The 144,179-nt window shown below is 41.6% G+C and overlaps 3 protein-coding genes and 2 pseudogenes across 5 annotated transcripts; 1 reads left to right on the plus strand and 4 right to left on the minus strand.

The window, feature by feature from the left end:
• Positions 1-752: 752 nt before the first annotated feature.
• dnah7 (dynein, axonemal, heavy chain 7) lies at positions 753-73,361 on the plus strand (the record flags this gene model as incomplete). The annotated part of the gene is made up of 64 exons (XM_084067228.1): positions 753-833; positions 1,092-1,272; positions 2,352-2,424; positions 2,869-2,994; positions 3,242-3,361; positions 4,009-4,192; positions 4,789-4,968; positions 5,486-5,761; positions 6,076-6,203; positions 7,046-7,124; positions 7,836-8,060; positions 8,240-8,386; positions 8,768-8,947; positions 9,299-9,439; positions 11,479-11,846; positions 12,568-12,754; positions 13,495-13,688; positions 15,613-15,811; positions 16,455-16,595; positions 17,572-17,784; positions 18,175-18,284; positions 18,962-19,130; positions 19,267-19,369; positions 19,692-19,819; positions 20,061-20,273; positions 27,536-27,634; positions 28,549-28,797; positions 33,809-33,958; positions 34,793-34,975; positions 35,768-35,944; positions 36,588-36,719; positions 37,692-37,913; positions 38,242-38,439; positions 39,222-39,377; positions 40,352-40,520; positions 40,803-40,929; positions 41,843-42,062; positions 42,533-42,991; positions 43,530-43,697; positions 44,461-44,706; positions 45,247-45,476; positions 46,376-46,706; positions 48,986-49,332; positions 49,622-49,802; positions 50,410-50,595; positions 51,784-51,947; positions 52,275-52,429; positions 52,552-52,742; positions 53,668-53,801; positions 54,469-54,804; positions 55,756-55,882; positions 56,229-56,423; positions 56,621-56,713; positions 56,924-57,100; positions 57,430-57,591; positions 58,254-58,454; positions 59,478-59,639; positions 60,297-60,482; positions 60,882-61,019; positions 62,510-62,740; positions 63,436-63,588; positions 64,320-64,497; positions 65,760-65,863; positions 73,155-73,361. The coding sequence occupies exons 2-64, from the start codon at positions 1,143-1,145 to the stop codon at positions 73,359-73,361; spliced, it is 11,538 nt and encodes a 3,845-aa protein (XP_083923354.1). The 5' UTR covers positions 753-833; positions 1,092-1,142.
• On the minus strand, positions 20,307-21,347 carry LOC311052334 (CCA tRNA nucleotidyltransferase 1, mitochondrial-like; annotated as a pseudogene). Its single transcript has one exon. The product of its transcript is annotated as a CCA tRNA nucleotidyltransferase 1, mitochondrial-like (transcript).
• LOC311052333 (ATP-dependent Clp protease proteolytic subunit, mitochondrial-like) lies at positions 23,142-24,184 on the minus strand. The gene has a single exon (XM_084067232.1). It carries the CDS (start codon positions 24,143-24,145, stop codon positions 23,318-23,320), a length of 828 nt encoding a protein of 275 aa, XP_083923358.1. The 5' UTR covers positions 24,146-24,184; the 3' UTR covers positions 23,142-23,317.
• On the minus strand, positions 29,939-32,703 carry LOC311052415 (bromodomain-containing protein 1-like; the record flags this gene model as incomplete). Its single annotated transcript, XM_084067381.1, has 2 exons — positions 29,939-30,025; positions 30,136-32,703. 2 exons carry the CDS (start codon positions 32,701-32,703, stop codon positions 29,939-29,941), a joined length of 2,655 nt encoding a protein of 884 aa, XP_083923507.1.
• A 52,933-nt stretch (positions 73,362-126,294) lies between the features above and the next one.
• On the minus strand, positions 126,295-132,108 carry LOC311051808 (glutathione S-transferase theta-3-like; annotated as a pseudogene). Its single transcript, XR_014602890.1, has 5 exons — positions 131,997-132,108; positions 129,799-129,886; positions 129,313-129,465; positions 127,945-128,121; positions 126,295-126,571 (listed from the first exon to the last, which is right to left on the minus strand). The product of XR_014602890.1 is annotated as a glutathione S-transferase theta-3-like (transcript).
• Between the last annotated feature and the right edge of the window lie 12,071 nt (positions 132,109-144,179).

Consider the following 144,179-nt stretch of genomic DNA (forward strand, 5'->3'; position numbering starts at 1 on the left):
CTGGCGCCACTCTGTTGGTTGCACACAGGCAGTGCAGTGCACACATACTGCACACAGACAGACAGACAGAGACACAATGAGAGCAGAGTTTCATAGTATGCTCCACTTGGGCGGAGGCGCGGCTTCGCCGCGCCTCCTTCCACGTTCGCAATTAACTACCAGATTGGTGGATCAAGTGCTGAATTTCATGTGATTTTGTACTGCTTGCCCCTGTGTGCCATACAGAAGATGTGCTGGGTGGAGCGTTTGGTGCAAAGCGAGTTAAAAGCCTGAGTAGAAGCCTGGATGAGTCCCAAAGCAGGGGGACAGGACAGGCCCCAGAGTCCTCCAAGGACTCTGGGGCCTACAGAACTGGCAGCGCCTACAAGAACGAACGCGAGCACTTCCGCAGTGCCTTGGTCGGCTTCATTGTGTGAGTCTCACTTCATGAATAAGTATAGGCTTCAACTCTGCTGACAGTCCAAACATGTGACCCCATCTCTTTCTGTATCCATCCAGCACTGCAGAGAAATTGTGAATTTTGAAATGTGAAAAAACGATACATAATAATACTAATTTAGCCTTATTTATCAATCACACAACAGACGAATGAATGAATGGTGAACGATGCTCTAGAACTGTGACCAAAACAGGAGAATGCTATGGATCCATAACGAAAACCCCTAAGCACCACAGCCACATAAAATCACACATTTTGCATTCCTCATGATTCTCCTTTGGGTGACTCTTCTGTTCTCTTTAGTCAGCAGGAATCCAATACTGGCAATAGTGTAGTTGAGGACAGTAACCCGCCTGCTTATGGCCCTCCCACAGCCACAGAGAAGGATATTCTGGTGAGTTGAGCTTAGGCTACTATATGATATGAATTCAATCATAGTAATATAGTAATTCTCTGCTTTTCCTTTCAATACTCTATGTTGAATATTCAATACCGTCCCCAAAATTAGAACGAAAAACCTTTTGGAAAGGAGCCCTTTTTCTTGAATCAATCATCCCTTACAGTATAATTTGTTTAATTCTAGCCCACAATGCTGTTTATTGTTAACATTATTACCAGCACTGTGATAATAACTGCCATTGTGTCCTGTCAGAGATATCAATACTACATTCGGCATGGCATTGATACCGAGCATGTGGCCCCAATGGAAGATTTGTGGCTGCAGAATATCCTGGGACTGGTCCCCTGCCACCTGAAGAGATTTACCACTACTACTGAACAGCTGTCTGAGGAGATAAGAGAGGACTACTTGTTCAGTGTCAAGAAAGCTATCGGTAGGTGCAGTAGTCCTACAACACACTTTGATCTCATGTGGCTTTGTGACCTATTAAAGTATTTATTTTATTTGATTTACTGTATCAGAACTTTGTGCATTTCCCAATACAGAGGCAAAGTCTACACCCTATGAAAAATATTTTAAGCATTTTCAAATTGGCATACCTATATTGTGCGTGATATAGGTGACATTTAAAAACGTATATACTTTAAATTAATTAGTTTTCCCACAGTTTTCCAACGTCACAACGTCAAGGTCACAACGCGTTGTGATGCAATGTGTTGTGAGCTTGTAGTTCTGCTGTTTTTAACATTTTGGAAAATTTGCAAAAGTATAAAATAGTGCTTAAGCGGTTTACGGAGTGATGAGAGTGATAACACTTGTTATAGAGGCTATTTTGCACTGATATTAATACAGGTGTGTCTTAGGCACAAAACGTCTTCAAATGATTGACCTACTGTACAAAACTAGAGAGTATGATGTTTGTGTTTCTTTATTTAGCAAAAGGTATAAAAAAAGAAAACATACAGTATATAAAAAAGAAAGGAGTTGATGTGCAAGAAAAGAAAGAAGCCATGAGAATTATTTAGAAGCATTTCCTTAATGAAAAAAAAAAAACACATTACATAACATGAATTAGAAGTTCAATAACAACAATACAAGAAAACAGACGTTACAAGGGCACCATCAATACAATTAAGAACAATTGATAGTGACTTGTGACCTTTTAATTCTACTACAGACCTACCGACTAACTGAAATTTCATTGCAAGGATGGGAAATATTTCCTTCCTTGTTACCATTGACAGTGGCAGGTATATCTAAAGTTACCATCAATCACTCTGAATTCCTACCAGCTGAAATGGATCATGACAAGAATTCAATTACATTTGTCATGGGAATGGTGTAATTGCATTATACCCTCTGCTATACTATAATTTAGGAGGTGATCTGTGATTTTACAAAGTACAAAGGAAATATATGGACCTTTTTCATGTTCTCCAGCCTCCTCTTCCTCTTTCAGTGTTTAAGTATTTGCAGGAAGGTATAATAACATGTTTTTCATTGTGTTTGCAGTGGATTTTGTATTACAAGACCAGAGGGAATGTGACATTGGCAGGATGAAAGATCTGCCACCCCACAGAGCTGAGTAAGTCTGGGGATTGTAGGAGAGAATGTTGTATACTCTTCCTCTATCCACAACATACACAGTAAAATCACAGTGTTCATTTAAACTCGGAAGATTGTACAAATAGAACCAAATGGACCCTTATGGCTCCATTTGTACACTCTTCAGAGTTAAATTGTGTTGGCCTACTTAATATCTTTTAAAGTTAAATTAACACTAGGATTTTACTGTGTACTGTGGCCTATGGCTCCGAAGCCAGAACATATGAAGATCCATGTGATATTGTTTAACAAAAATGCAAACTGGATTTCCATCACTAATGTTACCCAGTAAAACCAATCATTGATCAACATTGAGAGATGCTACAGTGTGGCTGCATAATGATAGACTGATAACTTGTCATTCTGCCAAGAAAGAAAATGTACACATTCACAGGCTGACCTTTTTGAGACCTTTCAACCACAGATTGGAGGTGGTGCCAAAACCATGGAACAAGTCCTTTGTCCACGCCCAAAAGAGGATGAGAGACAAGCTTCATGCCATCAACCCCACTATGCTGCAAGTTCTGGACCTGTGGCATGTATCGTTCAAGTAAGTACACCAGAGTTTACTGACACTGTCAACATTCCCATAACTCCAACCTAGGTGGATTTCATTTTTGTTCTTGAATTGAAATTTTGCACTGTGTAAACTCTCGGGAAGTCAATTTATTGTTCCGTACAGCGAGTTCCACCTACCCATCTCGAACCACGGTCAGATAAAACGTTAAGCAACGTTTAAAAAAATCAATTAAAGCCAGGTCTGTCTGGCATCTCACCCTGCTGTATCCTCACTGCAGGGAGCTGCGTCTGATAGATGTGGAGGAATTCCACAGTAGGATGGAATCCATGGAGCTGCCTGTGTTCCAGCAACTCATCTCCAGGCACATTGAGAGTGCGAAACACACCCTGCTCAAAAAGTTGGTCCAGAAGAATCTTTCATGAGAGTTCCGACCCATCACGTTGTGCTCAAAAGAATCAGCAGTTAGTTCTGTGTGGTGCAATAAATGTACGCAGATTTGTCTTAGTGATAATGGTGCCTGCCGAGACAAATCAACAACTTTGTGTACATGTCACATGGTAAAAGGGACCTCCATGTCCACATCTCCAGAGGTACTCCAAATCAACAGTGCTGTCTTTTTGTGTAATATCATATAATATCATTATTAATTCAAGAATTAAAGTCTGGTTGGTTCCCAACCAATATAAGTGATTCACACCCAAAGAGTTACAATATGTAAACATATAAATACGTAAATATGTAAATTTCTGGTTACCTATAAAATTGACTTTATTTTCAAAATGAAAAAAGTTGGAGGGAAGGGGTGTTATCATCAGCACTAAGGTGCAGAAAGACTTGACTGTGAAATCGTTGTTATTTCCTCAACAATGGACTTTATATCACATTTGTTTCGATATGCAGCATACGGTATAATGAGGCGTTGTCCAACACATGCAGTTCATCCTGAATAATCCCTCAACCAGAATAATGACCCAGTATGTGGACTGCTGTGTCCATCCATGGGAAGGCCCTCAATGACTCAATGCCCTCTTCTCTGCCAAACAGATGGTTCCCTGAGGTGCAAAATATTTACTACCAGGGAAGTAAACGCAAGCTGGTACCAAGCAACAGCAACATGGCCAAGCTGCAGTCCTTTTTCAACTGTGTGGCCACCCTGATGACCTACCAGCTGCAGAGCCTGGCCCTGGACTCTGTGAGGGACTTCACATACCTCATCTCCAAAGACCCGGTAGGAGAGATCTTAGACTTGCCAATCTGACCATCAAATGTCTGGATAGTCCAAATACTAACATAATCTCTCAAGAAAAGATTCTGCTCTCAGCTTGAATCTGGGGGGGGGGGGGGGGGTTCGTCATATCGCGTACGCACTGGCCTACATGTGGGCGCTCTTTCAGATCAGGAAGCAGGCCGCGCTTTACCCAATCAAATGTAGTGGGCGGGATTTACGTGTGTACCGATCCTTCCCCACTAGAAACAAACCAAAACTCATTTAACAATAGTGTCCTCGGAGCAGACACATTTTAACTTGCTTTTTCATCATAGAAACAAGTGGGCTTATAACCAAAACGATCCATGTTCTCTGGAAGAAGTGGTGTTAGTGTTCCGTGTAGAAATATTGTTAGTGGGAATGAAAACATAGTCACACCACCGGAAGTCAAAGGCTGAAGGCAGACCAAATCCCCGGTTTCCTTGCGCACGGGGTGCTTTATTTGGCGATGGGTTCCCAGATTGAGTACTGTATGACAAAAAGTGTGTTAGGCACTGATTGCTCCCTGTGGGAAGTTGCACCACACTTGCTTTTTGGTTTGTATCCCTCCACCCCAGCTGTCAGTGCGAGCCTTCGAGCATCCAGGCTTTGTGCTGCGTCTGATCCTGGAGGACAAGGAGATTAAGTTTGAGCCCAAGTTCCAGGACTTCCAGGTTGCACTGCTGAGTGTCTACGACTTAATGCTGAAGTCCATCAGCGCCGTGCCTCGGGTGGAAACCACGCTCTACTCTGAATGGGTAAGAATGGGTGTAGTAGAGCCCTGTGCAGGACTGTTCTCTTAATCCCGTACCCGCCACTCCCGCTGTATTTCTGACCATTGCCGCCAGTTCCTGCAGATTTCCCGAAAATTACTTACAGAAAAACTGTAAGAAACAGAGGGGGGGGGGGGGGGGGCATCAGGGGACCATTTCAGCACCACGGACAGAGGCGCAGTGGGCTGGGTGAACTGCTGATCTCTAAATAGATGCATACCTGTCAATTTCAAAATATTTTTCTTATAACAAGTGTTAATGTTAAGCTACGTTCAAGTACTCTGTACAGGGATTAAGTGGTAAAGAAAATGCTCACAAATCAAACCCTGCTTGTCATCATTCACAGTACGATTGGGTTTGACACATGTACCAGCCACAATGTCTCTGTTCCAAACACCATAATGTTGAATCATGGAATCCATCAGCTACTGTTGTCGGTGGAGAAATCCAGGTTACTGTAGTTTCCTGTCCTGCTCCTTAACCCCATCCTGCGTCCCTCCAGTCGGGCACCCAGTCAGGTGGTAGTACGCTGAAGCCTACCGTCCTACCAGAGATCCTCCGGGGCCAGCAGGAGACGGTACGCGGGGTGATCCGGGCTGAGAGCGCTGGTCCTATGGCGCATGTGCGCTTGTACGACAAGTACGCCGCACTAGTGTCCAAGCAGGCGGAAGAAGACGTGGAGCAGTTCCTCAGCGAGCAGCATTCTTTCCAGGAGATCATGGTGGAGGTGACTCACTACCAGGAGCTGGCAGACCAGATTCAGTACACCTCTACCAAGGTACGTTTCTACACTACAATTCCTTACAGCGTTGGCTCAAAATACTCATCTAAGTTTACTTCGTTGACCAGGGTCCCTCTCGCGCGGAGCCTTATCCCTTATGCCTAATCTCATTAGGCATTTTTTATTATTTTTAAAAACATTTTTAAATAGTGACAATAGCCGATCTACATTGCCGCGTTGTGAGCTTGTAGGTCGGCTATTTTCACTATTTTAAAATGTTTCAAGTTAGCTTAAGATGATCTTGTCTATTTTTAATGTCTGCTGCTAACCATAGTAGAAATGAATGATGTGGCGTGATGTGAATACCACAGGTGGTGCGTCTCGGGATGTTTGAAGTCCACTCCCATGAGTTGATCCGCTCGCTTGTCAAGCGCGCTGAGGGCCTGCAGCAGAGACTAGTCACACAAATACTGCAAGACCACCAGGAAATCAATAACAGGTGAGTCGATGTCCAGTTTCCACATCCTCACCGTCTAAGATCCTGGCTCTCATATGGGGTCCAGGGACACCCAGGGGTTCTTGAAGAGGTTCTAGGGGGTCCCCAGTTAAATTATTGATTCTTAAGAACCAATTAGACACTTACAGGTCTGTAACTCTGAGAGTGTACAAATGGAAACCACAAGTGTCCATTTGGTTCCATTTGTACTCTCAGAGTTAAATTAGCAATGTGGATTTCACAGTGTAAATTGGGGTCCCAGAGATACAAAACTTTACAAACTGGGGGTCCTTGAAATGACAAAGGTTGAGAATCACTGATGTAACACACATGCATATAAGCCTGTCTCACTTAAGTTCCTGCACAACTTAATGTCAAAATGCTGTTTAAGCCAAGTTATTATCATCCAGAAATGCCTATGGGAATTACATGGAGTTCGATACTTCACACATACATCTCAGCCCAGCGGAGATGGGTTCCTTTTAAGACTTTCAACAATATCAAACTCAGGAGCGGCCATAGCTGAATGGTTAGTGAGTCTGCCTAGGGAGCCAGAGGCCCTGGTTGCCGCAGGTACGATTCCCGGTCAGGACAGCATATGTGTCGATGAAATGAAATTTGTCCCTGAGCAAGACTCTTAACCCCTAATTGCTCACAGGTTCTCATTGGAAACAAGACTGCAAGGACTTTCATGAACGACCTGTTAAAAGGAATTATCCTTATCCTTAGGACTGAACTCGAATGTCTTCAAATGCAGTAGTATGACATGAGTCCCAACTACTTTGCTTGCTGTCACAGTCTTTGCACACATGACACTGAACTGTAATGATATCCCCCGCTCCCAGGCTCTGCGAGGAATTCCAGAGGATTTCTGAGGAGGCACTGAGAACACCGGCCAGCACACAGGAGCTGATGGAGCTCAAGGTAAATAACTTAACTTAAAGCCAGCCTTCGTCACACCGGCTGGCCTGGCTTGTGCGATGGGGCGTATGGCTAGTGGAGACCGCAAAACAATGCTAAAGTCACAGCTAATACTAACGGTAATGCCAGTTGGAAATTATCTCTATTTAACCTGTGCATTTCAACAAAAACTGTTTATGATAACATTTAGGTGAGAAATAGGCAATGCAGTTGCTCAATATTGATTGGATTCACATATACAATGGCTAGTTTGTTTGTTAACAGTATTCGGGAGCTTCTATGCAGTATAGGGGAATCCGTCCTGATGCAATTACAAAAGGAAGCTAATTACAATTTTCTCAGACCAAATCTTCAGTGTTTTTAAGTGACCTTTTGGTATCGCCTTAGCTTACTTGGAACCTCGACAGAGGTGATACCAAAAAGTGGAATGCAGTGCGGTGGAAAAGTACCATAATTGTTGCTTTTAGAGTCATTTTGTTCCATGTCTGTCTGAATTCTTTCTGCACACTTTGGTTCTTGGACAGACTGCAACACTGTATGTAATAATGAATTATGGCGGTGGTGCTGGTTTGAAATTGAGCTATTATTAGCAGTGTATTTAAATTAGCGTGATTTTCAATTTCACATTCTCATATTCCATTAGACTTGGTGATTTTCTATGGTTGTGTGAATGTACTGTACTGTAGAAGAAACCCACCTTCTCCCTCCCTTCAGGCCTACATCACTACGGTGCAGACCACAGAGATACCTCTCCTGGAGCAGAGGCTGGCTGATTCCAAGGCACGCCTATATTTCCTGGTGGGCTACGTCAGCCTCTCACCAGCTGACATGAGGCTCAACAGACAGACCTGGCAGTGGCACGAGCGAATGCCCTCCATCTTTGAAGACCACCGACAGATCGTGAAGGACAGGACAGAGCAGTATCAGAATGCCCTCAAGGTCTGTCACTTCGCATCTTGATTTTGCAATAACTTGGGTACAGATAGCTCTGCCCATGAGGGTAATTTTGTACACTCCCTGGGTTAGATTACCACTATGGATTGTGCTGTTTATTCTACACAGTGACTTTTCCAGACTAAAGAAACTATTTTTCTGTGTAATGTGTGTGCTGATTTCAGCTGCGCTGCAAGTACTTTGTGGAGGAGCTGGTGAGCTATGCCAAACAGGTGGAGGTGTTTTCCACCTTCGGTGACCTGAAGGATCTCGACAAGTATTTGAAGAAGTCCCAAGCCCTCAGGACCAAGCTGGAAATGGCCATGGAGAAGGTATTGCTGGATTTCTCCTCAACAAACTCTATCACTGTAAATAAATAACAGCAGAGATTGAAGACATAAATATTTGTAATGAGAAGATCTTCAGACATTTAGAAGATTCAGCAAAACCTGAGCGGATACTTCATTTTCATTTCATATTGCATTACTTTTGTGTCCTTGGGATAATGTCATTATTTTGAGTGTATCTCAAAATAGTTTACATAGCGATATTGGCTACAGAAATGAAATACATTACCTGGTTGTTAGAGTGTAATACAAGGCACTAGTCATAAGGACAGAACTATTTGTGGTCTTTTATTTATTTATTCATTCATTTTCCTCTTCCCCTCTCCCATACCATGCCCTCCCTCTGTCTTTTGTCTGTTGGCAAAGATTGACAGCTTCAGCCATGAAGAGGAGGCCTTTGGCTGGCCTGAGTCTCAGTACCCTCAGCTGAAGCAGATCAAGGACAAGCTCGCGCCTTTCCTGCAGCTGTACGAGACAGCATCTGACTTCCAGAATGATCACCAGAAGTGGGTCCACGGGCCACTGTCCACTGTCGACCCTGACAAGGTGACGCTCTCTGGGTCTTTGTATTGTGTCTGAGATTCTAGTCTTAAGCAGCACTTAACACTCATAGTCAATACAGTTTTATTACAGTTTTCAAGTCAGTGATCATTTTATTTTATTGTGTTCAAGTGCCTCTCATGAGTTTATCACAAAGTAAAAAATGCAGATAAAAATAAGCACACAGAAGCACACAACAAATGATGAAGTGTGAGTGCTTTGCGTTACCAATTTTATTATAAAAGTATGTATACTTCAGTGAAACCGCTTGACAACTGCTGGTATTATCAAGGTAGTAGCCATGTCAGTTCTTCCTGGCCTCTGTCCTGTGACATCACCCTAATCCATGTACTGCAGGTGGAGGGAGATGTTGGTAACTACTGGCGGGCCCTCTACAAGCTGGAGAAAGGCTTCGCCGACACACCCAAGGCCCTGACCATTGCTACCAAGGTCAAGGCTGATTTGGAGGCTTTCAAAGAGCACATCCCTATAGTACACGTAAGACAAATACAGAATGTTTAGTGGACACACTTTACACAAAATGTGGACATTAAAGGGATATTTCACTTTCAAACATGTTTGGGGTCATTTTAACGTCTACTCAGGCAGACAGTTGCTTAATTCAGTATTTAGATATTTGATATTAATTTGATCAGACACGCCCCCTTCCTATACAAACCCATTGTGCTTCAAACTAATTTTAATCATGATAGATTCATCGAAAACACCAGTCTTTGGTTCTGGTTACTGATATTGTCCTTCTAATACGTGAGGAGACCATTATTACTCTCCGCAGGAGAGTTTTGTTTTCACTTTCTAAATATGACACACCGATTGGTCAAGCCTCACGTGACACGTGACAATACGGTGAAATACTGTATAAATACATGGCGTCACTTTGACGGTGTCTTGCCACCGTCAAAGTGAGGTAAGACGGGAACCATCACGAAATGGCTGCATGGCTGATACATAATTGGCAGATAGGACAGATAGGACACTTATATAGACAGGAGGGATATGACACTTACACAGACGGATAGGACACTTACAGTACACAGACAGGACGGATAGGACACTTATACAGACAGGACGGATAGGACACTTATACAGACAGGACGGATAGGACACTTATACAGACAGGACGGATAGAACACTTACACAGACAGGACGGATAGGACACTTACATAGACAGGAGGGATATGACACTTACACAGACAGGACGGATAGGACACTTACAGTATACAGACAGGACGGATAGGACACTTACAGTATACAGACAGGACGGATAGGACACTTATACAGACAGGAGGGATATGACACTTACACAGACAGGACGGATAGGACACTTACAGTATACAGACAGGACGGATAGGACACTTATACAGACAGGAGGGATAGGACACTTACATAGACAGGACGGATAGGACACTTATACAGACAAGACGGATAGGACACTTATACAGACAGGACGGATCGGACACTTATACAGACAGGATGGATAGGACAGTTAGAACATAAGAATTAGAACATTCCCAACATTCCCAACACAAGTCTGGTAAGAGTGAGGTAAGACAGGAACAATCACGAAATGGTTGAGAAATGGCGGATACTGTAACAATTGGATAGGACACTTACACAGACAGGACGGATAGGACACTTACACAGACAGGACGGATAGGACACTTACATAGACAGGACGGATAGGACACTTATACAGACAGGAGGGATAGGACACTTATACAGACAGGACGGATAGGACACTTATACAGACAGGATGGATAGGACAGTTAGAACATAAGAATTAGAACATTCCCAACATTCCCAACACAAGTCTGGTAAGAGTGAGGTAAGACAGGAACAATCACGAAATGGTTGAGAAATGGCGGATACTGTAACAATTGGATAGGACACTTACACAGACAGGACGGATAGGACACTTACACAGACAGGACGGATAGGACACTTACATAGACAGGACGGATAGGACACTTATACAGACAGGAGGGATAGGACACTTATACAGACAGGACGGATAGGACACTTATACAGATAGAACATTCCCAACATTCCCAACAGCGGAGAGTTGTGCTCCGAGGAGCACTTTTTCTAGTTACTTTTTAAATTTATTTCATTTTATTTTTTTATTGTATTTTATTCTTTACATTTTCCGGGGAAAAAAAAAAGGAAATGAAAAAAGTAAATGAAAAAACACGGCCCCCTCACGCATTAGAAGGACAATATCGGTCACCAGGACCAAAGACGTGTGTTTTCGATGAATCTATCGTGGTTCATATCGTGTCTGATAAAATGAATGTCTAAATACTGAATCAAGCAACTTAAAAAACTGCCTGGGGTGCTCACAAAAGCCTGACTAGTCGTCAAAATTACCCCAAACGTGTTTGAAAGTGAAATATCCCATTAACTTGGTTGAATCCCCAGCAAGTTAAAGTCATAATTCAGTTTATGATGCTATACATTATATAAAATCACACTTGCAGTATCAGTGTACACTTTCACCTATGTGTCATGGCCTGTAGGTGCTGTGCAACCCAGGCCTGCATGAGCGACACTGGGACGCCATGTCGGCGGTGGTGGGCGCCCCCCTCCGGCCGACCGACGACCGAGCCAGCGTGGCGGATTTCCTGCCCATGCATCTGGAGCAGCGTCTGAGCAGCCTGGAGGGCATCAGCGAGACCGCCAGCAAGGAGCACTCGCTGGAGAAGGCCATGGAGAGGATGGCGTCCGAGTGGGCCGGCATGGAGTTCAACCTGCTGCCTTACCGAGAGACGGGCACCTCCATCCTGTCGTCGCTGGACGACGTGCAGATGCTGCTGGACGATCACATCGTCAAGTCGCAGACCATGAGGGGCTCGCCCTACATCAAACCGTTCGAGGCGGAGATACGGTAAGAGGTGGAGACGTGATTTAAAAGGCGTCTTAGTAGTGTTGATTTTGACAGCAAATTTTGATTCAGTTTTAGTCATAGTATTTTGAATAAAATTCCATTTAGTTTTAGTCATATTTTAGTCATCTGAAATGTTTTAGTTTTTGTCTAGTTTCAGTCGACGAAATATTATAAGATTATAGTCGACTAAATATACAGTTGATTTAGCCGACTAAAATGTATTTTTGTGGTGCCTTGATGGCGTCGTAATTGCTGATTTTACACTTGGTTGCACGCTGAAAATAGCCGATCTACAAGCTCACAATGCGTTGTGAGCTTGTAAATCTGCTATTTTCAGCATGCACACCCTAGTGCAACCAAGCATAAAAGGACTTGTCTTTGTTCTACTGGATCTCTTCTCCACTAGTCCCTCACTAACATTTTAGTCTAGTTTTTATTTGTTGACGAAATTGTCAATATATTTAGTCTTAGTTTTAGTCATCGTAGCTTAGTTTTTATTTCGTTTTTATTTCGTTTTCGTCAGCGAAAAAAGGTAGTCGACCAACATTTTTTGTCATAGTTTTAGTCGACGAAATCAACACTGCGTCTTAGTTTACATTAGGAAGCTATGTCTGATCAGTAATATTATGATGCCATATCGTTGTACAGACTAACTGGACTTCATCCAGTATATATATCTGTGAGTTGTAGTGTGCATGTTTTGCATGTGGTTTCCTTCCAGAGAATGGGAGGGTAAGCTGCTGCTCCTGCAGGAGATCCTGGATGAGTGGCTGAAGGTCCAGTCTGCCTGGCTCTACCTGGAGCCTGTCTTCAGCTCCCCAGACATCATGGCCCAGATGCCCAAAGAGGGACGCCGCTTCACCACCGTCGACAAGACCTGGAGGGATACCATGAAACAAGTCTCCCTGGTGAGAACTTTTCTCTTTTCTTTTCTTTTCTTTTCTTTTCTTTTCTTTTCTTTTCTTTTCTTTTCTTTTCTTTTCTTTCTTTCTTCTCGACTGTGCTGTGCTCTTTTTATATACAGTAATTCTGATGTCATTTACTAGAGAGCCAGGCAAGACTGTGCTACCACATGAAATAGTTCAAACAAACAATAACAACTTTTCACGATAAATAATCGATGGTCCCAGAAAAGGAAGATAGAAGAGACAAGGTGGGGGACAGAACCACGTATACAGTAGCTGTCTTTATTTACATTTTCTCCTAAAGAATTATGATATATAGACTAATTAGCAGACAAGATAATCCATATTAGATATTACTGCAATTGTGAGTTAAGGTCCTTACACACCGGGCGACACCGGCGAAAATAGCGAATATACGCAAAATTCGGACTCGTTCCGAATAATTAAAAGACGCTTTTTCGCTTCGCTTTTTCGCTCCATGTACGGAGCCATTGACTTTATAAGGTTTTTAAAAAAAACGCATTATTCGCACGAAAAAATCGCCCCGGTGTGTAACAACCTTTAGGATCAACTTTAGGGTCAAAAACATCAAAGGCCAGTAGGCTGCCTTGATGAAATTAATATGTTTTGGGTTGAAAAGGTCAAGGTCACAATTGAGAAACATCAAACAAGTTGCATTTGCTTAACATCCATCCTCTCTAAAGTGCACTATCACTTAGAAACACCATTCTGGCTTGTGGCAGGACAAGCATGTGCTGGCAGTGGTGGCCATCGACAAGATGCTGGAGAAACTGAAGAAGGCAAATGAGTTTCTAGAAATCATCCTCAAGGGTCTGAACAACTACCTGGAGAAGAAGCGACTCTACTTCCCGCGTTTCTTCTTCCTTTCCAATGATGAGCTGCTGGAGATCCTCTCTGAAACCAAAGACCCCACAAGGTATGTAGGTAAAAAGTAATTTGAGAAATTCGATCACATCCAGTCAAACAAGTTGGTGTTATGTAATTTAATTGTACATTTTCCCACTATAACTGTCTCTACTATAGCAATGAAAGCAAAGTTTGGGCTGTCAGGGATATTTAGGTGACCTTTTGTACTGACCTTTAATTAAAAATGAATTTTGAGTGAGGAGTTAAAGGAGCACTTCACACATTTTCAACCTTGTCTTCATGTAATTGGTCCTGTGAATCTCAGACTTGGCTTTTGGAATTTGGATGTGGCCAGCCTGTGACATCAGTCATCTGAAGTCGTCCTCTGTTACATATCTACTGTATGACTTATGACTCTAAATTTGGGTAAGGTTTCAGCCCGATGAGGGTCCCATAGACCAGTGTTTATCAACCTTTTTGGTGCCAAGGCACACCTGGCTTAGCCAAAATATCCCAGGGCACACCTAGACATACGGTGCGTATATATATATATATATATATATATATATATATATATATATATACATATATACATATATATATATATATATATATATATATATATATATATATATGTATATGTATATGTATATGTATATGTATGTATGTATGTATGTATATATATATATATATATATATATATATATATATATATGTATATGTATATGTATGTATGTATGTATGTATGTATGTATATATATATATATATATATATATATATATATATATATATATATATATATATATATATATATATATATATATATACAAATATTCACTCTCATGTACACAAGATGTAATAAAGAAACCTTGAACATTACAAAATGTCTTTGGCCTACAAATATATAAACTTGTCATTGCAATGAACAGGAGTTGGATTCACCTTCCCAGAAAAATACTTTAAAAACTCAAAAAGATTCTAAAAAATATATATAGGAAAAATTGGCCACAATAGTCTTAGTGTGAAACTGTTTTAGAAAGAAAAAAAAAAACTCGAATTCACATTTGCCAACAGCTGTGCGTGTCCACTTATATCTGTTGATTCGTCAAGCTGCAGTGCAAACTTTCCACTAGTCACAATCTTTTGTATGACAGCACTCTCAATGTCTGCAGACATGTCTTCAATGCGTCGGCCAATTGTCATGTTTGAGAGCGGCACCTTATCGAATTCCGCTGCAACATCTGGTCCCGACATTACGTTAGCCAGGATTTTGGCTCCTGCCAACATATATGTTGCTGCTGTATGTGGCAATTTTAACTTTGCCACAAGCTCTGCAATTTGGTAGCTAGCTTCCAGAGCTCTGTTATTAACCTTGGTGCTAGTGGTACTGCGTAACAATGCAGTTGTCTGTTTTGCATTCTGTCTCGCCTTAGTAGCTTTCAAACTCACAAAATAGTCTTTGTCCTTTGTGGCGATTTCTCCATGGTGGGTATCAAGGTGACGTTTCATCTTACTGGGAACCATACCACTGTTTGCGAGCTTGTCTCCACACACGATCCACAGTGGAATAGGATTAGATGGGTCCCCCATAAAAGTGAAGCCAAACTTCATGTAGTCATCACGGTACAGTCTGGCTGTAGTCGTCTTGCTTGTCGCCGTTGTTGTTCCCGGCGGCACGGCGAGGACGCTGGCGGCGGCGGTGCTGTTGTGTGTGCTGCTGTTGCAGCTGCCCTGTGCGGCCAGCTCGTCGGCAGGTCGAGGTGGCCGGGACACACCGATGATCAGTCCAGCGGTTTGCAGGATTAACTGCGCACGCACGCACGCACGCACACACACACTGCACACACACACTGCACACACAGATAGATAGACAGACAGACCATCTTCTACACGGCTCTGCCTCATATAGAGCCACGCACGCCATAAAAACAAGATAGATAAGACAGTTAAACTTAACTTAACGTATCTTTCTTGTCTCTTTCTCCGCCTCCAGGGTGCAGCCCCATCTGAAGAAGTGCTTTGAGGGCATTGCCAGCGTGGTGTTCACTGACGTGCTGGACATCACCCACATGAAGAGCAGTGAGGAGGAAGTGGTGCGGTTGCTGGACAGCATCTCCACCTCCAAGGCCAGAGGCCAGGTGGAGAAGTGGCTCCTGGAGCTGGAAAACGGCATGACCGCGTCCCTGCATAAGGTGCTGTGTGGTCCTTTTTCTTTAAAGTTTAAAATTGGTGATGAGCTTGGTTCAAATTGAGAGCTTCACAATTATTTATTATTTATTTATTTGGTATTGGATATTGATTACATCAGTGGTTCTCAAACTTTTTCATGTCAAGGACCCCCAAATTGACACTTATTAGCCCACGGACCCCCATTTGAAAAGATATGCCAGTGACCCCCATAAGAGAAGATGTTTACAGCTCCATAGCAGTGATTCTCAACCTTTTTAATTTCAAGGACCCCCAGTTTGACATGGATTAGGCTACGGACCCCCATTTAATGACATTTCTAACTCTGGGACCCCAATTAGTACTGTAAAATCAATGTCAATTTAACTCTGAGAGTGTACAAATGGAACCAAATGGACCCGTTAGGGTCCATTTGGTTCCATTTGTACACTCTCAGAGTTACAGACCCATAAGGGTCCATGTGGTTCCTAACTATCCATCATTTAGCTGGGGACCCCCTGTAACTCCCCTGTAACTCCCCTGTAACTCCCCTGGACGCCACTTTGAGAACCAATGGATTACATAATACTCAATGTTGATTTGAGTTACATGCTCTAGAATGGACCTCTAGTTAGTTTTAAGGCTCCTTCCATGATCCCATTTTTTCAGGTAATCGGGGAGGCGATCGCAGCCTACCCTCAGGACCTCAGGACCAACTGGGTGCGCGCTTGGCCGGGTCAAACCGTACTGTGTGTCTCACAGGTCTACTGGACCAAGAACATCCATGAAGCCTTTACCTTGGGACAAAAGGTGGGCAAAGCCAGACCATATGCATGCTCACTGTTTATTACACAGTAAAATCCTCAGAGTTTTTATATGCACGTGTGACTCGATGATTAGCAGAAAATATGGAAGGTGGGAGAAGTTTGAATAAACTGTTAATAAAAGTAACATATACAGTACCATGGCATAAGACTGCTGAGACTACTCTATGCGATAAACATAAGACAGACTAATAATGTTTGTAGCATGTTGAAGTTCTACGGTATGCTCTCTCTTTGTCAGCTTTAAAACTAACCATATAACTAACCATAACAACATATGCCTGTGTGTAGTATACCTGGGTAAACAGACATGGACTTTCAAGGTGTCTTAAACAATAAAACCAAAGAGTGCATTAACTCCTGATTTACTCAGCATATTGTAACATAAAACAACCTCAGAGAGTCGGGGAAGTGTCAGCAACAGTGTGTAGCTGACTTGAGCCTGATGGCTACTTTGAACAAGCCCTTAACTCATCCACTGCCACTGACGTAATAAACGTAATTATTCCCGTTTACCAACCCTGCCACAGACGTAAAAAGCGTAATTATTAATTTTTCCAAAAAAAAAAGAAAAAAATAATAATAATATTTGTTTTTGTTTTTTTTGACCCAAAGACCAAGGAGATATGATTTTTCGAAGGAAAAGACTCCCATCCACTTCCTTGCTAACTTAAAGCTTAAAAATTCTGTATCTCAGCTCCTGAGTACTTTTTTTTTTTTTCAATGAAAAATCTCTGGCAGTGGGCAAACGCGGCCAGCAATAAGTCTGGCAGTGGATGAGTTAATAAGTGTATTTAAATCTGTCTCATGGAATGAAGACTAGAGCCCTGTGCTGGAGAGCTGACACACCTGATTTACTTTGCTAGTCTTACTCATGGACAGAGATGGACTCGTTGACTCTTTGACTTCCAGGCCAACTTCTCATAACCATGCTCCCCCACCACCTCCTTCCCTTCCTCCAGGCCCTGGAAGCCTACCTGCAGCTGAACAACAGTCAGATTGAGGACATTGTGAAGCTGGTGCGCGGTAAGCTGTCCAAGCAGAACCGTGTGACTCTGGGAGCCCTGGTGGTGCTGGACGTGCATGCTAGGGACGTGCTGGCCACACTGGTCCAGAAGAGCATCAGCGATGAGAATGACTTTGAGTGGCTCAGCCAGCTGCGCTACTACTGGGTGGTATGTGAGATTTTGTGTGTGTGTGTGTGTGTGTGGGGGGGTTTGCAGTGTTTTTACATGTGTTGTATGCAGTGGTGTGCTGTACCTCACAATGCGTCGCATCGCGACACATTGTTTGAGGTTGTAGATGTGCTATTTTCAAAAGTTTTTTATACATTTGAAAACTTGTAATGGGACATTCTGCATAATGAGTAGGCCTACTTTTACTTTTGGTACTTTAAGTACATTTTTTTTCTTTAAGTACATTTTGATGCCAATAATATTATACTTTTACTCAAGTACATTTTGAATTCCGGACTTTTACAGAGTTTTCTACATTGCAGTATTGATACTTTTACTTAAATTTTTTTAGTACCTTTTCCACCACTGTGTTTTGCCTTCTGTGTGCAGGACAAACACCTCCAGACTAAGATGATCAATGCAGGCCTGGTGTATGGCTACGAGTACCTGGGGAATACTCCTCGCCTGGTTATTACCCCACTCACTGACCGCTGCTACCGGTAAAGCTATAGTCAAACCTAGGATTACACCTAATGCACAGGTCTATGTTTCAGAATTACATTATGTAATACAGCACTGATATACTGATTGAATCATTTCTCACAACGGCTTGATGTAACTATAACTGGTGAGAGCCACGCTGTATTTTATGAGCCTTTAAAATAAGTGCATTTGAAGTGTCTTCTTCTTTTACCACAATCAGTTTAGAGGTAACTCATTACTGTAACCGTGAGCTATGTTTATCCTCATTTTAGTTTAATGAAAAGCTGATGGCATAATGCTGTCTTTTACTCTGTCTTTAGGTCGATTTATTTGTACAGCACTTTACCTAACAAGGTTACAAAGTGCTTTACAGAATAAGGTTAAAAGATCATAATATCATAACCATAAAGAGATTAAACCGCAAAGTAAAGTTGAATAACTTTAATTAAAGCAACAATAAGACAGATAAAAACAAATTAAAACAGACTTAAGGCTAAATCCATTAAGAATCCATTAAGGACTTGACATAGGTTCCAAAGCCTAGGAACATAGATGTACTACTCTATGGTGTTTTGTTTGTTGTGTAGTGTGTTTTCCTGTTAGTGTGTTAGGAGTGTCAGGACTTAGTACTGCAGCTCAATAGACATTTGCAGTCCCCTGCATCTCCCACGTTGTAAACTACTTGATTCTTCAGGACACTGTTTGGGGCCCTCCAACTCCATCTGGGCGGGGCCCCGGAGGGCCCGGCTGGCACAGGGAAGACGGAAACAACAAAGGATTTGGCCAAAGCTGTGGCCAAACAGTGTGTGGTGTTCAACTGCTCTGATGGCCTGAACTACATCGCTCTGGGCAAGTTCTTTAAGGTAGGTACACTCTAACTCTCTCTCAGTCACACATTCAGTAGCCTACAGTACATTCTCTCTCACACACAGAGGCTTCTGTAAGTTGAGCTGGAAGTATGTGTAATAGTTTGTCTGACTTGTGTGTGTGCGACACCAGGGCCTGCTGTCCTGTGGAGCATGGGTCTGCTTTGATGAGTTCAATCGTATTGATCTGGAAGTACTCTCCGTAGTCGCCCAGCAGATTCTCACTATACAAAGAGGTGTGTCTTTTTTTCCTCATCTGTCCGTGCAATGCATGCATGTGTGTGTGTTTAGTTAACTTGCATCTTGTCAGCCCAACCCCAGCCTAAGACAACCATGCCTTTTTGAGGAACAATTATTTTCAATAGAATTTCTTGGATGAGATATTTAACCTGTTCTCAATGGGTCCATGCGGGTGCTGTGACAGGTTCAGCCACGAATGTCAAACCCTTGTATCTCAGGGTGTGCCTTTGCACAATACAGTATATTGCTCTATGGATACTGGCAGTGCAAAGCATGGTTGTATTCCTCATGAAAAGGCAGCATAAATGTGTCCACCAGGCATTGCTGCCCGTGCTGAGATGCTGCTGTTTGAAGGCACCGAGCTGAAGTTAGACCCTTCCTGTGCCGTCTTCATCACCATGAACCCTGGCTATGCTGGACGCTCTGAGCTGCCTGACAACCTCAAAGTAACACACACACACACACACACACACACACACACACCACACACACACACACACACACACACACACACACACACACACACACACACACACGCACACACACACACACACACACACACACACACACACACACACACACACACACACACACGCGCACGCACACACACACACATTTCTTTCTATTATGTATGTGATGAGCCTCAAAGCTGCTGTTAACCAGAAACGCATTATTGTCCCCATTCAGTCACTGTTCAGAACGGTGGCCATGATGGTTCCCGACTACGCCATGATCGCAGAGATCGTGCTGTACTCGTGCGGCTTCGTCACGGCACGTCCCCTGTCGGTGAAGATCGTGGCAACCTACCGGCTGTGCTCAGAACAGCTGTCCTCCCAGCATCACTACGACTACGGCATGAGGGCCGTCAAGTCCGTGCTGACTGCCGCCGGGAACCTCAAGGTACTTTTTTTCCATAACTTTTTTGGCCCATTTGCAGAGCTCTGCCAGCAGCTTGTCCTCCCCTTGATACTTGAGCAGCTTGCACACTTTACTCTCCAGTCCAAATCCCGACTAACGCTGATGAAGTCAGTGAAGGGTTTGAGGCTGTCAGGGTAATCTTGGCTCTTGTGAAGCTCTCGTCTGTGTTTTATGAGGAAGAGAGCCAGAGTCCTCTCCTTGTTGGAAAACTTCAGACGTTTTACCTCCCCTACATCCACAGAGCAGCGGAAAAGAGCAGTCAGGACCGTCATGGGTTTAGGAGAGTGGTCCTTGGCACGCTGCCACACTCGATTAAACTCTTCAATGTCACTGTCTGGAGGTAAACCGATGTATTGGGCCAATCTCAGATCATACATGACCTCCACAAGATGAGCAGCGTGGCTCCCAACCACAATCTTCTGTCCAAATACGCTCTCCTGATATACCTGCTAGGCCATGGGCATTCTCCCTGATGGCCTGCAGTGTCCCAGGCTCATGGTCACCTGGCTCCAAGGCCACTCTGCCATAGAACCTGAAATACCGCAGTATTCTCAGGTAGTCCTCTTGGATCCTATGCTCAGCACTGCCAACAAACCGAACTTTACGGCTCTGTAGGTCTTCATATCCATTGAAATGGTGGTTCCATCTAGCCCTAAGTACATGGAGTTGATGGTGAGGTCTCTCCGCTCAGCATCTTTCTGCCAGTCAGTGGTGAATTCTACCTCGTCCATTTGTCTTAACATCCACTCGAAACATGATAACTTCAAAGTTCTCCTTGTGCAGTCTAGCCGTAATGGTCCCATACTTCTCTCCTTTGTTGTTGATCATCCTGATCCCTGCTGTCTGGAACATGGTCTTCATCTGCTCTGGGGTGGCTGTGGTGGCAAAGTCCACATCCTCTGGATGTTTCCCAGACAGGAGGTCCCTTACAGCACCCCCTACTATCCTCAGCTCAAAATGGTGCCTTTCAAACGGATCTCTTAAGCCATTCAGACCATCGGTGAACAAGGACTGAAACTGAATGGTTTTCAGCTGCATGGTAAAGAGACTTCTGCAACTCCAAATTGAAAATTATTATTTTTATTTTTTCAAACAGAGGCTGTCTTGTTTAATTAGATTGTAATAAATCAGTCCTTTACATGACATGTTGTACTGTCCCACACAAAATACAAACATTCATTTCTATATTATCCACTTCATACTTCTTGTATGATCATCTTTGTTCACATCATATTCCTGATGAGACCTACAGTGCATTTTCATTATGTTATTAATCAATACAAGCCATCTGCTATCTTCACCATAAAAAGAAAGAAACAGAGAAACAGAAAGTCAAAGTTAAGTGTGTCTGTGGGGTTTTATAAATATATTGAACCAATGAAAAGTACTAACAAAGAGCTTGTGACTAAATAATAACTGCTGAAGCGTGGGGTCCGGGGGAACACCAGGGGTTCAAATGTACCATTAAAAGGCCTTTGCAGACAGGGTGCGATTATTCGCACGGAAAAAACGGACAATATCATTTTTTAAAGGAACACATGGTTCTCTGTGACCTCATGCACACCGGCTCCGAATTTGCCGTGCGGCAAGTGGCTGCGGCGGTGCGTTTTTTTTTTTTTTCAATCGAACCCAGTTCGATTTCGTGCGTCTTTTTGCATGCGGTAAAAACTGATTGACCAATCGCACCCTGTCTGCAAAGGCCCCTAGGGGTCTGTAACTCTGACAGTGTACACATGGAACATTTCTACACTCACTGAGTTAACACATTGACTGCCATGCCATCTCAAATACGCTTGACTGACAATGATGCAATATTACGTCATCACGGTGTTTTCATTGATTACGTTAGAGGACGCTCTTCGCCAACCTATGAATGAATGTTGCTTTGACTTCCAAAGAAGGATAGACCCAGAAATGACGTCATTTAAAAATGTTCCAATGTTATCGGTGTTGTCTGGTGGTTCCAGTGGGAGCCCGTAAGGAGGCTAGGGGCTCTGAGGTCCTGTGGGAGCCTGTAAGGGGGTTATAGAGTACCAAAGTCCTGACGTCGCATGGTTATCTTTTTCTTTTCGGGGGAGGGAAGACCGGGCGGGGGGAGGAGGGTGATGATTGTCACTGTACGTACTCCTACGGGCTGGGGGGCGGCACCTGTCAGCAGGGAGTGTTGGGTGGGAGGAGTAGGATGAAGGCTATACATCCTCCCGGTGGGGGCTCCTCACTGGCCGGTGAGTCAGTAGGATACGACAGCAGTGACAACACACAGAAATGTGTGTGGGGAGGAATCAATTGGCATAACAACTAAAATGGGGAGAAAAAGGGGTAAAAAGAAAAAAAGAAAATTGGGTCACACAAGAACTGTGCTCCAAAAAACAAAGAAATCAGCCTGTGATTCGTTAATGATATTGAGTTACACATTTGTTTTCTTTTTTCTTACTCTAAGGATACATTTTGACGTTTTGATGTTGTCAGTTGATGCTTCACATCCATTTGAGTAAAATCGCACAGCGGATGTGTTTATTTTCTGGAACACAGCTCGTGCACGACACGATCTAAGATTTCCCTATGGGGAATTTCAATAGAAAATAATGATAGGCTCTATGCACAGCAGCCACACCGTGAAGACATCCACAGGTGTCACCAAAGACACCAACAAAGGCTCCGCTCCATTCTGGTCAAACAGAGTCAGGGTGCTGATATTGTTGCATGTTGGCTCACTGGAAACACTCCGCTACACCGGTGGGTCTAAAATGTGGGTCCAGGCACCCTCATGGTTCCTTAAGGGGTTTCCAAATGTCCCCTTCATTTGTACAACTCTTTTGAGTTATGGGGGTCGTGGAAATGAAAAAAAATCTGAGAACCACAGCGCTACACTAAATGGAACAGAGCCTTCATCAGCACCACCGGAAACACCCGCGAAGGAAGTGACAACATGCCTGCTGTGCATAGAGCCCATTCCATGACCCAGGGGGGGATAGCGGCCTCTAGTAGCAGTGATGTCAGATATTCGGTGCTCTAATAGGGTGGTTCTAGATTCCTGTAAAAAAAGGAGGCTTTATGGGTTCGGGCTTCCTGTGGGGGCCTGAGAGGGGGATAAAGGGGGGGGGTCTGGAGAAGCTGCACCGGGGGGGGGTCACTGAGGCTGCGGCGGCAGCCTCCTTCTGCACCAGCTCAGGCTCGTCCTGGCCGGCCTGGGGCGGGTGCACCAGCACCTTGTCGATCAGCCCAAAGTCCTGCGCCTGCATGGGACTCATGTAGCGGTCTCTCTCCATCACGCTTTCGATGGTTTCCAGAGGCTGGCCGGTGTGTTTGGCATAGATGGTGTTGATCTGTCTCTTCAGTTCGAGGATCTCTTCAGCTTGGATGGCGATGTCTGTGGCCTGCCCCATGGCACCTCCGGACGGCTGGTGCACCATGATGCGGGCGTTGGGCAGCGAGTGCCTCATGCCCGCCGTGCCCGCTGTGAGCAGCAGGCTGCCAATGCTGGCGGCCTGGCCCACACACCACGTAGCGATGGGGTTCAGAATGTGCTGCATGGTGTCATAGATGGCCAGGCCCGACGTCACTCCGCCCCCAGGACTATTAATGTACATATGGATAGGTTTGTTGTTGCTTTCTGATTGTAGAAACAGCAGCTGGGCAATAACCAGACTGGCCACCGAGTCATCGATCGGTCCCATGACACATATGATCCTCTCTCTGAGCAGACGAGAATAGATGTCATACGCTCTCTCCCCTCGCCCCGTTTGCTCCACCACTATAGGGATGAGAGGACTCTTCCATTGGGGGCTGTGATGGAATGTTCTGCTGCATCTGAATGCTGTGGTCCCACACTGCAACACCCTTCGTAACAGCATGTTGTCGATGTGATGTAACGTGATGTTGTGACCCCACTGTCACCCCGGAAATACTTGGAAAATTATCTTTATAAAACCCAAAATACTCGACTGGTTGTTTAAACCGGACTCAAGACCCGCTGTGATGGTAACCAAGCAGGAAGTAGACCGAGATGCCCCATGGCAATCTAGGGAGAAGGAGAATCAGTGTGGCCGGATCCGTGCAAGGTGTATACTTGGGTTATAAAGCCAGTCACCTGGGATCCATCTGTATTGAGGCTTATTGGTAGCTGGGTTGTAAAGCCGTCTTGGATGTTTGATTAGCTTTATATATGGGGCTCCAGGAGGGGTTCTCTGATGTCAGAGCTGGGTAGGTCGGTTGTCTCCATATATGGGGATCTCCATATAGGGGGAGGTTGGAATTGAATGGGTCATTTATCTCCCTATATGGGGTTTCGGGCATTTATGGCTAGTGCTGGCAAGTATGCTCTGAAACGTTCTTTACAATCTTACTTGCCACACATCTGTTTATGCATTCCAAAGCTCAAACAGATCTGCTATTCAGACCAACTGTGACTATGGACTGAAACCTAATGGTTTCCAGCTACATGGTAAAAAACAGGTCTCAAACTCCAAACTGAACTTGATCTGCTACTCACACATTTATTCATATCTCTTGGTCTAAGTTTTCTTGGTCTGTCTCTCGTTATGCCCAAATATGGAGACGACTGACGTCATAGTGCTGATGACACAGATGACTGATTTCATAGACCGGCCTCTAAGAAGTCTGATCCCCTGATTCTTTATATTAAAATTGGCTAATGGGAGGGCCGGCGACGGGTAAACGGGCCGGCGGACCATGTCATCACACTCATGTCACTATGACTCAGCCATTACCATATAAGGAGTTCCCAATGCAGCTACACCCAAATATGGCGTGTGTCATGCTGACTGTGACAGCAGGACACCAGACCCAAACAAACCGTGTCATCATGACATCAGACTCAAACAAATCATATAAGGATCCATTCAATTTGGATACACCGATATGCCCATATATGGGCATATACTGATGACATCGGGGATCTCCATATGAGCATAAAGGTCTGTCTCTATCTGTCTCCATATATGGGCACAAATGGGACACAGACAGATGTTCTGTGTCACACACTAGAGAGTACAATGGGTACTCTCAGGTACTCTGACAAGGCCCACGTCATTATGACTCAGACGTATCGGTCGGATCAGCGGTGCGACGTAGGTGTGCTCTCTCTCTCTACGTCGCCCTCAGACGAGCCCTCCAACGGCGTCTGGTCATCTCGGTTCTCCATACATCTGGCCAGCTCCTTTGTGCTTTCTGCACCAGCATCTTTCCTTAGTACATCCACGTAGGTAAGTGTGCTCTAGTATTAAATAATTTGCTATATAGCCCTTTTTTTGTCCAGCATGCTGCGCTTAAGATCTCTCTGTGTCAGGTCCAGTCGGATCGGGCCCCGTTAGGGTTCGTTAAGCCCCTTACAGACCAAACAGACGCGTTCAGACTACTTCAGACTACTTCAGACTGCAACAGACTGGTATTCGGTTCGCAAAAGTTGGCGTTTAGTCTGTCAGCCGACTTGCCATTGAAATGCTAATGCCCAGCCCAATGTGGGAACCCATTTACAAATAAAAAGGAAAAACAGCGCCCCCTCTGCTGTTCTTGAGACATTGCTTTCAGCCTAGGGTATAGGGCAGCCAGGTCTGCTTATTATAAGCGACTTTGGGCTTGTTTCCCTGCAAAGTCACTTGTAAAGTAACAAGTACATTTACTCAAGTACTGTACTTCAGTACAATTTTGAGGTACTTTTACTTTACTGGAGTATTTCCAATTGTCTATACTTTTACTCCACAACAATTATTTGAAATGTTTAGTTACTAGTTAATTTGAGGATATAAATCATTATAAAACATACATTAACCACTTTAGCCCTATTTTATACCTATAAGCTATTTGAAAATAGCAGATCTACAAGCTCACAACGTGTTGCGATGCACACGTTCTGAGCTTGTAGATCTGCTATTTTTGAACTTGCACTAATAATGACTTTAGTTGATTTTTCACTCTTTAAAATATAGTATTTCTTAATTATTAATAATTACAGCTTGTAGATGAAATAACCTTCCCATTTAGATCATTGTTGACAAACGAACAGGGGACTGGTGTCTAAAAAAAATAACTTATTGACAGGAAAATCGTGCATTGATACTTTTACTCAAGTAAAACATTTGAGTACTTTTTCCACCACTGCTGATGTGTACACAACATTTTTGAAAACGGTTGTTCGAATAATCAAAATTAAATACATTAATTCATTTATTGAAATTAGCACCCAGAAAATAGCCAAAACTGAGCACATTTCGATCTATAAGGCCAAATCTAATTTGAAAAAAAAAAATATTAAGAGTATATGAAAGTCAATTAAAATTGGAATCTTACACACCTGCTCCCAATTAATTACATCACCACAGCGCAAAAGTAGGTCAAATCAATCAATCTCTCTCTCTGGGAGCGACAATGAGAAACAGTGAATGTAGGTTTTCATAGACATGGTCGCTTGTTTCTCTCACATAATCTGGCAACACTGATAGATAGCATGCTGCATGTTGTTGACACTACTTCTCTGCCACATGGCTACTCCAGTCGGCCAGTCGGCTAGCCCGTTGGCTAGCCCGACTGGACATGTCCGGTCGGCCCTGGGTCGGCCGAAAAGTTCCCGACGGACCCCCGACGGACCCCTAACCGACTGGCCGACTATATACGACGCTTCCCGACGCCGATTCGGCCCCGATTCGGTGCGGTCTGGGAGCCCCTTTAGGACACAGGTCCTGACTGTCCTCTGGTCTGTTTCGACTGGGTCTCTGTTTAAAAGTTGTCTTATTATTATTATTTATTATTATTTTTTGCCTATGGGTTTGGGTAACAAGGCCGGGTTCCATTTCGGAACGGGTCCAACTTTTTAGAGCTCCCTGCTAGAACATAAAACCACCCGGGTGCAACGTCGTACATGCACTGCTTGAGACAAGTGTCCTTGTTTTGCATTATTTGAACAAATCTGTATTAACACAGAAAAGTGTGAATTCATCAGCGAGGAAGAGCCGCAAGATTTCACACCCCAATTAACCCTAACGCTGCTGGTTACCTTGCTGTTTACTGCCATATAGCACAAAAATGATCTTTATAATGCATTATTCTCCATTGTAGCTTATGCGCCGTTGATGCTGCCACAAGCTACCTATATCTCTATTTAACTCCATAACTCCACTGTTGTCACCTGCTCCGGCAGATTCCTCCTTTTAAAAGGATATCCCCCACACACATACAGTACACTTTCTCACTCTCTTTGACACTTTCTTGTTCCTCTGTCATTTCAGCTGAGTTACCCAGAAGAGAATGAAGACATTCTGTTGCTTAGGTCCATCATCGATGTCAATCGCCCCAAGTTTCTGGCGCATGATCTGCCACTCTTTGAGGTGTGATGGATGGGTGGGGAGCAAGTTGATTGATTGATTGAATGATTGATTGATTGATTGATTGCATTAATTAATTAATATATGAATATGGGCGACCGGGCCTTCTGAGAGCACCACAGTCTGTTGATATTTTTAAAAAAGGACAAAAATCCTTCCTTCCAGGCATTTGCTTGTCTGCACTGGCTCTATGCCTTTGTGTGATTTTAAACTTTTGATAATTTTGTTTTTGTTTTTTAGTAGATATTTGCTCCAAATCAAATGTCAAATGTGTTTCTATTATTTTCATTATTATGATTAAATACATATAAAGTGGGGTCGCGGGAAGGTGCCGTTGGGTTCGCGCATTGGCAACCAAAAAAAGTTTTTTTTATCAAGAAACGAAAAAGAAAACAAAATGTTTTTGCCTATGCATGAGCGTGCTGTGTTTAGGGCTGTCACGATTATGAAATTTTACTTCATTTAAAAGATATATATATTTGACAAATATTTGCGATTAACGGTTTAATTGTGTGGTTTTAGGCCTTGTAAATAAAAGTCGCACATGGGCAGATAAAACAAAAAAAGAAATGACTGACAATGAACGACACCAATAATCAAAGTGAATATATATATATATATATTATATTTTGGCCATAATAGTATTATGGCCAAAATAGGCCATATTTAATATTTTATACAAAAAAAAATGAAAATGTTTCAAAAAATGTGTGAACCTTTCTCTACATGGAAACGATTCTGACTATTATGCAAAAATAATTGTGATTATCTAAAATGAATTGCGATTAGGCGATTATGTAATAATTGTGACAGGCCCAGCTGTGTTATCTGTGTGTAGTGAGTATGTGCGCCTCCACATGCACACACTTACGAGCACATGTTTAGAATCTCCTCCCATCTTCTCAACCAATATCCAGGGTATCACCTCAGACCTCTTCCCGGGGGTCAAGCTCCCCAAGCCAGACTACAAGATCCTTCTGGAGGCCATCAGAGACAACAGCAAGCGACTGAACCTGCAGGTCACAGACTTGTTTGCGGAGAAGATCCTGCAGATCTACGAGATGATGATCGTCCGACACGGCTTCATGCTGGTGGGCGAACCCTTTGGAGGGAAGACCTGTGCTTACCGGGTGCTAGCCGGGGCGCTGCGAGACATCTGTGAGAAGGTCAGCTACGCAGCTACTTTACGCCACCTGGTGGGCTATAGGCGGGTGGAAACCTTGTATGAGAAGGTTTTATGTCGTTGCTGTCGGGCAGAAACCATATCTCCATATTCTTAAGTTTTTGTGTTTTTGGGGCGGTGTAACCGCCCCCTATAAGTGAGGTTTGGACACTGACCAATCCTGCACCGTGATTGGCCAATAGTCTACAACGCAGTCTACAACGCTAACCCTTCCACAGTCAATGCAAATCTATACTTTTGCAAAGTCAGCCAATCACATTACAGCTAGTGTCATCACCACTAGCTGTAATGTGATTGGCTGACTTTGCAAATTCAGGACTGTGATTGGCTAGCGAAACACATGACACATGTGCAGCCCTATGAATAGCAGTATGGACTTAAAAAAACACATTTATGTTTTTTTTAAGTGAGTCATGTTGTGATGACCACACACCGCCCACTTCACACTGGGTGTGACTTTTTAATAAATTAATTAATGCCCTAATTAATGCCCTAAGTTGAAACATGGAGATAAAAGGTTTCTACCTGACAGCAACAATTGTTGGATCTGATAGATATGGGGTGGTCCTGTGGCTAATACTAAACATATTACAATGTATTTAGTAATTAATGTATTGATTTAATAGCACAGTACCACACTCTGTTCATATTACATCTTTGTGCGAGGATCTTTACTAGCTATATTTTAGTTATAGGGCCCTATTTTGCCCTGTTGCTTGTTTTCTGTATGGGGACTACTACATTTTATGTGTGGTGTTCATTAATATGCGGTGTCCCGTCCAAAGAGGCTCGCATGACCCTCTGGGTCTATGGGTAAGGGGACGCAACAAAAGCAAGGTGGTATAATGCAAAATGTAAGTTTTATTACAAGGAATTTAGATTTAAACAAACAATGAGTGCAAACCAAGCCGAGCAGGAACCACATCATAAACGTACCCAAAATGACTTCCCTATCAATATAGAACCTACAAATCTCACTATCCTAGTTCCTCAGGTTAATTTGCATTGGCAAAAGCCAAAACTTTAATGACAGGTTGCAAGCTACATTATTCTTTATCTAAAATTACTTTTTCTATAGTCTTGTGGATGCCAAAAGGAACCATCTTGGATCTAGGAAGTAATTGTCAGCTGTGCTTGTTGTCAAAGATGTGGACAAGGAAGAGTTTCTCATTGGATTTGGACTGTATCTTCGACTGTGAGAACATCTGGAGCTGGCAGAGGCAGGCGGACTCTGTTGTGTCAACACTCCGTCCTCTTTGTTTTGGGATCCATGATATGATACGATCTTGGATGCTTTTCGTGAACTCTCCGTTCTCAGTACGAGAGTGCTTTTATCATCCACAGTGTTACGGCATGCCACACTTCTAGGCATGACAACAGCGCTCGTGCCACACTGCACACCCCCACCCGGACTCCCACCGGACTCGGAAGCACAGAGTTGTTGCGATTCTAGTGGCCAGCTGGGAGCAGGTTTGCTGGCCTTAACAACAAACTTGTTAGCTATTCCTCTGTCAAGGCGTTTGATGGGGGATTCCTCCTCCTCAGCATCTCCATTGGTGTTTCGGGTTCTCTTCCGTGGAAGAAGGAGGGTCTCAAGTCTGGGAGCCACAACCGAGAGGAAAGTCTTGGCACCCAAATTTGGGGAGCATGGCAATGTTTCAACCATCTGAAGTGGATGCTGTTGGCTGACACTCTTGGACTTGCGGAAGAAGGTATTGGTATGTCTATTGTGGGTGTCAGAGGTTTTCGCAAGAATGGAGGTCGCCACGACATCGAGGTCATTGTCAGAGAGCAGCAAGTTCAGCAGCTTGTTCTCATCCTCCCAGGAGAAAGGTTGCCGTGCTTCCAGCTTGGGGGGCTCGTGGAGGTGTAACCCACTGGAGAAGTCAAAGCCAATGCACTCAGCTTCCCGCTGGGCCTTCCTGAGGATGGCCCCACCGTGGTCCTGCATTTGCACGGCAGCCTGGTAGAAGAACGTGTCCTTGGCGTTGTACTTCATGCAGTTGAAGATGATGAGATTGAAGTCAGCTTCAAACTCCTCCAGGGTCTTGTAGCCATGCTCATCAATGCACTTCCTCATGGTGGAAAAGGCCATGGGCTTCTTGATGTGTTCCAAATAGTCAGGAAACTCTTTGATGCTGACAGGCTGAGAAAAGCTTCTGTAGGTGTCCTTCTCTTGCAGTTCATTTAGAACCGCCCTGAGCAGAATGTTGGATGGAGTGAGCTGGACCTCTAATATTGATTGCTGGAGCTTTATCTCTTCTCTTTTTAGCTTCTCCCTCTTCCTGATGAGATCTAGCAGCAGGCGAGCACGCTCCAGGTTGTGACGGAGACAATGCCATTCCTCTAGTTGCTCCTTCAATGCTGGATTACTCTCCAACCTGCATTCCTGCAGTTGCTTTGTTTTCTGAGGCTGAGGTTTGGTGGCCTGGATCCTTCTGATTAGTGGCACGTTGTTTCTTGACTGCCTCTTAAGCACCCAATAGCTCAGGACACGCTCCACTAAAGGCCTCTTCCTCTGGACAGCCACCTGGTTGAGAATTGCATCCAAACTTGAGGCTGTTATGCTGGGTCCAGAGCTGGCAGGCACCTCCAACTCTGGCTCCGGTTCTTCCTGTTTACACCTCATTTTCTGCCAGCCTTTTAACCCATCACTGCCTCTTTTCTCCCCTCGTTTGTGGTGAGCAGTGCGTTTGGAGTGAGCCTCCTCATAGATGTTGAGGGGGCTCTTGTCACAGCCATCAGGTGTATGGGCACAGCAGTAAGCAGTCTTTTTTACTGTGAATGTTGTGATGCCCGATTCTGTCTCTTCTTTCACTGGTTCTATCTTCATGTATAGGCCGGCCTTTTGAGCGCAGCTGACGTGGAAGGCAGTGTAACATTTGACTTTGTAGCACTGGATGCAGGCCCCTGCCCCTTTCTCCTTACAGAGGTAACAGGTGAGCTTCCAGCGGGCGGGCGGGATATCGCTGATGCCACTGATGGGCTCGATGAAGACCGTGTCAGAGAATCCCACCTCCGGCACCCACAGGGCGCACGCCACATGTCCCCAGCGGTCATCGTCCGTCTTCTTCAGGGCGCCTCCCCGGTTAGGGCAGAAAACACACTTGGCAGGTCGGGACGGGTACTGGAGGCAATGGCGGCACAGCCACTGACCCTCTGGGATGTAGGGCACACCGTAACACCCCTGGTGCACAGCAATGTTGCATGAATCACAGAAGAGGATGAGGTCGCTGTCGGCCCCATCTCCATCCATGCAGATGCAGCAAACGGCGTCCTCGTCCACCAGTGACTGCGGGTCGCTTTGGCCCTGTATGGCAAAGTAGGACTCCTTCTCGAATCGGTCCATGAGGAATTCGAAGAGGTTGTAGGATACCTGGCTGATGCCCTTGCTCTTCCTCTTCTCATTGATCAGCTCCAGCCAGGCGTGGTCCTCCTCGTCCATGTCATACTCAACCTCCTCGTTTAGCTCCTCCGCCGTCTTCTCTGTGTACTTGTAGTACGCCTTGTGCCTCTGAGGCACTGCTGGCAGATTGTACTCTACTATGCGGAACTTGGGTTCCAACAGTGTGCGCCCACTTCCTCGATGGTGGCCGGTGCCACCGTGTGTGGCCGCCAGTGCCGCGTTCTTCTTCTCCTGGTCGTTTTGGAGGCGCACAGAGCGAACCAGAACCTGCTGTGGCTTCTCATTGTTCTCCTTCTTGCTGTTGAACTTCATGATCTCCTGGGCCGTCGGGTCATTGTCTTTGATGACGTCCATCTTGTCGTAAATGCTAAGCTGGTGCACGCAGCCATCAACCTCCAACTCCACCATACGCTGAGCCTGGGTATAAGTCAGTCTCTCCCGTTTGGGCAAAGGCTTCATGGGCGTGGAGGCCCGCTTTGACATTGCCACGTGGTGATGTCGACCTTTATGTTATTTAAATCAACTTCAAACAGGAGTGCCTGCAAGCAATGGTGATGTGGCCTGTAGAGCAGCAGCAGCAAGTGCACATTCAAAGTGATCGTCCAAAAGTCACACCGTTGCTGGAGTGACATCATTATAATCCATCTATAAATCTCTGCGTGCGTGCGTGCGCTCATGCGCTCGTGTGTGCGTCCGCTCGTGCTCGTGCGTGCGTGCGCTCGTACACGTGTCCACTGCATATCTCGATAACCATCCGTCCGATGGACTTCAAACTCGCTGTGCGTATCCGTGCAGCCGTGCAGTGAAGAAAGGATGGAATTTCTGTCTGAACGTCCGACTGATGCCAGTAATATGTCATATTGATGACATCAGGGATCTCCATATATGGGCATTAAAGGGACACAGACAGACAGATACAGATCTCTCCATATTTGGGCATATAAGGGACACAGGCAGACAGACAAGTAAAATACTGAGTGTCCCTTTTGATCCCTGATGTCATCAATATGATGTTATTTTACTGACATCAAAGACTGGCCTCCAAGTGCTATGGTAAGGGTTACTGCACAAAGTACTCTGACAATGGGTACAACAGGTACATTGGGTATTGCACAATCAGAGGGGCATGCTTTCCCTACGGCATCGTTACCAACGGGCATCGGCCTAGTTATTAGTAATAACATCTATTGTAATATTGATAATTTTATAATTATAATAATAAAATATATGGATCTCCCGGCCGACAAGTTAGTAGACTCCCAAGTCGATTGATTCTGTCAGCAGAAATGTTTGTCAATAAATTACTAAATAATACATGTATTTAGAATGGATTGAGATTGGTGCCGACCTAGCATCTTTTCACCTAACAACAATGCTGTTATGCTTCAAATAACTCGACATTGTCACCCAGTAGGTGGCCTACACCAGGGGGTCTAGATTGCTCAATGTAAGAATCGGGAGACCGCCTCCAACTCAAATAAGTCCCATATCATAGCTTAAAAAGATGACACTGATGTAACTACCTTACCGAGATCTTGTGTATATGTGCTTGTATGTAAATTAAAATGTATGCCATGTGTCCAACTAGGGTCTGATGCATGAGAACCAGGTCCAGATTACAGTCATCAACCCCAAGTCTGTCACCATGGGCCAGCTGTACGGCCAGTTTGACCCTGTCTCTCATGAGTGGTCTGACGGCATCCTTGCAGTCAGCTACAGAGCCTTCGCTGTCTCACAGGTAGTGTGGTTGGTGATCTTTGGCGGGGTCATGGTGCAATTGGGTTTCATTAGACCAAAAAAATGAATCAGTCCACTAGGACTGAGCCAAATGCAATATTTTACACTTTAACATTTTTTTGTTAAGCTCCGAAGCTTTTTTTCATAATAATATATGTGTTTTTAATAATAATTTGCAAGTGCACCAGTATAAGATATACTTTATTGTCCCCACAGTGAAATTTGTTCCAACCATTTTAGTAATGTACAAACTCTAGCATGACAAATTTGAGCTTCATTTTGTTACGTTTTTTGTCACTTTTGTGAGGTTTATTTAATTTGAACGGAAGTGCAATTGCATAAACTCTCAGAACATAGTCATCACTCAGTCTACTGAGCACACATGCTCTTTCTCAGTAGTGCACTGCTTCACACATACAGTACTGTTCATACAATACATTATGTACCTATTCATCCCTGAAGCTCCACAGTACGTGGTGGGGGATTGCGGCACCAAGGGCAACTTCCTGATGCTGGTGTTTGTCAGCATACCTTTTCCTACGACCCATTGTTCAACCTGTCACTTCCTCTGAATTTACCTAATTCTTCTCGGTGTTTTGAAGAGATGCAGGTGTCTCCTAAACCGAATAAATGTTAATGTGATGGTACATTGGCAGCGTGACCACACACACAATCCAGTTGTTATTGAACTCTTAAAGGGCATGCACAAAAATGTCAGACTAAAGTAAAAGATCAAACCTACTTCAGCAACGTTGTCGTTCAAGCTTGTTAGATGGAAATTGTTTTATAGTAAGTATAAATTAGGCTTTGCGAGTAAAGATCCCTATCTCCTTAGAGCCCAGACAGGAAATGGTTGATCTTCGATGGCCCGGTAGACGCAGTGTGGATTGAAAACATGAACACGGTGCTTGATGACAACAAGAAACTTTGTCTGACAAGCGGCGAGATCATCCAGATGTCCCCGCAAATGAGCCTCATCTTTGAGCCTATGGACCTGGAGGTGGCCTCACCTGCTACGGTAAGAAGTCTCGCCACTCGAGACACAAAGTATGCCAATTCAAATGTCTCTTTTTCAAACAAAACAATTCATACATTGTGAGTCATTAATATCCATCATGATTAACATTTAAAAAAAAACTCTTCTCGAACCTTCCAATAAAAATGACGATACAGAATGTCTGTGTGTGTGTGTGTGTGTGTGTGTGTGTGTGTGTGTGTGTGTGTGTGTGTGTGTGTGTGTGTGTGTGTGTGTGTGTGTGTGTGTGTGTGTGTGTGTGTGTGTGTGTGTGTGTGTGTGTGTGTGTGTGTGTGTGTGTGTGTGTGTGTGCACACATAGACATCAAAGGGGGCTTCAGCCCCTGCCCTTTGACCCGTCTGTAAAAAACTGGCCTCTCCAGACCATGAATGCAGCATTTACTATGGTGAAAGAAATGCAAACGCCCCCCTTTCCATGCCATACCCGAAGGCAGCATCAAGGAGAATTGTGTTTTTTTCCGAACTCTCCTGAACTTAAACGCAGCATTTTGCCTTGAAGGAATTGTCCTCTGTGTAGAAATCCATGTCGTACGCCGCAACTTCAGTAGCTATACTGACATACGGCGTAGCAAAAATAAAAAAAATAGCAGATCTACAAGCTCACAACGCGTCGCGCTGCGACGCGTTGAGAGCTTGTAGATCTGCTATTTTTGCTATTTCTTTCTAAAAGTGCCCTTTTTAGGGAATTTCAACCCCTGCCTCTCTAACATTCTCTGCACGTCCCTGTGTGTGTGTGTGTGTGTGTGTGTGTGTGTGTGTGTGTGTGTGTGTATAGGTGTCCCGCTGCGGCATGGTCTACATGGAGCCTCACATGCTGGGCTGGCGTCCTCTGATGCTGTCCTGGCTGAACACGCTGCCCGCCGCCATAAGTGCCACGCACAAAGAACTCATCACTGGCCTTTTTGACCGCATTCTGCCTGCCTGCCTACAGCTCATCAGGAAAAACACCAAGGTACAGTACTAGAGATTTGAACCTCTGTCAACAAATGAACTGTTTAAACCAGGGGTCTTCAACGTTCTCAGGCCAAGGACCCCCTAGCTGAGAGAGAGATGAAGCAGGGACCCCCTCTGTATAAAATTGTGTTTCAGATAAACTTTTGCTGCTCTTTTTTCCCTCTACACCTATAACTCTTTGCCAAAAATAGCTGATCTACAAGCTCACAACGCCTCGCAGCGCGAGGCGTTGTGAGCTTGTAGATCTGCCATTTTGGGCTAAAGTTCTCCTCAGAAAAGGGTTGCTAGGGTTGAAGTGGTTAATGTAAAAAAAAAAATCATATCACACAAAGATTTGGCGAACCCCCTGTAGTAGCTCTGAGGACCCCCTAGGGGTCCCGGACCCACTGTTGAAGACCCCTGGTTTAAACACGTCCATGTGCAGTATGAACTAAAGATGTTCAGTATTGAGTGAACATTCCATCACTTTATTTATTCATTTATCTATTCATATCGTTTTTAAATCATGGATTATAATTTCGGGTTAGGTTCTCTCAGCCACTTGGGTGTTGCCTCAACATTGACAGTTTATGAAGGTTTAGGTTTTATTTAGAGACCATTGCAATTTAAAGATGGCTGACCCCTTTTGTGATTGCTTTCAGGAGTTGTCCCCGACCTCGGACACAAACCTGGTCAACTCCCTGATGAACCTGATGGACTGCATGATGGATGAGTTCTGTGATGAGGCCAAAATGAACAGTATGGATGAGACGGATGTTTGCTCCTGGTTGGAGGTGAGAGGAGGGTCTGCTGCATGCTTGCTCCTGGTTACAGCATTGTTCTTATGCATATTAAATGATTTCAATATTTCTGCAGAAATAAAGGGGGTGGGGCACTTGGAAGAGATCATTGACCACTCTGTGAATTGCTTTCACTGTGTGAGGGATACCAATACCAAGTGTTAGTAATATTATCAGCCAGTCGGAGATGAAAAACAAAAACAAACTAAAAAGATGTGAAAGGGATGGATCTATCAGATAGATACATGGGCAACTGGTGGCCCGGGGACCACATGCGGCCCTCACATTAACTTAATGCAGTCTGTGGATCTACATCCGAGATTAAAACATGCTTGTGGTGGGAGGTGAGACACGTAAATGTGTTTGTGGTGAGAGGTGACACATCAAACTTCAAGTCACTATTCAGACACACACACATACACACTATCTATATCAGGGGTGGGCAGCTTTGATGATGGAGAGGGCCACTATATTTCCACACTCACTCCAGAGGGCCACATTGCATATTCTGTCGGGCCATTCTATGTCACACAAAAGTAGCAAAAATAGCCGATCTACAAGCTCAAAACGCGTCGCAGTGCGACGCGTTTTTAGCTTGTAGATCTGCTATTTTTGCTATTTCTGAATTAGAATCCAGATTCCTTTTTTGCTATTTTTGATTTCTGAAAAGTAACATTTTTATTTAATTTCAAATGCATTTAGTTATACTTATGTTAACTTTTTGAACTTAAATATTGGACATTAAAAAGAGAATAGAATTGTAATACCCTTTGTTTCACAAAAACAGACAAAATGCATGCATAAATGCTTCGTTACAATATAAAAGCTATTCGTTACTTTGTGTTTGCAACACAAGACAACAACAGCCACAACCAGTCTTCTGTCCAAAGATCACAAGATGAAATGTGTTTCTTCCTATTTTAGCAGCCTAGGAATACTAAAGGATGAGCTCTTCCTTTCCCGCAGGGCATTTTTGTGTTCTGCCTCGTGTGGTCGGTGGGCGCCAGCTGCGACGAGGCCGGCCGGGTCAAGTTCGACAGAGTGGTCCGAGAGGTCCTGGACGGCCCCCTGAGCGAAGAGACGAGGGCCCGTCACGGCATCCTGGCTACCGTAGAGCCTCCGCCCAAACAGCTGACCGTGCCCCTTCCCGCTGATGGAACAGTGTACCAGTATCGCTTCATCAAGGAGGTGGGCACCCGTTGAGGGTTAGATAAAAAGGGAATTACACTGTCCTCACTCTGTTCCATGCAATGCACTCTTCTTCTTCTTCTTCTTCTTCTTCTTCTTCTTCTTCTTCTTCTTCGCGTTCTGAGCTTGTAGATCTGCTATTTTCAAAAGAATTTTATACTTTTGAAAATATGCAAAAGAGTAAAAGTACTGCATAATGAGTACTTTTGAATTCCGGACTTAACTTGTAACGGAGTATTTCTACATTGCAGTATTGATACTTTTAATTAAGTAAAAAATGTGAGAACTTTTCCCGCCACTGCTCTTCGTCCTCCTCCATGTTCATTAGGGCCCAGGCAGGTGGGAGCTCTGGACTGACGAGTTGAAGGCAGCGCCCCCTATCCCAAGGGAAATTCAGTTCAATGAGATCATTGTGCCCACTGAGAACACGGTGCGCTACACAGCCCTCATGGAGCTGCTCATCACCCACCAGAAGCCCACTATCTTCATCGGTCCAACCGGTACAGGCAAGAGTGTCTACATCATAGTAAGTGGTCCGTCTGCCATGTATACTGAATGCCCTCGACGCCACTATCGTTTTTACGGTGAAGTGAGAGTCTAGTCTGGTTAAGCCTTCTCTGATCTTCTAGGCATAATACGCAAAATAATGAAGGGTCGATGCCCTCAGACCCTGAAGTCCAACTGGGAAACATCCAGCGTGCAAAATTTTGCAGGTTTTGTGCAGATTCGGTCACTTTTTGGGGGTCTTTTTGTCACTTTATTTCGGTTTTAGGGTTAGGGTAGGGTTAGGTCAGGGTTATGTTGTTTAATTCTTATTTTTGCCTGATTTTACCGATTTATTATCTGACGGCCCGGGCCCTCCAGGGTCGTGGGCCGGGAGGCGGCCGCCTCCCTGGCCTCCCCGGACGCTCCGCCACTGCTGTGCATGCTGAAAATGATCTATGCGACGCGTTGTGAGCTTGTAGATCGGCTATTTTCGGCATGCAACCGAGTGTAAAATCAGCCATTACGACGCCATCAAGGCACCGCCAACATACATTTTAGTCGACTAAATCAACTGTAGATTTAGTCGACTACAATCTTATGATATTTAGTCGACTGAAACTAGACAAAAACTAAAACATTTCAGATGACTAAAATATGACTAAAACTAAATGGAATTTTATTCAAAAGACTATGACTAAAACGTAATCAAAATTTGCTGTCAAAATCAACACTAGTATGTACTGTATATACACTGTATACATACAGAATAGTACATACATGTTATACTTGTATTTGTGTTTGTATTTGATATCTCCTGTTTAGGACTTCCTGTTGAGACGACTGCAGAAGAATGTGTACAATCCGCTGCTGATCAACTTCTCAGCCCAGACCACAGCGGCCCAGACTCAGAGCATCATTATGTCCAAGCTGGATAAGAGGCGCAAGGGAGTGTTTGGACCTCCACTGGGGAAGAAAATGGTCTGACTTCATGTTGTTCATTCTTGCTATTAGATTCACTGTGGATCTGGGTCAGACTCGTCATTTTACCTTCAAAGTCTGAGCTCTTTATTATTAATAGTAAAGAAAAATAAACTTAACTACTAGGCCGTTGGGCACCAGCCTACTTGGGAAAGATGCAAGTCGGGAATGCATGCCCCACCCTGTTATGCAATACCCATTGTACCCAGGCATGCAATGCTCATTTGGTATGTTCTTGCACTCTATTTCAATGACATGACGCGCACGTCGCTTAACACCTACACTGCAAGTCACACAATGGACAATTGATATGCATCTAGGCTTATTCCTATGTTAATTCGCTAGGTGTGAGTCGGGAGCCTTTGAAAACTTTGTTGAGGTGCGAATTTAAAGTAGTTTTAAATCTATGCGTGTGCCTGCGTGTGCTCCTGGTCAAATAGGTTCCGGCGCGGCGTGCAAGGCCGCCCAGTGAGCATTGCACCCCTGATTGTACCGTTGCCAGAGTACCTGTTGTACCGTTTGTCTGTCTGTCTGTCTGTCTGTCTGTCTGTCTGTCTGTCTGTCTGTCTTTCTGTCTGTGTCAAGTAGTTAGGATAGGGATAGGCAGTTGTTCTGGACCACCGCCTATCCTAACGACTTCACGCCGGGCACCGCTCTCCCTCAAGTCCTCGCCGTGATGTCTACCCCCCCAATTGGTTTCCTCTATGGCACTCATACTGTACTGTAAGATGTGAAATGCATTTGTATATGAGCGCCATAGAGTGCAGATGTGGGTTATCAATGGTTTCCCACAATACTTCAGCTTGTAGATCTGCTAGTTTCGCAAGTGACAGCCGTACAACGGAGTATAAATGAAGCATTAGCTGGTCTTACATGCATCTAGTAATAGATACAGTTCCAAACAGGCTTCATGCTGTATATTGTATTGCTGTATCTATTCAAATACCCACTACGCTGATGCTGCGTTTTGCCAGGTGGTGTTTGTGGATGATGTGAACATGCCGGCCAGGGAGACGTACGGCGCCCAGCCCCCCGTGGAGTTGCTGAGGCAATGGCTGGACCACCGAAACTGGTACGACATGAAGGACTGCACCATGATCAATCTGGTGGACGTCCAGATAGTGTGTGCCATGGGCCCAACAGGTGAGTCGAGGAGGAGAATTGTGATTTTTTACATCCCCGGATGTTCATTATCGTCGCTGTCGGGCAGCAACCTCGTATCTCCATGTTTCAATTTTTTGTCTTTTCTTAAATTAATGCCCTGCTTAATGACACAAGAGTGTTGCAAAAAGGTAGTGAAAATAGCAGATCTAAACTTTCAAAAGCTTGTTGATTGGCTATTTTCACTATAAAAAATGTTTTCGGACATACAAGGTTTCCGCCCCACGGGAACGTTAGGTTTTATTGTGCTTCTCTCTTTTCTAGGCGGGGGGAGAAACCCCATAACGCCTCGCTTCCTGCGCCACTTCAACGCGGTTACCATTAATGATTTTGACGAGAAAACCATGTACACCATCTTCTCCAGGATCCTTGACTGGCATCTCACCACACGGTGCGTATGATTAAAAATGCACTGGATAGTAGTAGCTTTTATCCAACAAATCAGCTGTATTATATACAGTATCGTAAAACAAAAGTAAGACAAAAGCAGCTTTCGTACATTTGAATTTTATTCAAAAGACTATGACTAACACTAAATCAAAATTTGGTGACAAAATCAACACTGGTCCCTAGTTGGGACTAAAGTGAGACAATTACAGTACATTACTGTAGTGCCATAGTGAGATCGCTAATGAGCATAATATTGTTATGGAACATTAGGTGCCAGTGTGGCCCTATTTGCATAAAACACCCATGAGGGCTCTCTCCAACAGGGCTGTCTTGAACTGTGTGGCACCATGCCAGTTTCATGACACCCTTCACCCACCCTCATAACCTGATCCCAAGCACATCTGGAACAGAGACGTTTAATCCTTTTTCTGCCGTTGTTTTCGGTAATGGTCAATGAACTGTAGTCAAGGTTCAAGGTGGTCTTTAATGTTACATCTTGCGTGCAGGTACATAATAATCACATTTCCTTTTGTTCGGCTCCTCCAACGTTGTAGCAACATTGATAATAGTAATAAAAAGACAAACAATATAAGAATAATTAGAACAACATATATACTGTACAACACCAACTCCACACAAACTTGTAGCTCAGACACTTTATACACACTTTATATTTCCTATTGATAAAGCATAAAGATAATCAAGTAAGTTACACTGCAAATACTGTAATTGTTAGTATCAATTTAGAAACATTCACTCATTGTCTGTTCATTTTGGTGAGAATAGAGTCAAGGGAGTGGCAGGTTTTGGCTAATTCCTGCTGATAACCATGTCATATTATTCGCCTTCAAATGTGTGTAATGTATATTAATCAAGCAATCAAGCAGTCCAGTAACTGACCGTTTCCATTACAGGTTTGACTTCCCCAAGACGTTTGCTGACCTGACCTCTCAGATCGTCAACGGCACCATGTCAGTGTACCAAGAGGCCACAAAGAACCTGCTGCCCACTCCCGCCAAGTCCCACTACCTCTTCAATCTGCGGGACTTCTCCCGCGTCATCCAAGGCATCTGCCTATCGCGGCCCGAGACAGCTGACGAGCCCGCTGCCATCAAGCGCCTATGGGTGCATGAGGTAACGTTTTAAGATCAACAGACGGATTGCGATACTGTAGATCAGGTGAACAATTTGTTCTGTATAATGCATCATGGTTGCAATGCATGTACTGTAGACATTGTGATGGGAAAACATTTCACTTAAACAAAACATTTATTAATGTGATTTTCGTGATTTTAGTGATTTTCTTTATTTTTTATAAAATATATTTTTGGGGGCTTTTCTGCCTTTATTTGGATAGTATAGTGTATAGCGACAGGGAGGGAGACAGGGACTGACATGCAGGAAAAGTCATCAGGCTCGGGAAACAAACCCATGGCTTGCTGTCAGGCTGCATTAGAGCCTGTGGTATGCGCCTTAACCACTAGGCCATCGGCGCCCCCATCAAAGTGATTTAAAAACCCCTATGTGATATGTGAATTAGGATTTTGCCCTCTCTCCCCACCTTTCTCTATGGACCACGTCCACTGGTACTGTACCGCCAACAGGTCCAGAGGGTATACTATGACCGTCTAGTGCACGACTCGGACCGGGCGTGGCTGGTGAGCCACCTGGAGGTGGTGTGCCGGGACCACCTGAAGGAGAACTTCCACTTCCTCTTCCAGCACCTGAACCCGGACTGGGTCGGCCGGGCCACCGAGGACGACCTCCGCAGCCTCATGTTCTGCGACTTCCACGACCCCAAGGGGGAGGACCGCCTCTACCGCGAGGTGTCCGACCTGAACAGGCTGCGGCGGGTGGCGGAGTCGCACCTGGAGGAGTTCAACAACGTCAGCAAGGCGCCCATGAACCTGGTGCTGTTCCGCTTCGCCATCGAGCACGTCTGCCGCATCTCCCGCGTCCTCAAGCAGCCGCGGGGCCACGCCCTGCTGGTGGGCATGGGCGGGAGCGGCCGCCAGTCGCTCACGCGGCTGGCCGCGCACATGGCGGAGTCGGAGCTGTTCCAGGTCAGTGTTCATTTCGTCGACTAAGACTATGACGAAAAATGTTTGTCGACTGCCTCTTTTCACTAACAAAAACTAAGTTATGATGACTAAAACTATGACTAAATGTACTGAGAATTTAGAGAGAAAATAGACTAAAATGTTAGTGAGGGACTAGTGGAGAAGAGATCCAGTGGAACTAAGACAAGTCATTTTATGCTTGGCTGTGTGCAGGTGCACTCTCCGACAAGCTCACAACGTGTCGAGCTTGAAGCTCACAAGCTTGTAGCTTGTGAGCTTGTAGATCTGCTATTTTCGGCACACAGCTGAGTATAAATCAGGCCTTTCAACGCCATCAGGGCCGGCCAAAATATTTTTTTGTCAACTAAATCAACTGTAGATTTAGTTGACTAAAATCTTATGGTATTAAGTTAACTAAAACTAGACTAAAACTAAGACATTTCAGATGACTAAAATATGACTAAAACTAAATGGAAATGTATTCAAAAGACTATGACTGAAACTAAATCAAAATTTGCTGTCAAAATCAACACTGTTCCAGGTGGAGATCTCCAAGAGCTACGGGACGGCCGAGTGGCGCGAGGACCTGAAGTGCATCATGAGGAAGGCCACGCAGGGCGACGCGCACGGCGTCTTCCTGTTCACCGACACGCAGATCAAGATGGAGTCCTTCCTGGAGGACGTCAGCAACCTGCTCAACACCGGCGAGGTGAGGGGAGTGGGGGAGTGATGGAGCAGAGATGGAACAGATGGATGGATGATTGGACGGAAGGATGTGGAAATGGAACAATTGATGGATAAGTCAAGTTAATGATTTGAATCAGTGAATGGATGGATGGATTGTTAGGTTAGTGGATGGAAAGAAAGGATAGGGAATGATACAAGAAGAAATGACGTTACAAATGTACACATTTGTATTCCAAGTATTCTATATAAGCAGTGGTGTAAAGTAACTAAGTACATTTACTCAAGTACTGTACTTAAGTACAATTTTTAGGTATTTTTTACTTTACTGGAGTATTTCCAATTTGCAGTATTCTACTCCACTACATCTCGGATCCAAATATTGCACTTTTACTCCTCTGCAACTTTTTGAAAACTTCAAAAGTAGTTAGTTACTAGTTATTCATTTTTATATTATTACAAAACACACATTAACCACTTCAGCCCGATATACATTTGAAAACTTGTGAAATGGGACATTCTACGTAATGAGTACTTTCTACTTTGGTACTTTAAGTACATTTTGATACCAATACTTTTGTGCTTTTGACTTTTACTTGTAACAGAGTATGTCTACATTGCAGTATTGATACTTTTACTTAAGTGAAAAAATGCAGTACTTTTTCCACCACTGTATATAAGTGTGTAAGTGTAAGCATCTATATACTGTTCAAAAGTATACAGTGGAAAACTCTCTCTACGTGTGATTCCATGAACTGTGGGTGAAACACATCTCCCCATGCTGCCAGGTGCCCAACCTGTTTGCGCCCGATGAGAAGCAGGAGATCTGTGAGCGCATGCGGGTCCTGGACCGGCAGCGGGAGCGTGACAAGCAGACGGACGGCGGCCCACTGGCCCTGTTCAACATGTTCGTGGAGCGCTGTCGCGCCCAGCTGCACGTGGTGCTGGCGATGAGTCCCATCGGAGACGCCTTCAGGAGCCGCCTCAGACAATTCCCCGCCCTCATCAACTGCTGCACTATTGACTGGTTCCAGGTGTGTGTTTGTGTGTGGAGGGGGGGAGCGACACAACCATGTTTTACTCCCCTTAAAGGGATAGTTCACCCCCAAAATTTATTTTTTCCTATCGATTAGTTAACCCATGGAGACTTGAATTCATGGATATATATATATTTTTTTGTTCGCATTCCTAAGCCAATAATTTGATGACCGGCAGTGGTTCCGGTAGGAGACACAGAGAGTCTCCCTTGTATCTCCTACCGGAACCGCTGCCCCTTTAAGTAACACAATTCCACACAAGGATAATAAATCCTTGTGAGGATGAGGAGGTCATTGTTCTTGTCCGCATGACATTTATTTTATCTAAATCATCAGTAATCAAGCCGGTTGCGTAAGTCCCTGCGATATACTAGCGTCATGTCCAGGGGCTGTACATTAAGCTGCCTCACGCTAAGGAAACAGGAGATAGGCTCAGGGCTCGGCAAGGCTTACTTACAACTGTGCACAACAACAAGTATGTGTGTGGTACAGTGTGTCCCCTCCAGTGTTGTCATACTTTGCACCTGTACTTCTCAGAGCTGGCCAGAGGACGCCCTGCAGGCCGTGGCCTCCCGGTTCCTGCAGGACATCGAGATGAAGGACGAGTTGCGTGCCGGCTGCATCGGCATGTGCAAGAGCTTCCACACCTCCACCATCCAGCTGTCAGAGCGCTTCATGGCTGAGCTGCAGCGCCACAACTACGTCACGCCCACCTCCTACCTGGAGCTCATCTCCACGTTCAAGGCTCTGCTGCAGAGGAAAAGAACGTAAGAGTTCCCTGTACGGGGTCATCTTCAGTAATTGTTGCCCCTGGGGTATTGTAGTTTGGGTCTGGGCTTCTTGGTCTGTCTTGATAATTCAACAGTGTTGCTTTGTACAAAGTATATAACACACCGCACCTTTAGCATAATATGCGTTGCTATCGGGCAGAAACCTCTTATCTCCAAGTTTTTGTGTTTTTTCGCAAATTAATGCCCTACTTGATCACGCTACAGCATCACACAAAAGTATCAAAAGTAGCAGATCCACAAGCTTGTAGATCTGCTACCTTAGGTTTTCACCCGACAGAGATGCGCGCGCGTGCGCGCACGTTAACCTCTGGCCCTCCCTCCTCACCAGTGTTGATTTTGTTGACTAAAACTATGACTAAAAATGTTCGTCGACTACCTTTTTTCACTGACGAAAACTAAATAAAAACTAAGCTACGATGACTAAAACTAAGACTAAATATATTGACAATTTCGTCAACAAATAAAAACTAGACTAAAATGTTAGTGAGGGACTAGTGGAGAAGAGATCCAGTAGAACTAAAAGACAAGTCATTTTATGCTTGGCTGCGCTCGGGTGTTGCACTCTGAAAATAGCAGATCTACAAGCTCACAACTGTTGTGAGCTTGTAGATCGTCTATTTTCAGCATGCAACCAAGTGTAAAGTCAGCCATTACGACATTAAGGCAACGGCAACATACATTTTAGTCGACTATAATCTCATGATATTTAGTCGACTATAATCTTATGATATTTAGTCAACTAAAAGTAGACAAAAACTAAAACATTTCAGATGACTAAAATATGACTAAAAGTAAATGGAATTTTATTCAAAAGACTATGACTAAAACTAAATCAAAATTAGCTGTCAAAATCAACACTGCTCCTCCTCACCCAGGGAGGTGATGACTCTGAAGCGGCGCTACGAGGTGGGCCTCCAGAAGCTGGAGGCGGCCGCGGCCGACGTGGCCACCATGCAGGTGGAGCTGGAGGCCCTGCAGCCGCAGCTGCGCGAGGCCAGCCGGGAGGTGGACGAGGTGATGGCGGTCATCGAGCACGAGTCGGCGGAGGTGGCCGCCACGGAGAAGGTGGTGAAGGTGGACGAGGCCGTGGCCAACGAGCAGGCCACAGCGGCCAAGGCCATTAAGGACGAGTGCGACGCCGACCTGGCCATAGCCATGCCCATCCTGGAGTCAGCCATGGCCGCGCTGGATACTCTCAGCACACAGGTAGAGGGCAGTGGTGGAAAGTGACTAAGTGCATTTACTCAAGTATTGTACTTAAGTACAATTTTGATTTTATTTTATACTTACGCTATTTGAAAGTAGCCGATCTACAAGCTCACAACGCGTCGTGACGCGTTGTGAGCTTGTAGATCTGCTATTTAGTGTGGTTGCCCGAATGGACCAGACTATAGTACCCGCGTTATTTATTTCAAGATAAACTTTATTTCGGGCCGCTACTCCTCCCACAGTTTATTTTCCCCAATTTAGTGCTATATGTCAAAATGACCGGTCTGACCGGGAATCGTGCACTTGCATAAGGCTGAGAGATTGGTTGCATAGTTTAATTGATATTGATTTATTAGTGCATTAAATTTCCCCATCCACTTTAATGGAAAAGTGAAAAAACTCAAATTCAAGTATTTTTTTCTCAGAAACCGTAAGAGCTAGAGTTACAAGACTTTGAGGGAAGGTTCATAGTTTATTGCCAAATTATTGAAACAATTATTACACCATTCGGCCTCATGGTGGCGCTATAATAGCCCACTTTACCTTTTGGCCTATAACTCTTGAACCGTAGGTCGTAAAATCAAAAACATTTTTTCCCTAGATTCCTTGGGTCATTACGCAACTCCCCATATAGGCCACGCCCATTTGCGTCTGGATAGATTTTTTGATATTGATTTATTAGTGCATTAAATTTCCCCATTCCCTTTAATGGGAATTGCAAAAACTCCCATTCAAGTATTTTTTTCTCGGAAACCGTAAGGGCTACAGTTACAAGACTTGGAGGGAAGGTTAATAGTTTATTGCAAAATTATTAAAAAAAGAATCACACCAGTCAACCACATGGTGGCGCTATAACAGCCCACTTTACCTTTTGGCCTATAACCCTTGAACCGTAGATCGTAAAATCAAAATTTCCCCTGGATTCCTTGGGTCACGACGCAACTCCCCATATAGGCCACACCCATTTCCGTCTGGATAGATTGTCCGCCATTTTGAATTTTCTTCAAAACACACTTTTAGCTCCTCCTCCCAAATATTTTGTCCAAATGTCACAAAAATCGGTACACATGATCTCTGGGCCCATGCGGTACACATATCCAAACGGCATTTTCATAGTCTTTACCGTTCGTCCGTAAATGGCTTCCAAAGTTAGTGGGAGGGACCTGTTTTACCAAAAATGACAGAAATCACGAACGAAACGTCCGGTCAATCCCAAATTTAAATCACATGTCGAGGGTGGTTTACTCAACAAATTCCCAAAAGCATTTCCATTTCCACTTTGACGCCACACATTTGCAAAATGTAACCGTTTGACACAAAAACATGATTTTTGGAGGGATCAGTTCTCTCAAAAAGAAAAGCAAGTGATCTCAGGAGTGACATGACGATGTCATCAGCCCGCTACATTTGTGGGAGGGGCCTGTTTCTTTAGTGGGACGGGCCTATTTCCTAAAATCAAAACGGCACGCGTCGTCACGAACACGGGATCCGATCGGCACCGAATTCGAATCGCGCGGCCTCCGACGGTATTCCTCCAGGCGTATTCCTCGAGTCCCGGCGGCCGCGACCCGCGACCGGCGTCGGCGCAACCACACTTTGCAATTGCCCTGAATTGCGACGCGTCTAGTTTCAAATGTTTTAGTACTTTTACTTTTGGTACTTTAAGTACATTTTGATACCAATACTTTTGTACTTTTACTCAAGTACATTTTGAATTCCGGACTTTCACTTGTAACAGAGTACTTCTACATTGCAGTATTGATACTTTTACTTAAGTAAAAAATGTGAGTACCTTTTCCACCACTGGGTAGAGGGAACGTTACAAACACGTCCCACAGTCTCGGGCCGAGAGCGCGCCACACAATCACCGCTCAATTAGAGAAAGCGATACACTCACCACTGATTTAGAGAGAATGTCTCGCTCATCTGTAACGTGGTGGATTGGTTACTGTGTGCTTTTGATCATGGTTTTTCATGGTTAAGAGTTATCCTGCCAAAGGCGCCTGACTTACAAAGCCATGTCTGAGGCAGCCTGAAAGAATGACACATTGTCAGTGTACCAAATGTCTTTACTTAGGTTTTACCTCTCATTCTACATGGCTTCATGCATTAGGAATAATAACATATTCAATCATATAAATTGATAACATTTTCATTAGGGTCAAACTCATCTCTTACTGAATGAGTGACATACTGTACTGTAGATTGCTTATGTTTCATGAGTTGTTATAATGCTGCCTGACAAAGATAACACCCAACCCTGTGTCCCCTTCCAGGACATCACTGTGGTCAAGTCCATGAAAAGCCCGCCCCCAGCTGTTAAGCTGGTGATGGAGGCCATCTGCATCCTCAAGGGCATCAAGCCTGACCGCATACCCGACCCCTCGGGGTCTGGCAGGAAAGTGGAGGACTTCTGGGGCCCAGCCAAGAAGCTCCTGGGAGACATCAGGTTCCTCCATAGTCTCCGCGTGTACGACAAGGACAACATCCCATCTAACTTAATCGCTATCATCCGCAACAAGTACGTCACCAACCCGGACTTTGAACCGGAGAAGATTCGATCCGCGTCCAATGCTGCCGAGGGCCTGTGTAAGTGGGTTCTTGCCATGGACTCCTACGACAGGTAAGTTCCACAGTTTTGACTCCTATTAATAATATTAATCATAATTATTATTATTATAACTTTATGAATATAGCACTTTTTCTAGTCTCTATGAGTTACAAAGTGCAAAACATTATTTTCACAAAGGTAATAAAAGTACAAGTGAAAATACAAATTACTGGAATGTTTAAGATGTAATCGAACCAGAGAGGCGAATTGTCTTGGGTTAGAGCATTCCAAAGCCTATTGGACCATTATTCAGTGTGAGGTCCGTGGAGGTAAAGTAAATGATCCTCCATGTGTGCTTCAGAGTGGCCAAGGTGGTGGCTCCTAAGAAAGAGAAGCTGGCCCAGGCAGAGGGGGAGCTGAAGGTGGCCATGGATAGCCTGCACAAAAAACAGGCTGCCCTGAAAGAGATCCAGGACAAACTGACTAAGCTTCAACTGACCCTGGGTTCTAACAAAAACAAGAAGGCCGACTTGGAGAATCAGGTATGCATGTGCGTGTGTTGTGCTTGCATTAAAGGACGACTTCACCAATTTTAAACCTATCTTCATATAATTGGTCCTCATAACACTCATTATAATATGACTCCATTTTTGCCTACTTGGTCTGTGTCGAGAGGGCTGTGGACAGTTTAGAAACCTGCCTATCAGTGACATCATCTGTGGGGAATCCAAGCTAATAGAAACTGCAGGCTTTCTATTCCTGGAAAGTTAGCATGCTATAATGGAAACCATTGTTCTAGTGTGTTAATAAAATAATCTTAATCTTATCTTAATCTTAAATAAAACCTGCCACTGGTAGGCGGGTTTCTGAAGTGTCCACAGCCCTCCTATGAGACACAGGCAGCGTTGGAACAAAATGGTAAACATTTTTCATGCGCATTAGTGAGGACCAATTATATGAAAATGGATGAAGTCGTCATCCTTTAAATAACAGGGAACACTGTCAGTGTCAGGGACCAGACCAGCAAACCCTTCAACAACACAGCAGACATCCACAGTATCTCCATCTTATATTTAATCATAATGGTAGAACCTCCAGACTTGTCCGGCTGACTTCTTCTTCTTTTGCTCTGCCGTTGGTCCCGTCCAGGTGGACCTGTGCTCTAAGAAGCTGGAGCGAGCTGAACAGCTGCTCGGAGGCCTGGGCGGAGAGAAGACACGCTGGAGCGAGGCGGCCTTCAACCTGGGAGAGCTGTACAACAACCTGACCGGGGACATCTTGATCTCTGCGGCTGTAGTGGCCTACCTGGGGGCCTTCACCTCCAGCTACAGACAGGTCTGTGGAGGGCATATTCAAAGGTCTCAGTTAATCAAGTGGAACCGCCTGGATTCAATCCTAGTGGTAGATATTTGGTTTCCCATGTGGGAGACCCTGGTTCATATCCAGGTGGTTAAACTGGGGGCTCATCCGGATGCGGGTGATGAAAGGGGGGTACATTTAGCATAGTAGCCTTGCCTGTGGTCCAGATATTGCCTGATATTGCCTATGGCCAGGGGGGATTTTCCTTTGGACGAGAGATATATGTTTTGGATTGCCATGCAGACCACCGGGTTCGAATCCCGGTGGTCGCATACACATTAGGGCTTTCACCAACTAGTCAACTAGTCGACTAGTATAACCACTAGTCGACCTTGTTGGTACTAGTCGAAGTTTTTTAAATGTAATTTTTAATGCTATAGTAATGGCCCATCTTACTATTATTATTATCCTCCTGACTTTATTTTTTTATCAAAAGGGGGTCAAAAGCATGCCCAATAAAAGCCTATTATTGGGCAATGGGGATCCTTGGAGACGCTGCTGTGGTGCTGTGCTGCTGTGCCAGAAGCGCTTCCCTTAAAACGCCATAAAAAAAAGGGCAGGAGGATAATAATAATAGTAATATAGTAGTAGGATGGTATTAAAACAGTGCCACCCAAAAAAAAAAATATATATATATATATATATATATTTTTTTTTTTTGTAATTTTTTTTGTTGAATTTAAATTTCGATTAGTCGACTAGTCGACTACCACTGGGTCAAATTAGTCGACCTCTAAAAATCTCTAGTCGTGAAAGCCCTAATACACATGTACTGTACTGTACTGTGCTTAAAATGTTTTTATTTTTCTAAATAATAATACTCAAATCCTGTGGATCTCAGGATCGTCATGGAAACGCTATCCAATGTTGATTTCAGACTTTGTGTCGTGTCGCCAGCTTATGACATCAGTCATCTATCATATATCTATGACGTATAACTTCAAATTTGGGCAAGGTTTATTATTATGATGAACTGGAAAGGAGCGTTATGATGAACTGGAAAGACTGCAGACCAAATTGTTTCAGTATTGACCGTTGGATGAAGGAATTACATTTTTTTGGACAATTTGTGTGTGTGTGTGTGTGTGTGTGTGTGTGTGTGTGTGTGTGTGTGTGTGTGTGTGTGTGTGTGTGCGCGTGTGTGTGCTGCGCTCTCCTCTCCAGTGTCAGGTGGAGGAGTGGATGGAGCTATGCCAGAGTAAACAGATTCCCTGCTCTTCCAGCATGTCTCTGATGAGCACTCTGGGAGATCCAGTGAAGATCCGTGACTGGACCATCGCTGGCCTGCCCTCGGACAGCTTCTCCATAGACAATGGCATCATCATCTCGTGAGTGTTATCAACATGTGCATCGACATCAGCCTTCCTTACTATGGGCCAGCAACGCTGTCATCATCTAGTCAGTGCCGCCTTTGTCTTTGCTTGTGTTTTCCTTTTGTCTTTCAGTAGGTCAAGGTTTTTTATTATGTTTGACCAGTTAAAAGGCAATGCATTTGATTTGTCCTTGTAAATGTGTGTTTGTGTGTGTGTGTGTGTGTGTGTGTGTGTGTGTGTGTGTGTGTGTGTGTGTGTGTGTGTGTGTGTGTGTGTGTGTGTGTGTGTGTGTGTGTGTGTGTGTGTGTGTGTGTGTGTGTGTGTGTGTGTGTGCGCGTGCAGTAATGCCAGGCGGTGGCCCTTGATGATCGATCCCCAGGGTCAGGCCAACAAGTGGGTGAAGAACATGGAGAAGGCCAACGGCCTGCAGATCATCAAGCTGAGTGATGCTGACTTTGTACGCACCCTGGAGAACTGCATCCAGTTTGGCACACCAGGTGTGTGTGTGTACTGTATATGTGTGTGCAATTTGTGTGTGTACAAAAGCTAAACAAGTAGATACGAATAAAAAAGGATTGCACAAATTGGACTCTGTCGAGCTTTGAACCATGTCTTACAGTGCTCCTGGAGAACATTGGGGAAGAGCTGGACCCCATCCTGGAGCCCATACTGCTGAAACAGACCTTCAAACAGAGCGGTGCCCTCTGCATCCGTCTGGGAGACTCCACCATCGAGTACGCCCCCGACTTCCGCTTCTACATCACCACCAAGATACGCAACCCCCACTACCTACCTGAGACCTCTGTCAAAGTGGGTGCCATCTGTTTGTACCTCTACTAATCCCAATGACATTTATGGTTCTGCTTTTGTCTTAATCATTGCTCTACTGTACTGTACATTGCTTTTGTTGCCATGACCTCATGTCTTTAAATGAAGCCATCCCAGTGGATAGCTGCACTACATACAACAATACAACCTTGTGGGAAAGCAGTGTAACAAAACCACCATCTACCTCCCCATCTCACACACACACACACACACACACACACACACACACACACACACACACACACACACACACACACACACACACACACACACACACACACACCAGATGCCAAGCTGTACTAGCATTTCTCCTCTCTCTGTGTTCTTGGATGAGCGTGACAGTTTCGGTGAAAAGGTTTTGCCATTAGTAGCCATACACTGCAGGTGTGTGTGTGTGTGTGTGTGTGTGTGTGTGTGTGTGTGTGTGTGTGTGTGTGTGTGTGTGTGTGTGTGTGTGTGTGTGTGTGTGTGTGTGTGTGTGTGTGTGTGTGTGTGTGTGTGTACGTACGTGTGTGTGTACGTACGTGTGTGTGTACGTGTACGTGTGTGTGATAAAACTATTTTTAATCAACCGAATGAGCCTGCTGCATCAATAGAAATGGAATTAGGCTGCGACACAGTGCACTTGTTTATTAGGGTGGAGAGTAGATACCAGATATTATTAAAACAACGACATAGACACCCCCTCACACCCAGTTTTAGCACTTTTCACAGGGAATGTATCTCGCCTTGTAGGAAATGTCAAGTGCAGCACTGAAGCAATTGTTTTAAGGTTAACTCGGCAATAAGCAGCACAACATGTCTGAGAGCTGTCATGCAGAAGGGATGGGACCGTATGTAGACATTACAGATATTTCTTTGTTTGTGTATCATGTGTGTGCTCTGACCTCGGCCCTGTGTTGTATAGGTGACCCTGCTAAACTTCATGATCACTCCGGAGGGCATGCAGGACCAGCTGCTGGGCATCGTGGTGGCGCGGGAGAGACCCGACCTGGAGGAGCAGAAGCAGGCACTCATCCTGCAGGGAGCCGAAAACAAGAGGTAGCGCACTCCACCTGCTGTGTTTGTCACACAGGACACCAAGCAGTGAGAGACAGAAAGTGTAGGCCAGTCACAGGAATGTGTTTGTTAAACCAGTAAGTCCAGAGGCCGATTCTAAAGCAGTAGTTCTCACACTTTGAAGATTTATAAAGATTTAAAAAAAGAAGTAAAAAAATAGCAAATGTCCAAGCTCGCAGCGCGGCACGGAATCTAAAATAGCCAATGCAAAAATCTAAAATGACACAGATGCTTTCCCGGTTTTAGTAAATTGGTCATCACAGTGAGGCATCAGAAACGTCTTGCCAAACAGGGTCTGCGTCCACAGAAGGTGTTTCTTTTTTTTTTGAGCGGCCAGTGCTACTGCTGTACTTGTACGGGTTGTGTGACTCCACACCTTGCACCGACAAGTTTAGAATATGTTAACTTCTATGTGCATTTAACACAAGTTTATGGGAAATTTGTGTAAAATGTACATTGAAACAGTTTTATTTGTTTCACTTGAGCGGGATGGATGGTGGATTTGACTAGGACAACAATCAAGGGGGGCGTTATCACAAATGTTGAATACTAATTAATGTAGAATGTTTAATGTAAAAACTTAATTTGATGTGTCGAATAATGATAAATCCTACCTTTCTTTATATTTATTTCTTTTTGCTGTTGGCAGACAGCTGAAGGAGATCGAGGACCAGATCCTGGAGGTGTTGTCCACCTCGGAGGGCAACATCCTGGAGGACGAGACGGCCATCCAGGTGCTCTCCTCCTCCAAGGTGCTCGCCAATGAGATCTCAGAGAAGCAGGCCGTCGCCGAGGCCACGGAGGTGAAGATCGACGAGACCCGGATGGGCTACACGCCCATCGCCGTGCACTCGTCCATCCTCTTCTTCTCCATCGCCGACCTGGCCAACATCGAGCCCATGTACCAGTACTCGCTCGCCTGGTTCATCAACCTCTTCGTCCTCTCAATTGATAACTCCGACAAGAAAGACATCCTGGTGGAGACGTGAGCAGAGTGTTGATTTCGTCAACTAAAACTATGACAAAAAATATTAGTCGACTACCTTTTTTCACTGACGTAAACAAAAACTAAATAAGAACTAAGCTACGATGACTAAAACTAAGACAATAAAACGATGATTAAAACTAAGACAACGCGTCGCCACGCAGCGCGTTGTGAGCTTGTAGATCGGCTATTTTCAGCATGCAACCAAGTGTAAAATCAGCCATTACGACGTCATTACAGCACCACCAAAATACATTATAGTCGACTGAATCAACTGTAGATTTATTCGACTATAATCTTATGATATTTAGTCGACTAAAACTAGACAAAAACTAAAACATATCAGATGACTAAAATATGACTAAAACTAAATGGAATTTTATTCAAAAGACTATGACTAAAACAAACAAAAAAAGCTGTCAAAATCAACACTGGGTGAGCAGCACCGTGGAGAAAAGCTAAATAATTTCCCTGAAGCCTGATAATTCTAATTGCCAATGCGTTTTGGGCTTGTACTGTAGATTTGCTATTTTCGTACCTCAAGATATATGTTTTTTCAAGTCTGCAATCAACGTCTGCAATCAACGTCAGCAGTCAAATGAAACTCTATTGTTTATCACCAGTGGTACAGAGCTTGGTGAGATGAACCGTTACTGCAGGCATTCTGACTAAAGAGAGAATCATGAATTAGATGTTACACAGTTAGATTTGACTTCCTCACACTAATCAAGCCTTTTGTTTAACTAAGAAAGGTCAAGCTCAAAGCAGAGACGTTAATCACTAGGTGTGATCTTTGTGTGTGTGTGAGTGTGTGCGCATGTGCCTGCGTGTGCGTGCATGCATACATGTGTTAGCGCCTGCACCAGTGTTTTGCTTTCGTGTGTGTTTTGCACATTTGCCTGCATGTGTTTATGATCGGTGTGTGTTGGTGTTTGTGTGTGTGTTCTGCAGGCTCCTGATACTCAAGGACCACTTCACATACTCGCTGTATGTCAACGTGTGCCGCTCGCTGTTTGAGAAGGACAAGCTGCTTTTCTCTTTCTGCCTCAACGTCAATCTGCTCATGCACGACAAACTGGTAGGAAGGCACAAGCGCGAGCGCGCGCACACACACACACACACTCACATTCACACACGCACAGCGTCTCTGACGTTTCTGTCAAATTCAATGTGCACATACAGTACTCGAAGGGTATGTCATGGGTCTGAATCACAAGTCAACATGTCCAGGTTTTGCCAGAGAAAAAGTCATGTAAACAGCCAGGAGAATAAGGCTGGCAAATGTATGCTATGGGAGTCAGCCTACACACGGGCTTCAATCACGAGGGTGTCCCATACCTACATAAATACTGGCGAGCTAGACAGGTGTATGGAAGATTGTGATGAAAAATCATCCCCCCCCCCCCCCCCAACCCCCGGTCCAGGTGGAGGAAGGAGAGTGGCGCTTTCTGCTGACAGGTGGCGTGGGCCTGCATAACCCTCACTCCAACCCCTGCACCTGGCTGCCCAAGAAGTCCTGGGACGAGCTCTGTCGCCTGGATGACATGGAACGTTTCGGGGGCCTGCGGTCTGACATGGCTCGTCTCAAAGATGAATGGAAGGAGGTGTACGACAGCCCAGTGAGTGTCTATCATGTGTCTATGAGTGTGTCTTTGAGTGTGTTAAGCTTCATTTATACGTGTTGCTTAGTGTGGCTTGCCGATAAGAGCCAATCTACAAGTATATCATACAAATATTACTGCACAAGAGCAAGTCGGTAATCTCCACATCCATGACAGTATATTACTATAGTGTGTGTGTATCCTCACTTCCTCAGAACCCACACCACACACCGTTTCCAGGTGAGTGGCAGGAGAAGCTGGGCCAGTTCCAAAAGATGTTGGTGATCCGCTGTCTCAGACCAGATAAGGTCAGATTTCTGTGCTTCTGTACACACACACACACACACACACACACACACACACACACACACACACACACACACACACACACACACACACACACACACACACACACACATACACACACACACACACACACACACACATTTAAGCCTAATTTAACATGTTTACTAAGAATACTAAGAATCGTACTCATAAGGTCACTCTATACCCACCAGATCATTCCCATGGTGCAGGAGTTTGTCTCTGACAGTCTGGGACGACTCTTCATCGACGCGCCCCCGTTCAACCTGAGCAAGGCCTTTGGTGACAGTCACTGCTGCGCCCCGCTCATCTTCATCCTCTCCCCCGGCTCCGACCCCATGGCCGCTCTGCTCAAGTTCGGAGACGAGCAGGTAGAGAGACCTAAACACCAAACCATTTGTCATTAAAGGGTTCTGCATGCTTCACTAAGTATAAGTGTTAATAATAGCGTATATAATCGAAGCTGTCAAACAAGTAAGAACTGCTGATTTTAGGCAGTGGCTCCTGCAAATGCTTTATATGTAAAAGTGTGTGTGTGTGTGTGTGTGTGTGTGTGTGTGTGTGTGTGTGTGTGTGTGTGTGTGTGTGTGTGTGTGTGTGTGTGTGTGTGTGTGTGTGTGTGTGTGTGTGTGTGTGTGTGTGTGTGTGTGTGTGTGTGTGTGTGTGTGCGCGCGCGCCCCTGTATGTTTGTATTCCCCAGGGCTTCACTGGTACCAAGCTGACTTCCCTCTCGCTGGGGCAAGGCCAGGGCCCTATTGCTATGAAAATGATCGAGACAGGCATTAAAGAGGGCACCTGGGTGGTCCTGCAGAACTGCCACCTGGCCACCTCCTGGATGCCCACTCTAGAGCGAGTCTGTGAGGTCTGAAGGAATGCACACACATACACGCTGATGTACTGTTTGTGGTAATGTTGCAACATTTCAACCAGGCCGCTCCTCAAGGCATACACATGCAGGAGGAAAGTACACAAGAAAAGGTTGTTTGTATTGTTTGTATGTGAGACGGCTATTAGGACAGCCCTTTAGGCAGTGTTGATTTTGACAGCAGATGTAGTTTTAGTCATAGTCTTTTGAATAAAATTACATTTAATTTTAGTCATATTTTAGTCACCTGAAAGGTTTTAGTTTTTGTCTAGTTTCAGTCGACTAAATATAAGATTTTAGTCGACTAAATCTTCAGACTAAAATGTATTTTGGCGGTGCCTTGATGGCGTCGTAATGCCTGATTTTACACTTGGTTGCATGCTGAAAATAGCCGATCTACAAGCTCACAACGCGTTGCGCTGCGAGTGTACAGAGTGTAAGAGAGTGCACACATGTAATAAACAATGTACAAATGTAATACATACTGTATAATTCTTACATTTGTACACTCTCTGAGTTAATATAACACCAAACACTGAGTCGTTGTGCACTGTAAAATCCTCAGTGTTAATTTCACTCTGAGGTTGTACAAACATTTGCTTACTCTGAGTGTGGAAATGGATTAATGAACAGTGAGGATTTGGTGCGTCTTTGAGCAGGAGCTGAACCCAGACAGCACCCATCCAGACTTCAGACTGTGGCTGACCAGCTACCCGTCTCCCACCTTCCCCGTGGCCGTGCTCCAGAACGGGGTCAAGATGACCAACGAGGCCCCCAAGGGCCTCAGGGCCAACATTGCACGCTCCTTCCTCATGGACCCCATCTCCGACCCCGAGTTCTTCAGTAACTGCAGCAAGCCGGTCAGTGTATTAAACACTTTAACCATTATTTTATACTTTGGCTATTCAAAAATAGCAGATATACAAGCGCATAGCGCGGCGCCAAGTGCCGCGCTATGAGCTTGTGGATCTGCTATTTTTTTTAAATCGTGATTTTTTTTGCGAATCTTTGAATATATATATTTTTTTAAAGGAACATTTGTAACTCAAATCTTTACTTCTGGGGATTCTACAAATGTTTTCTAAATCCTAATAGTTTTGTTTTTTTTAACTTATGCTTCTATATGGTTCAATTTGAGTTGATTGAGTTGACATTTTCATGATTTTTTGAAAAATAGCAGATCTACAAGCTCATAGCGCGGCACTCATCTGCTATTTTTGTATAGAAATCTTAAAATGATGGGTTAAATGTTCAAGATTCAAGGTCTTGAACCTGCCTGCACGGGACGGTTCTCTTAGTCCTGCTCCCGCTGGAGGAAGCCAATGCGACCGCATTGGCTTCATTTCTGACCGCCCCAGTAACTTTCGTCGCTGTCGGGCAGAAACCTCTTATCTCCATTTTTTCCCCCGTAAAAGAATGCCCTAGTCTACTTGATCATACTACAGCGTCACACAAAAGCATCAAAAGTAGCAGATCTACAAGCGCAAAGTTTTGAGCTTGTAGATCTGCTACTTTTCCTACTTTTGAATTTTTATCCTGAAAAGTAACAGTTTTGGACAACGATGTCACTCCCGCCCACAGGCAAAATGTAAGTGCCATCTAGGCCTGTATCATCCCCAAATCTCCCTATTTTAAAACCACCCGCTCCCGCAACATTTGCATTGGTTCCCCAATCCCAACACAGGGCTCTATAATTCAAGGTGTCTGTATTGTTATGTCTTGTGTACAAGTACATACGGGTACAATTATTTTGTACTCATTCCTGCATGAAATGTATGTGTTTATAAGTGCTTACATGCATGTTGTTATTCACTGTGCGTGCTTGCGTGTGTGTCTGTGTGTGTGTATGCGTGCGTGCGTGTGTGCCTGCGTCCACTCCTCAGGCAGTGTTCAAGAAGCTGCTATACGGCCTGTGTTTCTTTCACGCTCTGACCCAGGAGAGGAAGAAGTTTGGTCCTCTGGGCTGGAACATCCCCTATGAGTTCAATGAGACTGACCTGCGTATCTCCGTCCAGCAGCTTCGCATGTTTCTGGAACAGTACCAGGTATTGTTGGGAGTGACGCACAGTTGAATAAAACTTCCAGGCTACTAATACATTTTTTTGTGATGTTTACTCAATTGACACACGCACACACATGCATGCACACGCCGTCGCACACCTGCACACACATTTGATTTACTTTATCTTTGCAGGGAAATCTTTTTTAATCAATTCTATCTTCCTATGATGGAATCACAGCCTTGCTGATATACTTGTGTGATATATGATATATATGATATAAAAATTACCCCTTTCCCCATTGAGATCAGAACAATTTTCTTGTTGGGAAAATGATACACACACACACACACACACACACACACACACACACACACACACGCGCGCACATACACGCACGCATACACAGAAAAACCCTTAAACGGTATTATTTTAATGTGTCCCTCCCGTAACCAATCGGCAATGTCCACCAGTTCATCCCGCGGCTATTTTAACCACGCACCTTATGTTTATATCATGCAGCTTATGTATATATTTTACACTGCCTTGCTGACATAATCTGGTCGGTCTTACCCACATTTCCTGAATCTGCAATGCTGGAGCTTGTATGACAAAGAATTTACACCTGTAATACCTGTGATGTTAGTTCTCTGTGAATGTCATGGGTGTAACGATGAGTCTATAACTTCCTCCCCCCGACAGGAAGTGCCCTTTGATGCCCTCAGCTACATGACGGGGGAGTGCAACTACGGAGGGCGTGTGACGGACGACTGGGACAGACGGACACTGCACACCATCCTCTCCATCTTCTACACCCCCAAAATACTCCAGGACCCCGACTACAAGTTTGACCCCAGTGGGATCTATTACTCGCCTCCTGAGGGGGATGTAAGTATTCTTGACTTTTGCTTATGTTCTAACCTCTTTTATGTAATATGTATATATAAATAGTTATATGTCCTGTTTCTATCCTGTGCTTTTCTCCTTATGTAACCCCTAACAACCCTGTTACACTTACACGTGCACGAAAATATATCATTTCACCCACTTCCTTACACCTGTAAACCTGTAATGTTACAATAAAGTGTCCCCTAACGCTATTTATTCATGAACTCACATTTACATAGCCATCGTTATAAATGTCATCAATCTAAAGATTAACCTTGTTTTTCAATTAGCCTTATTATTCTGAATATGTTCCAGTGTTAAAATAGACATTTCCCCTCGCCCTCCCCTATTCTCCACCGCTAACCACCCCTCTGGGTTCACTTCTGTTCTCTCCTGCAGTACAACACCTATATTGAATACACCAAGTCGTTGCCACATAGCCCATCTCCTGAGATTTTCGGCATGAATGCCAACGCCGACATCACCAAGGACCAAGCAGAGACACAGCTGCTGTTCAACAGCATCCTACTCACACAGGTAAACAGCAGTGTTGATTTTGACAGCACATTTTGATTTAGTTTTAGTCATAGTCTTTTGAATCAAATTCCATTTCGTTTTAGTCATATTCTAGTCATCTGAAATGTTTTAGTTTTTCTCTAGTTTTAGTCGACAAAATCAACACTGCCACACACACATGAAAAAGAACATGAAATGCAAGGCAATGTATGTAAGGCAAGGAAAGGCATTATTTGTATGGCACATTTCAACAACAAGGTACTTCATGACAATGTGCTTAGAGCATCAAGCAAGGAAACACACTTATAAAATGACATTAGGATCCATAAAATAAAAGTAAAAATGAACAGATACAGCTACAGTGCAGAAGAGAAAAGAAAAGAGGAAAAAGAAAAAGAACTCAACGGCAACGGCAAACAGAAAAGTCTTTAGTTGTGTGTTTTAAAAGAAATAAGAGTGGCAGCAGACCTGCAGTTTTTTGGGTGTTTGTTCCAGATATGTGGTGCATAAAAACGAAATGCTGTTTCCCCACGTTTATTTATGGTTTTAGGGACATAAAGCAGACCTTTCCCAGATGACCTGAGAGGTCTGGATGGTTCATGATATCGTAACAAGATCAGAAATGTATTTTGGCCCTAAACCATTTAAGCCATTCAAACCGTGAACGCATCTGTCATTTTTAGATTTCTTTGGGCTATTCAAAAATAGCAGATCTACAAGCTCATAGCGCGGCACCGAGTGCTGCGCTATGAGCTTGTAGATCTGCTATTTTTGAAAAATTGTGAACATTTGTGCAAATCTTTTAATATATATATATATTTAAAGCAAACATTTTTAACGCAAATCTTTGCTTCTGGGGATTCTACAAATGTCTTCTAAATCCTAACAGGTTTTTCTTTTTTAAACTTTGCTATAATCAGTGGTTCTCAAACTTTTTCATGTCAAGGACCCCCAGAATTATATGTATTTGGCCGAGGACCCCCATCTCAAAATATTTTGTTCCAGGGACCCCCAGAAGCAAAGATTTGCGTTAGAAATATTTGCTTTAAAAATATATATCTATTCAAAGATTTGCACAAAAACAGCAGATCTACAAGCCTTCCGCGCAACAAGCTTGTAGATCTGCTATTTTTGAATAGCCCAAAGACATCTTAAAATGACACACAGATGCGTTCCTGGTCTTAAAGGGTTAAAGCTTTAGACCAACAGTAGTATTTTTAAATCAATTTTTTGACACACAGGGAGCCAGTGTAAGGATTTAAGATGTAAGCAGAAGATGTCAAAATGTAAGCAACGATATACCGCCAAATATTAAGTGGCAGATAAAGGCAATGTGACACTAAGCCTTCTCTTCTAAAATAGTCCAGACAATTCAAAAACAGATTTTGTTTTGTTAGTATTATCTCAGGGGAGGAAAGGGATTAAGAACCCAACATAAACTGAACCACGATTCCTGCCATTCATCCTTAACCATCATGTTCTCTCTTTCTGTCCTTTTTCTGGTCCTCCAGTCCCGTTCATCTGGCTCTGACACCAGGTCAGCGGACGACATGGTGTTCGAGGTGGCGGCCGACGTCCTGAGCAAGTTGCCCGCCGACTTCGACCTGGAGGTGGCGATGCTGCGTTTCCCCACCAGCTATGACCAGAGCATGAACACGGTGCTGGTGCAGGAGATGGGCCGCTTCAACAACCTGCTGTGCACCGTCCGAGAGTCCTGCGTCAACATTCAGAAGGCCATCAAGGTTAGGGCTGTCACGAATCACGATTTCAAAATATAAGTAGACGATTAATTGTCATACAAATAATTGCGATTAACGATTTCATTGTGTTTTTGGCATCGAACATTGGAACATATGAATCAAAATTGAATTTCTGTTTGCCTTTTAGGCTTTGTAATCAAAAATGGCAAAGGGCAAAGAAATGTAACAATAGCCAAAATAACTGATGTACAAGCTTAAAACGTGTCACTTTTTTTGTGACGCGTTGCAAAGTGATAGTTCAGCAATTTCTCATTTTTTTTATTTTGATGATTATGGCGATATAGTTGCAATTATCTCAAATAATTGCGATTAGACGATTATGTAATAATTGTGACAGGCCTAATCAAGGTACGCTAGTGTGGCCGTGGGGCAGGAACTTTACCCTTGTGCAGCCTGGACACCCTGAATATTTTCATTAGAAAATGTGGGGCAATTTTGGTAGATTAGACTATCAGACTATCAATTTCTTACCACCAGAGAGTGTTTCTATGACATTGAGCTTTTGGAGAGAAATATGCCTTCACATGTGTTAATGTGTCAGTGGATGTACGTACTTTGTACGTATGTGTGCCCCATTTGCTTACTTTGTTGAAAAGTAATTTGTGTGTGTGTGTGCGTGTGCGTGCGTGTGCGTGTGCGTGCGTGCGTGCGTGCGTGCGTGCGTGCGTGCGAGACAGGGCTTGGTTGTGATGTCTGCAGAGTTAGAAGAAGTGGTGAACAGCATCTTGCAGGGTCGTATCCCTGGCATGTGGATGAAGAAGTCCTACCCCAGCCTCAAGCCCCTGGGCAGCTACGTCAACGACTTCCTGGAGCGGCTCAAGTTCCTGGAGGTAACCTGCTAGCAGCATCACTTCCTCCATGTCAGTCAATCCTATATTAAAATTGGCTTAAGGGAGGACGGGTCTATGGGGGATCTCTGACGTTACACGCATGTCACCATGACTCAGCCATAACCATATAAGGAGTTCCCAATGCAGCTATGCCCAAATATGGAGTCTAACCTCAATGTCCTCATGGCATCAGGCGCAAACGAATCAGTCAGCTCCATATATGGCCACAAAAGGGGGCATGCCCATATATCTGTCCACATTCTGATGACATCAGGGATCTCCGTATATGGGCATAAATGGGACAAGGACTGACAGATACAGAGATCTCCATATATGGTCATATCAGTCAGATCGTTGGTGCGACGTAGGTGTGGGGAACCGTTTTTAAATGTTTTTTAAATGGTAAAATTGTGACAACACATTGAGTTGCGATGCGTTGAAGTATAGCCTGTTTTGGTAATAGTACATTATTTAGTTTGACTATTGGTTCTCGTCATTTTCTTTTATAGTTCAGTAATAGTCTTTGTATACCTATGCAAGTTATTTGTCATAAGTATCTGCCCTGTGCAATTTTTGTTTACAAAGCCTAAAAGGCAAATAGAAATTATTTTGTATTCATTTATAAGTTTCAATGTTAAATGCCCAAAACAATATTTTTTATGACAATTAATGGGCAACTAAAGTTTCATGATCGTGACAGCCCTACCCCCTCCCATGTGTTGTGTGATCAGGAATGGTACGAAGGGGGGATGCCGGCCGTCTTCTGGATGTCCGGGTTCTTCTTCACGCAAGCCTTCCTGACAGGCAGCCAGCAGAACTACGCCAGGAAGCACACCATCCCCATCGACCTGCTGGGCTTTGACTTCCACGTGCTAGATGACACAGAGTACCACCAGCCACCAGAGGACGGTAAAGAAGACACCAGGGCTTGGAGGGAGGAGACGGGATATACTAGAGTTGGAGGCTCGGGTTAGAGAAACAGGCTTAATGACTGGAAGGCAGTAGTGGAAAGTAACTAAGTACATTTACTTAAATACTGTACTTGAGTACAATTTTGAGGTATTTCTACTTTACTTGAGTATTTCCAATTTCCAGTACTTTTACTTCTACTCCACTACATCTCAGAGGCAAATATTGTACTTTTACTCCATTACAATTATTTGAAAACTTTTAGTTACAAGTTACTTTGCAGATATAATTATTATATTATAAAATTATAAAACACACATTAACCCCTTTAGCCCTATTTAATACATAGGCTATTTGAAAATAGGCAATCTACAAGCTCACAACGCGTCGCATCGCGACGCGTTGTGAGCTTGCAGATCTGCTATTTTAAAACATTTAGTACTTTTACTTTTGGTACTTTAAGTACATTTTCATACCAATACTTTTGTACTTTTACTCAAGTACATTTTTAATTACGGACTTTTACTTCTAACGGAGTACTTCTGCATTGCAGTATTGACAGGGGCGCCGATATTTATAAGCTCTAGCGGGTGCCCAACAAGGCACACATCGCGCGGGCGCCAAAAAATTTGCGGGTTTTGGTCGGATAATTTACTTTTTTGGGGGGGTTTTGTAACTTTATTTCGGTTAATTCGGTTGTTCAGTGGCGATCTGAACCAGGCGATCTGATTTTGTTTTTAATCAGCCAGTGGGTGCTCCTCACCCATAGTGGGTGCTTGTGCCCCCGGGCACCCACGTTATCGGCGCCCTTGAGTATTGATACTTTTACTTAAGTAAAACACTTGAGTACTTTTTCCACCACTGCTGGAAGGTGACAGGTCCCATGTTGAAAAATGATTGATTCCATGGCCATGGAAAATACTCACTTGGGATGGGCTGGCAGGTGCCTGTTAGCCATGTATGTTTTTTTTTTAAGTTTAAAAATGTTGTATCTATAATGACATGCCCGAAATAGGGATACAAGGCTGAAAGTGGTTAGTATTATACATTAAAAAAAACAAAAAAACAAAGTGGTTAATATTGTATATTGGGATATTGGGACAACTCAAGGCAAATTGCAATGGTAAGTGTCTCTTTATAGGTGTCATAGTGTGTGTGTGTGTGTGTGTGTGTGTGTGTGTGTGTGTGTGTGTGTGTGTGTGTGTGTGTGTGTGTGTGTGTGTGTGTGTGTGTGTGTGTGTGTGTGTGTGTGTGTGCTGTAGGTGTGTACATTCGAGGGCTTTTCCTTGATGGTGCTCGTTGGGACAGAGAGGCCAAACATCTGGTTGAGTCCTACCCTAAAGTGCTGCACGACACCATGCCTGTGGTGAGAGCTCCTGCACACATACACCGGGAAACGCTCAGATTCCACACTCACACACTTTTTCATGTCAAGGAACCCCAAATTGATTATTGTATCTGGCCGCGGACCCCCATCTGACAATGTTTTTTGCCGGGGACCCCCAGAAGAGGCACTCTTTTATGATGAAATAGAGCATTCATTCACGAAAGAAAATAAAAAGTTGAAATATGGAGATAAGATGTTTCCGTCCGACAACAACGATGTCTAAATACATACAGCCACATTTCAATGTGAAGCCTTAAGTCTGATTTATACTTCATTCTATAATGGTGTCACTTGCCGGAAATAGCCTCATCTACATGCAGCGCATCGCGAAAATAAATGAAGCATTAGACATCGTAGAAGTCCCTATAGTCACGCATGCATCTTGCATATATTCCGTATTGTCATTTGCACATTGTTGCTAGAGTTGCACCGATACCGATACGGTATCGGTATCGGCTACCGATATGACTTATTTCACGTATCGGATATCGGACATGACATAACCGATCCACGTTCCGATAAAAAAAAGTTTAAAAAAAAGTTTAAAACATTTTTTTTTTTTTTTTTTAAGTTTAAAAAAAAATCTCTGGTTTATAAATATATATAATATAATCGCGCAATTGTAAGACCATAACCAAACGTTTTAGCAAATTACTATTAGATAAAACGATCCAGCAAACTTTTTTTCGTCGCTTCTCCAGTCTTTTCTGACGGCCCTCACAGCATGTGAAGACTGTAGACTGAATACCAAAACGCTCGTCCCAAAACACAGTAGCCCCAGCAAACTATGCCTAAACGCCCTAAACGTAACCTCAGTAAAACGGTGCAAAAACCTAACCTTATCCCTAAACTTAACCTCAGTAATGTATGCCTAACCCTAAACGTATGTATAACCTTATCCCCAGTAAAATAAATACAAGAACGACTGGTCCGTGAAAAAACAATGGGGCCATGAGTTTTGGTGCGGAGCTTCCATTTACCTACAGACACGGAGTAGCCCCGCTCAGGAAGTGTTTTCGTCTGGTGGAGCGTGGAGCCGGCACAAAGTAAACATGTCCTTAATTTGGAATTATTTCACACTTGAGACGCCAAAAAGCAGCACAGCAAAGTGCAAAGTATGTGACGTTCATGTTCCAAGGGGTGGAAAAAGTATTAAGTCGTATAATACCACCAATTTGGCCAGGCATCTACAAAAACACAAGAAAGAACACGAGGAGCTGGAGAAAGCTAATCGAGAACGAGAATGCCCGCAGCAGAAGATCACTGATGCTTTCAAGAAGAAAGACAAACTTTCAGCAGACGCCCCGAAGGCTAAAGGAATTACAGAGAAGGTGCTCAATTTCATTGTGCTGGATGATCAGCCTCTCTCTGTTGTTGATAATGTTGGCTTTCGCAGCCTGATCGAACACCTTGAGCCAAAATATAATATCCCCTCCAGAAAATACATATCAGAGACTGCTTTACCAGAACTATACGACAGAGTGTCGTCGCGGTTAGCAGCTGTGTTAAAAGATGTTAAACATCTGAGTTTCACTACTGACATCTGGTCCTCGTCCGTTAGCCCAATGTCGCTAATAAGTCTCACCGCACATTGGGTCAGTGCGGAGAATTATGCGTTTAACAGCGCGGTGCTGCAGGTTAAAGAGTGCAGGGGCTCACACACCAGCGAGTTAATTAAAAACACAATGAAGGAGATGCTGGACAACTGGAAGATCCCACTGTCTAAAGTGCATGTGGTTTTGAGAGACAATGCCAGTAATATGAAAAAGGCGATGGATGAGGTGCCTGTTGATAGTTTGGGCTGCTTGGCACACACACTGCAGCTAGTTGTTCACGAGGGTCTGCTCTCACAGCGCAGTGTAAATGATGCCCTCGCCAATGCAAGGAGAATAGTGACTCATTTTAAACATTCACAAGTTGCACAGTCCCGCTTTCAAGACGCAATTAGAGCTAAAGCAGGACACAAAACGTCTCCAGCAAGACGTTCAGACTAGGTGGAACAGCTCGCTATATATGATAAAAAGCCTTCTGGAACAGAAACGAGCCCTCTGTGCATATCAAGCGGACCACAACCTGCCAGCAACACTGTCTGCCAACGAGTGGTCATTGTTGGAAAAAACAGTGACAGTACTGGAACCCTTCGAGGAGACAACTAACAACATCAGCTCAGCGACCTCCACTGCAGCCGATGTGATCCCAGCCATCACCGTGCTGAAGCGGCTGCTCAGTCGGGAGACCAGTGCTGACAGTGGCATAAAAACAATGAAACGTACGCTTCTGGAAGCTGTGAACAGACGCTTTAGCACCACCGAAGGTCAACCCCTCTACTCTATAGCCACTTTAGTGGACCCACGCTATAAAGATAGGTAAGACAGCATGTATTCAATTTTTTATCAATACAATGTTGTTGGCTGTTTTTAAATGTGAAATGCTGCACAAACTAGATAACATGTTGAACTGTAGTCTAAAGTGTGTGTGTGTGTGTGTGTGTGTGTGTGTGTGTGTGTGTGTGTGTGTGTGTGTGTGTGTGTGTGTGTGTGTGTGTGTGTGTGTGTGTGTGTGTGTGTGTGTGTGTGTGTGTGTGTGTGTGTGTGTGTGTGTGTGTGTGTGTGTGTGTGAGAGAGAGAGAGAGAGAGAAGGAATTGTATTTACAGATTTATTTTTAACATGTTTATTTAATTCACACATGACTGGCTGGTGCTTACTGCTTAGCTACACTATAGTATAGTTGTGCTCAACCTATTTTATTTTTGTGTCAGATTCTTCACAGGTGATGTCACAGCCCAGCAAGCCAGGGATGCCCTGATGCAAGAGATCAGGAAAATAGAGCCAACACTAAATGATGGAGCAGCTTCAGTTTCAGCTACAACAGAGCCAGCAGCTACTGAAGAAGATTTAGCTTCAGAAACAACAGAGCCAGCAGAGAAGGTGCCTCGCATGGAAGCAGCTGGTCCAAGCAGACCCAAGAGCAGTTTGATGACTCTGTATGATGACATTCTGGAGGAGAAAGGTGATCCTGGAACAGGGAGTAAGATTGATGTTGGTCTAGTTCAAATGCAAAAGTATTTACAAGAGCCAACAATTCCTCGCTCTGAGTCCCCTTTCCAGTTCTGGGAAAAAAAACATGATAGCTTTCCTGCAGTTGCTGCTATTGCATTAAAATTCCTCAGTGCCCCCTCCACCTCAGTTGAAAGTGAGAGACTGTTTAGCACCACATCCAACATAGTGGATGAAAAGAGAAACCGCCTTACACCAGAGAGAGCAGAAATGATAATTTTCCTCAAGAAAAACCTGACAAAGTTCTCTTAAGTGAGATTCTTCTGGTGTTGTCTTAATTGGGTTAATCCATGTCCTAAGTTAAGATGATACCTGCCTGATAACTTTAAAAAAGCCACAATGAAAGATGTGGTTTCTTTTGTTTACACTACAGTGGTTGCTGCTAAAACAGACCTACAGTATTTTATTTATTTTCTGTTAAATACAATTTTAAGAAGCAGCTATGCACAGTGTTTTAATTTATTATTTGTAGGTATATTCTTTCGATTATGGTGTATTTGTTTTTTGTTTTTTTTACTGTTGTTTCACTTTAAGATATTCTGTTAAAAAATAAGGAGTAGCCACTTTTTTGCATTTGCCAATTAAATATTTGCACTGCCAGGCACTTGTTTAACTTTAAAAAGCCACGATGAGATGTGGTTGCCTTGTTGCTGCTGCATTACAACAGACTTACATTATTTTTTTATTTTGTGTTTAATACAACTTTAAGAAGCAGCTAATTATGCACATTGTTTTAATTTAGTATGTGTAGGTTTATTCTTTTGATGGTGTATTTGTTTTTTTCTTTACTGTTAATTGCACTTTCAAATATTCTGTTAAAAAAAATGAGGAGTAGCCACTTTTTTTGCATTTGCCAATTAAATATTTGCACTGCCAGGCACTTGTTTAACTTTAAAAAGCCACGATGAGATGTGGTTGCCTTGTTTACAGTGGTTGCTGATGCATTACAACAGACCTACAGTATTTTTTTTATTTTGTGTTTAATACAATTTTAAGAAGCAGCTAAGTATGCACATTGTTTTAATTTATTATTTGTAGGTATTTTATTTTGGTGATAGATGATAGTGTATTTGTTTAACTTTTTTTTTCTACTGTTATTGTACTTTAAAATATGCAGTAATAAATGTCTTTAATTGAAAGGTAATGCATTTTTTCTGTATTTAAAGTTTTGCTCGGATATCGGTAGGGATGTTCGATATCATCGGCCTCCCGATATTATCGGCCGATATTAGCATAAAAATCGATATCGGAAAATATCGTTATCGGTTTTTGAAACAATAATCCCCGCATATATCGGTATCGGTTGATATCGGTATCGGTAATTAAGAGTTTGACTATCGGTATATCGGTTATCGGTAAAAAAGCCAATATCGGACAACCCTAGATATCGGCATATATATCGGATATCGAAAAGTATCCTAATTGATATATCGGATCGGATCGGAATTGAAAAAACCTGTATCGGTGCATCTCTAATTGTTGCTTGTCTTGAATTGTTATTCTCCTGTGTATGGAATTCCTACCATGCTGTGCATTGGAGCATTTTCAAAAGTTAATTCAAATATGAAATATAAACACAATAATATAGCTGTATAGATAAAACAGGGCCAGACATGGGGGGGGGGGTGGAGAGAGAGAGAGAGAGAGGGGATTGTAGATCGGCTATTTTCAGAATGAAGTATGTCATACGTTGAAAAACGTACTCTCAAATATGCATTTCAGGTTATCTTTACCATTTGCACATGTATTCATTGATACAGTCATGTTGTTTGCAATTCAACTTAAATGAAGTCTGCAAGTGAGGCTTGAACTGACGACCTTGAGATTGTGAGGCACTCATTTAAGGGAGACGCCATTGGACCAACAGACAAGGAACTGTGAAAAAGGAGATCACACAGATGATACAGTTTCACGCAAATAGCTGAAAAATCCTGGGTTTAAGTGTTTTTCAAACTGCTCAAAATTGCGGACAATCTAAGGGCGGAGCTTACTGGTCAAAGCGATAGATGTGTTCCTCATGAGTCAAGGCACAAGTGTAAGCAAGTTTCACGACTTTCGGCCAAACGAGGCATGACTTTTGCCTGTTTAGTTTGCATTTTCAAAAAATTGCTATAGTGCCCCCCTTTGGCCAATTGGAGTGAGATTGGTTTCAGTGATATTTGGAATGACTCTACATTACTGCAACGTTTCAAAGAAATGTGAGTCTTGCATGTATGTGTTAGGGGCAGATGAATAATTTTCATAAAACTGCAATAGTTAAAATCTATGGAATCCTGGGATTTTGGAGCAATCTGCACGAAACGTTTAACACTTGAACTTTGGACCTCTGCCGACATAATGATGGGAGCGGATTTTCCATAAGTGAAAAAATGCAGAAGTTAGGAGCCAATGGCTGTTTTTCATATAATTCAAAATGGTGGGCGATCTAAAGGTCAGAGGTCAAAAGTCAGACCACAAAAGTTGTCGGGCATGAAGAGACGCATGTGTGTATCGAAGTTTCATGGTTGTAGGTCAAACAGGGCATGAGTTGTACCTGTTCAAAGTTGGCACTTTCAATTGAGTGCTATAGCGCCACCCTTTGACGAATGAGTGTGAGAATTATTTCTTGGTAGTTTTTCATGAGCATCTACCATATGGCCGAGTTTCGTAAAAAGCATATGCACAGTTAAGCCAGAACTGGCAAAAACAAGTATTTTTCAAAATTGCGGAAAATCTAAGGGCGGAGCTTAATGGTCAAATCGATACGTGTGTTCCTCATGAGTCAAGGCACATGTTTAAGCAAGTTTCACGACTTTCGGCCAAACGAGGCATGACTTATGCCTGTTTAAAGTCTGCATTTTCAAAAAATTGCTATAGCGCCCCCCTTTGGCCAATTGGAGTAAGATTGGTTTCAGTGATATTTGGAATGACCCTGTACATTTCTGCAAAGTTTCAAAGAAATTTGAGTCTGCATGTATGTTTTAGGCGCAGATGAATAATTTTCATAAAACTGCAATAGTTAAAATCTATGGAATCCTAGGATTTTGGAGCAATCTGCACGAAACGTTTAACACTTGAACTTTGGACCTCTGCCGACAACTTCTAGGCGGCGGAATTTCCATAAGTGAAAAAATGCAGAAGTTAGGAGCCAATGACTGTTTTTCATATAATTCAAAATGGTGGGAGATCTAAAGGTCAGAGGTCAAAAGTCAGAGTGTGAAAGTTGTTCAGCATGAGGAGACGCATATGTGTATCCAAGTTTGGCTGTAGGTCAAACAGGGCATGAGTTGTACCTGTTCAAAGTTGGCATTTTCAATTGAGTGCTATAGCGCCACCTTTGGACGAAAGATTGTGAGAATTATTTTTTGATCGTTTTTCATGACCATATGGCCGAGTTTCGTAAAAAGCGACAGCACGGTTCAGCCAGAACTGCGAAAAGTGGCAGAAGAAGAAGAAGAAGTGACAGAATACTGCCAATATCAAAACAGGTACAGAGCTGAGAGCTCTGTCCCTGTAATAAACAGTGTTACCCGTTTTTCCTTAATTTTATCCAAGCAATATTTAATTCACAACTAAAATTAAAATGACATTTTCGAACAATTTAATAAAGGAAAAAAACAGCATTTGACATGTTTACTACTAATTTATAATCAAATAGGAAGTCTCATATCGTCGCTGTTGGGCAGAAACCAGCTATAACACCCTTTACGTCTTGTGTGTGGGTTTCACAAATATTTAACCAATGAAAAGTATTTAAAAAGCGCTTCTGACTAAACCTCTTAACTCCATTGGATCCTCAAACTGTCGGTCAAACCACCTAACTCCAATTTTCAGATAGCTGTTTTTTCCATCATTGATTAGAATGACGAAGTCAGACGGAAAAAATCCGATCTCCACGTTAATGGTTAAAAAAAACTCCTAACTCCACTTGAGCTGTATTTGGGTAAAATTATGATAACATAAGGACACATTCAAGTATCTGACAATGTATAAAGTCACCATACCAACTTTGATGAAGCAGTATTGTGTTGTTCTAAAAACATGTTTGTTCGTTTTTTTCCTGTGAAGTAAATATTTTGGACATAGCTGGTTTCTGCCTGACACAGCAGAGATATGATCTTTCATTTGGCACCACAACCCATTTATTTAAGCTAAAATGTTGTGTCATACCATGACATTTGTTCTCGCCACAACACCTCCAGTGTAACAGCCTGCTGCGTCCTCTCTCTTCCAGATGTGGCTGAAGCCTTTGAAACGACAGGACGTCCCCCAGAGGATGAGCTACGTGGCGCCTGTCTATAAGACCAGCGAGCGGCGAGGCACCTTGTCCACCACCGGCCACTCCACCAACTATGTCATTGCCATGACGCTCAACTCTGACATGCCAGCGGAGCACTGGATCAGACGAGGGGTGGCGTTGCTATGCCAACTCAACTCTTAGCCTCTGTTTTTTTTTCCTTTTGCGTTGTTTGTTCACTTTCCTGCATCATGTAAAGAGCCTTGGCGTTTTTGTGTAGTTCATGAGGAATGTTTTTTGAATTCTGACTGCAATGTATCAAATAAAATGAGCAATTTTGGCACTACTCCCACTAAGGTTTTATGATGAGATTCTGTTTCATGACACAGCGTAAAACTAGAAAAAGTGCTCCTTGGAGCACAGGTCTTCGCCAGGTCAGGTACTGTAGGTTAGTGTGGGCCAGCAAATGTTCGGAATTCGCCAATCAGGCTGGAATGTGAAAAATCAGACAGATCCGTCTTGATGACTTGACTAAAGAGAGAATATGTACCGATTTGCGTGATGTTTGGACAATATTTGTAGAACTAATATTTAAAAAGTTGTTTCGCAAAATTCGGCCTCCTGGTGGCGCTATGATAGGGCAATGTTGAAAGGGTGGCATTTGTTCCTCAACATAGTGCGAATATGCATGCAAAGTTTCACCGTAATCGGACGCTGCGTTCATGATTTGCGGCATTTTGTTCAAAACGGGCCACTCCTGCAAACTTTAAATGTCAATCTTAGCCAATCAGGATAGATTATGAGAAATCTAACAGATTTGTCTTAATCACTTGAGTATAGAGATCATGTGTACTGATTTGCGTGAAATTTTCATAAAATCTGAAGGAGTAATATCCAAAAAAGGTCAGAGGTCACATCATATGTTGATGTCACTGTGCCTTATAACCCTTCTAGAACAGTGGTTCCCAAACAGTGGGCCAGGACCCATTTCTTGGGGGTCACGCCTCAATAAAAAAAAAATATATATAAAAAAAATAATAATCATGTTTTATTATAATATATAAGAATGCATAAATATGACTATTTTATAAATAAAAAATATCTAACATTTGTCAAAAGGATTTAATAAAAAAAAACATTCCATACAAAGACAACAACAATTAGAAGTAGTGAAAAATAGCCGATCTACAAGCAATGCGATGCGTTTTGAGCTTGTTTTGACGTCTCATGAAAAAGCGCGGCTCCCGTGATATTTGCGAGACCGAGACAGGACGCTATTGATTGTTGACATTAAATAATTCATTATCTATTTCTCCTTATTTCTCCTTATATCTCCTTAAGTCTCTCTCTCTCTCTCTGTCTCTCTCTCTCTCTCTCTGAAACAACAAATCAACCAGCTTAAAAGTGCGCAATGAAACTCAGAAATAGTCTGATCAGCCTCGGTCAGGTCACCTGGAGGAGGGTGTCGCAAGACCCGAAACAGCCAGTGACAGGAAGCAACACTGATGATGTGTCCAAGTGCATCAGTTGATGTTTTATTGACATATATATAGATATAGATATGGATATAGATTAATGGCTTGTGTGTGTGTGTGTTTGCAGGACACATACTGTAGTCTGCAGTGGTGTGTGTAAAGGGACCATTTGACCTCTGGGGTTAACTGCTCCTTCTTCTCCTTTTAGGTGTGTCCATGCTTCAGCAAAACAGAGGCCATCGTTTGGATATGTTTTTGATTGATGAAAACTCTATTAACTGTTTGCAAATAGTACAGTGGTACCAAGCAATCAGCTGGGTGAAAGTGAAATCCCTGATGAAGGCCTGAACAGGCCAAAACGTTGACGAGCAATACAATACCAAGTGGTGCTTTTTGCAACTTCACCAGTGTGCAGACTCTATTCTTTTTTTATGATACTTTGTTTGTCTTGCACCTGGGCCACGGATGTGCGTGCACTACCTTTTTCATACGTGAAAGTGAAATCCCCCCATGGGAACACACGGGTCCAATCAATTAATGAATTAATTAATTACTTACTTACTAACTCACTCACTGACTCATGACAAACTAGAATTTAGCTGATTTGATGAGTAAGTAAAAATGGACCCAAAATGTTTTACAACATATATACATGAGCATAACACTGGATGAATTGTGTCTAATATGTTTTATACCTATCGCTTCCCACGGGGGAACTTCAGAGTTCAGCTTCACCCAGCTGAGTGCTGAGCCAGCTGAGTGCTGCCCACAGAGGAGCACGGAGGCGGGTGGGGGCAGGGGTTAGTTCAGGGACACTTCAACACATCGCTGAGAGCTGGAATCGCACCTGAGACCTCCGGAATCCTAGCACTAACCATTCAACTACGGCCGCCCTGTCCACTATAATAGCACCACACCACAATGGTCTGGTTGGGGGAGAAACAGAATATCAATATTTTGGTGTTGAGTGGAATAAACTTCCATTTCACATCATGAATAGGATGTATGAGATATGGTTTGTTGCATAATTAATACTAGATGTTTTATGTTGTAATGCTCTATATTATTGTAACTTGTGGATCCCTGCCTGAGAGTTGACAGCTGCTTGAGATGGACATTAATTTATTTCAATACTTTCTTGAGGTACAAGGCCACTAGAAGTGTCTGGGAGCTGGATATTTCACAGACACAATTGGGTTTAAAACGTGCAGATAAATAGTTTTAGCTGTTTATCAGTGGTTAACAATAAACCTCATTCTGATTCTGATTAACTATTGATTAACTTGCATTTATTATAATTCATAATAGATGCAAGATAATCAAATATTCAGGTATTTGTGCTCATTTATTGTATCCAACATTGAAGATGAGATCCATTTCTGAAGCAATTAATGCACAAATGGGAGACAAATTAAATGTTTTATTTTATCACAAGTTCACAACTAGGGTGACCATATGTCCCGTTTTGTGCGGGACAGTCCCGCATTTCAGTGACTTTTCAAGCGTCCCGCAAATTGAGACCCTGTCCCGCATTTTGATTGATAGGCTCCAGTTTTCAAATATGCGTTTAAAATCTTGATTTTATCAATTAACTGGCTGTGCGCAGCGAAGCAGTGGAGCCTGTCATCAGGGGGCGGGCCGAGTGCGTGTGTGTGTGTGTGTGTGTGTGTGTGTGTGTGTCTGTCGAGACTCGAGAGGAGAAACGCTGCACAGGCTAAAACACTCGCCCCTAAGTTTTTCGCCGACCGAGGCCGCCAGATATACCCGGGGCGAGTCCAGAATCAAGATCCTAGGTGGTCTAGCACCTGAGTTATTGGTAAAATGACAGCAGGTGGCGGCCATTTTGGAAAATGGCTGCCATGGTTACCACAGGACAAATCTGCGATGGCCCTATAGCCAAAAATGTTCCTTATGGCATGCCCTAACGGTGTGCCAAATGTCATGCTTTTATCGTAAAGTGTACGATTTTTGCCCGAAACGGCCAGACTAATATTGTGTTGAGTTTATGGTGGACGGTTCACTTGGTTTGTTATCGGTTCATGAAATACAGATTGAAAAGTATTACAAAAAAATGACAAACATCACTGAGTTGTTAATTAGGTGTGTAGGCCTAAGCTTATTAGTGATCTGTTTAATGTTTTGTTTCAAATACACTTTCTTTTCTCTTTTTATCCCACAATTTTTGTAACCCATTTTCACCCAGTGCCAATTGGCTAAGCTGTAATCCTGGGCACTACTCTCCCTCTGCCAGCCTGGGGGAGAGCCCCGAACTGAGCTCAATGAGCGTGTAGAACTGCTATTAAAAATATATATATGTATTGAATATGTATATTCTTTTAAAGCGAACATTTGTAACTCAAATCTTTGCATCTAGGCGGGGGTCCCTGGAACAACATGGTCTCCCCTACGTCCGTGTTCAAATACATATCACTTTGGGGGTAGTCTCGCGTAGCCAGACCCCACAGAAAATGAAAAACAGCGACCTCTGCTTTTCTGATATTCTGTGGAGTCTGGCAGGAGTATAATGTTAGACTAGAGCGCAGGGAAACACCGGTTTCATGTCTGCCTATAGCGCATCACTTCCGGTTGGTGCGACCATGTTTTCATTCCCACTAACAATATTTCTACACGGAACACTAACACCACTTCTCCCAGAGAACATGGATGGTTTTGGTTATAAGCCCACTTGTTTCTATGATGTAAGAGTAATTTAAAATGTGAATATCTTTCCGTGGTTTTGTCCGCTCCGAGGACGCTATTGTTAAATTAGTTTCGGCTAGTTTCGAGGGGGGGAGGGTGGATCATGGTGGATGGACACGTGAATCCCGCCCACTACATTTGATTGGGTAAAGCGCGGCCCACTTCCTGATCTGAAGGCACGCCCACTTGTATCCAATGCGCACTGGTTAGGACGAACCGCTCCGACAGATTCCACCGCAGGTCGGAATCTGTTCTTGAGAGATTACTTTGGGGGTCCTTGACATGAAAAAGTTTGAGAACCACTGATATAGCATCATTTTTTAAAACAATTTGTAGACTCCCTCAGAAGCAAAGATTTGAGTTACAAATGTTCGCTTACAAATATATAAATATATATTCAATGATTTGCACATATTTTCACGACAAAAATAGCATATCTACAAGCGCATAGCCAGCCAAGGATATGAAGACTGACAGATGAATTCCCCCAATCACATGACACCCCTCTACTACTTGCCCCGCCCGTTCTCTGTCTCTGCCACATTCTCTGCTGTGAATCCCTATTCCCACAGAACCAACCTGGCAACCTGCACTGCAGGAGAGATGACTGAGAGTGACAGAGTCACAGAGCCCAAACAAATGAATACTAATCTAAATACATATGGAAGCCACACAAGACAGCACACACACCTTGCCCATCATCTCAGTCTTGCCAGAGGGCTAAGAGTTCCTTTCTGATAACATTGGTGAGTTGCTACAAACTTTTGTTAGCTACTTTAGCAGCTAAGCAGGTGTTTTGTAGTGATACAAGGAACAGGACTATTGCTAAAAATGCATTGCTTGATTTGTTTACCTCTTGTTCAGCATAAGGTATATTGAAGGACTTTGAATGAAAGAAATGTATTTCTGCAACAAAGGAATGTGGTGCTATGGATAATAAGAACAAACTAAACCAGAGTTGAGTTTGCTACTCTTTCTGTAAAGTGTGTTGAAAATGAAAGGTTTGAATTGTACATTGCAAAGGAAGGTATTTGATATGACTGTATTTCAAACATTATGGTTAAAAAACACGTCATTATTTCATGTCATTATAAGCACTTGAAAAAGGTTAAAAACAGTGTTTCATGAGTTAAAAACAACTGCTAAAAAAGAAAAAAGACAAGTTCATTAGAATAAGTGATGATGTCGAAGTCATCTGCCTTAATTCATTGTAAAGTAATTACAGTAATGCTGACTGATCGTCAAAGCCATGTTAAAAAGCACTTTCAGTACAGTTTGAATGTTCTATTATTTACATTTGGAGCTTAAGTGAGCTAGTGTTATGATAGCCACCTGTTGTTCTTGCACAAAGTATGGGAAACTAACAGAGTATTTTATTTGTTTTTGTACTGTCTTGCCAGTTCTTACGTTGATCTTTGGATCGTAATCAATTCATGATCATCAGTTCATCATGGATTCATTAAAGATGTTGATGCCTGGTTCTCAGTAGCCAGAGGACCCCCAAGCCAACCTCAGCTAGAGGCTCATGACAGGCCTACTGAAAGGCCCCAGCAGCAGAAGTAAAAGTAAAGCAAGTAAAAGTCTGGAATTCAAAATGTACTTGAGTTAAAAGTACAGAAGTATTGGCATCAAAATGTACTTAAAGTACCAAAAGTAAAAGTACTCATTTTGCAGAAATGTCCCATTTCAAGTTTTCAAAATGTATAAAAATCTTTTGAAAATAGCAGATCTACAAGCTCACAATGCGTCGCATCGCGATGCATTATGAGCTTGTAGATCGGCTATAACTATTTTCAAAAGATTTGTATGCATTTGAAAACTTGAAAAGGGACATTCTGCATGAGTACTTTTACTTTTGGTACTTTAAGTACATATACTTTGGTACTTTATGCCAATACTTTTTTACTTTTACTCAAGTAAATTTAGAATTCTGGTTTTACTTACGTATTTCTATGTTGCAGTATTGATTGTTTTACTTAAGTAAAACATTTGAGTACTTTTTCCACTACTGGTCTATCAGGGGCGTCAATTGGGTATAGCAAGGTATGGCATTATTTTCAATCATACATGCGAGCATTAAAAGGATATGCTGCTTGCTATTTTCCAAATGGAATAGTTACAAGACATGTGCTTCATAAAATAAAATCATGAACGTGATCTATGTCTACAGCATTGATTATTATGTTATTAAATTACTGTAAAATAACTACAAATCTTGACAAATGGTATATTCCCCGGTTCAGTAGGTCAGCACAGGTGCAATGCATTATTGTTAAGATTTTTTTCTAGTCAGTGGCAGACAGTTGTACCACTGTTTGACTAATCATGCCTGTTTCATTAAGTTCATCTTAAGGTAAGACAGCACTTGTCTTTCTTATTTGTTTTGCTTTCTTGTTGTGTGTGTCTGTGTGCCATGTACATGCTCATTTTTAAGGCATTATAGGCTTAGGTTACTGCTGGCTTATTCTCTTGAAACTGTTCTGGTCTGTTCATGTGATACTGTTGTGTTTTGTTTCTTTGGAGGAAAATAAATAAATATATATATATATATATATATATATATATATATATATATATATATATATATATATATCTATATCAACATATTTTGACATGGGAGTCCGTGGCCACACACATCATTTTGGGGGTCTTTGACATGAAAAAGTTTGAAAACCACTGATATTATAGCAACACAAGTTTTTTCTTAGGATTTTTGTTAGGATTTAGAAGACATTTGTAGAATCCCCCAGAAGCAAAGATTTGAGTTAAAAATGTTTGCTTTAAAAATGTATATATTCAAAGATTTACACAAATCTTTCACGATTAAAAAAAAAAAATAGCAGATCTACACGCTCAGAGCACGGCACTCTGTGCCGCACTATGAGCTTGTAGATCTACGTATATTCTCATGCTGTAGAATATACGTCTGAATATAAATTGATGTATTTATGTTTGTAGTAGAGGGATGAGATGCTGCATTTGAAAAGGCTTATGTTGTCACAAGCCATTTGTGCACTTTGGCATGTTACAATGTAGCCTTTGTTTGACATACTATTAACCTATGAGTGTTTGGTGGCCTTTGATATTAATGCTGTCACGTGAGCCTGCCATACATACCTTAGCTTTTGCTGAATTAACACCACTGGTCTATATCAAGGGTTCCCAAACTTTTAAGGCCGTAGCCCCCCAAACTAATCCTATTTGAACTGCGGACCTTCACCCTGACAAGCACTTGGAAATTTAGGAATTGAGGCATTAAGTTTATTTTGACTCGGTTCCACAGATAAATATTGTGAAAATAGACGATCTATGAGCTTGTAGATTTTTTCAACTATTATTTTCAACATTTTTGCCTTGCCAATGTTTGACAGTTTTTTTTGCGAACGCGGAAGGAGGCGCGCCGCCCAAGTGGAGCTTACTATGAAAGTCTGCTCGGCTTGTGTGTGTGTGTATCTGTCTGTCTGTGTGCAGTGCACTGCCTGGGTGCGGCCGACAGAGGGCGCCAGAGTGCAGCTACAGTCAAAACACACACACACACACACACACACACAGAGTCCGTAAATACACAATATTTTCGAGCTGCGTTCGCTTCCAGCGTTCGCGCGTCTTACTTGTTATTATAGTATATAGTTGGTTACTTTTTACGCAATAATGGTCTTATTAGTTCATTTTTATTTCTCATTTTAGAGGTATAAAAAGGTCTTAAAGGTCCTTAAATTGTATCTTTAGAAAATGTGCAGATACCCTGCATAGTACACTTATACTGTATGTTGGGTTGTTTACTGTTGAGTGAGAAAATAATGTTGCAACAATCGTCTGGAGGACCCCCAAAATTTGGGGTTCCTCCCTGGGGGAGACTAGGGTTGGATCTGGAACCGGAGGAACCCGACCCAACATTGAGGAACCAGAGTCGGTTCATCACATTAGGGAGCGTTTCACACTGTCAGAGCTGGTTTGTCTGTTATACAATTACAGTACGTAACCCAGAGAGTATGCAATACTGCATGTATGATTGCATGTTCTGCCCATCAGTCAATTGTAATCCCTTGGTGTGTTATTGGTCACCCCTACACTATTGCTGTGTAATGGTACAGCCCTTTATATTGTTGTAGTGTTTGGCACCCCCTAGTGTCCCTGTGTAATGGTACAGTCCATGACACAACTTCCTCTGTAGACAGGAAGCAGGAAGGGAAACATGTTTTTTTATCCACAAACATTGCTACAGAGTTAGATCCCAGTCTATTCAGCCAAAACCAAAGCATTTAAAACCCTTGCTGCCATTTCTGTTGTTGTGCCAGGCAAGCATTGTCTGTAAGTGTGACTCTATTGATTATTAACTCCTTAGACCTGTATTAGTTAACTTTGTTGTGTGCAGGTGATTTGGGATGTCTTCTTATGCTTAGATTTACACAACCATGTGGGTTACATAAGTTGATGTTTGTGTTATTTTTCTTTTGAGAGATTATTGTTTAATGGGATTTGGTACAGTGCCGTGCTGTCTAATTGTGGTTATGACGGATATGTTGAAACTAATCAACTGCACCACAAATGATCTGTGTTTATTAGTATGGACTATAGTAATCTTCCAACTTTATTCTTCTTCTTCTTTCTTTCTAGATAAACTGTATTTTGCCGCGCTACTCCTCCCACAGTTTGTGCCTGAGAGACTGCACAGTATGCTTATTTAGTCTGCCGATCACATAATCACCTCTGTGTCCTGTACAGAACACCATCGGAGGCCGTTCTCTTGATGTGGGACCTGAGACGTCATTGAGCTGGACGTCTAACGATGACACACGAAAGAAGAGGACGCCTGAGTATCACTTCTGTTTGTAATCTATGTAATATCTGTTTGTTTATGTTTGTAATATATGTTTCATTTTGTTGATTTGCAGTGACCTTTGGAGTTACATCATGGCGAGGTAACTACACAATCCAAACCGCACACACACACAGGCACACCGGAAAAAGTGGAGTGGATTCCTGGAGCTACCCCTCCCCCCCTCCTCTCTCACACAAACACGTTATACCGCTGGTTGCCTCATTCATTCGTTCGCCACCACGGTAAAGGTCGTGGGGCATTTTTATTTTGTCTTTATTTCATTTTGGTTAACCAAGGTTTCAATACATTTGTGAATAACCTGTTTTGAAGGAACAGTGGGTTGTGAATAGTGACTCTCTGTGAACTGACACTAAACTGCGTGGTATTGGACAAACTGTGGACTGGATTGGGGATTATTTTACAATACAAAGTCAAACTGAGGTTTTTTGTGTCTGTGTATTTCATTCATTCTGTTGTTTATTGAGTTGAAGGTATTCTTTTGTGGGTAATCAATCCCTGGTTTCAGGTTTTACGGTTCATTTGTTTCTACTAATTGTGCATTTAAATCCTGTGTAAGGTTGGCTTTTAAAAAAGTGTTTTTTTTGTCCAAACTGGACTAAATTCGTGTTAGGCTTTGGCCTAACTGGCATCCCAAACAGTAAAATCAAAGCTAAACCGTTAAATAAAAAGTGGCACCCCAGATGTTTAAAAGGACCTCAATCTCAAGCAAAAACAACTGAGTTCACACAAGTGCAAAACCGGATCATTTTCAACAAACAAAGGAACAAACAAGCAAAACTGTGCAAACAAGCTCAGTGGGAAATAACAATTTTATTTATTCAAACGCAATCAAAAAGGGAACATTTGCAATTTCAAAATGGCAAAGTTTGATGGAAACTTGTGGGACTTTGATGAAATAGAAACTCAGCACCCGTGTTGGTGTCAAACCCACCACCCTCAAACAAATCATCACCACCACCACCACCACCCTCAAACAATGTCAACTCAAGCTAACCAGCCTCAAATACATGAACCGGATGGAAATTCACCTGCAGTAAGAGAAATAAATCAGATCAATGAACCGGATGGAAATTCACCTGCAAAAAGTGAAATCAATCAGATCAATGAACCGGATGGACATTCAACTGCAATGAGTGAGCATGAACTGGAAATTGAAACGCCATACTCAATGAGGAACTCATTGTGACACTCAGGAATGTGTTGCATGGCACTGCCAGAGACTAGTGGGATATAGTAGGCCAGGAGACCAACACCTGGGCGTGTTGGTCTCTGAGGACTATGAGGACGAATTAGCTGAGAGTTCGAACCCGAGTACAGGGTGAAGACGAAAGCCTTAGACATTTTGCCTATATGTACAGGTCTCTGTGCCAACGTTGGCAGCCTCAGATCAGTGAGGAGGACGTCATTAAACTCATTTTAGAGAATGTGAATCCTAAACTCACAAGCCAGCTGCGAAGCAGTGGAGTGAACACGGTGGATTGCGTTGGTTCGACTTGGACAACAGCTGGCAAAAGACAGGGAAAATCAGCGTGTTTATGACCAGAGAGTACAGACAACAACACCAAAAACAAGACAGGATAATGCTGTAAAAGTCAGTCACTGTGAATACAACCACTTCTTCCAAAGCTCCAGCACCGTTCTGTTGGCGTTGCAAGGGCGCACATGCTCCTGCTAGACGTCCCCTTGCGGATGATGGAAAGAAAAGTAAGGGATATCAGTCTTTTTCAGGACAAGGTCCCCAGGCTGGTGCCAACATGGTAACATCTGTGCAATTATTTTCCCCAAAGCTTTCCGCATCTCACCCACTTAAACAAACCTCAAAGCAGCCATCACTCCAATTGATGGTGCCTGTAGCGATAGGACATTGGAAAGGGAGAGCGATTGTGGACACTGGCTCCTCCTTCACACTGCTGAATCGGGGCCTATGGACAGCAATGAAGGAAAGGGGAAAAGGTGACATGACTCCTTGGACTAAGACGGATATGTTGAAACTAATCAACTGCACCACAAATGATCTGTGTTTATTAGTATGGACTATAGTAATCTTCCAACTTTATTCTTCTTCTTCTTTCTTTCTAGATAAACTGTATTTTGCCGCGCTACTCCTCCCACAGTTTGTGCCTGAGAGACTGCACAGTATGCTTATTTAGTCTGCCGATCACATAATCACCTCTGTGTCCTGTACAGAACACCATCGGGGGCCGTTCTCTTGATGTGGGACCTGAGACGTCATTGAGCTGGACGTCTAACGATGACACACGAAAGAAGAGGACGCCTGGCCGATGGAGAGCAGAAAACACCAGTGGGTCAGAGTGAAGTGAAGTACAACTTACATGGCAACTTACAATGGACTCAAGCCACTGCTGTAGGTGTTAGCTTTCGCTAGGCCTAAACAAAGCGGAGAGAAATTACTCAACCACCGAACTGGAGTGCCTAGCTGTTGTGTGGTCCGGAAATAATAAAATCTTCCGACTTTATTATTATTATTTTTTCTAGATAAACTTTATTTTGACGCGCTACTCCTCCCACAGTTTGGGCCTGACAGACTGCAGTATGCTTATGCAGACTGACGATCACATAATCATCTCTGTGTCCTGTACAGACCACCATCGGAGGCCGGTCTCTTTGATGTGGGACCTAAGACGAGGGCGTGGCTGCACGTCATTGAGCTGGACGACTGATGATGACACACGAAAGAAGGAAGACGCCTGAGTATCACTTCAGTTTTTAATATATTGTAATATATGTATTATCTGTTTGTTTATGTTTTTAATATGTTTCATTTTGTCTCTCTGTTGATTTTCAGTGACCTTTCGAGTTACATCATGGCAAGGTAACGACACAATCCAAACCCCTACCAAAGTGTGTATGTGTGTGCGATTTAGTGTTGACTATAGTAGACTATAGATCTTCCGGCTTTCTTCTTCTTTCTTTCAAGATAAAGTTTATTTTGCCGTGCTACTACTCCCACAGTTTGGGCCTGACAGACTGCACAGTATGCTTATGCAGACTGACTATCACATAATCACCTCTGTGTCCTGTACAGACCACCATCGGAGGCCGGTCTCTTTGATGTGGGACCTGAGACGAGGGCGTGGCTACACGTCATTGAGCTGGACATCTGATGATGACACACGAAAGAAGGAAGACGCCTGAGTATCACTTCTGTTTTTAATATATTGTAATATATGTATTATCTGTTTGTTTATGTTTTTAGACTATAGTAATCTTCCGACTTTCTTCTTCTTTCTTTCAAGATAAAGTTTATTTTGCTGCGCTACTACTCCTACAGTTTGGGCCTGACAGACTGCACAGTATGCTTATGCAGACTGCCTATCACATAATCACCTCTGTGTCCTGTACAGGCCACCATCGGAGGCCGGTCTCTTTGATGTGGGACCTGAGACGAGGGAGTGGCTGCACGTCATTGAGCTGGACATCTGATGATGACACACGAAAGAAGGAAGATGCCTGAGTATCACTTCTGTTTTTAATATATTGTAATATATGTATTATCTGTTTGTTTATGTTTGTAATATGTTTCATTTTGTCTCGCTGTTGATTTGCAGTGACCTTCAGATTAATTAAACTGTGTGATGAAGCAAGGGAAAGTCATTCATCATTGGTGGTTTTGCCATTACCTGAGGAGGAAATTGCAAGGCAAAATGCATGGTTTCAACCAAAAATGTATATTCTGGAAGGTTTTGTACAGGATGTACACCTGTGGCTATCAGAGGTGAAACAGCAAATGCATGTCATTGTTCAGAAGGAACTACCAATACATGTCACTGTTGAAAAGGAGCCACAAACACCGGTCACTGCTGAAAGTGAAATGTTGAGTGCTGTACATTCTGATGACATTGGACCCCATGACAGTATATCAAATGTATCAAAATCCACACACAAATCCACTCCATCAAAATTATCTTCAACTTCATCTGCTCATCATAGCTCAGGCTGAAAAGGCTGCTCTCATGGAACAGGTGGCTGCCTTACACAAAAAATATGAAATTGAAGCATAACAGGAACAACTCAGAATGCAAAAGGAGCAACTGGAAATGAAGACTCAGCTGGCAGCAGCAAATTCAAAGGCCCATGTACTGGAAACCATGGGCCAAGGAACTCATCAAGAGTGTCAAGGTAGACAAACTCAAAGAACAGAGCTGCTGCTCCAAAGGAAACAACCCCATTCAACCCAAATGCAAATACATACCTACCTGATCAAACTCCACAAAAAGGAAACAATGGAAACCACAAAGCCTCCCTCCCAGCTACAGGTTGTGAGACCAAAACAACCACTTCATGAAAAATCTGCCAAAGCTCATTACATGACTCCTCTAATGCAATACTCTCTCCCCAGGCAAAATGTTCAAACCAAAAATATAATAAATCAAAATGTGCAAACTGAAAATGTACAGCTTCATGGGAAAAAGAATGTTCAAGGTCATGTCACTCACACTACACCCCCTGCAGGTGATATTTGTAATGTGCTACGAAGACAGAATGAAAAAACTGCTTTACTGGTTCAGCAAAATCTGTATTCCACTTTACCACCAAGAGACATTCCAGTTTATGATGGTGACCCATTGCAATATGAAATGTTTATCAGGGCATTTGAGAGAGGAGTGGAGAAAAAGACTGACGATTACAGTGACTGCTTACATTACAATATACAAAAGGCCATCCATACAAGCTCGGATAAACCTGGAGGAACAAGGCATGCAAGCTACAGGAGAGGCATGGACATTGTGCTTTCTGACCTTGTACAATTCATAGAGAGACAGGTAAAAATACTGTCTGACCCACTGTTTGGAAACATCCAAGATGCTAAGCAAACTACAACTGTCAAAACCTCAACCATCATCAAACCAAGAGACACAAGAGACATTCCAAGAAGCAGTTTTGCCACAACAGTAACACCCATAGAAACAGCAGTGCAGTCACATTCTGCACTGAAAACTTAATGAGAAGGCTAAACATTACCGGACAAAAAACAAATATTCTTGTTCAATTCTTGTACAAATAGTTGAATCAATGTTTACAGTTGAATTGTATAACTTCTAGTTAAAGCTTGTGAATGTGACAACTACAACCTGACCAGCCAAGCAGAGGAGGAAGAGGAGGATGTGGATGTGGTGATAAGAGGGAAGAGGAAACCTGTTAAAAGACAAGATGATGACTGATGTAGAGTTCATATGTTTCTCAAGTAACTTCTAAATATGAAATGTGTTAACAGAAACTGGGCCTCACATTGTAGACCATTCATGTTTTATTTGACGTTTTGGAGCATTATGGGTAACTTTCTTCTATAATCAAGTCCAATGTCAAAAATGACAATCAAATGCTTTATTTAATAAGGCTGTCTATTTTAGATATGGATATGTTTATTTTTACTTTATATTGCAGCCGTATAGGTGCCCTCCTTTCCTATCGCACCAAGGAAGTTGCAGTCCAGCCAGGACAACAATGTGTTACTCAATGCTTGTTGAGTATTGATGTCAATTTATGAAATATGATAAAGCAAAAAGAATGCTTAAAGTACACAGAAATGAGGCTACTATCAAAAATGCAAGGATAAAAAGTAAAGAATATAAGAGAGAGATGTACAAAGCCCAGAGAGAGCATAAAAATAAATTGAACAAGGAATTGTTGAGTATGAAGTCTAAAAACCCAAAGATTTTCTGGAAGATGCTTAGTGGTACTGATAGAAAAAAGGAGCACTGTCCAATTTCACTGGAAGATTTTCATTAGCATTTTAAAATATTATCTGACTGGGAAGTGCAAATGAGTCAGATACCGGAAGTTGATTCTGAAGCATACTCCCATGACAATAGTATTCTAAATGCAAACTTCACAGAGCAGGAAATCAGGGAGGTTGTTTCAAAATTAAAAAATGGTAAGGCAGCAGGAAGTGATCAAATGCTGAACGAGTATATCAAAAGTTCAGTAAATATACTCATGCCATTGTATATATCCTTGTTTAACAAGATCCTTGACTCCGGTACCTTTCCTGAAGATTGGACGCTTGGTTTGATTGTACCAATTTTCAAGAAGAAAGGCAATACTGCCGACTGTGATAATTATAGAGGGATTACACTTTTGAGCTGTTTGGGTAAATTGTTCACAAATATACTAAATACAAGATTGATTATATTCTGTGAGGACAGTTCTATCTTGAGGGAAACTCAGGCAGGATTCAGAAAGAATTATTCCACCAGTGACCATATTTTTGTCCTGAAACATATTGTTGATTTATTTTGTCTTAAAAAGAAGAGATTATTTTGTTCATTTATAGATTATAGTAAGGCATTTGATACAGTCTGGAGGGATGCTCTTTGGTATAAACTATCAGCGGTAGGAATCAAGGGCAAATTTATGGCTGTAGTAAAGAATATGTATAAAAACGTTAAATCATGTGTCTTTGTAAACGGCATGAAGTCAGAGTTTTTTGTAAGTTTAGCAGGAGTAAGACAAGGGGAAAACCTATCACCTTTACTGTTCGCTTTATTTATTAATGACCTGGAGGAATACCTCAGACACAATGGCTGTCAGCCGATACATTTTAATGATGAAACGATTGATAACTACTTACAGCTCATGTTGTTATTGTATGCGGACGACACGATCGTCATGTCAAATACGAAGGAGGGTTTACAGAAGGCAATTGATCACATGTGTGGCTTCTGTGAAAAGTGGAAACTAAAGATCAACAGTGAAAAAACAAAGGTAACAGTATTTGGAGGTAGAAAGGCTGACTCCAGCAGATTAAAGTTTTCCTGTAATGGAGACAATCTAGAAGTCGTCCATAGCTTTAAGTATCTCGGAATCACTATGAATTATAATGGTTCATTTAAGATTGCTATTGAAGAGCTGCATAAGCAGGCCTCACGTGCCATGTATTCCCTCCTTTGTAAATGTAGAAATTTTGATTTACCAGTAAATGTTGCACTAGATCTTTTTGACAAGTTGGTTTCACCAGTCATGTTGTACACTTGTGAAGTCTGGGGGTTCGAAAAAATTGAAATATTAGAAAAATTACATCTTAAATTCCTTAAGTATATCCTAAAAGTAAAAACAACCACATGTAGTAATATGGTGTATGGAGAGCTGGGGAGGTACCCAATTTGTATTCTAGTTAAAAAAAGACTCATTGGCTATTGGGCCCGGTTGCTTGAAGGGAAAGAGAGCAAATTGAGTCGTATAATGTATGACTGTCTGCTTAACCTGTTTAATACAGGTGTATACACGTCACCATGGGTTTCGCAGGTAAAGCACATATTGGACGACTGTGGTATGTCTTACATATGGCTGACACAGAATTGTAATAACAGTGAATGGTTGAAACGAACAGTCGAACAAAGGTTGAAAGATCAGTTCCTGCAAAAGTGGCAAAGTGAACTTAATAATATGACATCATGTGACATTTATGTTAAGTATAAGCAAGAGTTTAAGTTGGAAAAAATATCTGTTGTGTGACAACCAGAAGAATAGACAGGCCATTTGTAATTTCAGGGTGAACAACACAAGAATCCCAAAGATCATTGGTAGATATAGAGGACTTGAAAGAAGCCAGAGGCTATGCAATCTATGCAATGGAAATCAAGTTGGAGATGAGTTTCATGTTATATTTGAGTGTAAAAATACTACCATTATGAGTCTCAGACAAAAATATCTGCCAAAGTACTATATAACTCGCCCATCTATGCAGAAATTAATTCTACTATTGCAATGTGATAAGCAAAGAGTTATTTATAAATTAGGTGCTTTTCTGAAAAATGTTCTACCTCTGTTTAAGTAAGGCTCGCCTTTTGCTATGTATGTATGTATGAATATTATGAAATGAAAATGTATGATATCTGTGCTCCATACCATGTGAACATGGTCGTGAGTTAAATAAATGATGACGATGATGATGGGTACACACAACATGAAATCAGTTACAAGCTGATTGTTATGTTTCAGACTCTGAAAATCAAGCCCTGGATGGCCTGGTGGATGTCGTGGTGGAGCATGCTGAGGGGTCTGGGCACAGGGAAATGTCTACACACAGTGAGTATGAATCACATTTAAGCAGTCACCTTTTGTTTACAAATCAATATTTGGTATCTAAGAATATTCTTTGTTTTTTCCAGGCTCCCGACATGCAAGTGTAGCACCTCGGAGCAGAGAAATGTCCACACCCCGTGAGTATTCACTTTCTCCATTGCACCAACACATTTTAAGTACAGTCAGTACAAGGTGTTACATGTTGTGCATACTAAATAAATCATTACCATACCTAATTCACAAGCAATGAGTAAGTAGTTACAGGCTCAATGTGTTGAACTATGTGTATCAGAGGAGATGTGTGATTGTCAACATCTAAGACCAACCAGTAGGGGTAGTCTTTTTCAGTGTGACATGGTATTGTAGTAGTATTATGTCCAAGTATTAAGTCTTTAGTGATGGCTCCAGCCATCAGGCACAGTGATGGCTCCAGACACAGTGTCAGATACCGGCACAGCATCAGGTCCAGGACCAGCCACGACTCCAGGTACAGCAACAGCTCGGAGGCACTCTGTCAGGTCCAGACATGATGACAGGTCCCACCGCAGTGATGGGTCGAGGAACACGGTCAGGTCCAGACATGACAGATCCAGGGACACGGTCAGGCATGGTGAGTTGTCCAAAGGCCCCAAGTAATCAAAACCTTTACAATTCAGCAAGTAGTATCGTGCACCCCTAATTGTTACAATATGACATATTTATTATTTCTCATCTAATGTATAGTCATCTGTCTTGGAAAGTTTTATTGCAAAAATATCACTTTGTCATTTCTAAAATGTACTTTTGTTCTTATTACAGGTGCTATGCAGTGACTGAGAGGCCAACATGGGCATTCCCATGCCAACACAAGGTAAGTTCTGTGCTATTTCAATGAAGACCCCCAAAAAACCCTATCGGGACACAAAAACTGCTCTTCAATTATATCAGCGTTTTGTATCATTGTAGGGTGGTGTCTATAACATTTCTTTGTGTTAATGTACACTTACTTATTTTTCAGTATACCAGAAGAAAGTCCTGACCAAATCAATATTCATTAAAGAACCTGCCTCTTCAGCGGCCAGTCATGTTGAGAGAATGGAGGACTTCCAGAGAGAGGAGCAACTCCTCAGTGATGTCCAAGCTTTTAATACCCTGGTAGGCTTTTCAAGAGTCTGGAAGTAATGAACAGCATAAGATGCACTCGCACACTTTTTACGTTCCTCTGGGATATGTCAGTGAAAGTTTTCATGGACTTATTCCAACAGGTGCTGCAACTTTCCCGTTATAGAGTGATGGCACAGTTGAACATGAAGGGGGAAAAAGAGAAGACTGCGACTTTCAGCGCAATACAAGGTAAGCCCATATTTCATGTTGACCAAGGACAAATCTAAACGTAATTGGGTAAAACATGTCCTTCCCTGTTGACATAAAAAATACAATGCCAACTGTCTACCGTTACCGTTGCTATCATAACATTTTAAATAACTGGTGGTTAGGTGTAGAAGGGAGATGGCTTTGTATTAAACAAGTTGTGGATGTACAAGCATTTTTGCATGTCAATATGGAGACTCACAATCAGTTTTATTGTCACTTCCACAATACACACTTGGCAAACAGGGGAGCAAAATACCATTCTCCACAACTCATGGTGCACATTAAAAAGAGGCAAACATTAAAAAGTAAAGAGCAGACAACATTGGTAAAAAGTGCTGATGCATTCAAAGTGCAATCCGTCTTTCAAGATGTTGGTTTTGGGGGCAATATATGGCGAGCATGGGTTCAGGGTTCTGATGGTTTGGGGCAGCTGTTGGATGACCTGCTGGTGCTTCCCCCTGAGCTCTTGAACCTCCTACCAGATGGCAGGAGTTCAATCGAGCTGTGTATTATGTCAGATAGGGACTAGGACAGCATGTTGCCGTTGCACATTTTTTATTGTCTTTTTCCACTATGCAGATGCAGTCATGAAATTCGACCCAGAAGCCACAGAGGACCTCATAAGGCAGCATGCCGCAGACCACCTCAAGCATGCTCCAGCGAGAAGGGGAGGCGGAGGACACACAGCAGGCACTCAGGACTGATTTAACTTGAACTTTCACTGTCCATTGTGGGGGATCTTAGTGTCACAGTATTGTACAGTATTGTGTAATTTGAACTTGTGTTCTGTTCAACGAAGTAGCTCTGGTTGGACCTTACCCTGGCTATTCAGCACAGCACTTGTTTCATATTTTTCAGTTGTTGTGGAACCGGCCCAAGCAAAAAGGGTGTCCCTGCAAAGTAGGCTGTGCTATTATGTTTTATTATTATTTTATTTTCATTCGACTAGTGACGTGGACTTGGACTTGACTTGGACTTAGCCCCCCTCGGACATACCTGTGGACTACACCAGGTACAAATGACTTTTTTGTTGCTCTCCCTCATGGAGCTACTTGCGGATTATACCAGGGTCAGTCCACCCTAGGTGGACACGCGCTGACCTTTTGCACCTTAATCCCATGTATAACGCACTGACTTTTTTGTCTTTTTTTTTATTGTGCTCTTTTTCTCTAAGCACCTTAACGTCCATAAGTATATCATGCACAGTATACATACATTGCTGCTATGCTCAGGCACCTTAGTTTTTATTATCTCAGGTACTTTGTAAATATGTAGATAACTTGTTTGGCCTTCTGTTGTTCTCTTGTTTGATCTCCTTCCCACTTGCCCCCCACCCCTCTTCTTCTCCCTCCCCTCTTCTTTCTATGGAAATTAATGTTGCGATGGGAAGGATGTACAAAAACGAATTTCACCCACTTTTGTACCTTGTAAACCTGTGATGTGACAATAAACCTGATCCTGATTCTGACGTGTAAAAAAAAAAAAAAAGAGAAGTTAACTGTTCTGTTCTGGATCAAGCTTAATCAGCCCTAGTGACTGCTGTGTGTGTTTGTGTGTGTGTGTCCTTCTGTATGACCTTCTCTATTCAGTCTTGAGCTAGACTGCATGGAACAACATTGTGGGAGTTAAGTGGCTGTCCCGCTTCTGTTCTGTCAAAAATAATTCAAAGCTGGCTTGATCTGCTATTTGTTTGAATACTTAATTAGTCAGAAAGGTAAACGTCATTGGTACGTTAAGGCTAAAAGGATAACACAAGTCCTGGGGACTTGTTTCCATTGTGGTCCTATGAACTAGATTCCATTTCAGGGGGTGTAGTTCCAGTCCACAAATATTCCACAACCATATGGAATATTTGTGGAATACTGTAATTGTGGAACATTTGTTTGCGCAGCTGTGTATTCACAAGAAGAATAAAGAGATAAGGAAATAAGTGTGTATTGAATTGTGATTTATTTGTAAACCTCTGTGTACTGTATTCCCAGTTTTCAGAAGGTGGCATAACCATTTGATCCTGTTCATTTTCCTGTAGCTTTGTTTGATTAGCTTAGCAGCATGTTAACTACTAACTATGTTAAAGCTACAGGAAAATGAACAGGAAATGGGGATTACAGTTATGCACCGAGCCTAGAAGAAGTGTACAAAAGATGTCTATAATTAGTCTTAATTTGACGTAGAAAAGATGACCACATTTGGACTAGAATAAGCCCTTATGTAGAGGTTTGGACGTTCAGAAGACGTCAGACAAAGACGCATTTAAAACTTTAATTCTGCACCCTCCAGGGACCAAAATGTGACGTTCAAAAATGACCTCATTGCACAGTGGGAATAAAATAATATACTGTATATGTGAAAACATCTGTTCCATTCCTGTTGTCCCCTGAAGATGAAAAGGTCGAGCTCGTTTCCCTGACCCCCAATTGTTATAATCGATCGTTCCTTCCGACCGACCGAGAGGCATACCGGACCGAGGTGGAAGGGCAACACTGACCTCTAGTGGATACATCCAGTTTGTACATGCACATGTTAACCCAGAGTACAGAAGTCCTGACGTCACTCGTCCATCCCCTGGGTCGTAAAGTAATTTCCCTATGGAGAATAACATTGGGTCATCATAGAATCGTCTCATAAGAATTGTGGTCCAAAAATAAACAAACTGCCTCGGGAGGTGCCTCTGCATCGTTTATGATAGTCAGTCACTCATATTTGAAACGGTCCGTTTCTGGCAAATTTAACTAATTCGGCAGAAGTAACATTAGCGTTTTCTCACCGTCAGTTGATGCTTCATATCCATAAGAGTAAAACCACCGGGGTCATTTTGTTTATGTTTGGAACACACGGGGGGAAAAGGTTTTAAATCTTCTAAAGGTCTAAAATTCAAATGGTAGCCGATATGTCCTAAGTAGGCCGAACGTTGTAGAGTTGGAACGGAGTTTGTAGCTAAAAGTATATATATATTCTGAATGTCTGATCTAATCATTGCTATGGTCTTGTAAGGAATCGACGGACTGTGCCAACTGCAGTGGCCGAGCTTTGAACCTGTAACCTACGGTTCACCAGATAGTCACACTAACCATTCACCTACAGCTCTACTTAGATCTGTGGTTCTAAAACATTTTGTTGTCAAGGGCCCCCCAAATTAACATGTATTTTGCAGTGGACCTCAATGTGAAAAGATGTAGTGTCAGGGCCCCCCATGAAAGAAAAAGATTTATATTTAAAACTTAAAGAATATATATATGTATTCCAAATGTGTTTATTTTCACACAATGTCAGGGTTAAGAATCAAACTCCTAACCTTTTGTTTCTCAGGCAGGCTCTTTATCCAGTGGGCCACTGTGCCATGCTAAAGATTGAAGGCCAATTAGATAATGACAGAAAAGCCAAAGGCTTGTTTCCATTGGGGTTCATTAAACATTCAGAAGCAGCAGCACAACAAACCATAGACAAACTAATATGCTGTAAAGATCTTTTTTTTTGTTTTTGTATTGTTGTGTGTTGTTCCCCAAAGAGGAATGAAGACCTCATCACAGCAAGGCAGCTGGTAGCACAGTGGGTTGAGTTACTGCCAACACTGTTAACATGTTCCAGAGATTGTGGGTTCAAACCCCACTGACTCTTTACCCCGAAACCTTTGTTTAAAGACTGAGTTCCAGAAGAACTACTCTAAAGCCGCCCGGAAAGCAGTGAGGATTGGCCAGTACCAATGGCGCAGCGGACTAGTCACAGGGCTAGTGGCGCAGGACACCTTGTACAATGTACTTGGTTCAAACCTCGTGTCAGGTACTGAAAAATAACCCATCGATGCGCAAGCAGTGGGCACCGGGAGGGCCGTCTCCTCCCGGTGGTTTCCAGACAATAAAGCAGAGGGGTTATAGTAAAAGTCCCCGGTAAATTGGGGCAGCGGATAAATTGACTGATATCCGTAGAATAACTTGTAGGAGTGTCCTGGTTCAAATCCAGTCACCACCTTAGTAACTGAAACCGAATCTGGCCAATTCGGTCTCAGTTACTGAGATAGATAGAGGGTGAGTAGAGTAGGGGTAGAGTAAAGAGGGAATATAGTCGGGGAGTAGGAGTAGGGCCCAGAGTAGGGGGAGGAGTAGGAATAGGGGGAGGAGTAGGGCCTAGAGTAGGGGGAGGAGTAGGAATAGGGCCCGGGGTAGGAGTAGTCTTTACTCTACTCCGCCTACTCTACACACCCTCTATCTATCTCAGTAACTGAGACCGAATTGGCCAGATTCGGTTTCAGTTACTAAGGTGGTGACTGGATTTGAACCAGGACACTCCTACAAGTTATTCTACGGATATCAGTCAATTTATCCGCTGCCCCAATTTACCGGGGACTTGACGTTAGTGGGAATCGAACCCAAGACCGCTCGGTCCTGTTGTTGTACTGGATTTGAACCAGCACACTCCTACAAGTAATTCTACGGATATCAGTCAATTTATCCGTTGCCCCAAGTTACCTGGGACACTTGACTCGAGTGGGAATCGAACCCACTCAAGTCAAGTCAAGTCATGTTATTGGACAGACGCTCTACCAGTCGAGCTATGCTGTTGGCTGAGAGTTACAGGTTTCCTGGTGGTTTTAACTTGTTTTCTAGAAGTTAGTCTGCAAAGGGAAGCATCACCAAGGATATCAGTCAATTTATCCGTTGCCCCAAGATACCGGGGACACTTGACTCGAGTGGGAATCGAACCCACTCAAGTCAAGTCAAGTCATGTTATTGGACAGACGCTCTACCAGTCGAGCTATGCTGTTGGCTGAGAGTTACAGGTTTCCTGGTGGTTTTAACTTGTTTTCTAGAAGTTAGTCTGCAAAGGGAAGCATCACTAAGGATATCAGTCAATTTATCCGTTGCCCCAAGATACCGGGGACACTTGACTCGAGTGGGAATCGAACCCACTCAAGTCAAGTCAAGTCATGTTATTGGACAGACGCTCTACCAGTCGAGCTATGCTGTTGGCTGAGAGTTACAGGTTTCCTGGTGATTTTAACTTGTTTTCTAGAAGTTAGTCTGCAAAGGGAAGCATCACTAAGGATATCAGTCAATTTATCCGTTGCCCCAAGATACCGGGGACACTTGACTCGAGTGGGAATCGAACCCACTCAAGTCAAGTCATGTTATTGGACAGACGCTCTACCAGTTGAGCTAAGCTGTTGGCTGAGAGTTACAGGTTTCCTGGTGGTTTTAACTTGTTTTTCTAGAAGTTAGTCTGCAAAGGAAAGCATCACAGTAAAGACACCAGTGGGATTTGAACTCATGGCCTCTGGATCATGTATACTGCGTCTCAACCCATTGAGCTAACAGATGGCTGACAAGTACAGCCTTCCTGGTAGTTTTCAGTTGATCTTCTGGAAGCCAGTCTGCAAAGGAAAGACATCAATGGGATTTGAACTCATGGCCTCTGGATCATGTATACTGCGTCTCAACCCATTAAGCTAACAGTTGGATCACACACAAGCCTTCCTGGTAGTTTTCAGTTGATCTTCTGGAAGCCAGTCTGCAAAGGAAAGAATCATAGGAAAGACATCAATGGGATTTGAACTCATGGCCTCTGGATCATGAATACTGCGTCTCAACCCATTGAGCTAACAGATGGCTGATAAGTACAGCCTTCCTGGTGCTTTGACTTGAACAACAAACAAGACAAATAACTTTAAAAAAAAATGTGTTACAGCATAAATATAAATCTTTTTCATGGGGGGCCCTGACACTACATCTTTTCACATTGGGGTCCACTGCCCAAATACATGTCAATTTGGGGGGTTGACAACAAAACGTTTCAGAACCACAGATTCCAAAGAAACAGCTGTAGGTGAATGGATAGAGTCACTGACTAGTGAGCCGCAGGTAACAGGTTCAAGCCTCAGCTACAGCAGCAAGTCAGGATGTCAAATCAAATAGGTATTATTAGGAGTGAAATGGTTGTGTTTCTTCACCCCAACTGCACATGACAGCAGTTTTAATGAACGTTATTTTCAGTGATGAAAACAAACCGCACAGACGTTCACTGTACTTTAGTACATTTTGTAAACTTATGACTCTGAGTAGAGTATAGCCTGACTTAAACAAACAAATAACAACTTAGTATAGTCAGATTATTTTTTACAAAACTTACATTTTGTAATCAAACTACCGAAACGAAAGTTGGTCACCACCGAAACGAAAGTTAAATCCGAAAAAATCACTAAGTGTGGAGGCCAAAATACTCCCCCCAAAAACCTGTTAGGAGTACGTTTCAGGCAATTTAGAGTTGATTGGTTATTTCCGTTTCGGTAAAATTTATTTTACAGAAACGAAAGTTAAATCCGAAAAAATCACTAAGTGTGGAGGCCAAAATCGTCCCCCCAAAAAACTGTTAGGAGTACGTTTCAGGCAATTTAGAGTCGATTGGTAATTTTCGTTTCGGTAAAATTTATTTCACCGAAACGGTTTTAACTTGTTTTTCTATATACTTACTAATACTAATATATAACTAACTAACATACTTACTAATATATAACTAACTAATATACTTACTAATACTAATATATAACTAACTACTATCGCATAACTAATATACTTACTAATACTAATATATAACTAACTAATATACTAGTGTCTATATTATAGATTATAGTGTTAGTGTGTCAATATTATAGTGTTAGTGTCACTAATAATATAATATAGAGACACTATAATATAGTGTCTCTTTATTATATTGTTAGTGTCACTATAATATAGTGTCTATATTATATATAGTGTCATTGTCTATATTATAGTGTCTCTCTAGCACCGCCCCTTCCCCTCTAGCTCCACCCCTTCCTCTCTCTAGCTCCGCCCCTTCCTCTCTGGCTCCGCCCTTTCCCCCTCTAGCTCCGCCTCTCTAGCTCCGCCCCTTCCTCTCTCTAGCTCCACCCCTTCCTCTCTGGCTCCACCCCTTCCTCTCTAGCTCCGCCCCTTCCTCTCTAGCTCCGCCCCTCCCTCAATCTTTCTGTAATATTTCAGCTGCCCGTTTATATTTGTTCTATAACCCCTCCGCTTTATTGTCTGGAAACCACGGGGGGAAGAAGCCCCCGCGCCCACTCCCTGCACCCTCTCTTGAGTGAGTAACCTATCTGACCGACACAGGTTCTCTAGCCATTAGCCCTATTGTGTGGGACCGCGCCAACTAGTACTTGTGACCCTGACTTAGTCCACTGCACCATCAGTAGCCCTGAAATTCAATGCTTTCTGTGTTGATTTTAAGGGTTTCTGGGTTCAAGCCTCACTCACTCCTTACCCTGAATCTCTTCTGTAAAGGAAAGGTTCAGGGCAAAGAGTGAGTGGGGCTTGAACCCACAGCCTCTGGATATGTAGGCAGTGTGTCTACACACTGAGCCATCACCTGCCTTGCTATGAATGGTCTTCATTCCTTTTTGCAGTAGGCGAATGGTTAGAGTCACAGCCTGGTGAGCCGAAGGTTGCAGGTTCAAGACTTGATCACAGCGGTATGAGCAAGACATTTACAACTGATCCTTTGAGGGCAGACATTACTTGCGCCTGTGAAGCAGCGCAAGTACTGTATTCAGGGTCGTCATGTCGAAAGGAGTACACAACATATACACAACGTATATTAGTTATATAGTAGTATATTAGTTATATAGTAGTAGTAAGTATATTAGTTATATAGTAGTATATTAGTTATATAGTAGTATATTAGTTATATAGTAGTATATTAGTTATATAGTAGTAGTAAGTATATTAGTTATATAGTAGTATATTAGTTATATACTAGTATATTAGTTATATAGTAGTGTATTAGTTATATAGTAGTATATTAGTTATATAGTAGTATATTAGTTATATAGTAGTATATTATTTATATAGTAGTATATTAGTTATATACTAGTATATTAGTTATATAGTAGTATATTAGTTATATAGTAGTATATTAGTTATATACTAGTATATTAGTTGTATAGTAGTAGTAAGTATATTAGTTATATAGTAGTATATTAGTTATATACTAGTATATTAGTTATATAGTAGTATATTAGTTATTTAGTAGTAGTAAGTATATTAGTTATAAACTAGTATATTAGTTATATAGTAGTATATTAGTTATATACTAGTATATTAGTTATATAGTAGTATATTAGTTATATAGTAGTATATTAGTTATATACTAGTATATTAGTTATATAGTAGTAGTAAGTATATTAGTTATATAGTAGTATATTAGTTATATAGTAAGTATATTAGTTATATAGTAGTATATTAGTTATATAGTAGTATATTAGTTATATAGTAGTATATTAGATATATATTAGTATATTAGTTATATAGTAGTAGTAAGTATATTAGTTATATAGTAGTATATTAGTTATATAGTAGTGTATTAGTTATACAGTAGTATATTAGTTATATAGTAGTGTATTAGTTATACAGTAGTATATTAGTTATATAGTAGTATATTAGTTATACAGTAGTATATTAGTTATATAGTAGTATATTAGTTATATGTATATATATATATACAAAGATATAATTATTATATATATATATAGTCTCATCCGCCGTCGTCCTAGTATTTTATAGGCACTATGCACATATGTCACGTGAAGTCCAACCAATCAAATTAAGCTTCGGCACTGGCATGAAGCATAGGATTGATGACATCACTATTATGTCATGAATACAAAGAAAGATGATATATATACATTGTAAAATATATTAATTCACATTGATGACCAACGTTTAATGCAGATAAGGTCAGATGCTCACACTGGACATCTGGGCACACGAGTTTCTAGACATCAGGGCACACCGGATAAGTGGGCATACGAACATGTGGGCACACGAGATGAATCGGCACATGGACATATGTCACACAAGATCACTGGGCACACGGCCAAGAGTTCACAAGAGTTCACAATACCACAGGCCAGGAGACCACCAGACTTGAAACTTCACATGTCCTGCCATCGCCAAGACAATACATTTTCAGGGGATTCCCAGGCTATAAGAGGGACAAAGAAGGGCATTTAAAATGCTGAATTATTTTGATGATCACTGCTTTTATGATGCTAATTAATCTGAAGTAACTGGTCAAGGACCTCTTCAAATCACCTTTCGCCTCATAATGAGTGTGTAGTGACAACAACTTCTTTTCAGGGGCAAAACAGTGCCTTTTTAAGGGCAGAACAGGGAGGAAAAAATGCCTTTTCAGGGCACTTTCAGGGAAACAACAGTTCAGTAACTACTACAGTTCAGTAACTACTACAGATGGTCACACTGGACATCTGGGCACACGAGTTTCTAGACATCAGAGCACACCGGATAAGTGGGCATACGAACATGTGGGCACACGACATGAATCGACACATGGACATATGTCACACAAGATGAATGGGCACACGGCCAAGAGTTCACAAGAGTTCACAATACCACAGGGCAGGAGACCACCAGACTTGATGTAGTCCTCCGATGAGTAAAGGTATTTACTTGCGCCTGTGTGTCTATTTGTGTCAGACCACCGTCCACATCCCACAGTAGAATCATACCCAAGTAGGCTGCAGCACTCAACATGCCATGGTCCTTGGCATGTCCATGTCAAATTCACATGTCCTGCCATCGCCAAGACAGTAAATTTTCAGGGGATTCCCAGGCAATAAGAGGGACAAAGAATTATTTGGATGATCACTGCTTTTATGATGCTAATTAATCTGAGTAACTGGTCAAGGACCTCTTCAAATGACCTTTCGCCTCATAATGAGTGTGTAGTGACAACAACTTCTTTTCAGGGGCAAAACAGTGCCTTTTTAAGGGCAGAACAGGGAGGAAAAAATGCCTTTTCAGGGCACTTTAAGGGAAAGAACAGTTCAGTAACTACTACAGTTCAGTAACTACTACAGATGGTCACACTGGACATCTGGGCACACGAGTTTCTAGACATCAGGGCACACCAGATAAGTGGGCATACGAACATGTGCGCACACGAGATGAATCGGCACAAGGACATATGTCACACAAGATGACTGGGCACACGGCCAAGAGTTCACAAGAGTTCACAATACCACAGGCCAGGAGACCACCAGACTTGACATGCCATGGTCCTTGGCATGTCTATGTCCTTGGCATGTCCATGTCAAACTTCACATGTCCTGCCATCGCCAAGACAATAAATTTTCAGGGGATTCCCAGGCAATAAGAGGGACAAAGAAGGGCATTTAAAATGCTAAATTATTTTGATGATCACTGCTTTTATGATTGCTAATTAATCTGAGTAACTGGTCAAGGACCTCTTCAAATCACCTTTCGCCTTATAATGAGTCTGACACCTTCTTCAACACACATTCTTTTGTTCTCATGTATATGGATGTCTGTTGAAGGAGTAGATGACGAAAACTTTTGACAGATTTTTGACTATGACGTCATCCTAGTAGTCTATAACTGTCCATCGACTTCAGTCTTCAGTGTTCAAGCACAGAAAATTTCTCAAGTGAAGGTCGAGGACACTGACCTCCCCCTCCCTCAATAACATTTCTTTATATATATATTTTTTTTTTCTTTGTTTAAATTGTACATTAATTCTCAAGGCGCAAGTTAGCAATTGACAGATTGCAGTCTTGTTACTTCTATTCTACATCTCAAATAGTGTACCTTTACTCCACTACAATCATTTGAAAACTTTAGTTGCTAGTTACTTTGCAGATATAAATTATCATATTATAAAACATACATGAACGACTTTAACCCTATTTTATACATAGGCTATTTGAAAATAGCCGATCTACAAGCTCACAGCGCGTCGCATCGTGACGAGGTTGTAGATCGGCTATTTTCAAACATTTTAGTACTTTTACTTTTGATACTTAAAGTATATTTTGATTGCAGTACTTTTGTACTTTTACGCAAGTAACATTTTGAACACAGGCCTTTTACTTGCAATGGAGTATTTTTATGAATGTTAGGGACCCAAAAAAAAGTCACAACCAATCAACTTTAAATTGCCCGAAACGTACTCCTAACAGGTTTTTGGGGGAACATTTTTTTTTCCGTTTCGGTAGTGTCACTACCGAAACGGAAGTCCAGAGCTCGATGAATGTTAGTGACCAAAAAAAAAGGCACAAAAAAGTCACTACCAATCAACTTTAAATTGCCTGAAACGTACTCCTAACAGGTTTTTGGGGGAACAATTTTTTCGTCACCAGCATTTTTCGTCATTTTTCGTCACCAGCATTTTTCGTCATTTTTCGTCACCAGCATTTTTTCGTCACCAGCATTTTTCGTCATTTTTCGTCACCAGCATTTTTTCGTCACCAGCATTTTTCGTCATTTTTCGTCACCAGCATTTTTCGTCACCAGCATTTTTCGTCATTTTTCGTCACCAGCATTTTTTCGTCACCAGCATTTTTCGTAATTTTTCGTCACCAGCATTTTTCCAGTCCAGAGCTCGATGAATGTTAGGGATAAAAGTTTTTGGGGGGACGATTTTCCAAAACTTTCGTTTCGGCAAAACGTTTCAGTAAAAAGAAAATTTACTAAGTCCAGAGCTCGATGAATGTTAGGGACGAAAAAAAAAGTCACTACAAAGTACTAACATTCAACTCTAAATTTAAAATTTACCGAAACTTTCGTTTCGGTAAAAAGAAAATCGTTTCGGTAAAAAGAAAATGTATTAAGTCCAGAGCTCGATGAATGTTAGGGACGGAAAAAAAAGTCACTACAAAGTACTAACATTCAACTCTTTTTTTTCGTCACCAGCATTTTTTCGTCACCAGCATTTTTCGTAATTTTTCGCCATTTATCGTCATTTTTCGTCATTTTTCGTCATTTTTAGTCACCAGCATTTTTCGTCATTTTTCGTCACCAGCATTTTTCGTCACCAGCATTTTTCGTCATTTTTCGTCACCAGCATTTTTCGTCATTTTTCGTCATTTTTCGTCACCAGCATTTTTCGTCATTTTTCGTCACCAGCATTTTTCGTCATTTTTCGTCACCAGCATTTTTCGTCATTTTTCGTCATTTTTCGTCACCAGCATTTTTCGTCATTTTTCGTCACCAGCATTTTTTTGTCACCAGCATTTTTCGTCATTTTTCGTCACCAGCATTTTTTCGTCACCAGCATTTTTCGTCATTTTTCGTCACCAGCATTTTTCGTCATTTTTCGTCACCAGCATTTTTCGTCATTTTTCGTCACCAGCATTTTTCGTCATTTTTCGTCACCAGCATTTTTTCGTCACCAGCATTTTTCGTCATTTTTCGTCACCAGCATTTTTTCGTCACCAGCATTTTTCGTCATTTTTCGTCACCAGCATTTTTCGTCACCAGCATTTTTCGTCATTTTTCGTCACCAGCATTTTTTCGTCACCAGCATTTTTCGTCATTTTTCGTCACCAGCATTTTTCGTCATTTTTCGTCACCAGCATTTTTTCGTCACCAGCATTTTTCGTCATTTTTCGTCACCAGCATTTTTTCGTCACCAGCATTTTTCGTCATTTTTCGTCACCAGCATTTTTCGTCACCAGCATTTTTCGTCATTTTTCGTCACCAGCATTTTTTCGTCACCAGCATTTTTCGTAATTTTTCGTCACCAGCATTTTTCCAGTCCAGAGCTCGATGAATGTTAGGGATAAAAGTTTTTGGGGGGACGATTTTCCAAAACTTTCGTTTCGGCAAAACGTTTCAGTAAAAAGAAAATTTACTAAGTCCAGAGCTCGATGAATGTTAGGGACGAAAAAAAAAGTCACTACAAAGTACTAACATTCAACTCTAAATTTAAAATTTACCGAAACTTTCGTTTCGGTAAAAAGAAAATCGTTTCGGTAAAAAGAAAATGTATTAAGTCCAGAGCTCGATGAATGTTAGGGACGGAAAAAAAAGTCACTACAAAGTACTAACATTCAACTCTTTTTTTTCGTCACCAGCATTTTTTCGTCACCAGCATTTTTCGTAATTTTTCGCCATTTATCGTCATTTTTCGTCATTTTTCGTCATTTTTAGTCACCAGCATTTTTCGTCATTTTTCGTCACCAGCATTTTTCGTCACCAGCATTTTTCGTCATTTTTCGTCACCAGCATTTTTCGTCATTTTTCGTCATTTTTCGTCACCAGCATTTTTCGTCATTTTTCGTCACCAGCATTTTTCGTCATTTTTCGTCACCAGCATTTTTCGTCATTTTTCGTCATTTTTCGTCACCAGCATTTTTTGTCATTTTTCGTCACCAGCATTTTTTTGTCACCAGCATTTTTCGTCATTTTTCGTCACCAGCATTTTTTCGTCACCAGCATTTTTCGTCATTTTTCGTCACCAGCATTTTTCGTCATTTTTCGTCACCAGCATTTTTCGTCATTTTTCGTCACCAGCATTTTTTCGTCACCAGCATTTTTCGTCATTTTTCGTCACCAGCATTTTTTCGTCACCAGCATTTTCCGTCATTTTTCGTCACCAGCATTTTTTCGTCACCAGCATTTTTCGTCATTTTTCGTCACCAGCATTTTTTCGTCACCAGCATTTTCCGTCATTTTTCGTCACCAGCATTTTTTCGTCACCAGCATTTTTCGTCATTTTTCGTCACCAGCATTTTTTCGTCACCAGCATTTTTCGTCATTTTTCGTCACCAGCATTTTTCGTCATTTTTCGTCACCAGCATTTTCTCGTCACCAGCATTTTTGGTCATTTTTCGTCACCAGCATTTTTTCGTCACCAGCATTTTTCGTCATTTTTCGTCACCAGCATTTTTTCGTCACCAGCATTTTTCGTCATTTTTCGTCACCAGAATTTTTTCATCACCAGCATTTTTCGTCATTTTTCGTCACCAGCATGTTTCGTCATTTTTCGTCACCAGCATTTTTCGCCATTTTTCGTCACCAGCATTTTTCGTCATTTTTCGTCACCTGCATTTTTCGTCATTTTTCGTCACCAGCATTTTTTCGTCACCAGCATTTTTCGTCATTTTTCGTCACCAGCATTTTTTGTCATTTTTCGTCACCAGCATTTTTTCGTCACCAGCACTTTTCGTCATTTTTCGTCACCAGCATTTTTTCGTCACCAGCATTTTTCGTCATTTTTCGTCACCAGCATTTTTCCAGTCCAGAGCTCGATGAATGTTAGGGACGGGAAAAAAAGTCACTAAAAAGTACTAGCAATCAACTCTAAATTGCCTGAAACGTACTCCTAACAGGTTTTTGGGGGGACGATTTTCCAAAACTTTCGTTTCGGCAAAACGTTTCGGTAAAAAGAAAATTTACATAGTCCAGAGCTCGATGAATGTTAGGGACGAAAAAAAAAGTCACTAAAAAGTACTACCAATCAACTCTAAATTGCCTGAAACGTACTCCTAACAGGTTTTTGGGGGGACGATTTTCCAAAACTTTCGTTTCGGCAAAACGTTTCGGTAAAAAGAAAATTTACTAAGTCCAGAGCTCGATGAATGTTAGGGACGAAAAAAAAAGTCACTACAAAGTACTAACATTCAACTCTAAATTTAAAATTTACCGAAACTTTCGTTTCGGTAAAAAGAAAATCGTTTCGGTAAAAAGAAAATGTATTAAGTCCAGAGCTCGATGAATGTTAGGGACGGAAAAAAAAGTCACTACAAAGTACTAACATTCAACTCTTTTTTTTCGTCACCAGCATTTTTTCGTCACCAGCATTTTTCGTCATTTTTCGCCATTTTTCGCCATTTTTCGTCATTTTTCGTCACCAGCATTTTTCGTCATTTTTCGTCACCAGCATTTTTTCGTCACCAGCATTTTTCGTCACCAGCATTTTTCGTCATTTTTCGTCACCAGCATTTTTCGTCACCAGCATTTTTCGTCATTTTTCGTCACCAGCATTTTTCGTCATTTTTCGTCACCAGCATTTTTTTGTCACCAGCATTTTTCGTCATTTTTCGTCACCAGCATTTTTTCATCACCAGCATTTTTTCGTCACCTGCATTTTTCGTCATTTTTCGTCACCAGCATTTTTTCGTCACCAGCATTTTTCGTCATTTTTCGTCACCAGAATGTTTTCCTCACCAGCATTTTTCGTCATTTTTCGTCATTTTTCGTCACCAGCATTTTTTCGTCACCAGCATTTTTCGTCATCTTTCGTCACCAGCATTTTTTCGTCACCAGCATTTTTCGTCATTTTTCGTCACCAGCATTTTTTCACCAGCATTTTTTCGTCACCAGCATTTTTCGTCACCAGCATTTTTTCGTCACCAGCATTTTTCGTCATTTTTCGTCACCAGCATTTTTCGTCATTTTTCGTCACCAGCATTTTTTGTCATTTTTCGTCACCAGCATTTTTTCGTCACCAGCATTTTTCGTCATTTTTCGTCACCAGCAATTTTTTCGTCACCAGCATTTTCCGTCATTTTTCGTCACCAGCATTTTTTCGTCACCAGCATTTTTCGTCATTTTTCGTAGCCAGCATTTTTTCGTCACCAGCATTTTTCGTCATTTTTCGTCACCAGCATTTTTTCGTCACCAGCATTTTTCGTCATTTTTCGTCACCAGCATTTTTCGTCACCAGCATTTTTCGTCATTTTTCGTCACCAGCATTTTTCGTCATTTTTCGTCACCAGCATTTTTTCGTCACCAGCATTTTTCGTCATTTTTCGTCACCAGCATTTTTTCGTCACCAGCATTTTTCGTCATTTTTCGTCACCAGCATTTTTTCGTCACCAGCATTTTTCGTCATTTTTCGTCACCAGCATTTTTTCATCACCAGCATTTTTCGTCATTTTTCGTCACCAGCATTTTTCGTCATTTTTCGTCACCAGCATTTTTCGTCATTTTTCGTCACCAGCATTTTTCGTCACCAGAATTTTTCGTCATTTTTCGTCATTTTTCGTCACCAGCATTTTTTCGTCACCAGCATTTTTCGTCATTTTTCGTCATTTTTCGTCACCAGCATTTTTCGTCATTTTTCGTCACCAGCATTTTTTCGTCACCAGCATTTTTCGTCATTTTTCGTCACCAGCATTTTTCGTCATTTTTCGTCACCAGCATTTTTTCACCAGCATTTTTTCGTCACCAGCATTTTTCGTCATTTTTCGTCACCAGCATCAACTCTAAATTGCCTGAAACGTACTCCTAACAGGTTTTTGGGGGGACGATTTTCCAAAACTTTCGTTTCGGCAAAACGTTTCGGTAAAAAGAAAATTTACATAGTCCAGAGCTCGATGAATGTTAGGGACGAAAGAAAAAGTCACTAAAAAGTACTACCAATCAACTCTAAATTGCCTGAAACGTACTCCTAACAGGTTTTTGGGGGGACGATTTTCCAAAACTTTCGTTTCGGCAAAACGTTTCGGTAAAAAGAACATTTACTAAGTCCAGAGCTCGATGAATGTTAGGGACGGGAAAAGAGTCACTAAAAAGTACTACCAATCAACTCTAAATTGCCTGAAACGTACTCCTAACAGGTTTTTGGGGGGACGATTTTCCAAAACTTTCGTTTCGGCAAAACGTTTCGGTAAAAAGAACATTTACTGAGTCCAGAGCTCGATGAATGTTAGGGACGGGAAAAGAGTCACTAAAAAGTACTACCAATCAACTCTAAATTGCCTGAAACGTACTCCTAACAGGTTTTTGGGGGGACGATTTTCCAAAACTTTCGTTTCGGCAAAACGTTTCGGTAAAAAGAAAATGTACCAAGTCCAGAGCTCGATGAATGTTAGGGACGAAAAAAAAAGTCACTAAAAAGTACTACCAATCAACTCTAAATTGCCTGAAACGTACTCCTAACAGGTTTTTGGGGGGACGATTTTCCAAAACTTTCGTTTCGGCAAAACGTTTCGGTAAAAAGAAAATTTACATAGTCCAGAGCTCGATGAATGTTAGGGACCAAAAAAAAAGTCACAAAAAAGTCACTACCAATCAACTTTAAATTGCCTGAAACGTACTCCTAACAGGTTTTTGGGGGAACAATTTTTTCATCACCAGCATTTTTCGTCATTTTTCGTCACCAGCATCTTTCGTCATTTTTCGTCACCAGCATTTTTTCGTCACCAGCATTTTTCGTCATTTTTCGTCACCAGCATTTTTTCGTCACCAGCATTTTTCGTCATTTTTCGTCACCAGCATTTTTCTACATTTTTCGTCACCAGCATTTTTTCACCAGTATTTTTTCGTCATCAGCATTTTTCGTCATTTTTCGTCACCAGCATTTTTTCGTCACCACCATTTTTCATCATTTTTCGTCACCAGCATTTTTCCAGTCCAGAGCTCGATGAATGTTAGGGACGAAAAAAAAAGTCACTAAAAAGTACTACCAATCAACTCTAAATTGCCTGAAATGTACTCCTAATAGGTTTTTGGGGGGACGATTTTCCAAAACTTTCGTTTCGGCAAAACGTTTCGGTAAAAAGAAAATTTACTAAGTCCAGAGCTCGATGAATGTTAGGGACGGGAAAAAAAGTCACTAAAAAGTACTACCAATCAACTCTAAATTGCCTGAAACGTACTCCTAACAGGTTTTTGGGGGGACGATTTTCCAAAACTTTCGTTTCGGCAAAACGTTTCGGTAAAAAGAAAATTTACATAGTCCAGAGCTCGATGAATGTTAGGGACCAAAAAAAAAGTCACAAAAAAGTCACTACCAATCAACTTTAAATTGCCTGAAACGTACTCCTAACAGGTTTTTGGGGGAATAATTTTTTTTTCGTTTCGGTAGTGTCACTACCGAAACGGAAAAAAAAATAACTAAGTCCAGAGCTCGATGAATGTTAGGGACGAAAAAAAAAGTCACTAAAAAGTACTACCAATCAACTCTAAATTGCCTGAAACGTACTCCTAACAGGTTTTTGGGGGGACGATTTTCCAAAACTTTCGTTTCGGCAAAACGTTTCGGTAAAAAGAACATTTACTAAGTCCAGAGCTCGATGAATGTTAGGGACGGGAAAAGAGTCACTAAAAAGTACTACCAATCAACTCTAAATTGCCTGAAACGTACTCCTAACAGGTTTTTGGGGGGACGATTATCCAAAACTTTCGTTTCGGCAAAACGTTTCGGTAAAAAGAAAATTTACCAAGTCCAGAGCTCGATGAATGTTAGGGACGAAAAAAAAAGTCACTAAAAAGTACTACCAATCAACTCTAAATTGCCTGAAACGTACTCCTAACAGGTTTTTGGGGGGACGATTTTCCAAAACTTTCGTTTCGGCAAAACGTTTCGTTTCGGCAAAACGTTTCGGTAAAAAGAAAATTTACTAAGTCCAGAGCTCGATGAATGTTAGGGACGAAAAGAAAAGTCACTACAAAGTACTAACATTCAACTCTAAATTTAAAATTTACCATTTTTAGCATTTTTCGTCATTTTTCGCCATTTTTCGTCATTTTTGGTCATTTTTCGTCACCAGCATTTTTGGTCATTTTTCGCCACCAGCATTTTTCGTCATTTTTCGTCACCAGCATTTTTCGTCACCAGCATTTTTCGTCATTTTTCGTCACCAGCATTTTTTCGTCACCAGCATTTTTCGTCACCAGCATTTTTCCTCATTTTTCGTCACCAGCATTTTTCGTCATTTTTCGTCACCAGCATTTTTTTGTCACCAGCATTTTTCGTCATTTTCCGTCACCAGCATTTTTCGTCATTTTTCGTCACCAGCATTTTTTCGTCACCAGCATTTTTCGTCACCAGCATTTTTCGTCATTTTTCGTCACCAGCATTTTTTCGTCACCAGCATTTTTCGTCATTTTTCGTCACCAGCATTTTTCGTCACCAGCATTTTTTCGTCACCAGCATTTTTCGTCATTTTTCGTCACCAGCATTTTTTCGTCACCAGCATTTTTCGTCATTTTTCGTCACCAGCATTTTTTCGTCACCAGCATTTTTCGTCATTTTTCGTCACCAGAATTTTTTCATCACCAGCATTTTTCGTCATTTTTCGTCACCAGCATGTTTCGTCATTTTTCGTCACCGTCATTTTTCGTCACCAGAATTTTCGTCACCAGCATTTTTCGTCATTTTTCGTCACCTGCATTTTTCGTCACCTGCATTTTTCGTCATTTTTCGTCACCAGCATTTTTTCGTCACCAGCATTTTTCGTCATTTTTCGTCACCAGCATTTTTTCGTCACCAGCATTTTTCGTCATTTTTCGTCACCAGCATTTTTCGTCATTTTTCGTCACCAGCATTTTTCGTCACCAGCATTTTTCGTCATTTTTCGTCACCAGCATTTTTTCGTCACCAGCATTTTTCGTCACCAGCTATTTTTTCCTCATTTTTCGTCACCAGCATTTTTCGTCATTTTTCGTCACCAGCATTTTTTCGTCACCAGCATTTTTCGTCATTTTTCGTCACCAGCATTTTTCGTCATTTTTCGTCACCAGCATTTTTTCGTCACCAGCATTTTTCGTCATTTTTCGTCACCAGCATTTTTCGTCATTTTTCGTCACCAGCATTTTTTCGTCACCAGCATTTTTCGTCATTTTTCGTCACCAGCATTTTTCGTCACCAGCATTTTTTCGTCACCAGCATTTTTCGTCATTTTTCGTCACCAGCATTTTTTCGTCACCAGCATTTTTCGTCATTTTTCGTCACCAGCATTTTTTCGTCACCAGCATTTTTCGTCATTTTTCGTCACCAGAATTTTTTCATCACCAGCATTTTTCGTCATTTTTCGTCACCAGCATGTTTCGTCATTTTTCGTCACCAGCATTTTTCGTCATTTTTCGTCACCAGAATTTTCGTCACCAGCATTTTTCGTCATTTTTCGTCACCTGCATTTTTCGTCATTTTTCGTCACCTGCATTTTTCGTCATTTTTCGTCACCAGCATTTTTCGTCATTTTTCGTCACCAGCATTTTTTCGTCACCAGCATTTTTCGTCATTTTTCGTCACCAGCATTTTTTCGTCACCAGCACTTTTCGTCATTTTTCGTCACCAGCATTTTTTCGTCACCAGCATTTTTCGTCATTTTTCGTCACCAGCATTTTTCGTCATTTTTCGTCACCAGCATTTTTTCACCAGCATTTTTTCGTCACCAGCATTTTTCGTCATTTTCAGAGCTCGATCAGTCCAGAGCTCGATGAATGTTAGGGACGAAAAAAAAAGTCACAAAAAAGTCACTACCAATCAACTTTAAATTGCCTGAAACGTACTCCTAACAGGTTTTTGGGGGAATAATTTTTTTTTCGTTTCGGTAGTGTCACTACCGAAACGGAAAAAAAAATAACTAAGTCCAGAGCTCGATGAATGTTAGGGACGAAAAAAAAAGTCACTAAAAAGTACTACCAATCAACTCTAAATTGCCTGAAACGTACTCCTAACAGGTTTTTGGGGGGACGATTATCCAAAACTTTCGTTTCGGCAAAACGTTTCGGTAAAAAGAAAATTTACCAAGTCCAGAGCTCGATGAATGTTAGGGACGAAAAAAAAAGTCACTAAAAAGTACTACCAATCAACTCTAAATTGCCTGAAACGTACTCCTAACAGGTTTTTGGGGGGACGATTTTCCAAAACTTTCGTTTCGGCAAAACGTTTCGTTTCGGCAAAACGTTTCGGTAAAAAGAAAATTTACTAAGTCCAGAGCTCGATGAATGTTAGGGACGAAAAGAAAAGTCACTACAAAGTACTAACATTCAACTCTAAATTTAAAATTTACCATTTTTAGCATTTTTCGTCATTTTTCGCAATTTTTCGTCATTTTTGGTCATTTTTCGTCACCAGCATTTTTGGTCATTTTTCGCCACCAGCATTTTTCGTCATTTTTCGTCACCAGCATTTTTCGTCACCAGCATTTTTCGTCATTTTTCGTCACCAGCATTTTTTCGTCACCAGCATTTTTCGTCACCAGCATTTTTCCTCATTTTTCGTCACCAGCATTTTTCGTCATTTTTCGTCACCAGCATTTTTTCGTCACCAGCATTTTTCGTCATTTTCCGTCACCAGCATTTTTCGTCATTTTTCGTCACCAGCATTTTTTCGTCACCAGCATTTTTCGTCACCAGCATTTTTCGTCATTTTTCGTCACCAGCATTTTTTCGTCACCAGCATTTTTCGTCATTTTTCGTCACCAGCATTTTTCGTCACCAGCATTTTTTCGTCACCAGCATTTTTCGTCATTTTTCGTCACCAGCATTTTTTCGTCACCAGCATTTTTCGTCATTTTTCGTCACCAGCATTTTTTCGTCACCAGCATTTTTCGTCATTTTTCGTCACCAGAATTTTTTCATCACCAGCATTTTTCGTCATTTTTCGTCACCAGCATGTTTCGTCATTTTTCGTCACCGTCATTTTTCGTCACCAGAATTTTCGTCACCAGCATTTTTCGTCATTTTTCGTCACCTGCATTTTTCGTCACCTGCATTTTTCGTCATTTTTCGTCACCAGCATTTTTTCGTCACCAGCATTTTTCGTCATTTTTCGTCACCAGCATTTTTTCGTCACCAGCATTTTTCGTCATTTTTCGTCACCAGCATTTTTCGTCATTTTTCGTCACCAGCATTTTTCGTCACCAGCATTTTTCGTCATTTTTCGTCACCAGCATTTTTTCGTCACCAGCATTTTTCGTCACCAGCTATTTTTTCCTCATTTTTCGTCACCAGCATTTTTCGTCATTTTTCGTCACCAGCATTTTTTCGTCACCAGCATTTTTCGTCATTTTTCGTCACCAGCATTTTTCGTCATTTTTCGTCACCAGCATTTTTTCGTCACCAGCATTTTTCGTCATTTTTCGTCACCAGCATTTTTCGTCATTTTTCGTCACCAGCATTTTTTCGTCACCAGCATTTTTCGTCATTTTTCGTCACCAGCATTTTTCGTCACCAGCATTTTTTCGTCACCAGCATTTTTCGTCATTTTTCGTCACCAGCATTTTTTCGTCACCAGCATTTTTCGTCATTTTTCGTCACCAGCATTTTTTCGTCACCAGCATTTTTCGTCATTTTTCGTCACCAGAATTTTTTCATCACCAGCATTTTTCGTCATTTTTCGTCACCAGCATGTTTCGTCATTTTTCGTCACCAGCATTTTTCGTCATTTTTCGTCACCAGAATTTTCGTCACCAGCATTTTTCGTCATTTTTCGTCACCTGCATTTTTCGTCATTTTTCGTCACCTGCATTTTTCGTCATTTTTCGTCACCAGCATTTTTCGTCATTTTTCGTCACCAGCATTTTTTCGTCACCAGCATTTTTCGTCATTTTTCGTCACCAGCATTTTTTCGTCACCAGCACTTTTCGTCATTTTTCGTCACCAGCATTTTTTCGTCACCAGCATTTTTCGTCATTTTTCGTCACCAGCATTTTTCGTCATTTTTCGTCACCAGCATTTTTTCACCAGCATTTTTTCGTCACCAGCATTTTTCGTCATTTTCAGAGCTCGATCAGTCCAGAGCTCGATGAATGTTAGGGACGAAAAAAAAAGTCACTAAAAAGTACTACCAATCAACTCTAAATTGCCTGAAACGTACTCCTAACAGGTTTTTGGGGGGACGATTTTCCAAAACTTTCGTTTCGGCAAAACGTTTCGGTAAAAAGAAAATTTACTAAGTCCAGAGCTCGATGGATGTTAGTGACGGGAAAAAAAGTCACTAAAAAGTACTAGCAATCAACTCTAAATTGCCTGAAACGTACTCCTAACAGGTTTTTGGGGGGACGATTTTCCAAAACTTTCGTTTCGGCAAAACGTTTCGGTAAAAAGAAAATTTACATAGTCCAGAGCTCGATGAATGTTAGGGACCAAAACAAAAGTCACAAAATAGTCCCTACCAATCAACTTTAAATTGCCTGAAACGTACTCCTAACAGGTTTTTGGGGGAACATTTTTTTTTTCGTTTCGGTAGTGTCACTACCGAAACGGAAAAAAATGTACTAAGTCCAGAGCTTGATGAATGTTAGGGACCAAAAAAAAAGTCACAAAAAAGTCACTACCAATCAACTTTAAATTGCCTGAAACGTACTCGATGAATGTTAGGGACGAAAAAAAAAGTCACTACAAAGTACTAACATTCAACTCTAAATTTAAAATTTACCATTTTTAGCATTTTTCGTCATTTTTCGCCATTTTTGGTCGTTTTTCGTCACCAGCATTTTTGGTCATTTTTCGCCACCAGCATTTTTCGTCATTTTTCGTCACCAGCATTTTTCGTCATTTTTCGTCACCAGCATTTTTCGTCATTTTTCGTCACCAGCATTTTTCGTCATTTTTCGTCACCAGCATTTTTTCGTCACCAGCATTTTTCGTCATTTTTCGTCACCAGCATTTTTCCTCATTTTTCGTCACCAGCATTTTTCCTCATTTTTCGTCACCAGCATTTTTTCGTCACCAGCATTTTTCGCCATTTTTCGTCACCAGCATTTTTCGTCATTTTTCGTCACCAGCATTTTTTCGTCACCAGCATTTTTCGTCATTTTTCGTCACCAGCATTTTTCGTCATTTTTCGTCACCAGCATTTTTTCGTCACCAGCATTTTTCGTCATTTTTCGTCACCAGCATTTTTCGTCACCAGCATTTTTTCGTCACCAGCATTTTTCGTCATTTTTCGTCACCAGCATTTTTTCGTCACCAGCATTTTTCGTCATTTTTCGTCACCAGCATTTTTTCGTCACCAGCATTTTTCGTTATTTTTCGTCACCAGAATTTTTTCATCACCAGCATTTTTCGTCATTTTTCGTCACCAGCATGTTTCGTCATTTTTCGTCACCAGCATTTTTCGTCATTTTTCGTCACCAGCATTTTTCGTCACCAGCATTTTTCGTCATTTTTCGTCACCTGCATTTTTCGTCATTTTTCGTCACCTGCATTATTCGTCATTTTTCGTCACCAGCATTTTTTCGTCACCAGCATTTTTCGTAATTTTTCGTCACCAGCATTTTTTCGTCACCAGCATTTTTCGTCATTTTTCGTCACCAGCATTTTTTCGTCACCAGCACTTTTCGTCATTTTTCGTCACCAGCATTTTTTCGTCACCAGCATTTTTCGTCATTTTTCGTCACCAGCATTTTTCGTCATTTTTCGTCACCAGCATTTTTTCACCAGCATTTTTTCGTCACCAGCATTTTTCGTCATTTTCAGAGCTCGATCAGTCCAGAGCTCGATGAATGTTAGGGACGAAAAAAAAAGTACTACCAATCAACTCTAAATTGCCTGAAACGTACTCCTAACAGGTTTTTGGGGGGACGATTTTCCAAAACTTTCGTTTCGGCAAAACGTTTCGGTAAAAAGAAAATTTACTAAGTCCAGAGCTCGATGAATGTTAGGGACGGGAAAAAAAGTCACTAAAAAGTACTAGCAATCAACTCTAAATTGCCTGAAACGTACTCCTAACAGGTTTTTGGGGGGACGATTTTCCAAAACTTTCGTTTCGGCAAAACGTTTCGGTAAAAAGAAAATTTACATAGTCCAGAGCTCGATGAATGTTAGGGACCAAAAAAAAAGTCACAAAAAAGTCACTACCAATCAACTTTAAATTGCCTGAAACGTACTCCTAACAGGTTTTTGGGGGAATAATTTTTTTTTCGTTTCGGTAGTGTCACTACCGAAACGGGAAAAAAAATAACTAAGTCCAGAGCTCGATGAATGTTAGGGACCAAAAAAAAGTCACTACCAATCAACTTTAAATTGCCTGAAACGTACTCCTAACAGGTTTTTGGGGGGACGATTTTCCAAAACTTTCGTTTCGGCAAAACGTTTCGGTAAAAAGAACATTTACTAAGTCCAGAGCTCGATGAATGTTAGGGACGGGAAAAGAGTCACTAAAAAGTACTACCAATCAACTCTAAATTGCCTGAAACGTACTCCTAACAGGTTTTTGGGGGGACGATTTTCCAAAACTTTCGTTTCGGCAAAACGTTTCGGTAAAAAGAAAATTTACTAAGTCCAGAGCTCGATGAATGTTAGGGACGAAAAGAAAAGTCACTACAAAGTACTAACATTCAACTCTAAATTTAAAATTTACCGAAACTTTCGTTTCGGTAAAAAGAAAATCGTTTCGGTAAAAAGAAAATGTATTAAGTCCAGAGCTCGATGAATGTTAGGGACGGAAAAAAAAGTCACTACAAAGTACTAACATTCAACTCTTTTTTTTCGTCACCAGCATTTTTTCGTCACCAGCATTTTTCGTCATTTTTCGCCATTTTTCGTCATTTTTCGTCATTTTTCGTCACCAGCATTTTTGGTCATTTTTCGTCACCAGCATTTTTTCGTCACCAGCACTTTTCGTCATTTTTCGTCACCAGCATTTTTTCGTCACCAGCATTTTTCGTCATTTTTCGTCACCAGCATTTTTCGTCATTTTTCGTCACCAGCATTTTTTCACCAGCATTTTTTCGTCACCAGCATTTTTCGTCATTTTCAGAGCTCGATCAGTCCAGAGCTCGATGAATGTTAGGGACGAAAAAAAAAGTCACTAAAAAGTACTACCAATCAACTCTAAATTGCCTGAAACGTACTCCTAACAGGTTTTTGGGGGGACGATTTTCCAAAACTTTCGTTTCGGCAAAACGTTTCGGTAAAAAGAAAATTTACTAAGTCCAGAGCTCGATGAATGTTAGGGACGGGAAAAAAAGTCACTAAAAAGTACTAGCAATCAACTCTAAATTGCCTGAAACGTACTCCTAACAGGTTTTTGGGGGGGGGATTTTCCAAAACTTTCGTTTCAGCAAAACGTTTCGGTAAAAAGAAAATTTACATAGTCCAGAGCTCGATGAATGTTAGGGACCAAAAAAAAAGTCACAAAAAAGTCACTACCAATCAACTTTAAATTGCCTGAAACGTACTCCTAACAGGTTTTTGGGGGAATAATTTTTTTTTCGTTTCGGTAGTGTCACTACCGAAACGGAAAAAAAAATAACTAAGTCCAGAGCTCGATGAATGTTAGGGACGAAAAAAAAAGTCACTAAAAAGTACTACCAATCAACTCTAAATTGCCTGAAACGTACTCCTAACAGGTTTTTGGGGGGACGATTATCCAAAACTTTCGTTTCGGCAAAACGTTTCGGTAAAAAGAAAATTTACCAAGTCCAGAGCTCGATGAATGTTAGGGACGAAAAAAAAAGTCACTAAAAAGTACTACCAATCAACTCTAAATTGCCTGAAACGTACTCCTAACAGGTTTTTGGGGGGACGATTTTCCAAAACTTTCGTTTCGGCAAAACGTTTCGGTAAAAAGAAAATTTACTAAGTCCAGAGCTCGATGAATGTTAGGGACGGGAAAAAAAGTCACTAAAAAGTACTAGCAATCAACTCTAAATTGCCTGAAACGTACTCCTAACAGGTTTTTGGGGGGGGGATTTTCCAAAACTTTCGTTTCAGCAAAACGTTTCGGTAAAAAGAAAATTTACATAGTCCAGAGCTCGATGAATGTTAGGGACCAAAAAAAAAGTCACAAAAAAGTCACTACCAATCAACTTTAAATTGCCTGAAACGTACTCCTAACAGGTTTTTGGGGGAATAATTTTTTTTTCGTTTCGGTAGTGTCACTACCGAAACGGAAAAAAAAATAACTAAGTCCAGAGCTCGATGAATGTTAGGGACCAAAAAAAAGTCACTACCAATCAACTTTAAATTGCCTGAAACGTACTCCTAACAGGTTTTTGGGGGAACATTTTTTTTTTCGTTTCGGTAGTGTCACTACCGAAACGGAAAAAAATTTACTAAGTCCAGAGCTCGATGAATGTTAGGGACCAAAAAAAAAGTCACAAAAAAGTCACTACCAATCAACTTTAAATTGCCTGAAACGTACTCCTAACAGGGTTTTGGGGGAATAATTTTTTTTTCGTTTCGGTAGTGTCACTACCGAAACGGAAAAAAAAATAACTAAGTCCAGAGCTCGATGAATGTTAGGGACCAAAAAAAAGTCACTACCAATCAACTTTAAATTGCCTGAAACTTACTCCTAACAGGTTTTTGGGGGGACGATTTTCCAAAACTTTCGTTTCGGCAAAACGTTTCGGTAAAAAGAACATTTACTAAGTCCAGAGCTCGATGAATATTAGGGACGGGAAAAGAGTCACTAAAAAGTACTACCAATCAACTCTAAATTGCCTGAAACGTACTCCTAACAGGTTTTTGGGGGGACGATTTTCCAAAACTTTCGTTTCGGCAAAACGTTTCGGTAAAAAGAAAATTTACTAAGTCCAGAGCTCGATGAATGTTAGGGACGAAAAGAAAAGTCACTACAAAGTACTAACATTCAACTCTAAATTTAAAATTTACCGAAACTTTCGTTTCGGTAAAAAGAAAATCGTTTCGGTAAAAAGAAAATGTATTAAGTCCAGAGCTCGATGAATGTTAGGGACGGAAAAAAAGTCACTACAAAGTACTAACATTCAACTCTTTTTTTTCGTCACCAGCATTTTTTTGTCACCAGCATTTTTCGTCATTTTTCGTCATTTTTCGTCACCAGCATTTTTGGTCATTTTTCGCCACCAGCATTTTTCGTCATTTTTCGTCACCAGCATTTTTCGTCATTTTTCGTCGCCAGCATTTTTCGTCATTTTTCGTCATTTTTCGTCACCAGCATTTTTCGTCATTTTTCGTCACCAGCATTTTTTCGTCACCAGCATTTTTCGTCATTTTTCGTCACCAGCATTTTTTCGTCACCAGCATTTTCCGTCATTTTTCGTCACCAGCATTTTTTCGTCACCAGCATTTTTCGTCATTTTTCGTCACCAGCATTTTCTCGTCACCAGCATTTTTCGTCATTTTTCGTCACCAGCATTTTTCGTCATTTTTCGTCACCAGCATTTTTTCGTCACCAGCATTTTTCGTCATTTTTCGTCACCAGCATTTTTCGTCACCAGCATTTTTTCGTCACCAGCATTTTTCGTCATTTTTCGTCACCAGCATTTTTTCGTCACCAGCATTTTTCGTCATTTTTCGTCACCAGCATTTTTTCGTCACCAGCATTTTTCGTCATTTTTCGTCACCAGATTTTTTCATCACCAGCATTTTTCGTCATTTTTCGTCACCAGCATGTTTCGTCATTTTTCGTCACCAGCATTTTTCGTCATTTTTCGTTACCAGCATTTTTCGTCACCAGCATTTTTCGTCATTTTTCGTCACCTGCATTTTTCGTAATTTTTCGTCACCAGCATTTTTTCGTCACCAGCATTTTTCGTCATTTTTCGTCACCAGCATTTTTTCGTCACCAGCATTTTTTGTCATTTTTCGTCACCAGCATTTTTTCGTCACCAGCACTTTTCGTCATTTTTCGTCACCAGCATTTTTTCGTCACCAGCATTTTTCGTCATTTTTCGTCACCAGCATTTTTCGTCATTTTTCGTCACCAGCATTTTTTCGTCACCAGCATTTTTCGTCATTTTTCGTCACCAGCATTTTTTCGTCACCAGCATTTTTCGTCATTTTTCGTCACCAGCATTTTTTCGTCACCAGCATTTTTCGTCATTTTTCGTCACCAGCATTTTTCCAGTCCAGAGTTCGATGAATGTTAGGGACGAAAAAAAAAGTCACTAAATAGTACTACCAATCAACTCTAAATTGCCTGAAACGTACTCCTAACAGGTTTTAGGGGGGACGATTTTCCAAAACTTTCGTTTCGGCAAAACGTTTCGGTAAAAAGAAAATATACATAGTCCAGAGCTCGATGAATGTTAGGGACGAAAAAAAAAGTCACTAAAAAGTACTACCAATCAACTCTAAATTGCCTGAAACGTACTCCTAACAGGTTTTTGGGGGGACGATTTTCCAAAACTTTCGTTTCGGCAAAACGTTTCGGTAAAAAGAACATTTACTAAATCCAGAGCTCGATGAATGTTAGGGACGGGAAAAGAGTCACTAAAAAGTACTACCAATCAACTCTAAATTGCCTGAAACGTACTCCTAACAGGTTTTTGGGGGGACGATTTTCCAAAACTTTCGTTTCGGCAAAACGTTGCGGTAAAAAGAAAATTTACCAAGTCCAGAGCTCGATGAATGTTAGGGACAAAAAAAAAGTCACTAAAAAGTACTACCAATCAACTCTAAATTGCCTGAAACGTACTCCTAACAGGTTTTTGGGGGGACGATTTTCCAAAACTTTCGTTTCGGCAAAACGTTTCGGTAAAAAGAAAATTTACTAAGTCCAGAGCTCGATGAATGTTAGGGACGAAAAAAAAAGTCACTACAAAGTACTAACATTCAACTCTAAATTTAAAATTTACCGAAACTTTCGTTTCGGTAAAAAGAAAATCGTTTCGGTAAAAAGAAAATGTATTAAGTCCAGAGCTCGATGAATGTTAGGGACGGAAAAAAAAGTCACTACAAAGTACTAACATTCAACTCTTTTTTTTCGTCACCAGCATTTTTTCGTCACCAGCATTTTTCGTCATTTTTCGCCATTTTTCGTCATTTTTCGTCATTTTTCGTCACCAGCATTTTTGGTCATTTTTCGCCACCAGCATTTTTCGTCATTTTTCGTCACCAGCATTTTTCGTCATTTTTCATCACCAGCATTTTTCGTCATTTTTCGTAATTTTTCGTCACCAGCATTTTTCGTCATTTTTCGTCACCAGCATTTTTCGTCACCAGCATTTTTCGTCATTTTTCGTCACCTGCATTTTCGTCATTTTTCGTCACCAGCATTTTTTCGTCACCAGCATTTTTCGTCATTTTTCGTCACCAGCATTTTTTCGTCACCAGCATTTTTTGTCATTTTTCGTCACCAGCATTTTTTCGTCACCAGCACTTTTCGTCATTTTTCGTCACCAGCATTTTTTCGTCACCAGCATTTTTCGTCATTTTTCGTCACCAGCATTTTTCGTCATTTTTCGTCACCAGCATTTTTTCACCAGCATTTTTTCGTCACCAGCATTTTTCGTCATTTTTCGTCACCAGCATTTTTTCGTCACCAGCATTTTTCGTCATTTTTCGTCACCAGCATTTTTTCGTCACCAGCATTTTTCGTCATTTTTCGTCACCAGCATTTTTCCAGTCCAGAGTTCGATGAATGTTAGGGACGAAAAAAAAAGTCACTAAATAGTACTACCAATCAACTCTAAATTGCCTGAAACGTACTCCTAACAGGTTTTAGGGGGGACGATTTTCCAAAACTTTCGTTTCGGCAAAACGTTTCGGTAAAAAGAAAATATACATAGTCCAGAGCTCGATGAATGTTAGGGACGAAAAAAAAAGTCACTAAAAAGTACTACCAATCAACTCTAAATTGCCTGAAACGTACTCCTAACAGGTTTTTGGGGGGACGATTTTCCAAAACTTTCGTTTCGGCAAAACGTTGCGGTAAAAAGAAAATTTACCAAGTCCAGAGCTCGATGAATGTTAGGGACAAAAAAAAAGTCACTAAAAAGTACTACCAATCAACTCTAAATTGCCTGAAACGTACTCCTAACAGGTTTTTGGGGGGACGATTTTCCAAAACTTTCGTTTCGGCAAAACGTTTCGGTAAAAAGAAAATTTACTAAGTCCAGAGCTCGATGAATGTTAGGGACGAAAAAAAAAGTCACTACAAAGTACTAACATTCAACTCTAAATTTAAAATTTACAGAAACTTTCGTTTCGGTAAAAAGAAAATCGTTTCGGTAAAAAGAAAATGTATTAAGTCCAGAGCTCGATGAATGTTAGGGACGGAAAAAAAAGTCACTACAAAGTACTAACATTCAACTCTTTTTTTTCGTCACCAGCATTTTTTCGTCACCAGCATTTTTCGCCATTTTTCGTCATTTTTCGTCATTTTTCGTCACCAGCATTTTTGGTCATTTTTCGCCACCAGCATTTTTCGTCATTTTTCGTCACCAGCATTTTTCGTCATTTTTCATCACCAGCATTTTTCGTCATTTTTCGTCATTTTTCGTCACCAGCATTTTTCGTCATTTTTCGTCACCAGCATTTTTTCGTCACCAGCATTTTTCGTCATTTTTCGTCACCAGCATTTTTTCGTCACCAGCATTTTTCGTCATTTTTCGTCACCAGCATTTTTCGTCATTTTTCGTCACCAGCATTTTTTCGTCACCAGCATTTTTCGTCATTTTTCGTCACCAGCATTTTTCGTCATTTTTCGTCACCAGCATTTTTTCGTCACCAGCATTTTTCGTCATTTTTCGTCACCAGCATTTTTCGTCACCAGCATTTTTTCGTCACCAGCATTTTTCGTCATTTTTCGTCACCAGCATTTTTTCGTCACCAGCATTTTTCGTCATTTTTCGTCACCATTATTTTTTCGTCACCAGCATTTTTCGTCATTTTTCGTCACCAGAATTTTTTCATCACCAGCATTTTTCGTCATTTTTCGTCACCAGCATTTTCCGTCATTTTTCGTCACCAGCATTTTTCGTCACCAGCATTTTTCGTCATTTTTCGTCACCTGCATTTTTCGTCATTTTTCGTCACCAGCATTTTTTCGTCACCAGCATTTTTCGTCATTTTTCGTCACCAGCATTTTTTCGTCACCAGCATTTTTCGTCATTTTTCGTCACCAGCATTTTTTCGTCACCAGCACTTTTCGTCATTTTTTGTCACCAGCATTTTTTCGTCACCAGCATTTTTCGTCATTTTTCGTCACCAGCATTTTTCGTCATTTTTCGTCACCAGCATTTTTTCTTCACCAGCATTTTTCGTCATTTTTCGTCACCAGCATTTTTCGTCACCAGCATTTTTTCGTCACCAGCATTTTTCGTCATTTTTCGTCACCAGCATTTTTCCAGTCCAGAGCTCGATGAATGTTAGGGACGAAAAAAAAAGTCACTAAAAAGTACTACCAATCAACTCTAAATTGCCTGAAACGTACTCCTAACAGGTTTTTGGGGGGACGATTTTCCAAAACTTTCATTTCGGCAAAACGTTTCGGTAAAAAGAAAATTTACAAAGTCCAGAGCTCGATGAATGTTAGGGACGGGAAAAAAAGTCACTAAAAAGTACTAGCAATCAACTCTAAATTGCCTGAAACGTACTCCTAACAGGTTTTTGGGGGGACGATTTTCCAAAACTTTCGTTTCGGCAAAACGTTTCGGTAAAAAGAAAATTTACATAGTCCAGAGCTCGATGAATGTTAGGGACCAAAAAAAAAGTCACAAAATAGTCACTACCAATCAACTTTAAATTGCCTGAAACGTACTCCTAACAGGTTTTTGGGGGAATATTTTTTTTCTTCGTTTCGGTAGTGTCACTACCGAAACGGAAAAAAATGTACTAAGTCCAGAGCTCGATGAATGTTAGGGACCAAAAAAAAAGTCACAAAAAAGTCACTACCAATCAACTTTAAATTGCCTGAAACGTACTCCTAACAGGTTTTTGGGGGAATCATTTTTTTTTCGTTTCGGTAGTGTCACTACCGAAACGGAAAAAAAAATAACTAAGTCCAGAGCTCGATGAATGTTAGGGACCAAAAAAAAGTCACTACCAATCAACTTTAAATTGCCTGAAACGTACTCCTAACAGGTTTTTGGGGGAACATTTTTTTTTTCGTTTCGGTAGTGTCACTACCGAAACGGAAAAAAATGTACTAAGTCCAGAGCTCGATGAATGTTAGGGACCAAAAAAAAAGTCACAAAAAAGTCACTACCAATCAACTTTAAATTGCCTGAAACGTACTCCTAACAGGTTTTTGGGGGAATAATTTTTTTTTCGTTTCGGTAGTGTCACTACCGAAACGGAAAAAAAATTACTAAGTCCAGAGCTCGATGAATGTTAGGGAGTAAAAAATGTAGTACTTTTTTCCACCATTGCTCCTAATAGTACATACCGTTGCTATCGTCGCTGTCACTCAAAAGCTGCTACTTTTGCTGTTTTGGACATTTAATCCTGAAAAGTTAACAGTTTTGGACATATGAGGTTTCCACAGAGACCTTTACATGTACTGGACACTTGCAAGGTGTTTCCTCACTCTGAAACGTATAAATAAAATAATGTTACACGTGCTTAAAGGCATAATGTAATCGTTTACATTTAAAGGGAGGGTTGAAAAAAAAAGAAAAAAAAAACATTTTCAGGCCGGGATGCCAATGTTATCCAATCAGGAGAGAGAACTCATACCGGATGCAGGATAAAACAAGTGAAATGGGAATTGATGAAATAAAACAAATTTAAAACTAAATAAAACAAATTTGGAATTGGAACACTATAAAATTGAAGCTGAGCTTATGTGGGTTCTCTCTCCTAATTGGATAAACTTATAACTTGTTCCGACCTATCAGAATATAGGGATTTAAACTCAACTGAACTCTAACGACATCACATACGTTGAAACATGTTGATATATTATTTGAGTTAGATAGAAAGTTTGCAGTCTTCCCTTTCTGTAATTCAACATGTATTTTCTATATCCATTTATTAAATGGTAGAGCCTAAATGTTTGGAAGAAAGATGACCTTCTGCTAACAGTAGGTGCTACAGTATGAAGTTTAACAATTCCATCACTAGATGGCAGTGCTGTTGCACTAGGATGAAGATGAAGGATGCAGAGAGCATGAGAGACTAGACTACTGTACAAATCCTCCATTCACATACTGGTGCATCCACGTTTTGCATTTATTATATCATTCTAATATATTATTTTTACCCCCCCCCCCCCCCCCTTATCCTAAACAGAAAACACATTTTCTGTCTCTAAAGAGCTGGAGAGACGGGGAGACCCCTTTTAATTAACACTCTTTAACAAAGATTACTATCAGAAGCCATTTAACACTTACCAACAAAATATAACTTTCCCCTCGCTTAAAAGTGGAAACATTTAGTGTACCTTATGGAGCACACATGTCTCAGGAATACTCCTCATAATGTCAACATGAGCGTGGATGCAAACCTTCAAGTGACTTAACATCACTGAAACAAACAACAGAATAATATGGTTATGATTTATTAACAGCATGATAAACATGACGTTTTTAAGAGAAATGTGCCAAAATGAATGAAGTACAAATAACTGTGTTATAGCTTTTACGTCGTGAGGTTGTCATAAGGATAATTCCTCATGAGCAAATGTTGATCTTACGCAGAGCCAGATGGAGGTTGGCGTGTAGAAGTATTATTGGAAATACAGCCGGTTAACTCGCTGTGCTCATGAAGTGGTTCTTTAGTGTCATCAGACAGTTTTATAATATTCTATACACTACACCGCTCCTATTCATATAAGTTGTGAAAGTCCAAATAACTGTGGTCATCTCTGCAACTTAATTAATAATTCTACAATGATCTTAATTCAGTTAATACAACAATGCAACACGATTGTTCACATCGTGGGAACAGCTGACCATCTGACTGCATGAAATGAGGAAAAGTCTGGCGTTGATTTCACTGCTTACAATGCGTGTGTAAGTAATGGAGCTGGAAAATGGCCTCTGGAGGTTGTGTGGACACAGAGACTGTGGCTTGCAGTGATATCATTCAGCCAATACTGCTGCCGAGGGGATCAGGTGCTCTCAAAACATTTCATATTCCTCCAGAACATTATGCCACGCCTTACTGTGTCCAAAGGCACAAAGCGGCACATAAAAAAAGTGTGCTTTCACATGTTAAGGCTATTAGGTCATTTTAAGATTTCTTTGGCTATTAAAAAATAGGATGTAGATCTGCTATTTTTGGTATATTTTTTTAAAGCGAACATTTGTAAAATATCTTGTTCCAGGGACCCCAAGAAGCAAAGATTTGAGTTACAAAAAAAGTTAAAAAGTATATATTCAAAGATTTGCACAAATTTAGATTTTTCAAAAATAGCAGATCTAGCTCTTTGAGCTTGTATATCTGCAATTTTTTTTTTAACTAAAGAAATCTAAATGACCCAGATGCGTTCCCGGTCTTAATGGGTTAAGATAACAGGATTACAAGTTGACCAGACTGTAGCTGCATAAAGTATACTATAATGCAATCATTTCAACAATAAGTATGAAAGATATAACGTTTATTAACTGTGCTGTATTGTCAACCTCAAGCAGTGACCGTTGGTCATCACAGAAACAATCTCATGACCTTGGGTTTGAAGGCCTGTAGCTTGCTGTCGTCCATGGTCGCCACCATCTCCTTAGAAGCGAGGACCTTTTTATGAGCTTCATCGAACAGCCCCTTTCCGATGGTCTCCTGGACCCTGTCCCGCCAGGCGCTGAGCCACGGTCTCCCCTCGAACACGTCCAAACCAGCCGCCACAGGCTGTCACAAAGACACGCACGCGTACAACGCTAAATACAGTGTTCAGTTCACTCTGAAAGGCTGTCACAAAGACACGCACGAGAACAAAGCTAAATACAGTGTTCAGTTCACTCTGAGAACAAAGCTAAATACAGTGTTCAGTTCACTCTGAGAACAAAGCTAAATACAGTGTTCAGTTCACTCTGAGAACAAAGCTAAATACAGTGTTCAGTTCACTCTGAAAGGTGCCGAATTAAATCAACAATCTGGATTTCACTGTGTACCCTCTGAAAATTGTTGTCACCGCAAATAAGTCTCTTTATTGATGCTCTGTGTATTCTTTTGGTTGATGTTCTGTGTGAAGCACATCGAATTGCCTTGTTGTTGAAATGTGCTATACAGATAAAATTGCCTTGCCTTCCCCCTACTTACCTCCTCTCTACAGTAAAATCCTCACTCAGTGTTATTTGAACTCAGAGAGTGAACAAACAGAGACAGTGAACAAACAGAGAGAGTGAACAAACAGAACCAAACAGACCCTAGCAGGTTAATTTTGTTTATTTTCCATTTGAACAATCAAGAGTTAAATTCACACTACAGATTTAACTGTCTACTAAATCAGGGGTCTTCAACAGGGGGTCCGGGACCCCTAGGGGCGTGATATTTCTTCTTTTTTTTTACCTTAACCACTTGAACCCTAGCATCCCCTTTTGTGAGGAGAACTTTAGCCAAAAATAGCAGATCTACAAGCTCTCAACGCCTCGCAGCACGAGGCGTTGAGAGCTTGTAGATCGGCTGTTTTTGGCAAAGAGGCTATACTGTAGGTGTAAAGGGGAAAAGAGCAGACTAAGTTAAAAAGAAACTTTAATACAATATAGAGTAGGGGGTCCCTGCTTTATCTCTCTCTCAGCTAGGGGGTCCTTGGCCTGAAAAGGTTGAAGACCCCTGTACTAAATGAATGGTTGTACGGCCTAAATTAAAGTTAAGGACGCAATCCGGAACTCATTTTTATAAAATTATATTTTATCCAATCTGTATGATAGAGCATGGTAATACATGTAACTAGTACATCTGCATGGTAGAGGATGTTAAGAAAACAATATTAACTAGCACATTTCCAGTGGTTGGAGGTGGTCTCTCTACTCTTCCACTGAGACATAAGACTCTGTTGTCACCACGTGTTGTGAGCTTGAAGATCAGCTATTTTCACCGGGGGGGGGGGGAGATTTTTGAAAATCTTTTGAAATAAAAATGATTAAAAACAAAATGTAGGAAACGAAAAACAAAGGAATATTTACTTGCGACCCATAAAAATGGGTTCCCCGACCAACAAATGGGTCCCGACCCAGTGTTTGGGAACCACTGCTATAAATGATAGTATTCCTCCTGCTCACCTGCATGACCTCCACGATGGCCACCAGATCCGCTAATGAGATCTGTTCTCCTGCGATGAAGGGCTTGCCCTGTATGAACTTCTCTTCCAGCAGTTTAAGAGAGCCGTTCAGATCCTCCAAGGCCTCGTCCATCTTGTCCTGGGGGACCTCCTTGCCCAGAATCTTTGGAATCAAAACCTGTGAAACAAAAAGACACCCTTTTAGCAACTCTTATCTCCCAGCATTAACAAAAGATCTTCCCCTGAAACCTGCACACACATTTATAATGACTCTTCAGCAGTGAAACTCCTAATGTGAAACTACATGACTGTAAAAATAAAGGTATTTTAGTTGTTTATTATTATTTATTTTATCATGAGTCAGGTGCTTTCTTTCCTTGAAAACTATCTGAAAATTAAACCTGGAAATGCAATACAAAGATTGGGCCTAATTTCTGGCTAGAGCAACCAAGTGACTTAGTGACAATATTTCTACGTAAAGTAATGGTAAACACTAAAAGAAAACTTTTTTTTGCTAAACTAAAAGAAATACACAGAAACCATAGGGTATGTTTTGCCATACTATGATCTCCACATCAGAACAATGGGATTTAGGTTGAAAATCTGTGAAGTTTGCCTTTAAAAATCTGTGATCTGATCAAGGATCAACAGACATAAAAGGGTCACAGACAGACAAAGGACACTCTACTCTACACCAAATCTCTTTGCTGAAAACAGCGGATCTACAAGCTATCAGATCTGCTATTTTCTGCAAATGTTCCCCTCAGAATAGGGTCGCTAGGGTTCAAGTGGTTAAATTAACACTTGCTTAGTTTAGTTGTGTATGTGCAACGAAAGCGATGCAGGGCTGCCAACACTCCTGGATCCTGCAGGAGTTTCCTGGATTTTGGCAATGTCCTAGATTTTGGCAATCTCCTGGATTTGGTATCAAACTCCCAAAATTCACCAGAACACAGGAAATTACATCTAGGCTACTATGTTAAAAAGTTTCTGGGGGAGGACCCCCAGACCCCCCGGTTCGGGGGTGTGGTCAGTGCATGCCATCATACAGAGATATTAACTTTTAAGTAATGAATGGTTATCATTAAAGATGGGTCTTATTGCTTCAGTCATCAAATACATTTATGTAGGCCTACTTTTTTAATGGATGAAATTGTACCCATTATTTTCCAATGCTAGTAAAGCAAGCCTGATAAAAGTATCAAACTCACAAAATTCACCAAAACACAGGAAATGACATCTACTCTGTTAAAAAAAATTCGGGGGGAGGACTCCCAGACCCTCCGCTAGCCACGCCCCAACCCCTCCCCCCAAAATCTCATGGATTCTGACAGTCCAATGTTGCAGCCCTGGCGATGTGTGAACCCACCATGAACCAGAACATCTTGGATCCATTCCATCGCAAGGCCATGTGCTGCCAGGACATGTACTCATTGACACAGCTGACCTCTTCTGCAGGTCAGCTGGGTACCAGAAGTCAGGGGTCTTGTACTTCTCAGCCAGGTACTGCAGTATTGCAATGCTGCATTGGTAAATCATTTTTTAATGTAAGAGAGAGAAAGCACATTGCTTTTCTTTAAAAGTGTTGAGTTGTATTAAAGCGGCAATCCAGCATTTATTTTAATATAATACAATTCTATTTTGAACAATCTGCATGGTACAGTATGTTAGTACAATATACCTAGCACATAGTGATTGGAGGTGGTTACCATACTCTTCCACTGAGAAATGTAGACCTGTGTTCGGGTGATTTGTTTATTTTAATGTATTTGGATACATATGTATTCATTTGCTACGTTATTTGCTATTTGTCAATTAAGTGTAATCCTATTATTTTATACAGTAGCCTACTCACCTTTCTGCCAAACAGAAGTCTCCATCTTTAATTGCAGGGACTTTTCTTATCAGACTTATCTTCCCAAATTCATCACCAAAGTGTTCACCTAAAAGCCAAGGAACATGATTTTCTCACCAGTGTTGGGATTGACAAACAGAAGAACCAAATGGGGATTCTCAGAATAACATGACAACAGCACTGTTCTAGGAGCCCACATTAGCCTAATTATTAACACAAAAGTGACACGTTGAAAATGTAGGCTAAAAGTCAGGATACGATTCAACAGTTTACTTTTTCGATGTGTCTCATCATATCCATTAAGAACGGGAACGCGTCTGTGTCATTTTTTGATTTCTTTGGCTATTCAAAAATAGCAGATATACAAGCTCATAGCGCGGTACCGAGTGCCGCGCTATGAGCTTGTAGATCTGCTATTTTTGAAACATTGTGAAAATGTGTGCAAATCTTTGAATACTATTTTTTTAAGTGTCAGGATTTAGAAAAAAAACTGTTTAAATGAGCCTCAGGTCTTAATGGGTTACTCAATACGATATACTGCTCTCCCGTCTTTAACTATTTAACCAATAATAATGAACAACGTTTTAGCCGTGAAGGGCTTCATCAGGTTACAAGCATAATGGCTTTGGAACCCTTCATGTAGGTCAGAGTCAGTGAGTGTCACCACTCAATCACTTAAAAAACCAATAGGTAGGCTGCAGGTATCTATGCGAGGTTCCCCTACCAAAAATACATCAATTAAGGGGCCATACTTCTGAACAATTGGTTAAAGAAAACATATAAAATGAAAATACAATGTTTTTGTTAACCTTTTGTTGATTGAGTGCTGACACCCACTGACTCTGACCTACTTAAGGGTTCCAAAGCCATATGTCTGCAACCTGATCATGAAGCCCTATAGACACGGGCGAAGCGTTAATTATTTTTTCTTAAATAAATAAGCACGTGCTTAAATAAATCATGTGTGGACATTCCCCCTTTTCTTATTGTAGGACCACATCACCCATTTTCAACTGGCCTTCATATCATTTGTGTTCACTAATTCTCACCATTTCTGTCTGTTTGCTCTGTGTCTCAGAGGAGGACTGAACAGTTCAGAAACCTGCCTACCAGTGACATCATCAATGGGGTTGCAAGCTAATAGAAACGGCAGGCTTTCTCTTCCTGGAAAGTTAGCATGCTATAGTAGAAGACATTGTTCTTGCATTAATAAAATAAATACGTTTAAAATCTTGTTTGAAATGACCAAACCTGCCTATACAGATGATGTCACTGGTAGGCAGATTTCTGATATGAATTAAATCAAGAAATAAAATAATTTTCATATATATATATATATATATATATATATATATATATATATATATTTATATCAGACCTAATAGACAGAAATGGTGCCATCTTATAATGAGCATTTGTGAGGACAGATTGTGTATTTAGGTTGAAAATGGATGAAGTGGTCCTTTCATTTATGATGTAACTATATTCACTTTTAAGTAATGATTACTATTAATGGCTCTTACATTGCTTCAGTCATCAAATCAATGTATGTAGGCCTACTTTTACCTTTTAAATGGATACAATTGTATTATCCATTGCTAGTAAAGCAAGTAAAGTAAGTAAATGCAAGTAAAGCAAGCATGATAAATTATAGGATCAATTTGCCCAATGGCTTGGCTTCCTAATTTCTATCCAAATACATTTTGAAATGTTTCAAGGACGGAAGTGGTGGAAAGTAATTACATGTACTCAAGTACTGTACTTTAGTACAATTTTCAGGTATTACTTTACTTGAGTATTTCCAATGTCCAATACTTTTACTTCTACTACTTACTTAATAGTTACTTCAGATTTTGATTATTACAAAACATATAGGCTACATTAACCACTTTGAGCCCTATACATTTCGGCCATTAGAAAATAGCAGATCTACAAGCTCACAATGCATAGCATCAGATCTGCTATTTTAAAAATATTTGTTATATATTTTTGAAAACTTGTGAAATGGGAGATTGTGCATAATGAGTACTTCCTACTTTTGGTACGTTAAGTACATAATTGATACCAATACTTTTATACTTTTACTCAAGTAGCCTACATTTATTTTGAATTCCGGACTTTTACTTGTAAGTAACGGAGTATTTCTACATTGCAGTATTGATACTTATACTCCAGCACAGACAGTGAAATTAACATACCGTCAAACAGCGCGACTTCTTTAAACTCAAAGGGAATGTTGTTCTTCTTGCAGAAGATGTACACGGATCTGCAGGGCTGAGAGAACATGTCCACATACAGCTGCACAGACATGATGTGATGATATGGAGGAATGTTAGAGTTCTAGATCCAACCGATCACTGTTTGTTTGACTTGTTGTAGCTCAGTAGGGTCATTATTGGTGTTGCCAGGTTTTGCGAGAAAAACAAGCAACCAGGTCTAAGGAAACAAGCTCAAAAGAAGCGGCTATTTGAAAATAGCCGATCTGCGACGCTTGTGAGCTCCTTGTAGTCTGTAATTTTCAAAAAAAAAGTATGGCGGTAATCTTGGAATATTTTTGAAACATTTTAACAACACAAATCTGGTACGGGGGTCCCTGGCACAAAATATTTTCAGATGGGGGACAATTCCGTGGAAAAAAAATTGTATTGATTGATCATGAAAATGTTTGAGAACAACCACTGTCTGGTTCCGTGTGTTAACCACTGGTCAGGTGAAAACAATATTAGGAAAGAAGCCCAAATAAGAAACTGTCTACACTTTAAAAACAAGCCCCAAAAAAACGCAACTACCAATGTCGTGTCATATCGGGTCCTGTGCTTATGAAATATGAAATTATTATGATATTAGTACATTATGAGCACAAAACCGGTAGAGTGTCTCATGAACAGGTGAAGACCAAAAAGGCACTAGTCACTATCTGGGGAGATCCTAGTGGAGACTGCCCGCTACAGTGAATTGTTCAAGGTGACACCTTCAGCTGTTCTGTCCTGTGTCTTGGATGTGAGTCTAAACGTGGAATCAGGTTGAGCTAAGCGCAGTCTAAACTAGGCAATAGTGCCAATAGACTGACAACTGCTCTCCACTTGGGTGGAACAAACTTAAATGCTTACTAATCTTCTCTAAATTCACAGATAAATATAGGACTAAGTTTTAGTAAAATAGGGCCGAGGGAAAAACCCTTTATAGTGGGATAACATGATCATTCTGTCTCTTAAATCCGAGATTAATGATGCGTTTCTTTTAAGTCATTTTAATCATCTAAATCATTTATACCACGTCAGACATGTTACTGTTTAGGCTTATTTCAAAACTAATAGAATGTTGTATAATAATGTCATAATGTGAGTGTATGGAAAAGTACAGTTCTATAGATAAGGTTTAAGGGAATAATGTGTACAAATCAAGGCAGATTCTAAATTCATTGTGCTGACTAAGAAGGGGCGGGCCCAAGCATTTGTGATTGACAGTCACAGACTGAAGTTAGTCTATTTATGTTAACTGTTTTAGTATATAATGACTTGTAATAGAAGCAAACGGGACTCTGTGTTTTGGCTATACACAGTTGTCACGTTCAGCAGAATAAGCAGATTCTATGAACAAAGATGCACCATATGACGATTGGACTTGGATGTATGGTTTGCTAAAGGACTCTGACAAATAAAGTGATTTGTTTGAGAATGGAAACTCGGTCTCTGAGCGTTGGCTTATTTCCCCGTCATTTGGATATTGACTCGTATTCTACCGGTCCCCTTATGGTCCAGAGACGACACCAATATTTACAAGCAACTTAAAAGAAAATGGCAAAAGTAGCTTATAATAAGCGGACATGGCAACACTGAAGAGAATCAGAACCGTCTCCCCTACAACAATAAACCATAGTTATAATAATATCGCAATAAACGCTATGCGCGACACGCCTCTGAAAGCCAATTCAGTGCCAATGTTCCATAGTACAACGGTGTTGCTTGTCAAAAGAACGGCCTGTCACGTCGTTACATAGCCAACTAGCCATGGATCACACGACGGTCGTCTGTCACGACGGACCGTCATGGATGAACTTCAACATAATGTTTGCACTTTCTCCATTTACAACTCGTACATCACATAAACATTCAAATTTCAAATATAAAGTGCTTACCCCATGGCCACAAATGTTACAATTATGTGTACGGGCCTTCAAACGTGCCTGTATCTTCCGTATTGTTCAATACAAAGTATTTTGATCTGATTGGTGGCAATTTTCTCATAGAGTTATAATGTATCAGAATGCAATACACCTACCAACCGGTAGGGTCCCGTAGAGAAAAGACGGAGAAAATTGGCAACATCTGTGGCCATGGGGTAAGCACTTTATATTTGAAATATAAAGTATACATATAGATATCTAAATACATATGTACAACATTGTAGTTATACATGACTGTCTGCAGCTGAAATTAAGCATTTCAGTGTTTTGTCAGCTGTATCTGTCATTGTGCGTGCTTGAAATCTGATCAGATCTCAATTCACCTGCATTGTATAGTAGTGTATCTGTCAGTCTCTTATGTCACGATTTGTGTGCGTGGGTATCTCATTTTAAACAAGCTTACGTGCTTTATGAATCTTCCAGTTTTTAGACAGTCAGTTTAGTAGACCTTGTATCGTGAATTTGTTCTTCCATACTGATGTTCTCATGTCTTACTAAATAAAGTACATCAATCAATCAATCAATCACAATTAAATATACATGTATATTAAATGATCAAATATCACAGAACATTATTTTTTAAAGTACTCCTACTAAAGGGTATAAGGAGTTATGCAGTCACTAAAGGGAAACGCTCCAAACAGCAGTTCATTTAACCACTTAAACCTCACTTATTCCCACCCCAGAAAATAGCAGCTTACAACAACACTTCGCACTGGGACGCATTGTGATCTTGTCCATCTCTGCTATTTTCAGTAAAATCCTTCCCCACAATTGCAAGAACTTCTGGGACCTCAGATTATCCCCACAATAACAGAAAATATATGAGGAGAGAGCCCTGAGGGACTCCGGTCAACTATATGAGGTTTACGTGGTTAATTACAGCTCTGATAAGAGCTGTAAAAGGTATATAGCACAAATATAGCACATGTGTGCCCTATGCTGCTCATTAGAGGATATTACATCTTAGAGAGTAATTGTCTACTGCTCTATTATCCAATCACTTAAATCCTATGTACTTTGTTGACAGGGGTCAAATCTCTTCGCAGAAAATAGCTGATCTACAAGCTCACAGTGCGTTGCAGTAGATTGGCTATTTTTGCAGAATGTTCGCCTATTATGACATGGCCAGAATAGGGACGCCAGGGTTCAAAAGGTTATGCGAAAATAAAGTCCCCATAAAACAACATGGTTGATTGTATTATTGATTTTTGTCATCCTAAAGTCATAGTATGTAACTTTGCCCAGTGTTTACATAACAATATATGAATGTTTTACCCATTATTTCCCTCTATACCAGATGTTATCAGTCACTGGAGTAGTGTGGTGGTGTTATTTACCTGCAGAAACAATGTATTTTGGTGTTTTCACCGTTTGTTTTGGTAGACAGGGACGTTTTTGGGCAGTACATCGTGAGCTCGTAGATCTGCTATTTTTGTTTGCAGTTTTGACAAAGACTGTCACTCAGCTATGGTTCCCATTATACATTATATTTACTTCATTATACCATGTAATTTAAATCTTTCCAATTGGGGGCACATTGGTCACCTTGTCACTTTTATTCAACCCTAGTTAAGCTGCCGTAGGGCCTTTGGACCCTTATTGAATCTCTAACTTGTATTCTTCCGCCACTTGTTGCAGTTCTGGCTTAACCGTGCAGTATTTTTTTACGAAACTCTGCAATATGGATGAGGGCTATGCCAAACGGTTAAGACACAAAACTCATAACTATTGGCCAAAGGGTGGCGCTATAGCACTCAATTGAAAAATGCAAACTTTGAACATGTATATCTCATGCCCTGTTTGAGCTATCATCACCATGAAACTTCAATACTCATTATGCGTCTCCTCATGACGAACAACTTTCACACTCTTTTTTGACCTTTGACCTTTAGATCTCCCACCATTTTGAATTATATGAAAAACAGTTCAAATCGATCTATTCCTGGGATTTTTGATCAATCTGCATGAAACATTCTACACATAAACGTTGAACCAATATCTAAAATCCCAGTGGAAGAGCAGTTTGTAAACTAAAGGTTTTATAACCACTAGGATATAAAGCCAATGAAATGACTCCTGGCAGTGTAGGAGTCAGTTAATTTCTATCTGCATTTTTACCTGCTTTATTAATTGTCTTAAATCTGTATGATATTTCCTGGGATATTTTCAGTTCATTGTTTTAAAAGATTGTGTAAAGCCAACCAATACCAACATAAACCACCTAATGAGAAGAAGACAAATTGTAACTCTCATGGGTAAGAAGGGTTCGAAAATACAATGGATGACTGGTTACCGTAGGTGTTGAACAACAACTTTGCTATATGTGCAGTGTGTGTGTGTGTGTGTGCCCGTGCGTGTGTGCGCCCGTGCGCGTGTGTGTGTGTGTGTGTGTGTGTGGGCGTGTTTGAATGAATGAATGCAATTACTACTACTTAATGCTACAGCAATACAGCAGTCGGCACAGCTTCTTTTGAATCTTCTGTTAATTTTCCAACATGATTCCATCATGGAACTTCACACTGATCGCAACTCTACTTTTATTAACAGGTAATACGTTGAATCCCATTAAGTTTGTGTACAGTACAGTATGTTTAATTAATTGATTTAAAAGCTTGGTGTATACCTTGGCTTCTGTTTTGGTTTTAACCTACTGTATATACTGTCAATAGTTTAGTTTGACACACAAACAATATTCTACCTGTCAGTATAGCTGTGGTCAGTTCAGTTTCATTTCCCTTTTTAAATTATGCTCCCAGGTGATTTGTGATTTTGTTTCATTCTCATGATATATATAAAAAAGTCACTTAAGTTGTTCATTTGTTTTGCATTATTAAATAATATGTAACGGTGGCAGCACTGCGGTGCTATGTTAGGTTTGGGTTGAGATTCATAATTAAATTTGGTTTCAAATTTTGATTGCCGATGCCGTTGATTTGTAAGAACAACTCGGCAATGGAAAGAATATAATGACTGTATGTCCATCTCTCTCTCTCTCTCTCTCTCTCTCTCTCTCTCTCTCTCTCTCTCTCTCTCTCTCTCTCTCTCTCTCTCTCTCTCTCTCTCTCTCTCTCTCTCTCTCTCTCTCTCTCTCTCTCTCTCTCTCTCTCTCTCTCTCTCTCTCTCTCTCTCTCTGTCTGTCTGTCTGTCTGTCTGTCTGTCTGTCTGTCTGTCTGTCTGTCTGTCTGTCTGTCTGTCTCTCTCAGCCTGTCTATGTCACAGTGAGCTGACCTGTAAGGAGGGTCACAGCGGCCCCACCTATGAATCCATGCAGGCGGTGTTTGACCTGAAGCACTTCAGACCAGCAGTGAACCTAAGTAACCCCACCATCACCAACATCTCTTTCACTCTGTACGCTGTACTGGGGGTGGTGAGTAAACAGGCTGTATCGAGAGACTACATAGAAAGTGCGAGCAAAAAGAGATTAACACAAAACACAAACATTTCTGCACCTTCATTTCATTGACATGTGAACACATGACACATGTGCATAGCCTATATAAATAGGACTTAGCACTTAAAAAAAACACATTCATGTTTTTTTTTTAAGTGAATCAAGTCAACTTCCATCACTGTGATGACCACTATGACCACACCGCCCACTTCACACTGGGTGTGACTTTTTATTTCTTTCTGAATTTGATCCACACTCCTCATCTCACGTGTCTCTCTCTCCTAGTTATGACGACCATGCAGACTTACATGCAGGTCATTTGTTCTCACATTTTTTACTTAGGCTTGTTTTTTCTTGACCACAATGTAAAAATGTAGATAGAAGACAGAAGCTAGGTTAATTGTTTACCTATAGTTTCAATGTACAGACTATTATTTTGATAGTAATTATTTAGACTGATTACTTATTTTCTATCAATTACACACCCCATGAAGCCTTGAATTCATGGAGATTTTTTTGTTTTTGTCACATTCCTAAGCCAATAATTTGATGACCAGTGGAGTATCCAGTGAGTCTCCTATTGACCGATGACTCGTCATCAAATTATTGGCTTAGAAATGCGACAAAAACATCTCCATGAATCCAGGCTTCATGGGGTGTGTAATTGATAGAAATTAAGTCATTTTTTTGGGTGAACTACTCCTTTAAGTACAGTACTTGAGTACATGTACTTTCCACCATTGCTAAAATGTCAATAGTGAATTGTCTTCTTCCCTTACTGTCTCAGTGTGGACGATGACGTGTCCCAGGCCTGTCCCTACGTGTACCTGAACCACACAGGACACATCCGCTGGGACAGGATGTTGCGACTGGTCTCTGCCTGCAACCTGGAGATCTTCAGCTTCCCCTTCGACGTGCAGAACTGCACCTTCTGTTCTACTGCTATGCCACCACCAAAATGTTAACCTGACTCCGCCAGATGGGGGCGGTATTGAGTTTCACATCACAATACAGCCTCCATCTGGACTAGCTCAGAGAGTAGGGCTACTCCGCACGGCTGCGTGTGCGAACCAATCAGCGGCTGCTAGAGGTGGGATCTTGGAAAATGTGGAATGCCCTTCCAAACGAGCATCAAAAAGTGTGACTCCTTACCCTCCTTCAAAACCACCATAAAAAAGCAATTGTCTGCAATTTGTAAATGGTCCTACAAAAGCCCTCTAAGCTTAACACTAGAAATTACCCCCCCCGCCCCATTTGAATGTACATTATACGTTCATTGCTAGTAGTGTATGTGTTGTTTATTATTGTATATTGTCTTTAAATGTTTTAATTAATTGAAAACACAGGACCACAATGTAAACAAGCCCATAGGGCTTTTTGTGTTATCCTTTTAACAATGATTGTAAATCGTACCTCTGTACTAAATGCAAGCTATTAATAGAGTATTCAATCAATCAATCAATCAATCAATCAATCAATCAATCAATCAATCAATCAATCAATCAATCAATCAATCAATCAAGCCTGAAAGCTTGCATTAAACTCTTAGGTACCTGCACAGTGTTTGAGTTTGCGGCTGCTGTTTTCTCCCTTTTGACCATGAACATATCACACAAAGGAGGGTATTCAACTTTTCATTCACTTTTATTTATCATAGATAATAGATGTTTGCATCTCTGACCAGACTGCATACACACCTATTGTTACAAAATACACAGAAAATGTATTATCTTTGAATTTCTGCTTCTATGTTCCGCGACCCATGATGGCTTTCTTAGTGTTTCTCTCAGGTTTCAAAATCATTACATAACACTTTGGTCCAAAAAATACCAACAAAAGGCCGAAACTAGATGCTAAAATAGCAAATACCTCCACTACATCTGCATATTTGCCTGGAGAGCTGATATATGCTGGGATGAAGGCTATCCACACGGCACAGAAGATTAACATGCTGAACGTGATTAACTTGGCTTCATTGAAGTTGCCTGGGAGATTCCTTGCCATCAATGCTAGGACGAAGCTGAGGAGTGCCAGTAAACCAATATAACCTAGTAACACTGCAAAACCAACTGTTGATCCCACTTCACACTCAAAAACTATCTTCTCAGTGTGGTATTGTGTGTTTTTATGAGGAGTTGGTGAGGCAGACACAAGCCAGGCTGTGCAGATTATTGCCTGAATGGAAGTAAGAGCCAGAACTATTCCTCTCTGCTGCATAGCACCGAAAAACTTCATAATGTCTGCACCCCCAGGCTTGGAGGCCTTGAACACAGCCAACACCACCATAGTCTTTACCAGGATACACGAGACACACAGCACAAAGCTGATCCCAAATACTGCATGCCTTAGTTGACAGGTCAAGAGTTTGGGGCGGCCAATGAAAAGAAGAGAGCACAGGAAACATAGTTTGAGTGACAGCAAGAGTTGGAAGCTGAGTTCTGAGTTGTTGGCGCGCACCATGGGCGTGTCTCGATGATAAACAAAAATTCCCAGGACAATCGCACAGATAAGTGTGCCTAACAATGAGATGGTTGTCAAGGAGATACCAAGGGCCTCATGGTAGGAGAGGAACTCCATGCTCTTAGGGACACAGTGGTCATGCTGGGGACTGGACCAGAAGTCTTCTGGACAACTGGTGCATTCTGTAGAGTCTAACAAAGACAGCAAGGTTACAGGGTCAGACAAGTAAAGTATTGTCCTAAAGGTAACCTACATTGTTATATCCTGTCTGTCTGTCTGTCTGTCTGTCTGTCTGTCTGTCTGTCTGTCTGTCTGTCTGTCTGTCTGTCTGTCTGTAACCATTTACCTCTTTAGTGCGTTGACCAAATGATCGGAACTTGCACATGGGCTCTGACTTTTCTTGGTATTTCTTTGCCACAGACTATGGATCTGTAGTGGCAGCTGTAGTCTCAAGTACACACATAGTTTGGGTGTGAGCATCCCTGGGTATGGACTAGTAATCTAAACTAACCTGTCTTGTTGCTGATCTCTCCCTCAGAACAAGCAATGCAGTCAAAGCAGCAGACGGGTTCTCCTTTCCTTCTGGCCACACGGGTTCCAGGAGAACAGCTCTCACTGCACACTGACCGAGGAGGCTACAGAGGATATTATCTATGATTAATCTCAGACTAAACTAAATAACATTCACACCATGAGATCAGCATTGGTTATTTTAGAAAGCTGAAGTGACCTTTGTGGATTCAAAGCTCCAGAAGATTTTGTCTTCATCAAGGATGAGTTCTTCATCTCCGGAGGCTGACTTCTTGAACACACCTACATTTTGAACCTTTAAACTTCCATCAGGGAGCCACTTCCAGTTCACAATATCCAGGATGGGTAAAGCATCTCCATTCTCATCAAATGATACCTCATCCCCAGATGATGTGGTGAAGTTGACTTTTTCCAGATAATACAAAAGCTAGAAAGTGTGTATACAACAAGGGAATTAAACAATATCAACTCACACACTGCACTTCCCCATGTTTGTGAAACTATTTAGCAAGCGATGTGTCCGATAAACGGCACTAAAATGGATGAGTAGAACTACTACAGTACAGAATAGCCTCTTTCACTTGGCCTTAAGGGTTTATGTGCTTTTGGGGTGTAGGTGGATCGCAGAGAGGAGAGAGATAGTCTAACAGAAGAGAACAGCCCCAAGCGTGCTCATCTAGAATGTCAAACAACACGTTGTGAAGGCTACATCAAAACAAAGTATAATGATCAATCAAAGCCTAGATAAGAAATACGTATGAGGGTCTGACTACATACACAGGCCATCTATCTGAATGTTGTGCAAGTGCACTGCAGGTTAGACTTGCATGATGACAGTCAATGAAAGGTGTGTTCTATTCACTATATTTATATAGCAGCTGAGTGCAGACATCAGTGGCCAGATTCGGTGTAAATGAAGAGAAATTTAGTTGGCTGTCTGTTTATTGTTAAGTGATGTAAATTACAGTACATTTTGTTAAAAAGGACTTGGTTGCACATATGATCACATGACAAGACATGTCATTTTGTGGTTTGTGGCTAATATCAAATAATAGGCTATTAATTGTAGTTAATATATGGTGTCAGTCTGCCTTTACTACAAGAGTTGTATCTTACCTTCCTAAATCTGAAATAATTACAGGGATAGTATATTGCTATTTTAGATTTGTATCTTATTTTACAAGATGGGAAATTAGATGCAAATGATATTTTCCAAGCAATAATTAGCCAGGAATGTGCTGTGGCAATTACATTACATTACATTACATTACATTACAGTCATTTAACAGACGCTTTTATCCAGAGCGACTTACAATAAGTGCATTCAACATAGGTAGGGAACGAAACTACTAATCACCAGAAGTCTTAAAGGAGACACACCATGAATTTCACTTTTTTTTTTTTTTTTTTTTTTTTGGGCTCCCCAGTGTCTCTTGTACCCCAAAAAATATTTTTTTTTAACATTCAGTCATTCATTCTCATTTCAGAGATTTTCAGAATGGGCGTGTCTGAACAGGCCATCTCAGAATGGCAAGTTTGCTTACATCACAAAACTTTCTGCCCATGTATTTTGACAGACAGAATTGCTCAGTACCGCAGTACAGCACCCCTCTACCCAACAGGACGTTTTGGTATTGCAGCTGAAACTGCTTTATAAGCCTGAGAGAATTGACTTGGGATGAGTATATCTGAGTGTTGATTTAGGCTCAAACCTTTTGAAAATGGTTTGAGGGACATACACCATATGATATTAAATATCTTTTTTTTTTTTTTAATTCATGGTGTGTCTCCTTTAAGTGCATTTCCTGCAAAAACACGCAACCAAGAGTATACCTAGCGCTAAGGTAAAAGTGCAATATATCAGCTACCTACTTTCTTAAACAGATAAGACAAAATAGCAAAATCAAATGAGCACGAGCTAAAACAAATAAGTGTATCGACTAAACAAGATCCAATAAAACAATACAACAATAAAACAAGAGTTCGTACAACTAGTTAACAACAAGTTGGCCAGGCAAAGAGGAAGGGTAGTGTTTCCTGATGAGGTGGGTTCGCAGCCTGTAGCAAAAGATGGGCAGTGACTCTGCTGTCCTGACATCAGTGGGAAGTTCATTCCACCACTGTGGGGCCAGAACAGAAAAAAGTTGTGACCGTGTCGATCGACCAGAAGGACCCTTGAGTGACGAGGCAATCAGTCGCCCAGAGGTGGCAGACCGAAGTGGTCGGGCAGGGGTGTAAGCATCGACCATAGCCCGGAGGTAAGAAGGAGCTGTTCCTTTCACTGCCCTATAGGCTAGCACCAGGGTTTTAAACTGAATGTGAGCCACTACGGGGAGCCAGTGTAGAGAACGGAGAAGGATAGTTGTGTGGGAGAACTTGGGGCGGTTGAACACCAGACGAGCCGCAGCTTTCTGAACAAGCTCCAGCGGTCTGATGGCAGATGCCGGAGCACCAGCAAGGAGGGAGTTGCAGTAGTCCAGGCGGGAGATGACAAGAGCCTGGATGAGCACCTGACCCACTTTGAACCCAGACTGGTTGGAGTCCAGGAGCTGGTGGAGGTAAGAGGACAGTTGTTTGAAGACAGCACGTTCGAGAGTTTTAGATAGGAAGGATAGAAGGGAAACCGGTCTGTAGTTCTTGACCTCAGAAGGGTCAAGTGTCGGTTTCTTCAGGAGGGGGGTGACTCTGGCAGTCTTGAAAGCAGAGGGAAAGTAACCAGACGTCAGAGAGGTGTTAATAAGGTGGGTTAAGAAGGGAAGACGTTCAGGTGCAGTGGACTACAGCAGAGTGGATGGTACCGGGTCCAGAGAGCATGAGGTGGGGCGACTAGAGGTAACAAGGAGAAGGACCTTGTTAGGGGAGAGGGGAGAATAGTGGGATAGAGAGGGGGAGGGAAGAGGAGTAGATGAAGGTAGAGAGGGGGGGTGGAAAGCAGACGGGTGTGGGTAGTGCGCAGGGCACCAGACGGGGGAGGAGGGAAGGAGGATCGGATATCGTTCACCTTCTTGTCAAAGAAGTAGGCGAAATCGTCAGGGAGGAGGGACGAGGAGGGAGGACGGGGTGGTGGTTGCAGGAGAGAGGAGAAAGTTTCAAAGAGTTTTTTAGGGTTGGAAGCAGAAGCCTGAATTTTAGTGCAGAAGAAAGCAGCTTTAGCAGCTGATAGAGGAGGAAAAAGTAGAAAGGAGAGATTGGAAAGTAAGAAGGTCCCCCAGGACACCAGCAGGGCCCGGTGGGCGATAAACAACTGCAATGGTGAGCTTGACAGGATGAGAAACAGTGACCACGTGAAATTCAAAAGAGGAAGGAGAGAATTGTGACAGTGAAACAGGAGAGTATTTCCATTTTCTGGAAATTAGCAGACCAGCACCACCACTTTTCCGCACGGCTCTGGGCGTGTGAGAGAAAGAGTACACATCTGACAGAGCCGCAGGCGTAGCAGTGTTTTCTGGTGTGATCCAAGTCTCAGTTAGAGCAAGGAAGTTGAGGGAGAGCAAGGATGCGTAGCCTGAGATGAAAGCAGCTTTGCCTTCCACCACAGCCGAGTGGCAGTTCCAAAGCCCTACTGTTACCACTTGCTCGACATGAGTTGAAAGAGTAGGATAGATGAGATTAGTGGTATCACGACATCTGGGTGTAACCCAGTGTTTTTGCGACCACCAGGAAGAGGAGAGGACAGGAATAGGAAGAAAACACATCGTAGATCACTAAACATATACACACTACTATATCTATCACACTACTATATATGTCACTAAACAATGATGTTGCTTATGAAGAGAAGAAGCACTCAATGTCGAAGGTCGTACATTG

This window comes from Gymnoscopelus microlampas (genome assembly GCF_963454915.1).
Source record: "Gymnoscopelus microlampas genome assembly, chromosome: 9".
NCBI lineage: Eukaryota > Metazoa > Chordata > Actinopteri > Myctophiformes > Myctophidae > Gymnoscopelus > Gymnoscopelus microlampas.

Bases quoted from the DNA above. Each gene is read 5' to 3' on its own strand.
- LOC311052333 (XM_084067232.1), bottom strand. From the start codon at position 24,145: ATGCTGTTACGAAGGGTGTTGCAGTGTGGGACCACAGCATTCAGATGC.